The sequence below is a fragment of the Spinacia oleracea genome, chromosome 5 (assembly GCF_020520425.1).
Source record: "Spinacia oleracea cultivar Varoflay chromosome 5, BTI_SOV_V1, whole genome shotgun sequence".
NCBI classification, from domain to species: Eukaryota; Viridiplantae; Streptophyta; class Magnoliopsida; order Caryophyllales; family Amaranthaceae; genus Spinacia; species Spinacia oleracea.
Window position 1 is genome coordinate 32,156,799 of NC_079491.1, and position 138,619 is coordinate 32,295,417.

Here is a 138,619-nt window from a genome sequence, read left to right on the forward strand (position 1 = left end):
CAATGAAGCTTGGGGACATCTGAGACCAAATTTAACATGATGATGAGTCTTTCATATGCTGAGTCTTTCATATGCTGAGAAACAATTCAAGTTACATCGATGATGAGTCTTTCATATGCTGAGAAACAATTCAAGTTACCTACACTCACTCGTGCTGCCATTAGTATCAGTGATGATGCTTCTCAGGCGCTAAGTGTGTGTAGGTTGAATTTGTTTCAATGATGCTTGGGGACATCTGAGATGAATTTTGATGTCATGCATGTTTTACTTTTGTTAGTTAGGTGGTCCTTCAAAGGGGATTGACTTATTTTTAAATATCCAATGCGATAGTTCACAATTTGTCAATTCCCTTTGGAAGGACCACCATGACACTTAAACAACATGTTTGATTGTGGTGTTAATGATAATCAATGATGTTAAAGGTTGATATCCTGAGATTTATGTTTCAATACTTGTCCTTTAACTCCTTTTGTCGAATGGAGTGATTGTCATTTCACATGATCAGTAGTGAATATCAATCATTCCGTTCGGCAAAAGGATGTTAAAGTTGAGAAAATATTGATACAATAGATCAATGATGCTATTCAACAACTCTGAGATTGGAACCCTAATGTTTGCTAATGTCCCATGTGTGAGTTTGGTCATTGTTAAAATTTGGAAACATACTACATATATGCTGTAAATCAACCTATCTGAGATTGTTGTGCCTTGTCCATTGCTGCCTTGTTATTTGTTTTGAGTCATCTATGATGAGTCTTCATTTGCTGACACTCAAACCCTATATTCCATTAACACTCATGCGCCATTAGCATGAATAATGCTTCTCAGGAGCTAAGTGTTGGTGGATGGGGTTTGTGTGAGGGATGCTTGGGGACATTCTGAGATGGTTGTGTGTACTTGCTTCTATGTACTTGATGCCTTCTTCTTCATGCTTTGTTCAATGATGAATTGGTTTAAGCATATCGAATTTTACTTTTGTTGACGCATCGGTATCTAGGTGGTAAGATTTTCCATCTGAAAATGATGTGATATGCATTCTTTCCACTTAGATGCCGATGTGTTTAGAGAAGTGATTTTGCATATGACTTTCTAAGTATGTTGTAAGTAAATACCTTGCCTTTGCTGCCTTGCTCATGGCCTTGTTTTTTTGAGTTGTTCAATGATGAAATGATTTAGTAACTCGAATATTACATCTTTTGACGCATCGGTTTCAAAATGGGAATAAATTCCATCTGAAAATGATGTGATATTCATTCTTTCCATTTTGAAGCTGATGTGTTTAGAGTTGTGATTTTGCATGTCCTGAGTTTCCTACACTTTTAGTATCCTCTGTCAAATGGAGTGACTTTCCTTTCCCATTTCTGTTTGTGTTAGTCATTCACTCCATTTGGGAGGAGGATATTAAAGTTTAGGATTCAATGATGATGAACACATACAAACTGAGAACAACATGTCCCCATGCTTTGCCTTGGCTTGAAAATGAATTCATGTGTTGCCTTGAAAACATAAAGTTGTCCCCTTAATGGTTTAAGGAATGGCTGACTCATTAAATTGGTGTTTTGTGTTTCAATTACAACTACAAATAAGAAACATGATTGTGAATATGATGAACAAAAACTAAACTATGATTGTGATAACCTAGTTATTGTTGCCTTGTTGATGCTGTCTTGTTCATATTGCCTTGTGCATTGTTGCCTTATGATTTTGACTTATCCTGAAATCATATGTTAATATGCAATGTACATGTTCCCTTATGATTTTGAATAATCCTGAAATCATATGTTAATATGCAATGTACATGAATAACTACAAATATGTGAGTATGATGAACAAAAACTAAAGATTAACAACAACAAATTGATTCATTCATTCTTCCAGTTGATATGTTGCTTCCAAAATGTTTTAAATACATGTGATGCTTTCATTCAAGCTTACAAAAGTGACATTTTGTTTGCTCTTGTAACTTTTAAAACATGTTCCCAAAACACAAAAAGTAATCTCTCGTTCTTGCTCTATACTTCACTGATTTGCTCTCCATTCATCAACAAGTTGTTTGCATTCATTCACAGCCCACCTTGGGGCCTTAACTTGTTCTGGCAGATTCCCCTCATCTTCTAAAATCTTTTTCTTGTTGTGTGGGAGTTGGTAGTCATTGTCCCCCTTGTGTTTCAAAATTTCATTTCCAACATATTGAAGTGACATCCACACATTAGATAGAGTCTTTGCATGCAGTTCATTATATGCCTCAGTCACAGCACCACTTAAATCTTCAACTGTTTTAGGCATCTTTTTGTGCATTAGTGATTGAATTGACCTAAAGAACCCCAAGTCTAATATGTTACAATCTGGACTGTTTGCTGGCTGCTGAGTCAATATCAATGTGAAGCCATCTTGCTTGTAATGTTGCTGCCATTCTTGATCATTTTGCAAAATGTGTGCCTTTGCATTGTCTTGAATGATGTATATCACCCTTTCCCCCTCATGTGGTGGCCATTTCTCTTTAATTGCTGGGATTAGGTAGTTGATTAGCATGGCCCTAGTTGCAATCTGATTAACTGACTTGATTGGTTTAGTCTCAATTGTCCCCTTGACTCTATTTTTGGATGTTCTCTTTGCTGCCACTGCATCTGTGAATGGAAATATACCAAGTTTCCCATCCCACTCACACTGCCCATCTTGTCCCCACCTTGGCCTTGCTACTGCTGCCATAAACATGAACTTTGGAATCTTAGTTCTTGATTTTCCCTTCCTGTGTGGAAATGGTTCATTGTTTGCTAAATAAACTCTTTGACTTTTTTGTGTAAGATAGAACCATTTCTCATCGATGTGAATGAAATCATACATGCTGTAATATGTGGGATCATTTGGTATTGAGTAGTCCATTAAGAGACCAAGTACCCACTTCATCCTTGCCATCTTGCATTCTTCTGAAATGCCTGGATTCAATGGACTTGAATGTGGTTTTATCTGTTTTCTTTTCACCATTCTCCAAACTGTTGTGGGACTCAAATTGAGCATCCTTGCTAGATCAATAATGGTTGTTCTATCCCCCATGGCTATGGAGGCTATAGACTCATATGTTACTTGAATTCTCTTCCTCCCACAGTTGTGATATTTGCTATCATAGAAATACGAATCCATGGCTGCCTTATGTGCCAATGCTCTCTGCCATATTAGTCTAATTGTCTTCCTTGTGTAACCAAACTTTATAACAGCCTGCCTATTTGTCCCATGAATGAGTTCATCTGAATGCTTTTCTTTTCTTAAGAGAAGGAACAACAAGATTTCCAACCTTAATTCGTTGTTAATCCTTGGGGTTCTAGGCTTATGATGATTTTGCTCTGTTTCTGTTTGATGAATTGGAGATGGTGGGAACTCTTGTTGTGTTGGCATGTTCAAATCAAACAAAAATGGAACTGAGTGGTTATCTGATATACCTGATGTATGCTGTGGTCCCACTTCACATTCTTGTGCATATTCTTGTCCCACTTCATTCAGATCTGGCAATTGTTGATTTTGCTCAAAGTCCCCTATTTGATGAGCATTTACTTCACTTACAGCATTTTGGGTTGCTTCATCATCATCATAATCTGAATCAGAGTTCGTGCCGTCTCCTTCATCATCGGAAAAACCGAGGAACTCGTCCTCCTCTTGATCTGAAGCCATTAATGTCCCCTTGCTGATTAATTGTAGTGCATTTATTGCCTTTGGTTTTTTGTTGTTGTAACTGATATTAAAACAGTTGGAATTTATGAGGGTTTTTGGGTAGAAATTGTCCCCTATTTATAAAGGGTGGTAAATGTATAAAGTTTGGAGGGAAAAAGTTTGGAGGGAAAACTTTTTGGTAAATTTCTGTTTTTGGAGGGAAGTGTAAAAAGGGAAGTGGACTTTCCCAATTTGGGAAGTCTTCCCTCCGTTTTTTTCTGTTGCTGTAATCTCATTGGATGAAATAAATCCACCTCATGTACTTTGGTCCCCACTTCAATCAGATTTTTTCTGATTTTTGATTAATTAAATGAAAATATCCCCTTTCCCATAATTCTTTAATATTTTCTCTCTCCTTACTTTAATCTTTAAAAAAGAATCTTTTACACATTCTTACACACAATCATTTCTCTTACACCCAATCATTACACTTATACCCATACAAACCAAGATTCTATTTTTCTTAAAAACCCCCCAAGATTCCAAATGGATACAACATTTAGAAATGGAGGGAGTAAATGTTAATTTTCATGCCAGTATATTAATGTTCATCTTAAACAACATAAAACGACGTCGTTTTGGATTGGGGTACATCCAACTCTTACTGTACAGGCAAAAATTTGCGCTCCTGTAAACCAGTTGCATACCTTTTGCCTTATTGGGTATTGGGCCAGAAAGGGAGAGCCCAACATAAAACTCTTACTAGTATGAGTCAGCTTTTGTTCACTCGTTCCTGTGTTGTTCATCTTTATTTTTGAAGCATTCTCTCCCTCACCAGGCGCCGCCGCCGCCGACGTCGAGATGGCTCCATCTAAGAAGACGGTAGCCCTAACTTTCTCTCTCGAATATTCTCATCATCGTTTCCCTTTTCATTTACTTGATTGATGATAAAATCAAAAATTAATGGAGGTTGGTTGAATTTGCAGAAGAAGACTCATGAGAGCATCAACAACAGGTTGGCTCTTGTCATGAAGAGTGGCAAGTTCACTCTTGGTTACAAAACGGTCCTCAAAACCCTTAGATCTTCAAAGGGTAAACCCTGTCCTTTTAACATTTCCCAGTTTGTACATTTTTGCAATTTTTTTTTGTAAAAGGTCCCTGTTTCCTTGTTCTATTTTTTAAGAAATGACGTATAAAACTGTATTATTGTATGATATTAACCTGATTGGGGTTATTTAGATCTGCGTGTATTTAAAATTTCGGGGTAATTGTTCATTTTCTGGATTTTAAGTAAGGGTTCAGTTTAGGGTTTTGGAGTTTGTAGCTTTGTTAATATGTTAATATTCAATTCTTGGCATCGTAGATTTGTAAAATCGCAACATTTTATTTGAAACTTGATTTGTGAAATTACTGATCTTCAGTGGTTTTCAGCTGATAGGTTTAGCATACTCGACAATTGGTTATAGTACACATTGTTTAGAAAAGAATCAATGATGTGTCTAGTGTACTACGGAGTAGTGCTGTAGCGTTCTAGTGTTCTAGTGCTGTAGCGTTCTAGTGTTCTAGTGCTGTAGCGTTCTAGTATTACAGGGCTGTATCAGATTAAGCCAGCAAAGTGATAACATCAAACTATGTCGAGAGCTTTACAGATAGTCCACCCTAGCATGCCTAGTTAGAACAAAATAGAACCTTGCTTGCCCCTCACTTTCTTGGTTTCTTTGTTTAGGATCACTCTAACGTGTATAGAACAAGACAACATTTTGCATTCATTGGATATAACTGCTGGGAAAATCTGGTTACTGGATGCATGTTTGGTCTTCTATTATAGTGGTTCGTAGGTTGATATTTATATAATTGTTATTTTTTACGAGGTTTCTGATTAGAATTATGGAGTTATACTGGTGTGAATGTTCGCAGTAATGTAGTGTTTTGGTCAATACTATGTTATAACATTGATACTTTACTTTAATTTGTTAGAATATTTATGGGGAATAGGGGAGAAATTGCAATTTTTTTGTATCTTTTGGCTATGATTTGTATTGCTAAACTGTGCAAGATAGGGTATAGAAACATTTTGTTGAGATGGTTCGGAAATGTTTTGTTGATGCTGTACTCTGGGTTGTGACGGCCTGATTGTTTGCAGTCATGTATAATTGGTGTTGTTGGATATGTGGTTTATTCTACTTTTTATTGCCCATTTCGTCAATGTTGCCATCGAATTAGTCTTAGTTTGGTCTCACATTTATTGGGTTTCCTGTTTCATGGCTTTTTGAATTTGGTGTAAGATCTTTTTTTAAAAAATTGAACTTGCTGTTTTATTCTTGACTTGTGTGAAATGTAATGGTAAGATATGCACTTGTTATTTCTTTCAGCAAAGTTGATCATCATCTCAAACAATTGCCCACCCCTAAGGAAGTCTGAGATTGAGTACTATGCTATGTTGGCTAAGGTCGGAGTTCACCATTACAACGGAAGTAAGTGTTTCTTGGTATTGAATGGTATTTTGTTATTAATAAACCTTCCTTTGATATTTAGACATGTTTTTATCTGATTCCTTGTCTTGAATTCTCTCCCCGAACCCAATGTCAGTAGGATGTTAAACTTATGATGATGTTGGTTTACAGACAATGTTGATCTTGGAACTGCTTGCGGGAAGTATTACAGGGTGTGCTGCCTCAGCATTATTGATGCAGGTGACTCAGATATCATCAAGAGCATGCCCGACCACTAAATTTGCTGCCTTGTAGAAAGAAGTTTTGAGGTTTATTCATAGGAGCTTTGTTTCTGTTTCAGTCTCTTGGACCCGTTTGTTTGTAGACATTCGACTTCTATAGATTCATGTATCTCGTTTAAACTTGGATGCCACTTTTCTCTTGTGCTCTTTTGATATGAGTCTCTTGCTGATCAAGTAATATGGGTTTACAATGGTCTGTCACTGTTGTCATGAACTCATTGGTTGGGACACTGATGGACTCCTCTAAGCTATATCCCATGTTTTTATTAACGTCTGAAACTTTCTCATATGCACAAGTCCAACATTCCGTCAATTTGGAGTAGTCGAGTAGACCTACTACATGTATGTAGATCATTTGACCTTTTTATTAACGTCTGAAACTAACTTGAGGTTTGGTGTTTGATCCTTGCTTCTACCTCTTTGGGTGTAATATTTTAACGTGGAAGTTACTAAAAAGATAATGTAATTCCTAAAAATACAGCCATAAATGGTATACGTAACTCCCGAGAAAATACTGTGGGAGCACTAAACATGTTTAGTGGTTGTCAATGACATGCTATGTGATGTTGATTAGTGGTGACATGGCATAATATTACTTTTTTTATAACAGCTTTTAATACAATCCATCTGTTCTATATTAATATTTCAATTTGGAATTTTGACACTATTTACAATTGAAGATAATTAAAGAGAATTTTCTAAATTGTTTTTAATACATAAGAAAAACATATTCATACAGGGCGTTGTTTGATTCATCTCAATTAGTACTTTAATAATATCAAATTTATAATTTTGGCTAACATATAAATAGAGATTAAATGATACAAAATTCCACTGACAAATGTAATCATTATGATAAACCTATTATTATCATAATGATTACACCCTGCATGTAAATATTACCCTGCATGTAATTGTGATCGGAATATACTTTACGGGTCCTTAATGGTGAAAAAAAAGATTTGGTCCTTAACAGTGAAAAATTGCAAAGGTGGGACCCCATTCTTTATCTTAACTCAGAATCAGAATATATGTAGCTGCAGGGGAGGAGGAAAATTGGTATTTTACTTTTAGTTTGTTAGATGGGAGAAAATCAAGCCTCTTAAAATATACTTGTATTTAAATTTTATGATTTCCCGCGGTTAGAGAAAATTTCAGGTTGATGACCTTATCTTGTATGACCTGAGTTATTCATTATTAATATATTTCCTATCTTAGAAAAAATGGAGCATTTCTTTTTCTCTAACTAGTTGCTCCGAAATCTTTATTTATAAGCAACAGAAATGGTCCAGCATGGATCTTGTCTCTCGGATGATTGAGATAATATACTATGCTCTTATAATGGAGTTAAGCTAAAGGTTGGGGTCTAACCTTTTGGTTTTTTCACCCTTTAGGACCTCAACTTTTTTTTTTTCACCTTTTGGGGGCTCATGTTCATTTTCCGGCCAATTAACCATAGTTTAACTCACCGTTAACCATACTATCACTCAAACAATAAATAAAGACAAAGGTTAGGGTCCAACTTTTTGATTTTTTCACCGTTTAGGACCCGAATATTTTTTTCCACCTTTTGGGACCTCATATCCATATTTTGTATACCAACGTTATTTACTATAAAAAAAATCAGGAAATGCAAAAAAAAAGTTATCGCTCAAATTAATAATTATAATAAAAGTTATTAATATTTTTATTTTTATTAATTATTGTGTAATAATTGTTATTAATATATTTAACAATAATAATAATAATAATAATAATAATTCATCTTTCCCAAACCCCATCATACAATTAAAACTACATAGTACTCTTCTCCAAACATCATAGATAATATTTACTCATTCATAAGACCTTTAATAGTTCAAACTTAATTTACGTAATCCAATAACAACTGATTTGAATATGTTTATAGAAAATTTGAGGTCAGCAATTTTAATTCGGAAATTGCTGATTAATTTTGATCGAGTTAAGCATACATCATTTAAGTACCTCATCAAATATGAGCATCAATAATCCAATTGTCTTTACTGTCATAAAACAATCAAGAAATAGTATGATATATTAACTTGTGATCAAAATCAGAATTCGTTTAAAATTAACCTATTTTTATTATTTTTACGTTTTTGTGTGGACATTATTAATATTCTTCAAACAAACCACAAATAATTGTGAGGACATACCATCAATTGCGGATCTTCCTAACAACTTGGGTCCCGGGGAGGAAAATTCTTTAGTGTATTTTTAGTTCCACCATCCCCGTAAACCTTTGAGTATAATTGTATGAATATCGTACTCTACTATATAAATTGCTTAATTCTTCTATTGTCATTGGACACCATAACCGAATATATAAAATATGATCAGCTTGTAAATAATTATTTGCTTCTTTATTCATTAGATTATTTGATACCCAAATCAATTTATATATGGGCTAAATTTATGAATTAAGTTACATATCATTTCAATTTGAACTTATTATATGTTAATGATTAGAAACATTAATAATTGAATTGGAATTACATGAAAACTTGAATGAGGTCTCAAAAGGTGAAAAAAGAAAGTTCAGGTCCTGAAAGGTGAAAAAACGAAAAGGTTAGTCCTCAAACTTTTGATTTACTTTAACCTTTTAACCCAATGACCTAACCTTTTAATGTACTCTAGTTAAATTTGGCAGGAAAAGGGGAATGAGGTCCCAGACGGTGAAAAAAAAAGGTATAGGTCCTAAACGGCGAAAAGTTCAAAAGGTTAGACCCCATTTATTAGCTTAACTCTCTTATAATGAGAGTGTCAAAATCAACTTTTGGAGTGACAAAATTATTTCTCTTATAAAATTGCTTGAAAATTGAAAGACATAAGTGAAATAATAGTAAAAATGTATTTGACATGAATCAATATTGCTAAGGCATCATAAATATATAAGAAAATGTGATGATACATTATTTTTGGGAAGTTACATGACTTTTTTGTCTAATTATTTTTTTATACTCCCTCCATTTCTTTTTGTTGTATCCGTTTTCATTTTAAGCGTTTCTTTTTGTTGTATCCGTTTCTATTTTTGGACATACATTTTATCCTAAAATACCCTTACATTTCTATCTAATTACCAAAATACCTAAAGATTCTACCCATATTCCCACCTAAATTTCCCCACCCCTATTATTTAATTCTTTTCCCTTCCCCATATACCCATTCTTTCACCTCCTTTATCACCCATCATTATCACTCCTCTGGAAGATGATACACATACATTGGGTGTATGTTGAGTCAACATACCCTGCTATTTGGTTGGGCCAAATCAGCAATCATTTTTTCAGTTTTGGGGGGAGATGGGTTACAACATGGGGGAAAATTTTTGGGAAGTATTGCGCCATTAGAGAACCTGAGCGGGACTTATTGCGCCATTAACACCTCCCAAAAATTTTCCCGCTCACACCTTCCTAAAAAAAAAAAAAATCCAAAAAAATCAGATTTGAGCTTCAACCATTTTTGGCTGGGTGTCTGGTTTTTGAAGACGAAGTTGAACCAGTTCCTAACTCCCATTTTCATTGAAGACGAAGCTCAAATTGTTGCAGGTAATTTTTTCAACAAAGTTTAGGGTTTTATCTTGTTACTGTAAATCTTGAAATTATTTTGATGAAGTTATGATTTTGTGATTACTACTGAATGCATGTTATCTGATCAGATCTAAGTTCGTGAATTTTGGGTGGATATTACGAAGTTGTGTTATTATTTTAGGGTTTATAGTTACGTAGTATTAAACTTGCAGTACGTAGTATATTGAAAAACCAATTACGTAGGTTTTAATTATAATTATTGCGTTTCGTTTTATAAAAAATGCCGTTATTATATTAATGTAGAACGTGCTATCGTAATAATAAATACGTTTCGTTATATTAATTTAAATATTAAATGTATCACGTTTTTAATAATGTGTCGTAAAATATTACAGTGTTATACGCTAGAGCCATTGAAGGAATAGACCTTAATGAAACTGTAACAATTGAAGATTGTAATGAGGATACCGGTGCAACTGATAAGAACTCCAATCCCCCTACCGTAGGTATGTGCTTTACAACGGGTCAAGAATTTTTCGATTTTTGTAATATGTATGCGTTTAAGGAAGGTTTTGAGATGTTTATGAAAAGTAATAATTTGAAACAAGAGTATAAGGCTATTGGAGTGAATAGGAAAGGTACTGGAGATCTTGAGCCAAAGCATCACATGATGGAATTAATAAGATTAAAATGTAAGAAGGGAGGCACGAACGTTGGGTCCAATGTAACTGGTTGTAAAATGTTCGTTTATGGTAAATTTAAAGACGATAAGTTTACCATATTGAAGTGTGAGTTGGAACACAATCATGCTCTAAATCCAGATTGTAGTAGAATGATGGTTAACTATAGGAATATTGATAGTACGACGTTTAAAAGAGCGATGATTAATGACATGGGTGGTGTTAGCATTAGCAAAAACTATGGTACTCAATTGATTGAAAAGGGTGGGTTTGACAATATCGCATTCAACCAGAGGGACCTTAGGAATGCGATAAGTGTAGAACGGCGTAAGTCTAGGTTTCAGGATTCTGATGCAGCAGGATTAGATCAATATTTTAAAGCGCAACGGGAATTGAATTCTGAATTTTATTGCTCCATCCAAAAAGACGATGAAGGTGTATTTACAAACGCATTTTGGTCCGATGCGCGAAGTAGAGGGACATGCAAGTATTTTTGAGATGTAATCACATTCGATACAACCTTTTCATGCAACAGGTATTTATATAATTATAATTTTTTGCAATCGTTATTTTTATTTTTTTACATATATTTTTTTAATTGACTACTTAACAATTTTGTACTAGGTTCCGTATGCCCTTTGCACCATTTATTGGTGTAAACCACCATGGAAAGTCAATTATATTTGCGGCAGCACTTATATCCCACGAAGATGCGCCAACATTTGTTTGGGTGTTCGAAGAATTCCTGAAGTGTATGGGTAAGGCTCCTAAGGGCATCCTAACGGACCAAGACAAGGCAATAGGTAAAGCAATTAAGCAAGTGTTCCCTGGCGTGCCGCACAGACTATGTCTATGGCACATGCTCCAAAATGCTAAGAAAGCGCTTGGTAGTCGTAAGGACTGGCCGAAGATTGATACCCTAATACGTACTGCCATACACGATTTTCTTGATCCTGACGAGTTTGATGAAGCATGGACTCATGTGATGGAAGAATACCGTCTAAGCGGTGCTGGGTGGATGAAGGATGCGTACGAACTGAGGCGTCAGTGGGCTCCGGCGTACAACAGAGGAAAGTTTTGGGCTGGTATGTCTTCTACACAAAGAAGTGAAGGTATGAAACGATTCTTCAAAACTCATGTTAACTTAGAATGCGGTTTGGTTTTGTTCATTAAAAATTATGAGTGGTGCATGAGGATAAAAGCTGAGGAAGAGAAGCAGGATAATTATGATAGCATTGATAAGATTCCCCGTCTTGAGCCGGATAAGAGTGTGTTAGTTGAATATGTGCTGGTTAAGTCGTACACTAATGAGAAGTTTGCGGAGGTGGTGGCAGAGCGTAAGGGGTTGATGCACACTAATGTCACTAAAATCGATGCTCTCGGTACCGTGTCATTCTATAGAGCAGATGAGAAATTGACATCCCCATTCTGGCGGAAAAGGTTCAAACAGTACAACGTCAAAGTGGATAAGGTTAAGGGTGAATTACATTGCTCGTGCAACTTGTTTGAATTCACGGGCATACTATGTAGGCACATATTGAAGGCAATGTATGTTGAAGATTTTCAAGTTCTTCCTGAAAAATACATTTTACCACGTTGGATGAAACAAGTGAGGTCGTATGAAAGTCTTCAGGTTTCTTACTTTGACCCATTAGAGTCATCTCGGTTAGCGAAAGCCAAAGAGTTGTCACAAAGGCAAAATTACCTGTATGAGATGATCATGCATAGTGAAGAAGCTTTGAAATTGTACAAAGAGGCTATGGATGTTGTTCGTCTTAAAATGGAGGATGCAATCGGAATACGAAAGAGGGGTGACACGGGTGACGATTCAATATTTTGGTGGGATCCCGATGCCCGTAATGTGTTTGGTCGTCGTAGGCTACGACCAAGAGAATTCGACGAAAGGGCTCTTTTGAGGAACGCTGAGGAGGTTGTTGGCGAAGACGTCTTAAAGACCCCGGTTGATAAAAGGCATACTGGAAGGGCAACGACTAAAAGAAATACGCCATTTGATAAAAGTGCTGCTGGGCCGTCGAAGAAGAACCAAACAACACAAGAGGAATTAGCCGCGAAAGAGGTAATTACTTTCTATGAAACATTGAACTTTAATTGTTTTTTTTCACCATATTATTAAATTATATGTCTGGCTAATTTTCGTATATAATTATTTCAGGCGCTAATTTCCTCCGCATTTGGTAACATTCCTAGTTATCGTGCTAGGCGTGACCACGCAAATAACGTGGCAGGACCGTATCTGGATACGGGCTTGAACAACGGAGTTTTGTTCGAAGATATTCCTCAAGGGTCCCAAATCAACTTTTCTCAAGATAATTCACAAGCATTCAGTAATCTTGAGAGTTACCCGTGGTGCACAAGACTATGATGCATGTTTTTTTTTAATGTAGTTAAAGACGTTAATTGAATTATTTTCTATATGCAATCAAGGTTTTAATGCAAAGATGTAACTTGAATTTATTTATAAATCTAATTATGGATTGCAATTTCATATTTATTCGTTGTTAACGATACGGAGTAAAACATTTGTAACAGGAATTAGAGTAGTGAATATTGTGTGTAATCGTAAAACAATTGTTGTGACCAAGTTTTGAATTTTAAAAACTGCATTGAATTTTAAAAAATGAAAAGGGAGGGGGGGGGGGGGGGCAGTTATGTTCAAGCGTGGATTCGAACCCGTGACCATAGAGTAAAGCGCGCCCTATTATGAGGCAAGTAATGTGACCAAGTTGACGGTGAGGCAAAGCCATTAGCAGTTTCGAATTAATATAGTACTTAAGCCTCCGTCCTTTTTGGAAATTGAATTAAATCGTAAAACAATTGTTGTGTGTTTATATAAAACAAAATAGTAAAAAAAAAATGTTAATAGTAGAAACGACTGCAGAAAATTTTAAAAAATGAAAAGGGATAGGGGGGGGAGGGGAGCAGTTATGTTCAAGCGTGGATTCGAACCCGTGACCATAGAGTAAAGCGCGCCCTATTATGAGGCAAGTAATGTGACCAAGTTGACGGTGAGGCAAAGCCATTGGCAGTTTCGAATTAATATAGTACTTAAGCCTCCATCCTTTTTGGAAATTGAATTAAATCGTAAAACAATTGTTGTGTGTTTATATAAAACAAAATAGTAAAAAAAATGTGAATAGTAGAAAAGACTGCAGAAAATTTTAAAAAATGAAAAGGGATGGGGGGGGAGGGGAGAGTTTATGTTCAAGCGTGGATTCGAACCCGTGACCATAGAGTAAAGTGCGCCCTATTATGAGGCAAGTAATGTGACCAAGTTGACGGTGAGGCAAAGCCATTGGTAGTTTCGAATTGATATAGTACTTAAGCCTCCGTCGTTGTAGCCATTTGAATTAGGCCGTTTCTTACAATTGTGTTTCTTAAAGGTTGATACTAGAAGCCACACAATTCATGATAGTAAACTAGATTCGTGGAAATGTAGCGTCATTTTCTATCGTCGACCCTTGAACTTGTATCACAATACTTATTGGAATCGATAAAACCTTGTTTTATTTGTTGTGACGATATATTGAAAGAGTAGAATACATATTTGCATAGTTTAAAATGTTTTACCAATTTTACACACAAATTTTCTCCATCGACATAACGTACTCGGAACTGTTTACGTGCATTATTTTTCCCTTTTTCCTCTTCTATTAAAATAAGATATAATTACTCACTCGCCAATGTTATATTGTCAATTTGTAAACTTTATAAGATGTTGTAGTTTCAATATATAACGAAAAGAGAATTTTATAAGATAACATCAAAATGTTATAAATTAAACGCTTTGTCTGACCCAAAATTAGACGATAGAAATCACATTAAAATGTCAAAGTACTGACCCAAAATGAGTAAAATTCAAAATATCCAGAGTGCAACAAAAACATAGAAATTGTTTTGAAAATTTTAAATCTGATCCCTATCCAGCAACATTTGAGACAATCCTTAAAACTTCTTTTGGACTCTTCTCGTTGTTCGAGTGTCCAAGTAGACGTCCAAGGATGTAGGCGCGAACTTGCTTGACATTTTGTAATACCCCGAATTTTTAAAACTCGATTAATTATGCTTAAGTATTTTTTTATCATTTTAAATCCTAAATTCAAACTTTATTTTAATTAACGAAGTTTTATTTCGCTTGAATTTTTAATTTAAATTTCATATTCACAAGCTTAATCTTAATATTTTCGGATTCTAAATAATTTCGAAACGTTCTTATCTTTATTCGAAAACTAAACCTATTTTACAAAAGTTTTATTTCACGATTTATTTATTTTTCAGATTATATTAATCTCGTATTTTCGAGAATAATTACGTTTTAAATATTTCGTACGTTTTCGTTAACGACTTATTCGGAAAATAAATTCAATTACTTGCACCATATAAAATTATTTTCGGAAATTAATTTAGCCAAATCATTATTTTAATAGTAATTAAATTCTGAAAATTAGCTCAAAATTACGAAATTACCCTTATTAACACCTAAATGAAACAAATCAGTTTCTCTTCTTTCTCTTCTTCTTCCTCACGCCACTTTGGCCATGGAAGTCAAAACCTTCACTTTCTACTTGTCACCACCACAAGGCAACTCAATATACTTGTCACCACCATAATGCAACTCAAGACTTACTCATCAAACCTATGTGAATATCTGGAAATCTAAACTAGAATAGCTCATCTTAATCATCACTTTCATTGATTCAATTTCTTCCACTTGTCAATACAATCAAGCTGAGTTGTTGCATTCATGGAGCCCCATGACAACTATAAATAGCTGCTCAATCATCCCAAATGAACCACAAATCAGATTAACCACCAATTTATAATTCACCATTGAAATTCATTTAAAATAAATTCAAGATTTTAGAACACCATAACCACCACCACCGTGATTGCCGCCAGCCGCCACCACCACTGCCTTATTTCTCCGGCAACCCCAACAACCCGCACCACCACCCTTCGCCGTCCCTTTTCCCCCGCGCCCAACCTCCCCTTCGTCGTCCCTCTCCTCTGCGCCCAACTCCCTCCGCCTCTCTCTTCCACGAAGCCACTCCAGTCGACACCGCACCTCCCTGCCACCACCATCACCAACGCATTGCGCCGCCCAGAACCACCCAGCCGCCGCCCTCCATCTTTTTTTCCCTCCGCTGCTTCACCCTCCTGTTTCTCTCCTTCGTGCCTGCTCTGTCTTGTGCGTGAAACCAAGTTCCAACTTTGGAACTTTGGTTTGCTTAATAACTCAAAGTAAGCCCAAATCCTACTTAGGCCCAATTCTTCTTATTAAAATTTCTGATTTTTGCTATTTCATTCCAATGAGTATTATTTGATGCAATTAAATTTAAGAACTATCTAGCATTATTATTATTTTTAAATTTAAACTACTAACACATGTATTCCCTTAAAACTTGAATTTGATAATAAACTTTATTTAATTAATTTATGAATTTATCAATCAAAACTTATTTAGAAATATTGATTTTACAATATTTATCTTTTTAATATTAATTAAATAATTTAATCTTTTGAAAGAATTCGGACTCGGAGCTCAGGACGAACGAACCAAGGAAAAAGGCCTGTCAAATCGTGGAATTGAGGTAACGGCTATTGCTAGTACCCGCAATTCCCTTATAAATGCGTTTATGAAAATACAATGTTATGATTTATTTATGAATTGAATGCTTTGACATGTTTTATGAACTGCGGGAAATGAAATGTGATTTGATTGAATTATTTATTATAATATGATTGATTGAAATTCTTATAAAACGATCTTTATAAGAAACCATGAATGAAATGATGTCTCTATAATGCCAGGAAAGAAATGATATTTTATGGATCCCAGGATCTAAATGATGTTTTATCATGATCTCATGATCTAAAGGAATTATGTTACTTCTACTGAAGTAAAAAGGCTAAAATGTAAAATTAAACGAAACATGATAAATGAAAGTGAAATTCCTAGTCCGTTTGGCAGTATATGTTCACAGGTTACGATTCTCGGTCATGCATGTACCCATGGGGCATCCGCCCATTGAGCCAAGGCTCTCATGTTTTCGGGCCAAGGCCCCATGTTTTATGGACAGCGGTCCATCGTGGAAGACGTTCCACCATGTCATACTTGCCACGACTAGCATGTGCACCCTAAAGTTGAAAATGAATTAAATAAAGGATTTTATAAAATGTTTTACGTTATTCTATTCTCCCTGTGTTATTAAATAAAATGAAATGAAATGAATTTACGTTGCTAGAATAGTTCGTTACTGAGTCTTCGGCTCACCGTTATTTTGTTTTCTGTTTTAGGTACCGCTGGGAACGATGGGAACGAGTAGTGGCGAGGATTTCACTTTAATAATTCCCACCTAGTTTATGCCTTGAGTTTTAATAGTTTAATTAAAGACTTTTAGTAATTTATGCACCTTTATTTTGGTAATATTAAAGATTATTATATTAATTTTTGGGATTTAATATCTTATGATTGATGGTTGCCTTGTAATTCCCAAGAGGGAGTTACGGCAGGTAATGCCCCGACCAATTAGGTTAATTCCGCTGCTAATTATGCTTTAATAATGTAATTAGAGGTCGGGGTGTTACAGTTTGGTATCAAGAGCAAAGGTTCTGGACCATAAGTGCTAAACCTTATGGGTTTTCGCACGAATTGAATTTATTAGGCTTTAAGTAAAGAGTTTTAAGGAATGAATTAAAAAGAATGCTCTTAAATCTTGCTAAGTTAAAATGAATATGAGTGTGAGTGTAGGAACGGGATCAAAGGGATTATTTTATTATTTTGCTTCAATCTGATAAGATATGTTACACAGAATGTCGACTATCGATGCTGTCAATGATGTCACCAACGGGGCTCACAATGAGCACCATGTTCATGATGATAACAATGTTATCCACGAGGAGAATGTCCAGGTTGATGGACATGAGGAGAGAATGGAACGGTTGGAAAATGTGAGTGCAATGTTGGCCGAGTTAGTCCATGATTCTCGGAAAAAGAAAGATGTAAGTGGGAACGAGAATGCAACGATGTTCAAGAACTTTTCATCGCTCAACCCACCATCCTACGATGGCAAGCCCGATCCAGTTGAGTTCGAGGATTGGATAAGTCGCATTGATCAGTTGTTTGAAACCCTGCAATGCCCGGAGAAATGGAAGGTTGACTTTGCGGTGTTTTATTTAACGGGCCAAGCAGGATTATGGTGGAAAGTCAACAAGGAACGAAAGAATGTGTCAGGATTTGGTTGGACCAACTCCAGAAATTAATGAGAGACAAGTTTTATCCACCATCCTTAAGGAAACAAAAGGAAGATGAATTTCTCCACCTGCAACAAGGAACAATGAGCGTGCTGGAATACGCAAATAAGTTCATGGAGTTGTCAAGGTTTGCACCAGACTTGGTGTCGACAGAACAGTCCAGGATGAACCGTTTCGAGCGAGGTCTGCACCTTAAGTACCAGGATAGGTTGTCCACTCAAAGGTTTACTTCATATCAGGATTTGGTCGATATCACAGTTAATGTAGAGCGAGTGGTATTACTTCGAGAAGCGAAGAATGTTGGGTATAAAAGGAGAAATGATAACCAAAGCCAAGGAGGAGCAAAGAAGCCTAACCAAAGTTATCAGGGAAATCAAAGGAGGAACGATGGTAATCAAGGAAATAATAGGGGACAAGGATTTCAGGGAAGGAACAATCGATCGCAAGGATGTGCCAAATGTGGAAAAAGGAGTCATGTTGAGAGTGAATGTCGTGTGGGCACAAATGCTTGTTACCGATGTGGAAGTCATGATCATTACGTCAGAGATTGCCCAAATCAAGTGACGTCAACCATGAGAGGACCAGTTCCAACTAACAACGATCGTGGTCGTAACAACAACCATGCCTCAGGTTCAAACCGCAACCCACCTCGACCCCCGCCAACTGGAAGAGTTTTTGTGATGAGACAAGATGAAGCAGATGAGGATGATAATGTTATCACCGGTACCTTTTCTATCCATTCTTTACCTGCCCAAGTTCTTTTTGATTCTGGAGCTTCACATTCCTTTATTTCACCATTGTTTGCTAAATGTTTAAGTTTGAAACCATGTTGTGACTTTCATGCTATGAGTGTTTCCCTTCCTAGTGGAGAAATAGTGAAATGTAGAACCATGTATAGAGATTGTCCCATTGTAATAGAAAAAGTAGAGTTTCTAGCAGACTTAGTAGCCTTTGACCTATCTGAATTTGATGTAATCTTGGGAATGAATTGGTTGACTAAGTATGAAGCTAACCTTAATTGTTCGAGGCAAAGTGTGACCCTTAGAACACCAAATGGAGAGAGAGTTTCATTCCATAAGTTAGTAAGAAAACCAACGATTCAAATTGTCCATGCTTTGAGAGCACGTAAAATGATTGAGAGTGGTTTATCTGGTTACCTATGTAGTGTGGTTGACCTAAATACCCATGTACCTTCCATTACTGACATCCCTGTTGTATGTGAATACCCGCATGTTTTTCCAGAAGAAATACCTAGTATTCCCCCACCAAGAGAGTTAGATTTCAGCATTGAATTAATTCCCGGATCTACCCCTGTTTCTAAGGCACCATATAGAATGGCACCAGCTGAGTTACAAGAATTAAAGAAACAATTAGATGAGTTACTTGAAAAAGGATATGTTCGACCTAGTGTTTCACCTTGGGGAGCCCCTGTCTTGTTTGTAAAGAAAAAGGACAGAACTATGAGGTTATGCATAGATTATCGAGAGTTAAACAAGATTACCATTAAGAATAAGTATCCTTTACCCCGTATTGATGATTTGTTTGACCAACTTCGAGGTGCAAAGGTGTTTTCTAAGATTGATTTGAGGTCAGGTTACCATCAACTTCGAATTAAACCTGAGGATATTCCAAAGACAGCCTTTAGAACTAGATATGGTCACTATGAGTTTGTTGTGATGCCTTTTGGGTTAACCAATGCGCCCGCTGTATTTATGGATTTGATGAACCGTATTTTTAAACCATGCCTTGATAAGTTTGTAGTCGTTTTCATTGATGATATTTTGGTATATTCTAAGAGTAATGAGGAACACGAGGAGCACCTGAGAAAAGTGTTAGATATGTTGATTGAAAACCAGTTATATGCTAAGTTGTCGAAATGTGAATTCTGGCTTAAGGAAATATCATTTTTAGGACATATTATCTCTGAGAAAGGTGTATCTGTTGATCCTGAGAAAATAAAAGCAATTGTGGAATGGCCTAGACCAACTAATGTACCTGAAGTACGGAGTTTTATGGGTTTAGCTGGATACTATCGAAGATTTGTTCAAGATTTCTCTAAGGTTGCCTTACCCATAACCCGATTAGTTAGAAAGAATACTAAATTTGTGTGGAATAATGATTGTGAATGTGCATTTCAAGAACTTAAGAAACGTCTTACCACTGCCCCTATTCTTACCCTTCCATCTGGAGCTGACGGATTTGTAATCTATAGTGATGCTTCCAAGAATGGGTTAGGATGTGTCTTGATGCAAAACGGAAAAGTTATAGCTTATGCTTCACGCCAACTCAAAGTTCATGAACAAAATTACCCTACCCATGACCTCGAACTTGCAGCTGTTGTTTTCGCCCTTAAGATTTGGAGACATTATTTGTATGGAGTTTCGTGTCAAATTTTCACTGACCATAAAAGCCTTAAGTACATTTTCACCCAAAAAGAACTCAACATGAGACAATGTAGGTGGTTAGAACTTCTTAAAGATTACGATCTTGATATTCAATATCATCCCGGAAAGGCTAACGTTGTTGCAGATGCATTAAGTCGAAAGTCTCACTTAAATTCTATCCTAACTTTCTCCCGAGTCAACCAAGATGATATGCAAAAGATGGAAATTGAGTTTATCAAGGAAGGAAGTGCTTGTTTGAATGTGATGGTAATAAAGCCAACTTTGATTAATGAGATTAAGGAAGCGCAATGTAAAGACTCACAATTAGAGAGAATAAGGAGTGGGGTGGGAAATGGAAAGTCACTCGGTTTTGTCATTCAAGAAGATGGTACGTTAAGGTTTCAGGGAAGATTATGTGTGCCTAATGATGAGAAGTTGAAAAAGAGAATTTTAGAAGAAGCTCATAGTTCACCATATTCGATTCACCCAGGAGGAAATAAGATGTATAAAGATTTGAAGCAAGTGTATTGGTGGAGCAATATGAAGCAAGAAGTAGCAGATTATGTGGCTAAATGTTTGACATGTCAGAGAATCAAGATCGAACATCAGAGACCAGCAGGTTTGTTACAACCTCTGGATGTGCCAGAATGGAAATGGGATTCCGTGTCGATGGATTTTATCTTGGGCTTACCGAGGTCAACCAAGGGAATGAATTCTATTTGGGTTATTGTTGATCGATTGACAAAATCAGCACATTTCTTAGCAGTAAAGAACAATTCGAGTTTAGATCAACTGGCTGAACTATATGTGAATACTATTGTGAGATTGCATGGGGTGCCTAGTTCGATTATTTCTGATCGTGATACGAGATATCAATCCACCTATTGGAAAGAATTGCAGAAAGCTCTTGGAACAAAGCTCAACTTCAGTACTGCATTTCACCCAACGACTGATGGTCAAACAGAACGCACTAACCAAATTGTTGAGGATATGTTGAGAGCATGTGTTTTAGATTTTCAAGGAACTTGGGAAAAGTTCCTACCTATGGTTGAATTTTCATACAACAACAGTTATCAGGCCACCATTGGTATGGCACCGTATGAAGCTCTTTATGGAAGGAGATGTCGAACACCGTTGTGCTGGAGTGATATTGATGAAGCACGTGTTATAGGACCTGAATTGATTCAAGAAACTACTGACAAGATTCGTTTGATCCAATCAAGAATGAAGGCAGCACAAAGTAGGCAAAAGAGTTATGCAGACCAACGAAGAAGACCATTAGAATTTGAAGTTGGAAATCACGTGTTCTTGAAAATTTCGCCAACGAAAGGAATAATGAGATTTGGTCAAACAGGAAAATTGAGCCCAAGATACATCGGTCCATATGAGATATTAGAAAGAGTAGGAGCAGTAGCATATCGGCTAGCTTTACCAACCGACTTGGAAAAGGTGCATAATGTGTTCCACGTGTCGATGTTAAGAAAATATGTTCCTGATCCTAGTCATGTGATTACGCACGAACCCTTGTTATTGCGTAACGATCTTACATATGAGGAAAAACCAATTGAAATTCTTGAACGAAGAGAAAAGCGACTTAGAAACAAAGTAATTCCAATGGTTAAAGTCTTGTGGGCCAATCACTTGACATCTGAAGCCACATGGGAAGTCGAAGCACAAATGAGATCGAAATATCCCCAGTTATTCGTTTAGAAACGATAAGACGTATGAATCTTTATTATGTTATATGAATGATTATGTTATAATGTTATTCGATCATATTTGCATAACGAATAAAACGATTGAGTATGACATGTATGATTTCTAAGAATGGAAAGTTCGACTGAGCTCCAGTTTTGAGGACGAAACTTTTTCTAAGGGGGTAAGAGTGTAATACCCCGAATTTTTAAAACTCGATTAATTATGCTTAAGTATTTTTTTATCATTTTAAATCCTAAATTCAAACTTTATTTTAATTAACGAAGTTTTATTTCGCTTGAATTTTTAATTTAAATTTCATATTCACAAGCTTAATCTTAATATTTTCGGATTCTAAATAATTTCGAAACGTTCTTATCTTTATTCGAAAACTAAACCTATTTTACAAAAGTTTTATTTCACGATTTATTTATTTTTCAGATTATATTAATCTCGTATTTTCGAGAATAATTACGTTTTAAATATTTCGTACGTTTTCGTTAACGACTTATTCGGAAAATAAATTCAATTACTTGCACCATATAAAATTATTTTCGGAAATTAATTTAGCCAAATCATTATTTTAATACTAATTAAATTCTGAAAATTAGCTCAAAATTACGAAATTACCCTTATTAACACCTAAATGAAACAAATCAGTTTCTCTTCTTTCTCTTCTTCTTCCTCACGCCACTTTGGCCATGGAAGTCAAAACCTTCACTTTCTACTTGTCACCACCACAAGGCAACTCAATCTACTTGTCACCACCATAATGCAACTCAAGACTTACTCATCAAACCTATGTGAATATCTGGAAATCTAAACTAGAATAGCTCATCTTAATCATCACTTTCATTGATTCAATTTCTTCCACTTGTCAATACAATCAAGCTGAGTTGTTGCATTCATGGAGCCCCATGACAACTATAAATAGCTGCTCAATCATCCCAAATGAACCACAAATCAGATTAACCACCAATTTATAATTCACCATTGAAATTCATTTAAAATAAATTCAAGATTTTAGAACACCATAACCACCACCACCGTGACTGCCGCCAGCCGCCACCACCACTGCCTTATTTCTCCGGCAACCCCAATAACCCGCACCACCACCCTTCGCCGTCCCTTTTCCCCCGCGCCCAACCTCCCCTTCGTCGTCCCTCTCCTCTGCGCCCAACTCCCTCCGCCTCTCTCTTCCACGAAGCCACTCCAGTCGACACCGCACCTCCCTGCCACCACCATCACCAGCGCATTGCGCCGCCCAGAACCACCCAGCCGCCGCCCTCCATCTTTTTTTCCCTCCGCTGCTTCACCCTCCTGTTTCTCTCCTTCGTGCCTGCTCTGTCTTGTGCGTGAAACCAAGTTCCAACTTTGGAACTTTGGTTTGCTTAATAACTCAAAGTAAGCCCAAATCCTACTTAGGCCCAATTCTTCTTATTAAAATTTCTGATTTTTGCTATTTCATTCCAATGAGTATTATTTGATGCAATTAAATTTAAGAACTATCTAGCATTATTATTATTTTTAAATTTAAACTACTAACACATGTATTCCCTTAAAACTTGAATTTGATAATAAACTTTATTTAATTAATTTATGAATTTATCAATTAAAACTTATTTAGAAATATTGATTTTACAATATTTATCTTTTTAATATTAATTAAATAATTTAATCTTTTGAAAGAATTCGGACTCGGAGCTCAGGACGAACGAACCAAGGAAAAAGGCCTGTCAAATCGTGGAATTGAGGTAACGGCTATTGCTAGTACCCGCAATTCCCTTATAAATGCGTTTATGAAAATACAATGTTATGATTTATTTATGAATTGAATGCTTTGACATGTTTTATGAATTGCGGTAAATGAAATGTGATTTGATTGAATTATTTATTATAATATGATTGATTGAAATTCTTATAAAACGATCTTTATAAGAAACCATGAATGAAATGATGTCTCTATAATGCCAGGAAAGAAATGATATTTTATGGATCCCAGGATCTAAATGATGTTTTATCATGATCTCATGATCTAAAGGAATTATGTTACTTCTACTGAAGTAAAAAGGCTAAAATGTAAAATTAAACGAAACATGATAAATGAAAGTGAAATTCCTAGTCCGTTTGGCAGTATATGTTCACAGGTTACGATTCTCGGTCATGCATGTACCCATGGGGCATCCGCCCATTGAGCCAAGGCTCTCATGTTTTCGGGCCAAGGCCCCATGTTTTATGGACAGCGGTCCATCGTGGAAGACGTTCCACCATGTCATACTTGCCACGACTAGCATGTGCACCCTAAAGTTGAAAATGAATTAAATAAAGGATTTTATAAAATGTTTTACGTTATTCTATTCTCCCTGTGTTATTAAATAAAATGAAATGAAATGAATTTACGTTGCTAGAATAGTTCGTTACTGAGTCTTCGGCTCACCGTTATTTTGTTTTCTGTTTTAGGTACCGCTGGGAACGATGGGAACGAGTAGTGGCGAGGATTTCACTTTAATAATTCCCACCTAGTTTATGCCTTGAGTTTTAATAGTTTAATTAAAGACTTTTAGTAATTTATGCACCTTTATTTTGGTAATATTAAAGATTATTATATTAATTTTTGGGATTTAATATCTTATGATTGATGGTTGCCTTGTAATTCCCAAGAGGGAGTTACGACAGGTAATGCCCCGACCAATTAGGTTAATTCCGCTGCTAATTATGCTTTAATAATGTAATTAGAGGTCGGGGTGTTACACATTTGTTCTATAAACCTGAAACGGCAGTACACAACGTTCCCACAACGATGGATTACTTAGTCATTGTTATATCAAATAGACCTATTTAAATACGTAACTGACTATAAGTACCTTGAACCACTCTGCGACATTCTCTGAGGCCGAAAGCAAGAACACCAGACACAACAGGCCCCCGTCTTGCTTGATTTTTTGCCTAGATGATCCATCATACAGCATAATTGGTCCATTTACTGTATAAAACAATCGGTTTCCTGATCCGAATGTGTTACCCATTGCACTTAGGGTAGGGTCCTAAACAGTATACAGGAGAAAAAAGATTATTAGAACATTAAAATCATAGTACAAGATTAATCATACATTACCAGGTTTCGATTTTTACCAGATTCACCACCATATTGGCTAAAGATTCATCATTTTGCACGTGTACGAGATTCTTAGCGCCTGGGTCATAAATAAGCAACTCCAAAGTGGGTACATCTTTTATCTTAGTGATCATAAGGACAATCCAATGATCCTTTCGATAAATTGGTATGAATAGCTGCAATAATAATAGGGAAATCATGACGCTGATAGTAGATGTTATTTACATATACAAATACAATAAATAGTTACCTGTTTCATTTTGCTAAAATCAACACCCTTCTCTACTTCAGTCTTGAAATAGGTGGCTAGCTTTTCCTTGTTTTCCCTCTCTATTTTTATAGAAACAAAATCCTTTGCAATTTCGGACTAATATGGAAAAATATAATAATTAGTGAGCAAATGTCAGTGGAAATTTCAGCCAAGAACTGGATAATCAAAAAATGATTGCTCACCAAGAGTTCCGACGGGAGAACGTGAACATTCAACGTCTGTTCAAGGAGGTCGGTGTTCAAACAACCACACCAAGCAGTCATCACCTAGTAGGAAGGACGGAAGCAAGTTAGACATGTATTTATTTAAACTTCACCCATAAAAAACAATTGATAATGAATTTTGTTACCTCCATTGAAACCTCTCCTTTTATCTTGAATGAGTCGTAAAGCATATCCCGTTCAAGATACAGCTCTTCTGTTTGGAAAAGAATCTGGTCACCAAATTTCCTCCTCTGGAGAATAATCTCAGAAATCTTCTTTTGTGTAGGATCAACCCTCGTCCTATTTCCCACGGCTGCACGAAGAGGCCAGTCCTCATCCGACTCAGTTTCGTCACCATCCTCTCCACTAACATCCAGGGATGAAGCATTTTTTCCCTTTGGTGGCAGGCTAGAATCTGATTGCTCCCCTGTGTCGAATGTCTCACCCGCATCCAGTGGTGACGAAGAGGCTGGAGCATTTGTTGCTTGTTGTGGCAGCTTTGTTTTTTATTGCTCCCCCACAGTGGACGTCTGACCCTTGGACGTTTTGAGATGGTCCCTTCTTCTTATAATCTTCCTCCTCCTATGACGGAGGTCTTCTTTCGGACCATCATCAAACGGGTCAGCTACTATCCGAACCGGAGGAAGTTCTTTTGCCTTCGGCAATTTCCATGGAGCTGATTCTTTCCTGGGTGCACCTCCAGGGTATGGTTTTCCGTATTCGACATCACGCACAACCTACATTTGAACATGTTAGTAATAGAGTAATACTAGTTATAAAGATAATACAGTATAAGTAGAGCTTGGTTACCTCTGCGTACCCAAACTGTCCGTCTGGACCCATGTCCAGCTCTATGACCTTCTCAATATCATCTGGTTGCCACGCACAAATACGTGGTTCATCTGTTTTCCACCTGCTTCGTGCCTCAGGATATTTAATCCTGTCTATATAAGCAAACTGCGAGAAAATGGATCAACTGTAAAAACATAAATAATATTTAGAATGTAAAATTTTTAATGGGGCAAATGCTTACCAACACAACAAACGGGCTAGGCCTTCCCTTCTTGCCATCGTGACCAACCATCCATTCGTGTAAGAAACGACACCAATTCCATCTATCTGGGTCCCTCATATAAGTACTCACTAGGAAAGGCAACAGCTTTGGGGTGATTGAATTGAAAGTATTTGCGCAAAATAGGCAACCTAACGTCAATAATATGAAGTGTCGGATGAAGGAAGTAGGGTCCTCTTCAACAAAACATTTCTTGTAGACGCTGTTGTAAGCAATTCCTTTACTTGTCACGTATTCAGTGTACAGCTTCTGCGTTTCCTTGTCATCTGTTCTACGCTTGTGGAAATAGTAATCACCATTAGGAAGTCCGGTGATCCATAATATCATCCTCTCGTCCATGACCAAGTCATAGTCATCACGAATGCGTAACACATTCCTTTTCCAATCCTACTTGCTCTCTACCCAAGACAAAAACGACCTATCTACTTTGTCGATAAATAAATTCAAGATAGATCCAAAACCAGCCTTTTCCACCAACTCACGACGTACATTACTTAGGCCACTCACCATTTCAACCACTAAACCAGGGTACGCCCTTAAAGAATTGTGCTGCAAAACAACATACATTTGTCACGATACATCACCAATTTTAAGTCTAATTCAAATTTTTTGATTATCATACCTTCTCCCGTGGATTTGCACCACCCCTCACTCTGTTGGGTGGTCTCCCCGGTCCGCCTTGAACCCAAGCCTTTCTAGGATTTTGCTTGGCCTTACTCTGACCCTCAGCAACAGGTGGCCTACCTCTTCTACGAGGTTCACTGATCGGGTGCTGGGTTGATTGTTGTTTAGTGATATTTTTAGTATCATTTGCATTCGTATGATCAACAAGAGGATCATCCGATCTCACATTTTCAGTGGAATGAACCGAGGTATCATTGACGCTTTCATTATCTTTTGAAGGAATGTTGGGATTTTTTTCACTATCATTAGCTATATCCAACGAAGGATCATTCACGCTAACGGCAGCCTCACTTTCCATTGGAATTTCAGTACTCTGTATTTGAACACCCGGTGAGTTTGGCCCAATATCAGTACTAATTCGTGGTTCCTCATGTACGGTTTCTACACTATTCCATATGACATCCTACAAGAACGGAGTGTTTCTAAATGTAAAATTATAAAAACCAATTTTATTTTATAAAAATCTGAATTAATTTTATATTGATTTCCATAAATTAATACCTGATTTATTTCATCAACAAAAATACGGCAGGTGGGACTTTCATGAGTTCCTTGAATTTCTTCAAGCTATCATTTGTTGTTTAAACATGTAAGAAACAACACCATAATAAGGAAGTATCTAGTAATTACGATAAGAAGCTACAATACCCCTTTTTTGATTTTCAAACAGAAACATAGTATTTTTCACTAAACATATTATTTCTCATGATTAATTCTAATTACCTCAGCATCTTTCGCTGCCTCTGTTGCAGACTTCCCTTCCTCGTTGATCTGTTTTGGATCTTCTAATTCAGTCTCCATATCTCCAGATTCATCATTCCCAAACTCATTTACAATCTCCATCACATCCGCAAACGGATTGTTTGGCGGATCAATTTCCCTTTGTACAACAACACAAATTTCAATTTAATTTCCCTTTTTACAACAGGAAACCAAAAAAATTGAATTTCAATTTCCATTAATTTAACAAAATAACATGCAAGTAAGTTTCCAATTAATAATATCACACACCCAGCTATTAAACCGTCAACATTTAAAATTAATGCCAGAAATTACATGTAAAAATTAAAGAACAATATGTGAAAACACGATTCACACTTACATTTGATTTTGATTTAGTTTTACTGTAGCTTGTAGAGGTGGTAAGTTCAGCTTTTGAAGGTCGGTCAGTGGTGGCAATTAGTAGAAGGACGGAGGTTGAAGTCGTTTATGGTGTGAATGGAACCGGAGAGATGAATACAGTAGAGGGAAAGATGAAAAAAGGAAGATGAATATACATTGAAAATTTGTAATCATAAAGTCCAACTGAGAAAAAAGACAACTTAATGTAGCTAACTGACATTTTACATAACCAATGCACTTTTCCTTTTGTTGTTATTGAAATTTTCCGTCTTTTAAGACACGCGTGGGTACGACTTTCGGACCAAAACACGCCAGTAATTAATGTTATTGAACATCACTTGACTTTGTTTTCTATTTTTCAATATTGCGATTATGTTTTATAATATTTGATCGTCATGGTATATTATATAAATTCAAGCACATAAACAATTTAGCTAAAATATATTTCACATTATAAAATTTGTTATGTCATTTATAACGGGGTTCGGTTATAGAGAATCTAATATAAAGTCGAGAATATTGAGAATCCAAAAACAATTCCGAGTGTCGGAAAAACAAGTCCGAGTTCCGTCTACTTATAACGTGGTTAGATTCTAGAGAACCAAATACACCATCGAGAATTCGAGAATTCGAGTCCGAGTGTCGTCTAGTTATAGAGTGGTTCGATTATGGAGAACATAATACACTAACAAGAATATCGAGAATATAAAAACAAATTCGAGTATCGTCTAGTTATAAACTGGTTAGATTCTAGAGAACCTAACACACCATCGACAATATCGAGAATATCGAGAATACAAGTCCGAGTGTCGTCTAATTATTAAGTTGGTTAGATTCTACAAAATCTAATATACCATCGAGAATACAAGTCCGAGTTTCGTCTGGTTGTAAAATGGTTAGAGTCTAGATAATCTAATATGTCATTGAGATATCGAGAATCTCGAGAATACAAGTCCGAGTGCCATCTAGTGATAAAGTGGTTAGATTCTAGAGAACCTAATACACCATAGAAATATCGAGAATCTCGAGAATACAAGTCCGAGTGTCGTACAGTAATAAACTGGTTAGAGTCTAGAGAATCTAATATGTCATTGAGAATATTGAGAATCTCGAGAATACAAGTCCGAGTGCCATATAGTGATAAAGTGGTTAGATTCTAGAGAACCTAGTACACCATTGAAATATCGAGAATCTCGAGAATACAAGTCCGAGTGTCGTACAGTAATAAACTGGTTAGAGTCTAGGGAATATAATATGTCATTGAGAATATTGAGAATCTCAAGAATACAAGTCCGAGTGCCGTCTAGTGATAAAGTGGTTAGATTCTAGAGAACCTAATACACCATTGAAATATCGAGAATCTCGAGAATACAAGTCCGAGTGTTGTACAGTAATAAACTGGTTAGACTCTCGAGAATCTAATATGTCATTGAGAATATTGAGAATCTCGAGAATACAAGTCCGAGTGCCGTATAATGATAACGTGGTTAGATTCTAAAGAACCTAATACACCATTGAAATATCGAGAATCTCGATAATACAAGTCCGAGTGTCGTACAGTAATAAACTGGTTAGAGTCTAGAGAATCTAATATGTCATTGAGATATCGAGAATCTCGAGAATACAAGTCCGAGTGTCGTCTAGTGATAAAGTGGTTAGATTCTAGAGAACCTAATACACCATTGAAATATCGAGAATCTCGAGAATACAAGTCCGAGTGTCGTACAGTAATAAACTGGTTAGACTCTCGAGAATCTAATATGTCATTGAGACATCGAGAATCTCGAGAATACAAGTCCGAGTGCCGTCTAGTGATAAAGTGGTTAGATTCTAGAGAACCTAATACACCATTGAAATATCGAGAATCTCGAGAATACAAGTCCGAGTGTCGTACAGTAATAAACTGGTTAGACTCTCGAGAATCTAATATGTCATTGAGAATATTGAGAATCTCGAGAATACAAGTCCGAGTGCCGTATAATGATAAAGTGGTTAGATTCTAAAGAACCTAGTACACCACCGACGATATCGAGAATCTCGAGAATACAAGTCCGAGTGTCGTCTAGTTATTAAGGTGGTTAGATTCTAGAAAATATAATATGTCATTCAGAATATCGAGAATCGGAACACAAGTCCGAGTGCCGCCTAGTGATAAAGTGGTTAGAATCTAGGTAATCAAATATACCATCGAAATACCTTGGACCGAGAATACAAGTCCGAGTGTCGTCTAGTTATAAACTGGTTAGATTCTAGAGAATCTAATATGTCATTGAGAATATTGAGAATCGGAACACAAGTCCGAGTGATCGTATCAATCAAACGGGTTAGATTGTAAATACCCTAAATAAATATAGAGTAACGGAATACAAGTCCGAGGGACGTCCATTTAAAACGGGTTAGATTTACTACGAATTTAATAAAACATCTAATATGAAATTTGTAACAAATAAAGAAATTGTCCACCAGTATATACTATCTACTATCAAATTTATAAACTACAACTGATTGACAATTAAATGTCGACAACCAATCGCACCACGACCAATACAGTGGTCTGACATTTGCACGCCCAATAACGGTACTGTCAGTGCGTGGGATATTGTGCAGCACAGTAAACGGGCGGGAAACAGTACCACCAGTTTTATTAGCCTAAATAGTTTCTGTAATTAAGTTAGACTGCTTGTTAGTAATAATCTGAAACCACCATAATGAAAAAAAATTGCTACAACCTTTACTATTATTAATAACAATTACAATCATTATTTACTATGATATTCACATTTCCCGCCTCTTGCACCCCCCCAACATTACTATATAAACATAAGTTTTTCCCGAAACCTTCAAAGTCATTCACTAACTACTTCTTTCTATTAATCAAAGAGTCTTTCTAATTATCAAAGAGCATTTGTTTCTTACTATGGCAATCACTAGAGCTTCAAAAAGAGCAGCCAAAGGGAAGAGCGTAGCCTCTTCAACTCAAGGATCTACCATTACAGTCAATGGTAAAGGTAACTACACTTACATAGTTTTTTTGTAATGTTGTTGAATTCGTTTTTAGTTTGTGTAGAGAGACTAATCACTTGATCTTTCCCATGTAGATGTGACTCCAACTAGAAGGTGGTCCAAATATATGGCCGTGGAAATACAACAAGAGAGGTTCAAGGTGGATTGGAGGAGGTTCATGATATTGGTTGTGAAACGTCTTGGCCCCTCCGAAACATCCAAACTACTAAGTGAACTCTACTACGCACCAAATGTCAGCGAGGTGTTCATGGAGGAACGAGATGCATACATTTTGGAAAATTGGTCTTACAACGACATACAACCGAACAACAATGGTGAACGAATAGTGGCAGTCGCTAATGCGGATGATAGACTAATCAAACGAGAGCCAATGGAAGCAGACGAAATTCTACTCAAAGAAGGCAAACAAAAGAAGATCACATACATTGATTTAACTAACGAAGAATAAAATGTTTACTCATTGAGTTGTATTAAAAGTTAGTTGTGTTTAATATTTCCCTTTCCCGTTTTAGTAGTTTAATCAACTTGCTACCTTTTCCATGTATTCAAAAGCATATTCTACTTTTGGAATTATGAGCAGACCAATTTCCGTACTATATGCGGAATAAAATGTTTTTTTAATTCATTTTTTGAATACTTTATTTTCTATGTTCTTCACTTTGTTTACATCACCATTCACCATCAACACAAAGAAGTAGGTTTAACCAAGAACAACATACCCACTTTTAACTCAAACCAATTAAACACCAAAAAAAACACCAATACTTCTCAGATCTACAATCTGCCGGAGGAAAGCAGTTGGAGAATGGCAACTGTTACGACAACCATGTAAGTCCTTCATATATGGATTTGGTAAATCGAGTTGTTGATTTTAATTTTAATTTGTTTTTGCAAATTTTTTTTTGGTGATAGGACTCGATCGGAAAGACCACTAGTTGTTCTCAATTTTTGGCATACTGGTAGATTTGTTTTCTATCCTAAAAAGGGATATGAACAAGGAAAGAATAACATGTTCTTTATGAGGAAAAATTTGTTGTGTTTCAACAAATTGACAGAAACAATTAAAAATCTGGGTTACGAAAATTACAAGATCTGGTTTGTGACGGACATCACTCGATTTGGGGAGGATGGTTGTTTAGTGGAAACTGATGATGATTTTAAGAAACTGTTTGATTTGGCGATGAAGAGGACCTACCTAAACATTATAGTCCAGCACTTAGGTTCTGAAAAAGATGAGGTGGAGGAGAATTTGATTTCGAATCAAATTTGTTCCACCTGCAACCGAGGCCAAGAACACAAAGGAACAGTGTGTTCATTACTTTTATTGAATCTGAAATTTTTAAGGTTTCGTTGTTATTGTTCGAACCTAACATCTTATATACCACAATGAATTTCAGAAAGTTGCAATCCACAAAAGAAAACACACGCAATCTCACAGAGGGGAGAAATTATCAAAGGTATGTACAACAACACCTCATTCTATTAAATTATAATTTGTACAAATACATTTTAATTAAAAAAGAAAAACATAGTGTTTCAGCATATGTAGATTAATCGAGTTACAGCATATGTAGATTAATCGAGTTACATATTTTTCAATTCGCAAGTCTAAAAATACTAAGTACACCATTTTGTACATTACTACAGATTCTCGGAATGGGTTGTGGTGTAAGCCAATTTGCAAATTTTGTAATGAAATTATCAACTGAGCAGCAACAATGGGTGTCTGAAATGGGATTCGAAGACCTTTTGTTTACAAAGATCAATAATATTGATCCAGCGTTCGGTTATTGGATAACATCTAGATTTGATCCTATCAAACTAGAGCTTAAAATTAGAGATAATTATTATGTAAAAATAGATGAGGAGATGGTGGGTCGAGTTTTAGGAATACGTTCTGGTGATCATTTATTAGTCCCGAATAAATCAGAAAAGAGTGTTGCCTTAGAAACATTACGATTGTACAAGCAAAACACATTATACGGTCCTGTAGCTCAGCATGTTGTGTTTGAAAAAGTAATCGGAAAACAACCTGAGAAGGAATGGTTCGCAGCAGAATATAATTGGGCGAGGTATGTTCTAGATTGGCTCGTGAAATATGGAAAAAAATCCAGTACATCAAGAGAGGGCTATGGTGGATGCACACTACTTCTGCTCGTAAGTAATTAAATTTTTTGCAATTCCTTATAGCAAAGTGCAATTCACAAAACTACGTCTAATTTCGTATTGTCCATTGCACAGATAATCTACATAGACCGACTTGCATATTCTGCAAAATTCAGCACTGAATCTCAACATTATGCCAAATGCTTGCCGACTTCGCGTTTGGGACCAACAAAGCGTGGAAAGGGCACTGAAAAGTGATCGAGGACTACATGGAGCGTATGGATACGCAGACGTTGTGACCGATTATGTGTACAGGGACATGTAAGCAGCACAACTCGTGCCTGCATTGTAACATTAGTTGTATATTTGCGAGTTTTAATCGGACATTCACGTGCCAGTAATTCTACATGGCACTTATAGGTAGCTTGTTTTTTATTTGTTTACCACGTTAAAGTGATGTTTTTATGTGGTTGTCAGTTTTGTATTTTTTCATAGTACGTTATTTTTTATAAAACCTAATAATGTAAAATACTTTTTCTGATTACGTTTTATATTATCCATGTTATACAAATCCCGTTTTTTTTAAAATGTCGTTTCATTGTATAATGTTAAGCTACAATTATGTTATTGGCCAGAATTTCATAACGGTAATAATTCAAACCCTATAAATGAAATGACACCACACCTCCTTTATCTCCAACACACTTTCAATAGCTATTCAAAACTCTACTTGCGATAAAATGGTGATGGAAAAAGCTAGTCCAACTTCTTCTTCTTCAACAAGGAGAACACAAGGTAGTGGAACAAGAAACACCCCTTTAAGTGCAACAAAAGTGTGCTGCCATCATGGTTATCAAGCTAAATTACAAACATGCAAGCATACTGCAAATGCTGGTCAGAGATTTTACTCGTGCCCCGTTTGGAATGTAAAATAATAGATTTTTTTAGTCAAACTTTAATTTCTTTTGTCCAATAGTTTTTGGCTGATAAATCGGACTTAATGTATACAGGATGATACATGTGGGTTCTTCTTTTGGGAAGATGAGGTGAACGCTAACGTATTGAACAATTTACAACAAGAGAACTACCACCTCCGGTAACAACTAGTGCGGATGAATTGTTTGAACGAGACACTGAAGTTGGAGAATGTGGTCATGAATGAAAGGATTCAGATTGTGGAAGGTAGAAACAATAACATGACAAAAGACATGTTTGAAGCTAGGAACAATGAGAAATTCATTTATAGGAATTGCTTGTGTGTGGCAATATTTTTCATTATTCTTACCGTTTACAAATGGTAAGAATAATTCTTTGGATCTATTGCCCAAGAGTGGGATGCTGTACGGTTCTTCAAAAAGTCTGTTGTTTAAAAATTCCTTCCGATTAAATGAATGATAATTTGTTTGATAAATCTTGGAAACTCTACTGATAATTTTAATATAAGTTAAATAATATAATGTATTAATTTCATGTTGCGTTTAATACAAAGTTCGTTTTTTAGTGCAAATACACAATTGAATTTTTTAAAAAAACAAACCATCAAAACAGCGAATAAATTCAATTCTGGTTCACAAATGCCAATGGATTTGCCTCACTGTCAACTTGGTTTCACTGCTTGCCTGAAAATAGAGCGCTGCTACTCTCACTAGGTCACGGGTTCGATGACTGGCTTTGGCATATTTAGCTTCCCCTTTCCCCCCACTCACTCCCCTCCCCCCCTCTTTTTTTAATTTGTTTTTTTAAATACGACCACTAATAAAATCATACTACAAATATTTTGTCAATAATCGAAAAAAATAAATTTCGTAATAGATAGTAATTTTTTTTGTTACCGGGTGCTTTGGTTTATTAACGTAACCCCTTTTCAATAAACTACTCGGTTACACAAGTAAACCGATAATTCGAGTAAATCCAATTCCGACTTGATCAAAGTTGCTAAGACTTATATTGGGTACTTTTAAAATGTAAAGACACACATGTGTTTCAAACATAATTTGGAATGACGTATTATTAACGTAACTCTACTTATAATTTAACTCTACTTTGGAAGTTTAATTTTTTCGTTAGGCTTGTAATATTGTTTTGTATTTTTTGTAGCGCGCTTTGGTTTATAAACGTAACCCCTTTTCCATAAACTAGTCGGTATTATTACTTACAATTTATTTGCAGTTAAATTGTTACTTGGCATTTTTACAATTATTTGGACCTTGGGGCGGAGTAAAACGGTCACCGATTCATTCCAACCATCGCATTTAAAAATGGGATGACGTATTATTAACGTACCAATAATAAAATCCTACTACAAATAAATTCCTACTACGAGTAAACCGACAATTTATTTGCAGTTAAATTGTTACTTGACATTTTTTTCAATTATTTGGACCTTGGGCCGTAGTAAAAAGGTTGCCGATTCATTCCAACGTTCACATTTTAAAATGGGATGACGTATTATTAACGTACCAATAACAAAAACCTACTACAAATAAATTCCTACTACGAGTAAACCGATAATTCGAGTCCGTCCAAATTCGACTTGATCAAAGCAAATAAGACTCGGATCAACTAACTAAATTGGGAAGTTTAATTTTTAGGTTAGGCTTGTAATATTAATTGTTTTATTACGAGTAATCTTAAAATAATAAAAAAAAACATAACAATTTTTCTAAATTTTTTTCCAATTGCACACACCTAGCCTTAAGTGGTAGACTATAGATCTACCCTACTAGTCTACTAGTAGACTTACACGCCTAAGGTAAAGCACTCAAGTGCTACACCTACTTTCACACTTTCCCACAAGAGCATGCAAGCCTTTTCATCTCTCCTTACGGTACAAGTAATAGTTTTTACTAATAACATTTGAAATATACTATCTCCCTTGTTTTTTATAAAAATCATTCTGTTTTTAATAACACCTTGTCGTAATTTAACACAAACAAAAACAACAGCAACACAGATATATTGGACGGATAAATAAAAGGTGAAAGGTAGTCCAAGAGTCAAAAAGCTAAACACTTCTTAACTTCACTTTTATAAATACTTTTTACCTTCTCCATATTCAAACCACTTTCTCCATCCTTTCTCTTCAAAAAACACTAAATTCCCTTATACATTTTTTCTTCCATACACAACTTTGAGTAAGAAATCTAGCAATGGAGCCACTTTACTTTGTAGCAAACATGATTTATCTAGTTTACCTCTTATGGAAAATTGCCAATTTTGTAAGTGTGTTTAGTTTTTTTTTTCCTCAAAAATTCATCAATTGCATGTTTAATTTTGTTCGAAATTTATTTTAATTTAATGTTTGCATGTCTAGTTTATTACATGTTTAATGTTGTTCAAAAATCATTTTGTTGGTTGCTAATTTTTTTGATCATTTAACCGAATTTAATCTCATATGGAAAATTGACAATTTTGTAAGTGTGTTTAGTTTATTTTTTTCCACAAAAATTCATCAATTGCATGTTTAATTTTGTTCGAAATTTATTTTAATTTAATGTTTGCATGTCTAGTTTATTACATGTTTAATGTTGTTCAAAAATCATTTTGTTGTTTGCTAATTTTTTTTGTTCAATTAACCGTATTTAATCTCATATGGAAAATTGCCAATTTTCTAAGTGTGTTTAGTTTATTTTTTTTTTTCCACAAAAATTCATCAATTGCATGTTTAATTTTGTTCGAAATTTATTTTAATTTAATGTTTGCATGTCTAGTTTATTACATGTTTATTGTTGTTCAACAATCATTTTGTTGTTGCTAATTTTTTTGTTGAATTAACCGAATTTAGTAAATTAAATTTTGTTTTTACTAAATTTTATTATTCGAACAAATATTTGATGAGTTGTTATAGTACAAAATAATTTTTTAGTTTTAATAAGTTCATGTTTCTCATAATTTTTAATTAATGTCAACAAGATTATTAAAACTTAAAATTTTTAATAATTACATTTTTTTGTGGTCAAAATTTGCTAATTTGCTAATTGTTGTTATTTGATAGACGATCAAGGTTGCAAGGGTGCTCAAGATTATGGTGGACCATATTTCCGGGCATCCACCGCCTCCACAACACGACGATCTTTTTAACGAGCTTTTCGGAAATTTCAACTTTTAGTAGCGTACTTAGACTATTAGGTTAACTTAGTTGTAATTTTCAAAATCTACAACTATTACTAATTAATCGGCTATTAAAGCTACCTCTTATGACTAATTTTTTGTAACAATATGAATGTCAATATTTTAATATTAATATTATTTAATTTCGTCTAAATCCCAAAATATAAATTGTGCATTTGTTACATTAATATTACTCGTACTTATAGAGAACATCATGTTAAGTACAATTTATTTTTATAACTGCCAATGGATTTGCCTCACTGTCAACTTGGTTACCTAAAGTGCCTCGAAATAGAGACTCCTATTGTCTGCAATGACACGGGTTCGATTCCAAAGTAGTGCATAAATAGCGTTCTATTTTTCGATTTGTTCTTTTTTTTCGTTTTTTAATTTTTCCTTTCAGTTTTATATTTTTTGTGTTTTAAAACACATGATTTTTTTTCATGCACAGCTTCTGAAGCACTCAAGTGAGAAGCACTCAAGTACATTGACATTTCCTTGACATGCAAAATCTGTCAACAAAAGTTCTGAAAAAAAAATCTGTAAACCTGTCAAACACACGTCTTCCATCCCTGCTCCCACACGTCTTCTTCTTTGAAAAAAAAAGTGTGTGTTCACACTATTTTTTTTTTTATATTCAAAACACAATATTTTATAAACTAAAAACTACTAAATATAAACCTTTATTATCTAACATAAAAATATACCTTGCAATATAAATAATAACTAGAAAAAAATACCTCAAACGTATTTTTTAAAACATTTTTTTTTAATATGAAACATAATGAATACAACATTGTTAACTCCGCCCAGAATTTAATCAACTTCATCGTCTACCTTCATCCAAATTGGATCCACAACTAGAAAAATTATCAAAAATACGTTAAATCAGAAGATCAACCACAATTAATCAAATAAAAACAACGTATTCAAGAAATTAACAAAACTAAATCAAATTAAACATCCGAAAATCAATGGTGAAGGCTCGAAAGAAATACCGCAAATTGGATTTTCTTCTTCTTATAAATCAAGGGTGAATGAAAATTTACAACAACAAACAAATCTAAGATTTCAGAATTGAGATCAAATTTTTGGCACTACTTTGTAAACATCGACCGAAAAAAAAGGAAAAAGAAATTGTTAGGGTTTGAATTTGAAATTCAAACCAGAAACCAAATTTTGGGGAAATTTTGGGATGACTCATACGATGACATGGCTACGATGATGTGGCTTGGACCAGTAGATGAGCATTGTATGCTTGGCCCACATACACACAATGTATATGTAGCCTTTGCGCACTCCTCTCTCTTACCTTATTTCTTTATTATTTTCTCTCTTCTTTTTTTATTATAATCTCTTACATACAATCATTTTTCTTACACCCAATCATTACAATTATACCAATACAAACCAAGATTCTAATTTTCTTAAAAACTCCCCACTTTCTGAAATGGATACATCAAAACGAAATGGAGGGAGTAGTTTGTAATTACTTTTCTGGAATTAGTATTACTTTTTTGCAGTTAAACAACAACAACGTGTATTTGCATGTCCAAATTGCCCATCAGGAACACAAATAGAAAGACCAGTAAGGTGGCCTGATCTTTGACATGGAATTTTGCAATCATTCTTTGTTTTGCATGAAATGTTTACAAAATCACAGTCTGAATCCAACCCCTCATTCGAAATTCCTGCATCGCATTTTAAGGAGGGATTAAAACAAAATACTTATACTACAAAGTACCATGTGCGTCTATATGTGTACTAGGAGTAACAAAGGGTATAATACTACATTGTTGATTTAAAGACATAGTCTTATAATATACAAGGTCAAATTTTAGACATGTCTTTAATTAGTGATGGATCATCTCAATCCCAAACCATGTAACCAATGTTAGAATATGCAAATATTTTGATATTGAAGAGTAATACACTTATGGCTAAATGCAATGTATATGATAAAGAAATTAGAAGAACACATGTACTTAGTAAGTTCTCAAAAGAGAGAAAGAAGTATGATGCATACCCGTTGCATGAATGAAGAAGATGAGAGACACACCAAACAAAAGAGTGAAGGCAATCTTTGAGGTGCATAAATACGTTGATGCCATTTTTAATTTGTCTTTTTTCTTACGTTACACTGTTATTGATGTAAATGGATTACAATTAAAAGTTCCATTATTTATATGTCTAAATACCAAGGATTTAGGAATAAAGATCATTATAAACTAGTAATCTCCCTTCCAAAGCAAGGGGAAGTCACAATTATTCTTTTCCGAACTTAGACAATTTTATGGAAGATTTTTAATGCACGGATACATAAAATTTGTAGCCGTTATAATAATAGGTGTAAATATTAGCCATTCAAATTTTTGAAAATCTTGTAATCATTATGATAATAATAGGTTTATCATAATGATTACATTTGTCAGTGGACATTTTTTATCATTTAATCTCTAATTATATGTTAGCCAAAATTATATATTTGATATTATTAAAGTACTAATTGAGATGAATCAAACAACACCCTGCATGTAAATATTAGCCATTCAAAATTTTGAAAATCCTAAGAGCTCATTTTACACAGAATAATACTAAGCAGAGCCGTCTCCAGCAATTTGGAGGCCCTGTGCTAAATACATATATGGGCCCTTATAAAAAAAAATACATAATTATTATATTAATATTGTTTTATTTATAGAAAATATAGAGTCAAATTAATAATATGGTTTAACGTTTTATGTGCGATGGTTTGATAAAATTGATGAAAAGGTTTGATGGACATGAAAAAAAGGGGGCAGGCAAAGAATCGAACCCTGGTCTCAACTATTACACTTATTAGTTCGTAGCAACTGGAACAAAGATTACATAATGGATAACAAAGCAGCTGTTAAATATATAATATTTGTTCTTGGTGTTTTAACCAACATAATTTTTTTTGGGGCCCTAAAATTTGGTGGCGCGGTGTTGTAGGTCCGGCTGGACCTCCCTCTAGCCGGCCCTGATACTAACGGACGGGGGTAAAAACACTATAAATAATGCATATATCAAACTCCCCCAAGCTAGATCTTTGCTTGTCCCTAAGCAAAGAAATCATCGATGAAAACATAAATCAAATTTACCTCAAACACATCTCAAAACAATGGATACGATTCAAGGTAAAATCCAACAAATATGCATCAATGTCAACTAATCAAATCCATTCGACCACTAATCTTCCCTAACAATCGTCACGCAGAGTAAACCACAAGTGCATATAGAATTCAAGACTAGTGCTTAAACACTCTTCACTCATTTATGTGGCGGGCAAAAGATGTACCCAATCACTCTAACTCCAACAATTTATGTGAACAATGCCCTCCCAAACTCACAACACTCGTGTGTTTAAAAGGACATGCACTCAACCAAACAGTCGACTCGGAATATGTCATGTCATAACTTGCATTGATAAACAACTACTTTCACCACTACTACAAAAAGAGGCTAAGAAACCACACCAAATAGGCCTAAGAAACAAAAAAATGTATGGTTTATATCTCAATGGTCTCTTTGCATAAGAAACCGTGATTTTGGTGTGGTTACTTATCTTTGATAAAAATAACCATACTTGTAACATATGTGGTCTCTTTGATATAGTTTTTATTCAAAATTTCAGAAGGAAAGTAACCATTTTTTCACAAAAAAAGTTTCTTTGATGAATGAAAAGTCACCATTATTATACGAAATCTGGTTTCTTTGAGCCATTATTTTTTCAAAAAATAATATTAATTCATGAAACACAGCAGAAGGATGTGAAAACCACCAACAACAACAGTCATGAAACAGGGACGGACAGAAAAAAAAAACCTCAATTAAAATAAAGTTCAAATTTTTAACAAAAATTATTATACTAGATTGATCCATCAATCTGTGCAATTACATAGTTATTTTTTAAAAAAATAAAATCCAATTACATAGTTGGACAGTGCAAATCAAATGCCAAAGCTATATCATTGTTCCTAAAAATAGATCAATTGGTTCCAAATCATTTAACTTCTACAATTTCAGCACTGGCCATCTTCTGGATCTTATTCATCACCGTTGGATTCTTCATATAATCCTGTGCAACCTTCGGGTTCTCCTGGACGAGGCCGACGGCGATGATGACGAAGGGCCAGTACCTAACACACTAACAGACCTGGATCGTTTAGGGGCCAACAACTGGCCCAAAGCTTGTATGGGCTTAAAAATATTACCAAAACTCAGACGAGCTAGATTAGCGAAAGGAGAGCGCATTTCATGTGCGGCGGAAGCTGCGGCGGAGGAATCATCATCGGAGATCACATAATCAACTCTCAAGAATCCTTTTTGGACCCTTCTAGAAACCACACAGCACCAACCAAGTGCCTTAACATCGCCGATCTTGTTGAAAACCAACAATAACAACGAATCTGGTATTCTATTGAAATTATCAATCCCATCTTCTTCTTTGTCGTCATCGCTATCATGAGAGTGATTCAATTTCTCAATCAACGACTCTGGGTGAATCCTCGGTTTCATACCCAAATCTGGTAACCTACCAAAACGATCAAACCCTTGTTCTTCGATGACGGCGTCCTCGTCGTTGACATCGTGAGAGTGATTCTTAGCCCTAGGTAGCAAGTACTTTTTATTCTTCTCACAAGACTTATCAAATAACCTATAAATTGAATCAAGCTTGTCGAAAATAAAAATATGTAGCGAGATGGTGGTTTTGCTATTGTTCTTAATTTTGTGCGTAAAGAAGAAGAGAAGGAGGAGTTTAGGGTTTAAAATAATGAAAATTATAAAGGTTAGGCAGTTTATTAAGAAGACCAATAACCCCATGAACTTGCGGTTACGACAATTAAGGAAAAAGATTTTACTTCAAAAATAGATTATTTCTAAGAATTCATTATTTCGAAAAAATCCTATAAAAGAATATAAAAATATTTATTTAACTTAATTTAGATATAAGATACCATATTTCTTGAATTTGTGGTTTCTTATTAATATTCCAAGAAACCATATTTCATAATTGTATGGTTTCTTTACCTAAGATACCTATTAAGCAACTTATTTGGTTTCTTATTTGTGGTTTCTTAGCCCTTTTTTGTAGTAGTTGCACATTAATGTGACTCTATGCACAAAGGTCGGAAGGTCTTCAAAGCTTGTAATGTAAGGCTTAGGTAAGGGTATGGTAATTTTGGATAAAAGTGTGAGATTAAAGTCTTAGCTATTGGGAGCCAAAATCCTAGTATATCCCATGATCAAAGATGAACAATGGCCACAACTCTCCCACTCAACATACGAGAATGCAACAAATAAACCAAACAATACTTTTTTCACCCTTTTTTCATCTATGAAACCGATCACTCATAAGAATATATAGAATTGCAACACTTGAGTGAAATTATACTTTAATTTTTTTTTGAAAGTAACAAATGCTTTTCTTTTTGCTCAATCGCTTTCTCTCTCATTTTTTTTCCTTAATGGAAACCTTCACATTTTCAATTCTTATCATATTTTTGCTCATTATTTTTTCAAATCACAACATAAGACAAGAAGAACTCCCTTATTTTTTTTTCAACCCCCAAATTATGCTCAAAATTAAGCATAGTGCAACTCCCTCGTCTCACTCACGAATAGCTCCTCCAAGCCAAGCTTGAGACTAGTAACCAATGGGGCTTAAATGGGCTTGTAATATGGCTAGTCACCGAATAAAAGGGCACAAGCACAACATGTGTAGTAAGAAGGGAACAAATGTATCTAAGATCGTTTGAAGGCTACCTAAATAGAAAAGATGCCTTCGTCCTCTTCAATGTGCATGTATATGAGTCATAAAACATTACCGACAGTTGTAAACTAATGTAACACCCCGACCTCTAATTCAATTATTTAATCATAATTAGCAGCGGAATTAACCTAATTCGGTCGGGACATTACCTGCCGTAACTCCCTCTTGGGAATTACAAGGCAAACATCAATCATAAGCTATTAAACTCCAAAATTAACCTAATAATCCTTTTTAATTCCTTAGTACAAGTACGTAACTTAATCCAGAATCTTTACTTAAACTTATAACAACTTAACATTAACTTAGGTGAACATTGTAATAGTGAAATCCTCGCCACTACTCGTTTTCGTGGTCCCCAGCAGTACCTAAAACAGAAAACAAAACGGTGAGCCGAAGACTCAGTAACGATTACCCTAGCATCGTAACATCATTTCAATTCATTTTATTTAATAACACAGGGAGAATAGAATATAGTAAAATATTTAATAAATCATCATTTCAGAAGCATCATCATTTCAGAAACATAATTTTAGAAACGTTATTTCAGAAACATCATTTCAGGAATATCATTTCAGAAACATTATTTCAGGAACATCATTTCATTAATCTTTTTCCTTTTAACAGTATTATTCTGGTCGTCAGGACTTAACAGGAAACATGGTAGGACGTCTCCTACGAACAGGGGAAGCCAGTGCTTCATAACAGGGGGAGTCAATGCTCCATAACAGGGGAAGCCAGTGCTTCATTTCAGGGGGAACGTTTGGTTCCATATCAGGGGAAGCCAATGCTTCTTATCAAGGGGAACCTTGGTTCCATATCAGGGGAAGTCAGTGCTTCTTATCAGGGGGAACCTTGGTTCCATATCAGGGGAAGCCAGTGCTTCTTATCAGGGGGAGCCTGGGCTCCATATCAGGGGAACTTGACCAGTTCTTACACTTTCATTTATCATGTTTACATTTCTTTTAATAGAACATTAATCAGGAAATCTCATTCATTCAGGGTGGTTCAAAAAAACCATTAAATCTCGTTATTTCATAAAATTATTTCTTTCAGTAATAATAATTCATTAAATCAATACTTTGCATAAAGCTGCATTATCATAAAACAATTCAATCAAATCATATTTGTATCCCGCAAATCATAAAACATCATTATAAAACATCAATCATTCATAACATCATTCGGACATAAATACATTTCGAAGGGATTGCGGGTACTAGCAATAACCGTTACCTCAATTCCACGATTTGACAGGCCTTTTTCCTTGGTTCGTTCGTCCTGAGCTCCGAGTCCGATTTCTTTCAAAGTATCAAATTATTGAATTAATTACTAAAACGATAAATTTCTTTAAAACTAATACGATTTTAAAATAATGAATATGTATTTTATAATTTCGAAATTAATGAAATATTATTTATTTCCAAAAATCTGTCAAACTATATTTTAAATCATTATTAATAATTTATTTTATTGAAATGTTTAAGTAACTATTTATTTTCATAAAACATTTAGATTGATAAATTTATAAATAATAATTTTATAGATAGTGAATTTTGAAATGATGAATTTAATAAAAATATGAATGTTTATAATTTCTTGAAAATATTATTAAACGAAATTTCAATCAAAACATATATATACATTTCTTAAATCGATTTACATGAAATGTTATTTAATTTCATGAATCAACGAAATATTATTTAAATCCAACTTTCAGCCCAAAATATAAACATTTAATTATCATTTAAAATCCTTATAATTAATATAAGAGAAAATAGAAACAATTAATTAGAGCTTAAATAAATAGTAAAACTCACTTTGAAAAGAATTTGGGCCAATTTGTTTTGGGCTTGGGCGTGGGAAATAAAGGAAACAAGGTTCCAATTTGGAACTTGTTTCATTCGAAAGGGAAGCACGAAAAAAGGGGAAGGGGGCACGAAGGAAACAGGGGAGGGAGGTTCAAAACAGAGGAAGGAGAGGAGATAGAGAAGGTGGGGCTGGGCTCGGGTTCTGGACGGCGCGGCAGCACCGGAACCGCGCCTGGGAGGCGGCGAAGGTGGTGGTTCGTGGTGGCAGAACACGGGGAAGGGAAAAAAAAGGTGGTCGTATAAGAGGAGGGGAAAGCAGGGGAGTTGAGCGTGGGTTGGGAATTTCTGGGCGGTGGCAGCGGCGGTTCGCCGGAGAATATAGGCGGAGGTTGGTTGATAACTGATGAGGGTGGTCGGAGTGTGGTAGTTGTGGTGTTGGTGGTGCGGCAGGAGAAAGGGAAGAGAGAGCAGGGGAGTGCGCGAGGAGGAGGAGGAGGACAATAAGGGGTGGATGATCGAGGTGGTGCTAGGCAGCAGGGTAAGTGGTGATTGACGGTGGTTTTGGTGGCGGCAGCCACCGATGGTGATGGTGGTTGCAACTGAAATTGAAATTGAAATTGGTTTGGTTATTGAAATTCAACTTGAAATTGGAGTTGATTGTATGAATAATTGGGGCAGATTTCTGCTCTAATTTATAGTTTTAAGTAGAGTGAAAGGGAAGCTAGAGCCCTTGGGGAGCAAGGCATGAATAAGGACTGAAATGAGGGAAGGGAGGAATGGAGAAATTTCTTCATTCTTGTACGTGAAGAGAAGGAAGAGAAGAGAAATGAAAATTGTGTCCCTTAGGGGTATTTCGGTCATTTCACGAAATTAGGCAAAATTTCTGAAATTCCATTGTTATATTTAGGAATTGACAAAAATAGAAATCCTTAATTTAAAACAAGTTTTGAAATAATTCTTTGTAAAATTATCGATAACATAAAATAAATTTAGTTTTCGAATAAATTAAGAATGTTCCGAAATTATTAAAAAATTCGAAATAAATAAGATTTTAAGCTCGTGAAATTAAATTATTAAAATCTAAAAAAAATAAAAATAAAGCGTGTAACGATATTAAAATTCAATCGCCATAAAACTTCGTTAATTAAAATAAAGTTTGAAATTAGGATTTAAAACGGTATTAATCTAAATAAAAATAATTTAGCATAATTAATCGAGCTTTAAAAATTCAGGGTATTACATTCTTACCCCCTTAGAAAAAGTTTCGTCCTCGAAACTTGAAAATTAGACGTATAAAATGATTGTTAAAAATCAAAAACATTCGATTAAAAGTATGATATTTATTTTAAAATCAAGATTTCACAATTTCATTCCAATTCCGACAATGTCTAGCTTTCATTCCGCCATCTTCTTTGATGACTCCGCTTCAACTCGAGACCTAGAATCGAAGAGTAAAGAATGCAAAAGGGGCAAAATTATATTGATCCTTAATCGTCATTAAGGTCAATTACATTCCGCCATCGTCTTTCGTATCTCCACTTTACTTCATAAAATAGGATCGAGGAGCAAAGAACATAAAAGGGGCAAACTTGTTAGCTTAGACTAGGCTCCCATTTTACTTTGTGATATCTTGTTTGAAAATATTTTCTACCGAAAATAGTAACTTTTAATGAAAAATTATAATTCTGAAAATATATGTGTATGTAATGAGAATAAATATTTATCTAACAACTAGAATACTCAAATAATTTGTAAAAGTCATTTGTTATATCAATCTCGTACTCTGAGCTCAGGAGAACTTCCATCGGAGACGGCTTCCGTGTATAACAATTAGATTACCCATATAATCAAGTCAGCATAAACATAATCCATATCATATAGACATAGTTCATAAATTGAAGATTTCATATTCAACATAACTACATAAGCATAACATTCCTAATCTTTTGATCTAACACATGAGCATGGTTGATTCATAACACGTTTACATAAACATCATGATTCATACATCATATCATTCTTAGGCGACTATTTGGAGATATCGCGTTTTCGTTTGCTCTTGCCTTCTTTGCTACCGGAATTCTTGTCGTCGACTTTCGTTATTCGATTTGTTTTGATTTCGATCTTCGATCTTTTCTCATGCGTCAAAAAACTTTGTTGACTACGCTCGTTGCGGGGGGTTCGAGTCCAATCACGTGACAGGAACTACATCATTAGACGTACGACTTCGTTACTTATCCTTAGTGTTTTAAGTCGACAAACCTTGGGTTTCGGCGGATAATTCTAATCCATCACACACGCCTTTATCAGAAACAATCTAGGTTCCAGAAACTTAGTTCAGACTACCTGGATTTACAGACTTGTCATTTCGTCGATTTCTTTTCTTAACTCCATTGCATTCCTCGATCATTCATAATTCTTTTCGAACTTCATAACATTCATTGATATTATCAACCTCATAGACAGACTAATTCTCGATAACTTATTTTGGTACGTTCCTCAAAGCTTTATATGCAACCTCAATTCCATATTTTCACCATAAATCATATTCTTGCATAACTTTTAAAAGTTTTAGCTTAGCTTCCTTAACATATTTGAAACGACACTCGGGTGCTTACAGAACAATCATTATAAAGGGTGCGGAATAGTAACTCAAACATCAATAATACTCACACGCTTTAAGCCTTGATTAACCTTGATTTACTCGGTGATTCATTACTTAAAATACAAACTCATCCTCTTTCGGTACTCTATCATTCAACCTTTATCGACAGACTAATTCTTGATAACTTATTTTGGGTAAAATTCCCAAGATATTATTCGTGTGTCAACTCAAATGGGTCTTTTATCATCACTCATGGGGTTCGTAACATTCATGTATAACTTCTTAGCTTCCTTAATAGAGGCATATCAATCCTTTTCAGATACTAGACTTGTGTACTTATAAACACCAAAACATTCATCGGAAAGATACCCCAAGAATCACTTTTATTCATAACTTTAACACTTTAAACTTCGAATAATCTTAACTTTATTAGTGATCAACCACAACCTTATGCTCGTTTGGTACTCCTAACGTTTATATTATCCTTGAAGATTTCACAACCATCAAAATTCCTCAAAACCATTCATATCCACAAAATCTTTGAGTTCGCACCGTGCTTAACTTAACTTCTTCTAAAATATAATGCTTAAACTTTGCTTAGTCTATCTAGGGTAGAAAACTCATAACATGACATGTGACAATAAACGTAAAATCAAGGGAAGTTCGATTCTAAAGCGAGAGAGAGCTAAATCAAAATAATATCAGCGTTGGCGTCATCTTTGTCCTTTATCATGTAAGCTCTTTCATATGTCGTGATTGTTAGGTTATGATACATATGACAATTCATAAATCATGCGAAAAAACCATAAAGCCAGGAAAGCATATTATATTCACATAATCATTTAGCATAGAATTGATGCATACATGTTGTAGCGTGCCTTCCCTAGCTGCGCCCGAACCGAACAAGAACAAGTCTTTAGGACTCCAAATGTCGTCCCTCCGTAGATAGTCCACAGTACGTCCGGATCCGCCTCAAGTTAGACCAACTAGAATCGCCCTTAAGGTTACTAGGAATTTCGGCTAGTGTTTGCAAGTGTATGGTTAATTTTATTTCAAAAACTTACCCTTTGAATACTTCAATCGTACCTGCAAATAATGACCCTAGGCCCTTATTTATAGAGGTATGGAAAAGGAACTGGAATCCTATTAGGATACTAATTAGTTAAACTAGAATCCTAGTAGGACTCTAACTAATTAATTTTACCCTTTTAGGATTAGGAATTTAATCATCAAACAAATCCTACACAATTTAGGTTTCGTATGTGAACACAAACTCTACACGAGCATGACCCACGAGCGTGCAGGCCATGCCCGCGCACAGCCCACACGGCCGCTCAGCCCACGCGAGCCGTAAGCCCACGCGAGCAGCAGCACAGCTCGCAGCCCATTGCTGCGCGCGCTGCGCGCGCTGCCATGGCCTGCTGGGCCTGACCTTGCGCTGGGCCTGGCGTGGCCTTGGCTGTTCGTGTGGCGCGCTTGGCTTGCTGGGCGATGGCCTGGCTTCGTGCTGGGCCCTCGTCCGGCAGGCCTCGTCCGATGCTTATTCGTACGATACGCTTCCGATTAAATTCCCGGTTCCGGAATTCATTTCCGATACGAACAATATTTATTATTTTCGATTCCGGAATTAATTTCCGTTTCGAACAAATATTTAATATTTCCGTTTCCGGAATTATTTTCCGATTCCGATAATATTTCCGATTCTGACAATATTTCCGTTTCCGACAATATTTCCGATTCCGGCAATATTTCCATTTCCGATAATATTTTCCGATACGTACCATGTTTCCGTTTCCGGCAACATCTACGATTTGGATAATATTTATATTTCCGATACGATCCATATTTCCGTTTCCGGCAATATCACCGTTTCCGGAGTATTCATTTCTTGCTTGTGACGATCTCAGCTCCCACTGAAACCAAGATCCGTCGATTCCGAATATCCATAGATAGAGTATTTAATGCCATTAAATACTTGATCCGTTTACGTACTATTTGTGTGACCCTACGGGTTCAGTCAAGAGTAAGTTGTGGATTAATATCATTAATTCCACTTGAACTGAAGCGGCCTCTAGCTAGGCATTCAGCTCACTTGATCTCACTGAATTATTAACTTGTTAATTAATATTGAACCGCACTTATTAGACTTAACATAGAATGTATACTTGGACCAAGGGCATTATTTCCTTCAGTGATCGTGTTGGATTATGATTAACCCTAGAATTGTTTGTTGTTTCGTTCATGATTGGTCGAGGTTGACGAAATGCTCTTTCCCTCCACGTATTCGTTCCTACACGACATTAGTTTCTTATTCGTCGGGGCATTGCAAAGTCTCCAATAGTTAATCCATCTTGTTGGTCCAATCTTCAAATTCCATCGAATTGGCTTGCCGTCATAGATTGGTGGATTCCAGGGCGAAATTTTCTCAAATAATGATGCATTTTCGTTCGATTTCGTTTTTCGAGAATATTTGACCGATTAAGTTGACATCGTACTTGCAGTTCCTAATCGTTTCATCATCTCCTCGTGGTCTTCTATAAATTGGTCGTCACAAGAATCATCATGGAAAACATCATTGTGGACGACGTCATCGTGAATATTGCGCTTGTTGTGAGCTTCGTTCGCGGCATCGTTAGTAACCTCGATAATCGATATTTCGCATAACATATTCAATCAGGAAAACATAAATAACATGAGAATAAACCCCTTTAATCCCGTGCGTTCATACGCTCTCACTCATTTCATTTTAACTTGACTTGATTTTAACATATTCTTTTTAACTCGTTCCTTAAAACTCTTTGCTTAATGCCTAATGAATTCTATTTCGTGCGAAACCCATAAGGTTTAGCACTTATGGTCCAGAACCTTGGCTCTGAATACCAAACTGTAACACCCCGACCTCTAATTCAATTATTTAATCATAATTAGCAGCGGAATTAACCTAATTCGGTCGGGACATTACCTGCCGTAACTCCCTCTTGGGAATTACAAGGCAACCATCAATCATAAGCTATTAACTCCAAAATTAACCTAATAATCCTTTTTAATTCCTTAGTACAAGTACGTAACTTAATCCAGAATCTTTACTTAAACTTGTTACAACTTAACATTAACGTAGGTGAACATTGTAATAGTGAAATCCTCGCCACTACTCTTTTCCGTGGTCCCCAGCAGTACCTAAAACAGAAAACAAAACGGTGAGCCGAAGACTCAGTAACGATTACCCTAGCATCGTAACATCATTTCAATTCATTTTATTTAATAACACAGGGAGAATAGAATATAGTAAAACATTTAATAAATCATCATTTCAAAAGCATCATCATTTCAGAAACATAATTTTAGAAACGTCATTTCAGAAACATCATTTCAGGAATATCATTTCAGAAACATTATTTCAGGAACATCATTTCATTAATCTTTTTCCTTTTAACAGTAGTATTCTGGTCGTCAGGACTTTACAGGAAACATGGTAGGACGTCTCCTACGAACAGGGGAAGCCAGTGCTTCATAACAGGGGGAGTTAATGCTCCATAACAGGGGAAGCCAGTACTTCATTTCAGGGGGAACCTTGGTTCCATATCAGGGGAAGCCAGTGCTTCTTATCAGGGGGAACCTTGGTTCCATATCAGGGGAAGCCAGTGCTTCTTATCATGGGGAACCTTGGTTCCATATCAGGGGAAGCCAGTGCTTCTTTTCAGGGGGAGCCTGGGCTCCATATCAGGGGAACTTGACCAGTTCTTACACTTTCATTTATCATGTTTACATTTATTTTAATAGAACATTAATCAGGAAATCTCATTCATTCAGGGTGGTTCAACAAAACCATTAAATCTCGTTATTTCATAAAATTATTTCTTTCAGTAATAATAATTCATTAAATCAATACTTTGCATAAAGCTGCATTATCATAAAACAATTCAATCAAATCATATTTGTATCCCGCAAATCATAAAACATCATTATAAAACATCAATCATTCATAACATCATTCAGACATAAATACATTTCGAAGGGATTGCGGGTACTAGCAATAACCGTTACCTCAATTCCACGATTTGACATGCCTTTTTCCTTGGTTCGTTCGTCCTGAGCTCCGAGTCCGATTTCTTTCAAAGTATCAAATTATTGAATTAATTACTAAAACGATAAATTTCTTTAAAACTAATACGATTTTAAAATAATGAATATGTATTTTATAATTTCGAAATTAATGAAATATTATTTATTTCCAAAAATCTGTCAAATTATATTTTAAATCATTATTAATAATTTATTTTATTGAAATGTTTAAGTAACTATTTATTTTCATAAAACATTTAGATTGATAAATTTATAAATAATAATTTTATAGATAGTGAATTTTGAAATGATGAATTTAATAAAAATATGAATGTTTATAATTTCTTGAAAATATTATTAAACGAAATTTCAATCAAAACATATATATACATTTCTTAAATCGATTTACATGAAATGTTATTTAATTTCATGAATCAACGAAATATTATTTAAATCCAACTTTTAGCCCAAAATATAAACATTTAATTATCATTTAAAATCCTTATAATTAATATAAGAGAAAATAGCAACAATTAATTAGAGCTTAAATAAATAGTAAAACTCACTTTGAAAAGAATTTGGGCCAATTTGTTTTGGGCTTGGGCGTGGGAAATAAAGGAAACAAGGTTCCAATTTGGAACCTGTTTCATTCGAAAGGGAAGCACGAAAAAAAAGGGGAAGGGGGCACGAAGGAAACAGGGGAGGGAGGTTCGAAACAGAGGAAGGAGAGGAGAGAGAGAAGGTGGGGCTGGGCTCGGGTTCTGGACGGCGCGGCAGCACCGGAACCGCGCCTGGGAGGCGGCGAAGGTGGTGGTTCGTGGTGGCAGAACACGGGGAAGGGAAAAAAAAGGTGGTCGTATAAGAGGAGGGGAAAGCAGGGGAGTTGAGCGTGGGTTGGGAATTTCTGGGCGGTGGCAGCGGCGGTTCGCCGGAGAATATAGGCGGAGGTTGGTTGATAACTGATGAGGGTGGTCGGAGTGTGGTAGTTGTGGTGTTGGTGGTGCGGCAGGAGAAAGGGAAGAGAGAGCAGGGGAGTGCGCGAGGAGGAGGAGGAGGACAATAAGGGGTGGATGATCGAGGTGGTGCTAGGCAGCAGGGTAAGTGGTGATTGACGGTGGTTTTGGTGGCGGCAGCCACCGATGGTGATGGTGGTTGCAACTGAAATTGAAATTGAAATTGGTTTGGTTATTGAAATTCAACTTGAAATTGGAGTTGATTGTATGAATAATTGGGGCAGATTTCTGCTCTAATTTATAGTTTTAAGTAGAGTGAAAGGGAAGCTAGAGCCCTTGGGGAGCAAGGCATGAATAAGGACTGAAATGAGGGAAGGAAGGAATGGAGAAATTTCTTCATTCTTGTACGTGAAGAGAAGGAAGAGAAGAGAAATAAAAATTGTGTCCCTTAGGGGTATTTCGGTCATTTCACAAAATTAGGCAAAATTTCTGAAATTCCATTGTTATATTTAGGAATTGACAAAAAATAGAAATCCTTAATTTAAAACAAGTTTTGAAATAATTCTTTGTAAAATTATCGATAACATAAAATAAATTTAGTTTTCGAATAAATTAAGAATGTTCCGAAATTATTAAAAAATTCGAAATAAATAAGATTTTAAGCACGTGAAATTAAATTATTAAAATCTAAAAAAAATAAAAATAAAGCGTGTAACGATATTAAAATTCAATCACCATAAAACTTCGTTAATTAAAATAAAGTTTGAAATTAGGATTTAAAACGGTTTTAAGCTAAATAAAAATAATTTAGCATAATTAATCGAGCTTTAAAAATTCGGGGTATTACAACTAATACTCAAAATCAATGACATACCAGGAAGCTATGACATATTCCTAACCAAATCAACTAGTGAAGCACCAAGTTCACAAATAGTTGGTCAAAGTTGACTCATGCTAAGGCACCAAAACAGTCGAATCTCAAATCATAGGCAACATATCCACATTATTCGTCATCAAATATCAAGAATCAAAACGTTTTTCAATCCAGGGGCACGGGGAAGCATGATTTAGTATTCATCGGAACATATTTTTGTGATTTTTTTTTCAAAGAAATAAATCTATCCTTAAAAGCAATTAAACACACCAAAGCAGTAAATAGAGTATAGACAGGGATGAAGAGAAAACATACCTAATATATAAATGGAAACAATGAACACCCCCCATGCTAAATCAGACAATGTCCTCATTGGCTTAGAGGGGTATGAAACCATCTCCAACTCATCCTTGGTGGCTCGGGCCACCATCATCCATATCATCTCCATGGCCACCGTGACTAGGGGTGTTCATCGGTCCAAACTCGGACCAGATCGAAGACCTAATTTTGATAATTCAAGACCCGAAGACCGGACCGATTATGCTTGGACCGAACCCGGACCGGACCGAAAAAATCGGTCCAAAACCCGGACCGGACCGGTTGTAGACCTATTTCTATATATTTTTTATTTTTTCTAAAAATTATGGTAAAAAAGAAAAAAAATATATATAAAGCCAATTGTTTAAGGCCTTTTATGGAAGCTAAAATAAAATATATCACAATATAGTAATATTTACAATATATTAAAGGAGAGAATTACATTTTTAAATAGAATATATATTTTTTTATTAAGGAAAAATCGGTCCGGTCCAAAATCGGGTTTTTGACCGGACCGGACCGGACCAGACCGAAGACTGAAAATTAATATTTCTCGACCCGAAGACCGGACCGATTGCCTTCGGTCCGGTCTGGGTCGGTCTGGTCCGGTCTATTTTTCGATCCGGACCAATTTTTGCACACCCTAACCGTGACCGCTAGGATCCTCTCCGTACCCCGGGAAATCAGAATGCCCGTAGTAGCTAGTGGGTGTGAAGGTACCCCTAGCTCCTGGAACTCCATATCCCTCCGGGGGATAGCCAAATCATGAAGGGTGTGGATGCTCCTGAGGCACCACTCCCTGCCTAGCAAAGTGGTCATAAATCGGGAACATGGCCCTCTGGTGATCACTCTCAAAGTGATCAAAATAGAAATCTAGCTGTCCATGCGCTGCTCTAAAGCTCCAAGTCCCTCCCGTGGAGCCGGGCTAGCACTAGATCTAGACTCTTTCTCCCTCTCCCGACGTCCTCCCATGCGGAAGTAAGTGCGAGGCTCGAGCTCAGGCTGTTGTGGCTGTTGTGGATGGGATAGGGGGTTGATGTTGTCACCCACGAAGATGTAGTGATGTTGGCCGGATGGAAACTTGGTGCGGCCCTCAAAATCAGGAAAGAGGAAAAGCATGTTCCTCTGAAACATCCAGTACATAGAACTAGGGCGAAGTAACTATTGCTCGGCGTATAGCCGGTGCAGTGATGCAAAATATGTCAAATCAAGCAAGTTACATCCCAGAGCCGACACATGGTTTGCCTCAACGAATCCCACGGTAGTTACGGCAATGTGGGTGATCAACCCACCAAGTATAATACTCGTGGTGTATCGGTGAATAGCCACCGACTTGAGGGGACTAGCTAGGTGATGGGCCAAATTCATTTTGTAGCTCCCCCATAAACATAACTACCTATTATTTCCAAGTCAGCACCCCTCACATTCTGAGGTTCCTCCCTCCCAAAGATAGTAAACCCCATGTACCGAAAGAAGGCAATGAGGACCGGGTGTTGCACATTAGAAGCATGCAAATGCTGTATACTAGCAGGTTAAAAATTTCCAGTCAACTTTCCCCACATATCAGTATTATTGTGGGCTTCTGCAAGGAATATACTATGCTTAACAGACATTCCAAAAATCCTACCAAAATCCCTAATATATATTTGAACATCTTGATTCATCAATCTAAAGAACACGCGTACTATGTCCTTATGTCCATTTTTATGCACCTCAAAGGAACTCAAAAACTCAACTTTTAACCTTTTGAAAGTTAATCTCATCATGCTATACATATGTTTTAAGCCAACACCATAAAACAATCTCTTAACATCATTTTCAATACCCATCACAACCAATGAGTTTTGACAAATAAAATGGGTTGGAATTACCTCCCTCCGTTTGAGGTAAGCGACCCGTTAGTTATGTTCCTCACTCGTGAGGATGATTTCCAGGAAGTCCAGGTCGGCCTCGATCTTTGGTGGTGGCGGTGCTTCGCTTGTGGAAGCTTCCTCCGACCTCCTTCGTGATGCTACACAAGATCTCTTAGCCCTTGAAGCCATTTGAAGTGGATGAATTTGTGAGTGTTGGAGTTAAGGTAGGATGTGTCCCTTCCTTAATCGCAAATGCCACTCCAACATAACGAGGGAAAACACACCCCTTGCCTCTTCAAAAAGGGTAGGGTACAAACTTTTCTACTCCCTCACAAATGTAGATCAAATCATTTCACATGATATAGACTCTTATTCTTCTTTCAAACTTACCCTATCTAATTGTTGAAATCAGGAAAGTCGGGAAACCGGGAAAGGAGGAAAGTGAAGAGGAAGAGTGAGAGTCAAAAGATAAATGCAACAATAATAAGGGTGAGATCGTCAGCACACAATTCTTAAGAGAATTCTGAATTTTTTGAAGAGGGATTAGAGGGTTATTGTGGGCATTTATCGAAAATATTAAGGGGCAACTTTTGATTTTTTTAAAGGGTAAAGATTATTAATCTCTTTCGATTCCCAAATCCAAATAATAGACCTGATCAACTATAGCCCAACTTGCTGGCTTGACACAATCCGACTCGATCGAAAAAGTGCGAGTTTGGGCACCCTCACACACAAATTTTAGACTAAAGCCTGAGTCCGACCCGAAAAGCCCGCACCAAATTAACGGATTTGGGCATGAACTTTGTATTAAGACCGGACCCGAATTTGAATCGCCTATACCAAATAATAATGTTATCTCTCTTTTAACATTTCTAAGAAGAGACTGAAATATAGAATCATTTTATAATTTTCGTTTATTTTTTCTCATATCTAAAACAGGCCCGGTCCTGAGAATTTAAGGGCCCTAGGCGAAGTTGGGAAAAAGGGCCCCCTTAATTAAAAAAAAGACCAAATTTTTTTCTTTCGCAATCAACATAATAAAAAAAAAAATCTAAATTTTCATTTGTGTGATCCAAATTCTCATTTGTATCTACCCTTTTCACCACAAATTTATCCATGGCCCCATACTGTGATTTCCTTATCTCTTCCTCTCTTTTTTCGTTTTGCATTTCCGGACAACATCTTAAATAAAATAAATAAAACAACAAGTAATAAATCAATTAATCAAAGATTCAAAGAACAATATATAGCACCTATAAATTGCAAATTTGGATAGAACATCCAAAAAAATAAATCTCCAAAATCCAATTGAGCATCGATTCCAATCTATAACAAAACGAATTGAAAACAAATTAACAATTAGAATTTTCATAATAAATTAAATTCCGAAATCCGAATTGAACACAAATTAACAATCATAATAATTAGAAACGGTTAGAATAATAATAACTAAAAGTCACTGTGAACAATTAGAAACGATTCCAATATGTTGTAATCTAATAATTAGAAACGGTTACGGTTTACAGATTAACAATTATATATTATTTTGAAAACAAATTAACAATTAGAATAATAATAACTAAAAATCATTGTCAATTCAACATCAAAATTTACAAATTGAAATTAAAAAAATTAGAATTGAAATTAAAAAATTAGAACTATTACAATTAATGCGAATAATTAAAATTTGAGGTTGCAAGCTAGAAATTAAAAAAATTAGAACTGAAATTAAAAGAATTGGAATTACATTACAATTTGAGAGGCTGACTGAATCTCTGAATCTGCCGCACCAGTGCACCGCCTCTGCCGCGCCACCTCTTCCACTTCGCGTTGCGCCGCCGGCCTTCTCCACCTTGGCCGCTTGGCGTTCCACCGGCCGCCGCCGCGAGACTAGAGAAAAAAAAAAGGAAATTTGATAGAAACAACCATTAACAGAATCAACAGAAATAAGAGAGGGATGAAGTATTGAGGATGGATGACTAATTAGAAAAGCTTAAAAATATTTCCGTTGCCATGGTTATAATTAGAAAAGCTTAAAAATTGAAAGTTTGAAACTAGGGAATTGGAGAAGAAAATGTGAATCAATTATTCAATTAATTGATTCGATTTAAGAACTATTGGAAATATTGAACGAATTCAACGAATTTGATGAATAAAAGAAGGAAGAAGTTCAGAAAATAGAAAAGAGGGAGGTATTTGAGCAGGCAGAAGAAATTTTTGGAAAAATGTTATGTGATTTTAGCATTGGAAAGTGTAATTGATATTTTGGTGGTATTCTGTGGGTCTTCTGTGATTTTTTTCCTTTTACATTGCACTAAATATAGCAACCTAATAACTAATTTTTTTTTCCAGGGCCCCTTTTGGCTTGGGCCCTAGGCGGTCGCACTCCCAGCCTACCCCTAGGTCCGGGCCTGATCTAAAACACGGGCAAAAAATATGAAGCTTCACAGATTATAAAAAAAAAGATAAAAACTTAAAGGATTTTTTGTCATTTACCACCTCAAAAAAACCCAAATTTTTGTTTTACCACCTAGAAATCTCAAAGTTTTAAATAACCATCTAAATAATTACATAATTTTTTTTCCACCACCTAATAACAGACCACTTCCAACTTGTTAAGTGGGGCCCACTTCCAACTTGTTCTTCCCTAATTACTCCCATAAGCACCAATTGCTCTAACACTAATAGATACCAGTTCGTTGTTTGATTCACAAAGAGAAACAATGAACTACAATTGATATAATATTCACCCAGAACATGCAATTCAATTCTATAGACAATAAAATCAAATTATTATTCAAAAGACCAATTGAGGTTGGCATGAGTGGTTAAGGACCTCTTGCTCCTTAACCAAGGTCTCGGGTTCAAGCCTTGGGAATGGTTCTCAATTGGGAGGGATGCTGCACATCGAGGTACCCATGCAAATTCTCACGGGAGATTACCTCGCCAAAGGCGGTGGGAACTCCTCGTAGTAGAACCAACAAAAAAAATTATTATTCAAAATAAGTCAACTTTTACATTACCTGACAACCAATTCAACAATAATAAATCAGCAATATAAATCCTTATTAATGGCGAGCGAATTGAAGAATAATCAGCAATAGACTTCTTTGAGAGCTTAAATGGCAGAACATGGAGGATGATTAAGAGGAACGGTGAAGTGGTTCAACGGTTGGAAAGGGTTCAGCTTTATTACCCCCGAATTCGATCAACAACCCTGCGATGATCTCTTTGTCCATCAAACTTCCATCAAATTCGATGGATTTCAGACTCTTTACGACAGTCAAAGGGTGGGTTTCAGGTGGAGGTCGCCGAAGATGGAAGAAACAGAGCTACCGATGTGGTCCCTTTAGGAAGAAACCGCCGCACTACTTCCACTGGGGCCGTGGAGGGTTATAACTGTGGCCAAATTGGTCATTTTGCTAAGGATTGTTATGTTGCTCCTGCTGATGGAGGAAGGGGTAAGGGATTCAGTGGCTCCCACGACGCCGGAGGGAGATTTGGATGGGGGCATCGTGGTGGTGGTGGTGGTGGGAGGAGAGGGGGATACTATGGTGGTGGACGTCGTGGTGGTGGTGGGGGTGGTAGTGGTAGAGGAAGAGTGGACTGCTTCAATTGTGGAGAGGAAGGTCACTTTGCCACGGATTGTCCCAACTGATCCTTATTGTATAATCTCCTTTCTTGTTCGGTTTTTGCAAGCTTCTTACTCTGCTTCCTTCTTCACCCCAACAAAATCACACAAAAAAACCTAGAAAAAAAAATGGAGACAGAGACCTGGAATTTCCAGTCATCTACCTCTTGACAGTACTCCCTCTTTCTCTCTCCTCCTTCCATCTCGGTGGTCACTCCATCTCTACTCCTTTAACAGTTCAACCCCGACCCTCTTTCTTCCCATCCAAACACCTCCTTATCTCATTTCTTCATCATTGCTCTTCTCCCCATTAAAGTTTGTGGTAAAAATATCCTCTTCTTCTCTTGAACATATGATGAAGACGGTTAAAGAACTCGGTTGAAGAAGAGTTGAAGTGAAACCAATGCATTATCCGTGAAAGTGGGGCTTACTTCACTGAATTGTTAACGGATCTGTTAACAGGTGGTGAAAAAAAATTATGTAGTTTTTTAGGTGATAATTTAAAACTTTAAGATTTTTAGGTGGTAAAATAAGAATTTGGGTTTTTTTTTAGGTGATAAATGACAAAAAATTCAAACTTAAATTCACATTAGAAAAAAAAAAACATAACCGTACGTAGTACGAGTTTAAACCTAGTATGCTTTATCACGGGCATTAACTTGAAGTAAAATAATGGAGGGAGTAATATAAAAAAAATGCCAAAAATATTTGAATTATTCCAGTTTCCGACCTGTTTTCGCCTGTCATTCGCTGATTACCTCTTTTTCTCTCCTGCTCGGCGAGCCTGACGGTGGTGTAAGCAACCTCCCAACACCGCACTGCCACATACTTTTCTCACTCCTTAAAAGCCTCCTGATTCTCTTACTGCAACAACAATGAGTGTGATCGACATTCTTACAAGAGTAGATGCGATCTGCCAGAAATACGACAAATACGACGTCGAAAAGCAGCGAGATTCCAATGTCTCCGGCGACGATGCCTTCGCTCGCCTCTACTCCTCGGTCGAATCCGACATAGAAACCGCCCATCAGGTCTCCCTCTCTCTCTCATACTTTTCTTGATTTAGGGTTACTCTAGATTGTATTAATTGTTGTTTAATCGGGGAAATATTTGTGCAGAAAGCTGAAACGGCAGCAAATGAAACGAATAGGGCATCGGTTGTGGCGTTGAATGCTGAGATTCGTCGAATTAAAGGTCGATTACTTGAAGAAGTGCCCAAATTGCAGCGATTGGCTCAAAAAAGGGTGTGTTAATATTCTCAATTTTGTTTTGTGATACCACTGAACTTGATTTTACTTCAGCATTTAATTGATTTGTGCCCAATTTCCCCTAATTTTACCGGATCTGTATCAATATGAAGCGCTGAAATGTCGGTAGTTGCTATTGGCGGATACGGTAGAATAAGTCTGACATAATGATATTCATGATTGCAATTTATATCTTAAATAGAAAGAAGAAGATATGTGCTATTTTATTTGTAGGTTGAACTGTTATTTTGACATAAGTCTTGCTGCTTTTTAGTTGTGACCTGCTTTCGAGCCCTGTTAATATACTGGCGAAGATTTCGGATAATGTGTGTGATGATTAGTCATTTCGGATTGAATGGTGAAAGCCATCAAATTTTGATTTTTAGTCAAAGACATTGTGTCTCTGGCTGTTTGTCTTGCATTTTTTTGTTTTTAGAGTATTTATTTTTGATAACTGCAGGTGAAAGGTCTTTCAATTGAGGAACTTGCGGTTCGTAATGATTTGGTCCTTGCTTTGCCTGATAGAATTCAGTCAATACCAGATGGAACCCCTGCACCTAAAAAGAACGGGGGTTGGACATCTGGGTGGAATTCTTCAGCCACTCGCCAGGAGATAAAATTTGATTCAGGTGTGTGTTAGAGTGACATTTTGGAGAATAAGTCTATTTTCGTCAATTTTAAGGTTGACGCGTGAAAGACTGAAAGTGTTGGCATTATTATAACTTTTTGTGTTTTGTTCCCTGTTAATGCTAGATGGACGATTTGATGATGAGTATCTACAGGAGACAGAACAGTCGAGCCAATTTAAGCAAGAGTATGAAATGAGAAAAATTAAGCAGGTGAATTTGTGGGAAGCCTTTATTTCTAAACATTCAGCGGGAATTTGTGTTATTTGACTTCCTTTTTGCATGTTCCTCGTGATTCCATCCTTGCTTTATGGTGATTTTCTTATTTTGTTAGGATCAAGGTCTAGATGTGATAGCAGAAGGTTTGGACACTTTGAAAAACATGGCCCATGATATGAATGAGGTTTTTCTTCTTTTTGCATATCCCTTTTGATGAATTTTAGATATGTCTTCTGTTTTGATGATGCTGTTGTCTTGACTTATTGCCAAATGCAGGAGATGGATAGGCAAGTTCCTTTAATGGATGAGATTGACACCAAGGTGAGTAACTTCTGTTGTTTTGATGAATTTAACAACTGCAGCCAATTGTTTTATTACCCCAGAGCTTACTCTCTCTGATTTTTACAGGTGGACAAGGCAACTTCTGATCTCAAGAATACGAATGTCAGACTCAAGGACACAGTGACACAGGTTACTAGATTACAACATTATATTTAACCTGTTAGATTTATATCCTTCTTGGCTTATAATTTTCTTTTTCTGTTAGTAACCTGATTATTGTTGTTCATTTTCAGCTGAGATCGAGTCGAAACTTCTGCATCGATATCGTTCTCTTGTGTATAATTCTTGGGATTGCTGCATATTTGTACAAGTAAGATCCTCAATTACTCTTGTTCAGTATTTGAAAGTACGTTGGATGATAGTTTAAGCTCCTCTCTTGCTCAAAATTTAGGTAAAAGGAGGAATTGTTGAATGGTGCCTTTTAATGTTGAATCATGATTGCATACAAACTAGAGGAATCGTTGAGCTTTGCTTTTGTTATTGACATATGATACCTCGGTTCAAAGTAATAGACCACATTTTTTGTTTGTGCTCAAGGCTTGTTAAGCTCAACCGAGCTGCAATGTGAAAATACATTGCAAGATTTGGCGTATAAACTACTCTTGCAAAACTATCGTTTTATAGTTTTTATAAAATTTAGCAATGGAAGATAATGATAAAAATGTTTGACTATAAAATTTAATGTAGCCTATCTTATAAGGGAAATTTTTCCATTTTTAGGTACTGTAAATCTGTAATGGATACCCAAAGAGAGGTTCCATGGGAAAAGACTGTCGGGTGTTTGGGGGAAAAAAGAGAGGTTTGACTAGTCCAAACCTTTAATGGGATTGTTTGGTTGGGAGAGGATTGGAAGAGGGGTTTGAGTCTAAAAAGCTAATTTAAAAAAGCTAGTAAAAGGATCTTTTTGGTGAGAGAGGTTTGTTACGCTTAAGGGGAAATGACTTATGAATATTTTTTCATATTTACTAGCCTTTTACCAAAGGTTATCAAAATATTTTCCCAATGATAAAAGTATGTTAATGTCTTTATTAGTCATTGTACTTAATAAATCAACTTAGCTAACAAATATATACCAAACACAAACAACTAGTCCAATCAGCTAATATCTAACAACCAATGCAAACCCATTCAGTCAAAAGGAAGAAGATGAGAATTAGAATATATGTAGCTGTAGGGGAGGAGGAAAATTGTTATTTTACTTTTAGTTTGTTAGATGGAGAAAATCAAGCCTCTTGAAATATATTTAAATTCTATGATTTCCCGCGGTTAGAGAAAATTTCAGGTTGATGACCTTATCTTGTATGACCTGAGTTACTCATTATTAATATATTTCTTATCTTAGAGAAAATGGAGCATTTCTTTTTCTCTAACTAGTTGCTCCGAAATCTTTATTTATAAGTAACAGAAATGGTCCAGCATGGATCTTGTGTGTGACAGTGTCTGAAAAGGAAAAGTTGTTATTATCATTAGTATTACCCTTAAGAAGTCAAGGCTATTTGATTGCCTTTACCATATTCTCTATAACTTTTCTGTTAAGATCTGGATACTTGAAGCAGAAATTAAGAGAACGAAGCGGAAGACAGTTGATTGATTAGCCATTTTTCTGATTATCTCAATCATCCGAGAGACTTGAAACCTCCAAAACTAAATGAGGCAAACTAAAATGTAAAGATTCAAATTTCTGGATAATTTTCATCCTAGTTATACAAGCCATAGGTACCTCGATTCCCTCCCTCCTCTTAACTAATCTTAAGCCCTCTTCCTCAAGTAACTTACAACAAATATAGCAATCCCTGCAAGACCATTTTCCTTTTGGCATGTTGCTTAGCCTTTTCTATCTGATACTCTCTATAAGCCAGATTCCAACACTCTGCTTTGGTTTTTCTTTCCCTTCATCTTGTTTATTTAGAATATGACTGTGTAAATCAGGAAGAATGATGCAAGTCAAGAATTTAAGGAAGAAGGTCATGTTTAGAAAAGTCAATGGATCATTTTGTATCTAGAAACTCAATATAATGTTATCGTCCTCTGTTTAATCCATGAAGCACATTCCTTTCTTTATGTTGTAAAGTACAAGAAAAATTTCTCTTTTTGGAATTCCTATAAAGTACCAAAGTTACCCCATGTGGTGACAAAAACCCACTACACTCTTCTTTCTTAATCACACGGCTTGTTGACCCTTTTACACTCTCTCATTTACCCTAAAACTTTTTGCGATATGAGATGCTGCACATATTAAAAGTTATAGGAAGTGTTGATTATTATTTTAGTTTGTCCCAAAGTGCTGTCCTTCAAGTTAATAGATGCTTGTTTATTTAATTAATTTTCTGATTTTCTCTATTCTCATCATGCTATAGTATCGTACTAGCAGTTAGTTTTTAACTCTCCATAAAAATAAAAATAAAAAGCAGTTAGCTTCTAACTTGCGGTCTACTAATTAAATAATACTTCGTATATAGACAAAAGCTTTTGGATGGAGGAAGCATGAGGCTGTATAGAAGTATTTGCTATGAATTAACATTGCTAAACATCATTAATGGGAGAAAATCAAGGAAGAAGTAGATGATTTGATTAATAAACTGAAATTACAGAAAATGCAAATGATATTCAGGCTTTCGAGAGGATTGTGTCTCTCCCAATGAACACTTCTAAAAGCTAAACCAAATACTCATCAATATTCAACATATTTTCCCCTCTCTCTAATATTCTATATATATATAGAGCTTTTCCTCTACAAACTACCTATCTTCCTCTTCAGCCTACTAGCTAGTTTATTATAATTCTATTACCTAATATGCCCCTCCTTTTAAATACTGATGCTTAGCAGTATTATGTAAACTATTAGTTGTATACTGTATTTATGATTATTAAGAAACTTGTATGAGTTTTCCTACATAGTTCCCTTTGTGTTTACGTTTTAATTGTTGTATATCTCTGCCTTTAGAAAATTTTGAAAAGTTACTCTCAAAGAAAGTTAGACATTCTTAGTGCAACAAGTTCCTTGAATGTGCAATTTAGGACATTTAAAACTTAGTTGTCAAGGTAATGTTATACGAAGAAGTTTATATTTTGAAAATTTTCCCTGCAAATGTGCTTCGCCTTTTTCTTCCTCTGTTTTTGCTCTTCCTGTTTCGTTATCAAGGATTTTTAAGCTTGATGATTAAGGTCACTGTTTGGATTTTTAAGCTTAATGTAAAGGGTTTCTAAGCTTGATTACCTTAATATTAAAGCTTGTTGCTTTGTTCTTAAAATACATCTTAATGGAACTTTTTACATCATATTAGCGGCAAGGACATTGCTTATAACTTTCCTTAAGTTACTTAAATGGAACAGCGTCGAATTTTAACAAGGTGAGGATACAACTTAGAAAATGAAAACGCGCATAATACTACTCCTTGCGTCCACAAATAATCTCCGTGGTTGGGTTTGGACATGCATATTAAAAGATTTAATAGGGTGGGGTAGTTTTTTTGGTTGATAGTGGGGAAATAAGAATAAACAAATTGAAAGATGCGCTCTTCGTCCCTAAAAGATCATTTGCCCCAAATGCTTTTCTGTACTTTTTGAAGAGTTAGGCAAAATAACAAGTGGGTTGGTAGATTTGTTTTCTCATGCCAAGAATGGTATTAGGCGAACTCAAAGAAGCAGACCGAAAAGGAAAATAGGGGGCAATCTTTAAGGGACGGGACGGAGGGAGTAGTGGGTAAGAGAAATATGTGGCATAAAATATGGAGTGAATGTGAGAGAAAGAGTTAGTGGAGGGGTTACATCACATGGGCTGAGTGGGTGAAATTTCCATTTTAAGTAACATGAAGAATTTTATAGACATCCCGAAAAAGAATACAGGCTGATTAGTGGGAACGGAGGGAGTAAATAGAAAAATCGTAGTTTATTTATTTTTGTTCATGTGTATGCATGTATTGGGGTTGTGAATGAAGTTAAGTGAACATTTCCATTCTCTCATTCTAACTATAGAAGACCTTGAAATATGGGCTAATTATTCTCACATGCCCCCTTTTAGTTTCATTACCCTATTTTCAATAGGGAATTCCCTCTCCCATAATTTATCTTCAGTTTACAAATAAAAATCTTATATAGTCAAGCTGTTATAGCCTTTTTAGGAAATGATGATGATATGCTACGGTTAGTAATTGATGTAGAACTGAGTTATCCCCTCTTTTCTTCATACCCCTTTCTACAATTATCTTTGTTCACCTGCGGGCATTCCTCTTTCCCTTCTGTTGTCTGTGTAGGGGTACATCCAAACTTCATTGCTTATATTTCAAAATAAATACTGATGGATTATACTATTGTGGTTATGATTTGTATTTTCTGTTCAACAGTTGCTTTTATCTATTTCTGCGGATGCTTTACTAATAGAAGCTTATTGTTTTGCAGTGTGTTGAAGAAGTAAATGAACGATAAGAGGAGCTTACTGCCATTTGACTGGTTTGGTATTGTCTTGTCTGTTAGTGTTTAAAGGTGTGAGTTGTCGGTGTGTTTCTCTTCATGTCTTTTATATACCTTAGTTCGTTCTTGAAACATGAATGTGCCATTCATACCAACACTTCATGCACATTTGTCCTTGTATCATATAGCCATTTGTTAATGTTTTAATTTATTTTCATTTTATTGAAGGTTATTATAGTTTCTCTTTTCATGCCACGAAATTTGTTTGGTAGAATGAATCTGTAGCAAACCCATCAGGATGAAATAGAGGGAGGACTCCTTGGCCAACCAAGTGACTTTTAGTGAGTAGTCAGTTCCTCATTACACTTGTTTTTCAGGACAGGGAGATTTATTGGAATGCCATTGCTAATCTCAAAGCAGTTAAATGTCTTGAATCTGTTTATCACAAATTTTGATCACTTACTGGTTACTAGTCGGACAAATTTGTTCATTCACCTTAAAGTAAAGTAAGCTTAAGGAAGCATAAATAGGGCTAAGAAGGTCAGTTATAAGTTCAAATAAAGGCTATGAAGTTGAATTTATCTCTATAAAAAAAGTTAAGACAAATACACAGTGGTCTAGATAAGGCCCAACAGGTTCTAAGTTCAGTGAAGGGGAAGAAAGGTGAAGAGAACAAACCCATATAAGGTTAGCTGCCTTGTATTTGCTGCTGGAACATATTTTGCTGCCCCTACAGAATGTTAAACATAGACTGATGTCCAAGCAAAATCGGCCATTCTTGCAATTTAAAGTTCATTTTTATAGTTTATATGGTCTCTGTGGGTCAGGGATGGAACATATCCACCAGGAACGAGGCAACATCTCTTGGTGCTTGAATAACCTTTATTGTAGAAGGATCTCCTAACGGCTCGTTTGGTATGAGAAGGGGATAGGGATAGGGATAGGGACAAAGATAGGGATAAGGATAAGGAATTTGACATAGGGAATTCATTAAGTTTATCCTTATCTCTTGTTTGGCATGGTATGGGAATGTGTTGGGAATTGTTGGATAGAATAGAAAACAAAATAATAAACTTACAATAATACCCTTCTAATTGTACATTTGTTTTTTTTATGGAGGATATAATTGTCTTTTCACAATTAAATGAGAAATCCCCATTCTTGACAGGTCGGGTTCGGGTTGGTTTTCGGGTCGGGTTCGGGTCGGTTTTCGGGTCGGGTCGATTTTTGACAGGTCTACCCTGCCCCCCCCCCCCCCTAGGTACAAGATTAGTGGGATAAGGAGGCATTTAATCTTTATCCCTATCCCTCGTAAATTGCCAATTCCTTATAAACAAACAATGGATAGTAGTAAGTAGGGATAAGAAATCATTATCCCTCCTCTTTATCCCTCTAAACAAACGAGCCGTAAGAGTTTAGTCTTTGGACATGTAAAAGGTTGCTCATCTTTCTTGATTTTCACTTGTGCTGGGGTCTATCAATAACGTTTATTTGCAGCTTTCCTTGTTTACCCTTCTGGGTAGAGGGGGGGTGTGTTCTTTAATTCTTTTAGGGTCGGATTTATGAGATTTTGTCTCAAGTTATTGAAGCACAAATATCTATTACTATATACTAAAAGAGACACTAGGAATGATACGTGTCAATTCCTGGTGCGATTTTTTTCCGCCAAAAATCACTTTTCCAAAAAAGTGTATTTGTTTTGATTTTATTTTTATTCTCTACCTTTTTTTATATAAACTATTTATGTATAGAAACAAAATTTAGTTTATAAATTATGGCAATAATATATACGACGTAATAATAATTATTCTAAATGGGGAATATTTTAGTCAAATCGCTATATTAATAATGGAAAATATATCACTCAATATTTTGGTCAAATTACATATTAGCATTTTAAATATGCATATTAGATGAATAAATTTATACGAGTATGTTAAAAATGTTATAACTAAGCAATAGTTTGGGAGATATTCAGTTAAATATTTTGTGAAAAAAGAATGATCAAAATCCGTGCGTGCACGGGATCTAATCTAGTATATTATTAAAGCAGAGTAGTGAGGAATGTAAGGGTTCTAAAATTCAAATCCTCACCTTTCATGCTTCGTTATTTAAGGAAATTTAGGAAATAAAAAAATTAACAAATCAGCAAAATCACCCCACACACAATTAATGGGGAGACTAAATTGGAAATAACAATAATAAAGGGTAATTAATGGACATGAAAGAATAAGGAAATAATTTACATCAATTATTCACTTTCAAGTTTCATGACAAATCTATGGTACAAAATGAAAACGTTACATATTTTAGTTTCTATAAAAATAAAATAACATATTTTAGCCATGGAAGATCAAATTCTACATAGTTACACAATATGAAATAAAAATCAAACTACTATAACTTTGGCATAATTATACATTAAAAATCAAATTACACAAAATTACTTCTAAGCCTACATGCACAATTGTACATATTTCAACAACTTTACATTTTCCACTTGCTCCTATATTTTACTTTCTCTACTATTGTAATATGCATGTCTATATTATACCAAATTTCATGCCATTCTAATTAAATTAAACCAGCAAACTCCAACAAAAAGGGGGGAAAAAATTAACACATAAGAATATGAAGAAAAAATATATTAACTGAGGATTAGATCAATTAAAAATAAATTTACAACTATAGAAAAACAAAATAAGAGGAACTAGATATGAGAAGTAGTTAATCTAGAGAAATGACGTTTTCGCAAGTCACCTTTTCAACCATCAAAGCGTAATTGAAACATACCCTTAGAGTTTTGTTTTTTTTTTTTTAAATTTTTTTTAAGGGAATACCTTAGTTTACCAAATATAAAAATATATGCAATTACACAAGTCAACAAACCTATTAATTTTGTTGGCGAAAGGACGGGTAATTGTGTATAGATTGTTGAAGATTGAAAGAGAAATCTTAGAAAGAGGAGAAATAATGAAGTTTATGTTTAATAATTTGAGTTAGATGTCTTTTGACTAACCTTCTTATACCACTATACCACATAGATTTTTTAACACATGAAAAGATGCTTATATTAACAAAACATTAAGGTAGGTTCGATACAAAACCAGCTTCCCTTATGGTCAAGCAAATAACGATAAGATCATACCTCCCTTCTACAAAATATCCCAATAACCTAGATAAATCTTGAGGCCAAAAAAAATCTTGGTTATCTATATAAGCCAAAAGATGAAACACTACTAAGGCACTTGGGAGAATTGATTGTTGGTGATTTCTACGTCTTCCATTTCAACAACGGTAATCAAATTATCCATTGTTGAAACCGCTAACAATAAAAGGAGTAAAATTCGTTGCCTTCGAAGAAGAGCCTTCTGCCACATTCGAGTCTTTTGAAACCTGAATGACCTCCTAACTATCGTACCAAAAACTATCTGAGATGCATTTGAAGTAGTTGCCACTTTGTTGATCATGCAACTCTTGCCTCTGCTTCCTTTTTAATTTTGTTAAATGGTACATTATTCTCGAAGAAATATTTAAGCCTAATTAAAACATGATCATTAATATCATACTCAACTAAATATTAGTAAATCTGCCTTAGTTTGGGATGAAGGGATTATAATAATGTGTGATTGATATGATTAGAAAAATAACATACTCCATTCATATATAATAAATGGTGCACTTGACCGGCATAAAGTTTAAAGAAAGCGAGTTAATTTTATTAAAATAAAAATACAAGTGGGTAAGTGAGGGTATTAAGGTATTCAAATAATGTAAAAGGTAATGAGAAATAAAATGAAGGTATTCAAGTCCCTTTTGTCAAATCGCCATTTCAGAGATAAAGCTCGAAAATTCAATTTTTTTTATTGGCATTCATGTTTATGGGCGGTAGAAATAATTGACAACATTGTTAATGACAGTAGATGCCTCTATGTCTTCCGCATAAGGGGTAGTAATCATCATAAAATCGGGTCTTTAATCCCATAGTCAAAGAACTTGCTAAAATTAGCGTAATTGTACGTACATTTATGACATTAATAATGAGGTACCAAATCGCATGCATGTGATAGATTGTTCTGAATCTTCTATGATAAGCCCCATAACCCTAAATAGAAGGACTACAAAAATGCTTGAAAGAGTAAATCATATGTTAATTGCGATGTTTCGGAATGCTCGAACCATGTTGTGTGACCAATGTGAATAACGAGATTTGCGGATTAGGATAATTCGGACTAGAGAAGGTAGGCAATTTTTATTTTTTTGATAAGGTAAGAAGAATAGTACATTAGGAGCCCCTCCGCACGAGGGATACTCCTAAGTAATATCTAAAATGGAAAGTAAATGGGGACTATTACACGAGTCAATACACATAGTATTGCTAATTAAGTGACCAACATTTGCTATCCAATCTGCTGCTCGATGGGCTTCTCGGCAAATATGCATTATATCCCAATTGTCGAAGAACTTGAGAATGTCTTGTATATATTGAATGACGAAATGGAGCTTCCACGGGATTCTCTAAGTTCCTTCTACTGCGTTGATGACCATCAAGTTGTCTCCTTCAATGTTTAGATTCTTAATGTTAAGCTTTTTTGCTTCTTGAAGTCCTTTGTGAAGTGCACAAGCTTCTGCCATGAAAGCTTGTGTAATGCCTAGATTGTAAGTCTGAATGCTGATTGGGGCACCGTTGTTGTCGCGAATAATGAAACCAACAATTGCTGAAGAAGATTTGCAGGATCCGTCAAAGTTGAGTTTGAAAGTACCCTGAGGAGGGGGGTACCAACGAACTAGAATAGGAGTATTGTGAGTAACAGTTGTGCGAGTGTGTGAAGTGAGACGGGTACCCTTAAGTTGATGCAGGTCGACATTAGTTCGAAACTTCCATTCTTTGAAGGCTATACTTGCTTTAAAGAAGACTCGAAAAGCATTAAAAATACTATTATTAAAAATACGTAATTTCTCTCTTTAAAGAAGGTAGGCAACATGTTCACACTTTTTTAGACTCTCATGAATCTATAACTTAATTTTGGATACTTTTTTAGTTTCTTACTTTTGATTTTATGTTTTGCATAAGAGACATACAATATATAGAAACGTTTTGATGTTGCCAAATAATAAACATTGTAATTAACATAGTCGTTTAAATTTTTTTTTATACTCTGTACTAGTGCAATAGCACGGGCACATACTAGTGATGATTATTTAAAGGCAAATTTGCTAAAAATGACATTTTATAACTCAAATTTTGCGAGAAGGGACCTTATATAATTTATTTTGTGAAATCACACCTTAATGTTTTTTTTTTTGCGAGAAAGGACCTTATATAATTTTTGTTTGGGTGAAATCACTCCTTAATGTAACTTTTTTGCGAAAGACAACCAAAAGTAAGTTTCCAGCATTGACTGGGCTTTTCTGGCCATTGACTGAGCTTTTCCGGCCATTGACTTGCACGTGAGAAGCACGTGTGGTTTTATTTTGCTAATCACACCCAATTTTCCTCCAAAATTATAAGCTTTAAAATCTAAAGTTGAAATTTTTTTTGAAATAAAATCAAGTTTGATAATTCAAGACTCGGGAAAATCAGTGTCTTTAGCCAAATTAAGCCACACGTGTTGCTCACGAGCAAGTCAATGGCCGAAAAAGCTTAGTCAATGACCGGAAAAGCTCAGTCTTCCCTTAGATCCTTTTTCGCAAAACAAATTACATTAAAGTGTAATTTCACAAAATAAATTCTACCAGATTCCTTCTCCCAAAATTTGAGTTATAAAATGTCATTTTTTACAAATTTGCCTTATTTAGGAACAGAAGGAGCGTGTTACGTTCATCAAGGAGCATATATGAAGCTGACCCTACTGCATGTGAGTAATCATCTGGTACATATTATTTGATGTAAAAAGTCATGTCTAAGACATTGACCATATAATTTAGACTTTTAGAGACAAGGAACAACGTACTTGATAGTTGAGTTAAGAGGAATAGACTACAACAAAACAAGCACAAACTTCCAAACGTACTTGTATAATTTTACATTATTATAAAACAAGTGTTACAAACATAATTGGTACTTGAAAATGTGACATGCCAACGCATTTTGTGGAACTATACATTATCAACATTGGAGTATTGGACTATTTTCATATTTTTTAAATAATTGGTTGAAAGTCTTGAAACCTATTCCAAGATTTCCATCCCCTACTTCAAAGGAAATTTTTTCGTGGGGTAGATTTTGCAATGCATTTTTTTGAGAAATGTATACCTTGTTACTCGAAAGGCGATTTTTAACTTGTTTTGAACATGGAGTGTAATTTTTTACCGTTTGTATTAGACTATTAGTCGTGTGTTATTTTAAGGGGTTGTTTGGTTGGGGGTATTCAAGAAAGGGAAAGGAAATCAGAAGGATTAATTCTCTTTGTTATTATTTGTAATACTATTTCAATCATTCTCTTTACCCCCTTGATAACCTCAAATTCCTGTATATTGATTCCCCACCCCCTCTAGGTATTGGCATTCTCATTCCCTTTCCCTTAGCCACCATACACTATCAACACTCCACCACCACATTTACCATGACCAACCCATAATAGCACCCCCACCACCTGAGCCACCCTAACCGTCGACTCACCCTTGAGGTCGACGGTTGCTGGCGAGTTTCTGGTGAGTTTCCGTATTAGGTAGGGTTTTAGATCTTTCCGGGAACCTTTTCACAAAGAGAAGGAGTCGGGGTTCAGGGTAGAGAGTGAGTCGCGGGTCATGGAGAGAGAGAGAGAGTCGCGGATCGAGTCGGCTCCGACACCCAGAGGTCAGATTGTAGTAGTGGGGGTGGTGGACTGGTGGTGGAATTTTTAAGTTTCCCTTGGATATGTTAAAACAAAAAATTATTAACATCTATGGGATTTTCTTTTCATTCCCTTCCTAACCCTTTCTTAATTCCATTCCTTTTACCCCGTGTGAACCAAACTATCCTAAGTTAAACTTTTTTTTCTTTTTAATGTAGGAAAATTTGACAAAGGAAGTCCTAACTATAGACGTACATCTTTAAAAGGGACAAATTACAGATTATTATTGACAAGTCTCAACTACGAGGGGTGTTGACTTCGCGACGATGGTGGATGGGAGTTGCAGGTGGTGAGGGGAGGAAGATGGAAGAACGTAAAAAATATCAATCGACTTAATTATTATTTTTGAAAAAAAGTATATATAGGCCCTGTTCTTTTTGGTTTAATTTCAGTTTCAAGACTTATTTGGCAGTTCAGTTCAGTTCAGGAGCATTCAGTTCAGTTCAGTTCAGGAGCATTCAGTTCAGTTCAGTTCAGTTCAATTTAGTTCAGTTCAGTTCAGGAGCATTAAGTTCAGTTCAGTTTAATTCAATTCAATTTAATTTAATAATAATATTATTATTATTATTATTATTATTATTATTATTTCTTATATTATTATTTATATTATTGTATTACTTATTATTTATATATATATTATTATATTATTATATTATATTACTCCCTCTGTTCCTAAATAAGTGTCACATTTTCATTTTAGGCGTTCCCTTATAAGTGTCACATTTCTATTTTTAAACATGTACGTTTTCCCCTTTTTCATACACTTTTCCCACATTTCTATAAATCATAATTACTTTTACTTATACATTCTACACTTTTCCATTATTCAATTCCCACATACACTTTTATTTGTACTTTATTCAATTAAACAATTATCTACTTTATCCTTTCCCCAAAAAAAACATTCCCAATCATTAACTCTTACACACTTTACAATTTTATTAATTACCGTGCCCGAGCCCAAATGTGACACTTATTTAGGAACGGAGGGAGTACTTATTATTATTATTATTATTATTATTATTATTATTATTATTATTATTTATAACTAATTATTTATTAATAATTAATATAATTTATTATTTTTAATAATTAGTTACGGATTATTAGTTATTAATTATTTAGTTATTAGTTATTAAATACTCCCTCTGTTCCATGATGTTCCTCATGTTTACTATTTATAAGGTCAAAATTTAAAAACTTTGACCATAATTAATAGTTTATTTAAGAGTATAAATGTTAACTTGTGGGATATCATTGGATTCGTTTCAATATAAATTTTTTAAATATCAATTTTTTATAATTTTTATTAATACGAAATTAAAATTATTAACGGTCAAAGTAGTGCATTGGAGACCACGCATAATGGAAAAGTGAGAAACATTATGGAACGGAGGGAGTATGAATTATTATTATTAATATTTATCATTTATTGTAATTATTTAGTAATGAATTACAGATTTTATTATTATTATTATTATTTATATATTTATTTAGTTATTAATTAATAATTATTCTTTAGTTATTAGTTAACATTTTTTTATTAATTATTATTTATTAATTAATAATTATTATTTATTATTCATTATTTATTATTTATTATTTATTACTCCCTCCTTTCCTAAATAAGTGTCACATTTGGGCTCGGGCACGGTAATTAATAAAATTGTAAAGTGTGTAAGAGTTAATGATTGATAATTGGGAATGTTTTTTTTGGGGAAAGGATAAAGTAGATACTCCCTCCGTCCCGGAATACTTGACCTGTTTTCCTTATCGGGCCGTCCCTTAATACTTGACCTGTTTCTAAAAATGGAAATATTCTAACAATATTATATTATTTCTCACTCCACCCCTATTAACCCACCTACCCCCTACTCCATACAAAAAATAATTAAAAATTCAACCCCTACTCTCCCCCAACCCCACCTCTTAACCCACCTCCCACTAACTACATTAAAATAATACTCCACTATCAACTACTACCTATTAAATTAAATAAGTCAATTCAAGTCCCTTAAACCCTGTGCCGGTCAAACCGGGTCGAGTATTCCGGGACGGAGGGAGTAATTGTTTAATTGAATAAAGTACAAATAAAAGTGTATGTGGGGATTGAAAAATGGAAAAGTGTAGAATGTATAAGTAAAAGTAATTATGATTTATAGAAATGTGGGAAAAGTGTATGAAAAAGGGGGAAACGTACATGTTCAAAAATAGAAATGTGACACTTATAAGGGAACGCCAAAAATGGAAATGTGACACTTATTTAGGAACAGAGGGAGTATTTATTATTTATTATTTATTATTTATTATTTATTATTTATTATTTATTATTTATTATTTATTATTTATTATTTATTATTTATTATTTATTATTTATTATTTATTATTTATTATTTATTATTTATTATTTATTATTTATTATTTATTATTTATTATTTATTATTTATTATTTATTATTTATTATTTATTATTTATTATTTATTATTTATTATTTATTATTTATTATTTATTATTTATTATTTATTATTTATTATTTATTATTTATTATTTATTATTTATTATTTATTATTATTATTTATTATTATTATTTATTATTTATTATTTATTATTTATTATTTATTATTTATTATTATTATTATTTATTATTTATTATTTATTATTTATTATTTATTATTTATTATTTATTATTTATTATTTATTATTTATTATTTATTATTTATTATTTATTATTTATTATTTATTATTTATTATTTATTATTTATTATTTATTATTTATTATTTATTATTTATTATTTATTATTTATTATTTATTATTTATTATTTATTATTTATTATTATTATTTATTATTTATTATTTATTATTATTTATTATTTATTATTTATTATTTATTATTTATTATTCATTATTTATTATTCATTATTTATTATTCATTATTTATTTATTATTCATTATTTATTATTCATTATTTATTTATTATTCATTATTTATTATTCATTATTTATTATTTAATATTTATTATTTAATATTTAATATTTAATATTTAATATTTACTATTTATTATTTACTATTTATTATTTACTATTTATTATTTATTATTTACTATTTATTATTTACTATTTATTGTTTATTATTTATTGTTTATCGTTTATTGTTTATCATTTATCATTTATCATTTATCATTTATCATTTATCATTTATCATTTATCATTTATCATTTATTATTTATTATTTATTATCTCTTATTTATTATCTCTTATTTATTATTTATTTCGGTAATATATTATGTTAAGTTAAGTTCAGTTCAGTTCAGTTCAGGAGCATTTAGTTCAGTTCAGGTCAGGAGCATTCAGTTCGTTCAGTTCAATTCAGTTCACTTCAGTTCAGTTCAGTTCAGTTCAGTTCAGCTCTAAAGAACAGGGCAACATGCTTGATTCACATGGTTGCTACATGTGCGTTGTGTTTCACTTGTGGCAACGGTTTAGTCAATGGATCCGCGACGTTGTCGTCAGTTCCAACCTTGCAAATCTCAATTTCCTTTCTTTCAACGATCTCTCGAAGTATATGAAATTGCCGCAGTACGTGTTTGGACTTAAAACAAATAAAAATAACTTTTTTTTTAACTTATTTAGCCAGTTACCGGTTAAAAGACCCACGCGAAGTTAACACCCCATATAGTTGGTACCTGTCATGAATAATTCGTTGATGGACCCTTTTAAAATCGAACGTCTGTAGTTAGGACTGTCTTTGTCAATTTTTCCTTTAATGTATGGAATACATCAAATTAAACTTGATATACGGAGTACTTCAAATAAATTTCTTATTTGAGTTATCATAGTTTCAACACAAAATATCAGCATGCAGGACATGTGATATGTCTGTGTATAATAGATTTATTATGAGCAATTTTATAGGTAAGAGGGATAATAAGCCGAATAGGGTTTAAACGAATACGCAAGGGTGTAAATGAGTCAAGGCGAATACTACCACATTCATGTACATGTAGATTTAATTTAGGCAAGTTCCTACTCGAGCCCAAGCTTTTAACCGATCTCAAAAGTTAAATCTTAATTGGTTTGAGTTTTTGTTCGTGAACGATTCGTTTATTAATGGAGAAAGAGTTATAAGTGAGCAACGATCGACTTTTTAATAATTAATTAGTATTTCAATTCAAAACTTCATTTTTGGGAGGTCAAAAGTTAAATATTTGATTATCTTTTATCTATAATAGAAAAAAAAAATTTACTCCGTAATGCCAAATCAACGATAATATAATGAATAATTTTTTCTTCAAATTAGTTTGTGAACATATATAGACGAGCTTGTTAATAAATATAATCTATCTATACCTAAAATTTTAAAAAGGGAAACCACATTTGATTAGATGACATATGTCAACATATTTGATTTGATGACACGTGTCATCCATTCTTTCCTCTATCAATTTGGTTTTTTGTTTTATTTTTTCTTTGTTGTTTTATTTATTATACAACTCCAATCGCCTCTTTCACTCCATCTTCCTCATATAACATCAACCCAATATATTCATTTAACATTTTTCACTCCATCTTCCCGATTAACAATCAATATTAGTACACTATTTAATTTATGTATTCTTTCAACTTTCATAATTTACCTTTATTTAAATCATATATTCTCTCTAAAATCACAAGCTCAATAAAATTAGAACTTAAAAAGATAGACTAAATAACCACTATTCAACCCCTGATCTTTGAACGGGCTAAAAATCTAGTTAAATAAAAGAGTTGTCCATGAAATCGAACATACACAAGCTATTCGAGTTCATTTGTTAAATATATACGAAAAAAAACAAGCTTTATTCGAGTTTGAGCTCGACTTATTTATTAATTAAGAGTCTTACACCATTACAAATACGTGGAGATTTATTATATGTAGAGGGGATCCATAGAAGATTATATAAAAGTACAAAGAGTCATCCAAAAAAATTTAGTACTAATAATAAATGTTTAGTTGGGATGTCGTATATGGTCGGGGCATTGAATTAATATAGAAATGTGATTTTGTAACACCGGGAATTAGGGTTTTGATTAATTGGAAAAGAAGACTTGTTCTATAGTGTGCGTCTCCATACGTGTGCATGAGAATTCCCATGTTCTTCATCAATTTTTATATTATTACTAATTTACTTCAATTAGTTAAGAGTATCATAATCTTGGTATAAAGGTCCATATGCATGAAGCCAAAAAGCGTTGAATAAATTATCTTTTGTGACGCAGATCTTCGTCAATTATTGTTAATTTAATGCAGACAAATTTTAATTTAATCTGATTTAACCTTGTTGTGGGCGATGGGGAGGCTAAATATACATAAAATTCAATTCAATTCAATTCAATTATTGTTAATTGTGTATTAAATTACCATTTTTTTTTACTACAAGGAATTTCCACCACCTTCGGCAAGTGGACTATCTCTCGCGTGAGTTTGCATGGATACTTCGATGGGCAACATCTCTTTCAATTGAGATTTTTTTCATACCCAATCCTCGAAACCGATACATTAATTAAAGAGTAAGAGGCCCTTAACCGCTTATGCCAACCTCAATTGATATAAAACAACTTCATTTAAACGAATGATCTGATTTAGCCTGGTTTAAAGCCAGGGTGGTCCTCATCACAAGCATTTTCGCTTTTGTCTATAAGTTTATGTATGCATCTACCTTAAAACTTTCCTTCCTTTCCATTTGAAAGTTCAATTTATCACATTATTAATTGATCAAGAGGATTTTATCTTAGTGTGTCTGCTCAGTAAAGATGCTTTGACGCTGAAAATTAATTTTATGTTAACATGTTACGTATATAGATTTCATATTTCATGGCTACAATTTTTTTTTGATTGACTTCAGAGCCGCTATTGAGTATGTTTGTATTAGATGCTTGATTACGTGGATTAGAAATCTCTATTATATAAGTGAAAATATGAAATTATTTTAGTAAATTCACTTTTGGTGTCCCTTTGAATTACTAAAATACCCTCCACACTTATAGAATATAGAATATAATGACAAATTATCTAATAGGAAAAGCCCAAAGAAGCATTTTAATCAATCTAGCCTTAAATGAATTCTTACCATTTTAATCAATTTGTTTGTTAGGCGTTCGACTCTATCTAACTTATATGTTTCTTATATTCGCACGTATCGTATTTGTATTATATTTTTTACATATTATTTCAGATTTAAATGTAATAACACAAATATGTTTCTTATATTCGCATGCATCGCGAGTATATAAGACTAGTAGTAAATAACTACACTGAACAACCTAATTAGTACCTGTTCACAGAACTTAAAGAACTTTGATAGTTATACTTCATAGTTCATACAGAGGAATCCCCGTAGTTAACATTACTCGTTTACTCCTATCATCGTCCACAACAATGAACAATACAAAGAAGTTTAAAACGAGAATATCGATTACGACCAGGCCCATATCAAAGAATATGGTATACGCCCACTGCGACATGATGGTAACTAACCCTGTGACATATCATTAGACTTGTTAAACGGGTCGGTCGAGTTAGGTTATAAAAAAATACTCCGTAATTTTAGATTCGGGTTAATTTGATTCTATCACTTTTGAGTTCCGGATTATTGTGCTTTAAAAGTACTAAGTTCATCTCGAACAAAGGGAGTACAATGTGTTTATTGTGCTTTAAAATTTCTTAATTATAATCTCATATATTACCATAAATACAACAACTTTTAATCGCTCGGATAAAAAACGAGTGTGGTCGGATTTTGACCAATTAATTTTCAGATTGTTTCATTTCGGATAAAATCAAGTTACGGGACATAAAATCTTGTTCAATACTCGATCAGTATCTTCTGATGGAGTCGGTTTTTGACCAGTCTATATGGCACCCATCTTTGCTGATCGATGATGAAAGTGGATCGCATAGAAAGAGCATCTATGAAACCACATGAACTATATCCTGCTAGAGTGCTAGCATAGATGTGCATAATACATTAATACGAAGTAGTGTCAACTACGGAGTCTCTGTCTGTCTGTATTATCGACTGATCTATCGTCCCAACATACGGAAACTTACTTTAGATGAGGTGGCCATGCAACCCAGAATTCTAGTACAATTCCAGTGGGTCCCACTTGGTCCAAAAGGCGTCACAAAGTTCTAGACACCTACAGGCTAATCACGGACGGCATCGTAAAGTACTCCACTCCTAATAAACAAATTCAAAATGTTTTTTTTTGGCTATTTTAAAAATTATATCGTGGTGACAAAATCAGATCGATGCTTCACTTTATTTGACGAAACTGAGGTCCTACTGTAATTATGATTTAATCATATTCATGTTTCATGAAAAAAGACTATACAAAAAGGTTATTCACTTTTCCAAGCTCAAAACTCCGAACCTATCAGACCATTTTCACATCACCTATATTACTATATACTCTATCCATCCCCAATTCCACCTTTTGCCTTTTTTTCTCTGCCTTTTCTTTTTAAACGAACCTTTCATCTCTATATGATCCCAAAAACAAAAAGATCAACTTATATTAAAATTTAATTTAATTTAAATTAACACCATGCTATATTGGTATGTGACTATGAGCGTGACGTTTCTTCAACGTTAACTTTTATCATGAGAGTCTTACTCTTTGAAATGTACATCATTCGTTTCTAATAAGTCTCTTATTTGGAAGAATGTGTGGGGTTTAAGAAAAAAGAAAATTCTTATGTGAACTTGGTCCACAATAAATTTATGTGGATCTGAAGTCCACACGTGCAGCTGTAGCAGGGGCGGATCCAGGAATTTATAAATGAGGGTCCAATTTTTTTTATTTTTTTTTGATTCGTTTTCTAATTTCTCATATTTGCTCTTTTTAGGGGGGTTAAAGTTGAGAGATAAGTAGACGAAATATTAAAAACGTTATAATAAAATACGTCGAGGATTTATGATCTTTAATTTTGGTTTTTCATAACAACAAAACTCAACACTTAGTTCAAATTACAACAATAATTTGGTGCAATTTCAATTTAAAATGAAAAAAACGAGTTTATCATAATTTGAAAGAGATTTACTTTATTACAACAATTGTCACTGAACAAATAGCACACAAAAGCACTAATAAGAAAAAGGAACATAATTCTTAACGCTTATGGGGCATTATGCTATTATATACGAAGGAATTAATTAAGCCTCTAAGTCTAAGAAACATGCAACTATAAGTCTATAAAAGTGGAGTATAAAAATACATTATTAGAAGTATATGTTATGGAAATTGCAAAACCTTTTTGAAGAAAAAATAACATTTTTTTTTTTGTAAAAGAAAAATCATGAACCATTTTAGGAAAAAATTAAATTAAAAAGGTATGACGGAAAAACGACTTGTAAAAGGAAAAGGAGAAGGAGAAAAAATAATTATATTTAGCCTCCCATTAAGAGGATTCAAACCCAGGTTCCATGTATAACTTGGTATCAAGTAACCATTATGCTACAAGTATATTTCATTGTCATTAATGTAAGTTAATCACATATAACATGGGTGGAGTTTTCAATTTATCAAAAATTGGAATAAAGTACATGTGAAAGAGAATATAGTACATAGGAAAGTGGAATATAGTACATGGGTGGGGTTTTCAATTTATTTTTAATTAATATAGTACATGAGAAAGTGGAGACCTTAGTAGCCAAAATTAGAAATAGGACTATAATTTTGAGACGCCCGATTTAGAAAATAGGACAATAATTTTGGGACGGAGGAAGTATAAGGTAAAGAGAACACAGTCGAAGAGTAACGTGCATAGTCATTAGTCACATTTTTTTTCCAATGTTAACACACTAGTGTTTATGTATGTGATGCACGCATAATATTTTATACTCCGTATGAATATTACAAAGGTATAATAAGAGATTTTTTTCATACATTTAAACAAATTTACCAAGTAAGACGTTAATTAGTAAGAAAAGAACCTAAAAGAATTTTTATAAGAGGACACCAAGTTTTCAGGAGTTACCTTATATACCAAGAGTTACCTTATACGGAGTATACCAAGAATCCAAGATGGGTGATCAAAATACGGAGTACTCCACTTAACAAGAAAAAAAGTTATACTCCGTAGAAGTAAAAGACAGTAAGAAAAACACATTGTTGAGTGAGTAATACTCTAGAATCCTACACCTTTCCGGGAACAACAATTCACAAGCACCTAGTCATACAGGCTACAGCAGCCTCTCTCTCACCACCTAATCCTCTAATTTTAATTTTAATTTTAATTTTAATTTTAAATTATCAAGACCAAACATGGTGGGCCCGCCATTGGTGACCGACCCGACTTAGATAAATGGGAATAAGAAGAAGACGACGTTTAGTAGAAAGAGTGAAGAAGCCAACAAACCCGCCCATTTCAAATATTCCTCCATAGTTGTTTGTTTTCCCATAGTCGTTGTGTTTTTTTGGTGTTTTCCTGTAATACCCCGAGTTTTCGCCTTGTTTTAGTTTATCATAGAAGCATATATATTATAGTAGTAAAAATATATATATATATATGTTTTTTACGGGTTTAAGTCTTCTAGCTTGTTCTTTTGGTATAATCCGAATGAATTGAAGTCTTGATCGAATCGAGTCAATTCGAAACATTCCAATACACCACTACTACTACTACTACTGTTTCTTCTTACGACGACGACGACGACGACGACGACTCCATCTTTGTTGTTTTCCTTCTTACCAGACTTCTTAAATTTTAGTCTTTTAATTTTCTTGGAAGTTAGTTGTTTTTTGTTTTGGATATAAACTTCCAAAACCCAAGAAAATAAAAATGAATTTGCAAGGTATTGAAGATGGTTTTTGTAATTTGTCTTCAACATTTAGAGGATTCACTCATCAAAATTCTGTTCACCAGCAGCAGCAGCAGCAACAACAACAACAACAACAACATCAACTCAACCCTAACCCTAAACAGTGTTCGAACGATAATAATAACAACAATACTAATAGTCATGCTCCTCCAGTCTCGAAGAAGAAGAGAAATTTGCCAGGGACTCCAGGCAAGTAACTTACTTATCTCGTTGTTTGATCATCATTGATTGTTTCTATTATATCAACTCATTCAGTTAATCAGTTTTATTTATTTATTTAACTAGTTGTTAAAATTAAGGCGAACTTTTGCATAACGGCAACTTTTGTGTAAGACCGCCTTACCGGAAAGACCACTTTGATTGTTAACTAATTGGTTCTATAGGTTAACTAATTAGTTCTAGTTCTTAACTAATTATTTTCATTGTTTAACTAATTTGTTTCAGTGCTTAACTAATTTGTTTCATTGCTTAACTTATATGACATCAATGTGGTCTTTTGTGTAAGACCGCCTTATATAAAAGTTTGTATTTGCCTAATTGTATTCGGCAAACATGAAATTTTAATTGTTAGTACTAGTAGTAGAAGCAACCAGTGTTTATATTCCAAAAGTAGCCTCTATTTAGTCGGAAAAATCCCCAAATAATTCAGATATAAAAAAGAATGAAGTAAAAGCAGCTAGTGTTATACTCCCTAAATTTGATGATTGATATAAAATGGTTAAGAAGGAGAGACTGTGTACTCAACAAAATTGATAATTGAATGTTTATGGTTTAATGACTACTCCGTAATATATATGGTAAATGACATGATCCAACAACAACAGATCCAGATGCGGAAGTGATGGCGTTATCACCGACGACACTAATGGCTACGAACCGATTCATATGTGAAATATGCAATAAAGGGTTCCAAAGAGATCAAAACCTTCAGCTGCACAGGAGAGGACACAACCTACCGTGGAAGCTTCGACAACGAACGAACAAAGAAGTAAAGAAGAAGGTTTATATATGCCCTGAGAAAACATGCGTACACCATGACCCTGCTCGAGCTCTCGGTGATCTCACCGGAATCAAAAAACATTTCAGCAGAAAACATGGTGAGAAAAAATGGAAGTGTGAAAAATGTTCTAAAAAATATGCTGTGCAATCAGATTGGAAAGCTCATACCAAGACTTGTGGTACTAGGGAGTACAAATGTGACTGTGGTACACTTTTCTCCAGGTACCAATTTTATTTACTTCTTCTCTTAATTTCTTATTGTACGTTCTTCCTGTTTCGATTGTACGTGTATTTTATATTTAATCTTTAATTTCATATTAATATTAATAAAAGACGTTTTGATTTTGATTTTGATTTTGATTTTGAACTTTCATTTATTAATTATTATTGTAGGAAAGATAGTTTTATTACACATAGAGCTTTTTGTGATGCCTTAGCTGAAGAACGGATTGCTACTTCAGTTGCTCCTCCAACTCTAAGTTTCAACACTTATCCCAATAACAATAGTAATCCTCATTCTGGTTTTCATCATGGAATAGCTAGTGAAGGTTTACAAGACCATCCCGCCGGTATTTCTCCCTTCAGCTCGCTTTTCCGATCCGATTTTAACTCCATGGCCCGCGGGAATACTCTTACACCAGGTAAGCGTTGCTTTTGAATGTATGTTGTCAATGTTGCGTGTGTTCATACCATATATATATATAAATAAATAAATGTGCATACGCGCGTAATAATTTAATATATTCTATCATCACAAATTCTTATTTAAAAATTAAAATGGTACTCCTTACTAGAGTAAAAATTAAGTTAAAATATTTAAAATTTACTCCATTATAAGGTCAAAGTAACTAAACTCTTTATATGATCGAAAATATGGGTACGGAGCGTACATTTGCAAACGTACCACGTTCTATAGCGGGATTTGAGTAAATGTTAGTAACAAATATAGATTTGATTGTCCTGATTTTTTTTTGTTAGATCATTAGGATTGATAATAAGATTTATAACATGTTTAAGGCCGGGTTTGATTAAATGAGTCATGTAATTATGTAAATGACGATTGGCATGCATGGTTTAATTTGTGTAGGTTTTTCTGATATGGTGCAAATGGCAACGACTAACCTGTTTGGGTCATCCTTTATGATGAACAATCAAAATTCATCCTTAGACAACAGGAATAATAATTCTACAACTCCATCACCATCCACCACGGCAAGTCTTTCTCTATCATCCTTCCCGCTCTCAACCAAGGATGAAAGCTTAGGAAGAAATAACAACAACAATAACAATATCAAGAGCAATATGGACGTTGAAACCCAATCTGCAGGCTGTTTATACTCACATGATCAAAACAATCCATCTTCTTCCTCGTCGACCCCAATGTCAGCAACCGCCCTCCTACAAAAAGCAGCTCAAATGGGTTCAACAAGGAGCAACCCTTCTTTTCTTGGGACATCCCTAGGGGTCATCACAACCACACCTTCACAACAAGTTCATCATCATCCTCCAGTTGATCCCAAGCATCGAGCCCCGAATACTAGTGGCACCATTAATGTAACTTCAGTAAGCAACATTACTCAATTGATGATGCACCCGGGTGTACAATCCTTACATAATAACATAAACCAACTCAACCTCCCTTCTATCGTCTCCAGTGGTTTAACTAGAGATTTTCTTGGCATGGGAGCTGGGGATGGAAGTGCTCATGCCTTTTCGCCTCAAGACCTTGTTAATTTTGCGTCTATAAGCTCCGCTATGGGACTTGACCATTTTGGTAACAACTAGCTTCAGCCTTCAGCCTTCAGCCTTAATATTATATTACCAACTTGTCACTATGTAACGTACTTCCATCCTTTTTTAACACCCTAATAATTCTCTCATTTTTTAAAATCTTTCACAAGTAATACTCCCTCCGTATTATTTTTATTATTAAGACGATTTTGCAATGAAAATTTATAAGAGACGATTTTTACTCCATTGGACTAATAGTTGCGAAACAAATATATAATGTACTGTTTATTTAATAGCATGTTGCTAATCATGCAAATTACGTAAGAAGGATTCCTTAATGACTTATGAATGATGTTCTTAAACATACAATATTTCAAGTTTTGCATATGAATATCGATCGCAATGTTAATGATATACTATCAAAGGTCTCAATGAGTGTTTTTTAAATGACAATTCAATATGAAATTTGAGTATGTAAAAGTTATAAAATACACATATTGATTTATTCACAGGAGAATTCTTATACAAACATGAATCATCTCAAAGTATATGATAAAAGTACGTAATGTCCTAATAATGTATTTTATTGTATGGTTTAGAAAAAACATAGATAACATTACTAATTATATATACATCTCAAAGTTAGACAATGATATCGTTATTTTTCATGAATATCCATGAAATAATGACTTGAGAAAGTTTGACCAATATTGATCGATTTCTACTATTAAATGTGATCTCCAGAAGAAGGCATGTGTTGGAATTAAAGCTGGAAAAAGGGTCTGCCCGACCGGGCGCGAGTGCAAATGGAAATTATGGATTTTGTGTTGCACTCTCGCCCGACCGGGCGAATTTGAGAACCTTTTGGGATGTGCACTCGCGCCCAACTGGGCGGGCTTGCCCGATCCGACCGGGCGAAGGCCAAAGGCTTGTGTTTGTCCGGTTTTCGAGTTCCACTTTGGATTCCTTACCTTAAACAACATTGTTAATGTGATTTAAGGATGGTTATAATTCTAATGATTATGATTGAATGTAGTCTATTATCACTACAAGAATCAGAAGCAAGGAGGGCGATTTCTTCGTAAAAAGGAAGGCGTTAACAAAGTTGTCTTAGTAGAACAAATCAAACAGAGCGAAATTGTGTTGTCTTCGTTGATATGAACAAACAGGGGGAAATTATTTACTCGCCATCTCTGATATTCCGTAGTTACAAAGAGGGCGAAATTATGTGGTTGCCCTTTAAGGGTATTAACAAAGAGGGTGAAATTATGTGGTTGCCCTTTTAAGGTATTAACAAACAGGGCGAACTTAATGAATCGCAGTATTTGCACTCCCATATGATAGTGTTTAAGAATGCTTCGTCTTCTCCTCCCAGCTTTTTCTAATCTCTCACCTTCCCCTTTTAAGCGATTTGATCTTGATCAACTTGATTTCCTTAGTTTTTCTCTGCTTATTTTTTGGAACCCTAGAAATTGGATGTGCACAAAATTCTCTTTGACGGTACGAATCTCATCTTCTTCCCTAAAATTAATTATGTTGAAGGCAAATATTCTACAGTTGGTTGATGTTTAACTTTTTTCTCGCTCGAATTTCATGATTCTTAGTCTGATTCGTAAAATATGTCGTGATTTTGTTATTCGATTAAACATTAATTAGTAATATATTTTACTTTTCCTTCTGAATATGTTTCAATATGCAGTATTAGGTTAGTTGTTCTCAGAATTCGATTTAGTTTGAGTTGCTTGTTGATTTGACCGAATAACTTGAAATTAGTTCAAATTTCTTGAAGATTAGTTCGAATTGCTTGCATATTTGATAGTGCTTTGACGATTAGTTCAAATCGCTTGCAGATTTGATCGATTTCCGCAATATGATTTCAAACGATTTGATAAACTCTTAATCCCTCCAATCTTGAAGAATTGCTAGAATCAGTAATCTCTCTCTCTCTCTCTCTCTCTCTCTCTCTCTCTCTCTCTCTCTCTCTCTCTCTGTCCCTCTCTCTCCCTCTCTCTCTTCCTGGTTTTGCAATTACTTTTGTTTGAATCAATTAGATAGAATTTTTTTTTGTCCGAGTTTCATGTTTGAGAAATTTTGTTGTAATTGATTGCTTTTACAAGAGGGAGATGGTTTGATTCTGGTTTAATTTTTATTGAATAGAGAATATTAAAATGTGAAAGTGAATGCTATGATTAGTTTGATATTTAATTATTATTTGTTTGTAATGGTTTGATATGATTGCAATTGGAAAATACCAAAGTTGAAACAAAAAATTTGCGTTTTGCGGTATGAGGATGTGTTGATCCACTGCGCTAGTTGCAGATGAGGTGATTATTGGTGGGTTGCCAAAAACTATCACTGCTTATGTTCTATTCCTAAACATTCAGGATGCAACTCAAATTTTGTGTGGTCTTGATATAGTGACGGATAGGATTTAGCCAAGAGTTGGTTGGGCTCATTCTTTTTATTTGGAAAAAAATGCAGGTCTCTAAAGGTCTGGGATGAGGAAGAGGATCTGATTAATATGTTAAATCATACTTTAGCATAAGTTTACCTTATGGACTTGAACCATGAACAGTCCCATTTGTAGGACTATGGCAAATGCAATTTATGTCTAGATTCCATTGCGTGGGCTATGATCCTTACGACTCTAGAGCAGCAATGAATGCAAGAAAGTACGTATCCCGAAATTATTTGCCCTATTTTATTGCGTTTTTTGTTGTTGAAATTTGGACAACTTGGCTCCTATTTATTGTTTTGGATGATTTAAGTTTGACATTTTGATTTGATTTTATTGAGATTGTCTATTATTTTGTGGATTGTCTAGATGATTGTCTGATTTTTTTTTTTTTAATGATTTTTTAGCAATGTCCGATTTTACTACTGTTGGTAGCAAAGATGCAATATGTGGAAGTAGTAGAGTGAATTTCTAACACCTCTAGCTGGCAGCATGGACTGGTAAAACAAAATTAATGTAGTATTTCTACCAATGACTGGATATTCTTCTTCAGGAGTGTGTCTGAGAAAGTTAAAGACTCTTTTGTAGCTTCTTTGATTTGTTGTTTCTAGTATGCATGAGTGACTATCTTTTAGAGTTTGAAGTTGCAACTAGTCCTGTGCTCATTGTTGCTACCAGTAAGATCTTCTGAGGTTAATGGTTGTGGTCCAGTATTGTCGTTGCTGCAGCCAGTCAGAATGGATACAGAGGTCAGTATTGTCGTTGGAGTTTTGTCCAGCCCAACAGGTTATGCTTAATTCTTTTTTCGGCGTGTATAGACGTGAATATTTTGTGCAGCCAAGTAAGTTGATGAAAGGCTTCTTCTGGTAGTTTGTTTATTTCACCTTTTTGGCGCATTGTGATTCTTAATTTCTTATCTAATATATCGGAACCTGGACAGGAAACAGCCATATCTGTCTTTTATCCAAGGGAATATATGGTGGACCAAGGATATACAACGTACCTTTGGTTATATGATGATGCAAATGATTGTGACTCATGGGGGCCGCTGTGCTGAACGTATTGTATATGGTGATGACGTAACTGATGGAGGAAAAGACGATCTAGAAAGGATCACAAAGGTCAGTTTTTGTTGCTCGTAATCTTGGTGTAGTCGTATGGTATACAGAGTAGTATGTCACTAAAAGATAACGTTACTGGTTCATGTTTTTAACAATGCTATTCTATTTCCCTCTCTCATTCTTCCTGTTTTCATTTCCCCCCTTATGTTGTGACCGTCTCATTTTATCTCGAGATAATTGTTGCCTTCCTTGAGTTCAATAAAAAAGGCGAAATGTAGTTACCCTCTTTGGTTTTGATCAAAGAGGGCGAAATTAAAGAGTTGCCTTAAAAAGCTAATAGGACGAGTCTAACAGGGCGAGTTAAGGGCGATTTTTATATCGCCCTTAAAGGCTAAGAGGGCGATATTTTGATCAAACAGAGCGACGTTTTTTGCCCTCTTTGATCTTGTTTGTTGTAGCGTATTTCTATTGATTTTGGATGATTAAGATCACTGGCTTCCTCTGAGTCCTTTGATTTATTTGGCTGTTTTATCTCCTCCATTGATCCTATAAATACTCCTCACTTCTGATTTGTGGGCACACAACATTTATATCTTCATCTCCTTCTCTTTTTCTCTTGTTTTGGATGGAAGACTTTCAGTTCATGATTATTTATATCTCTTCAAGCTTTTCCTTTCTTATTCTTTTTTGGGCATAGTTTATGTGGCTCCATCTCATCATCACCCAAAAGTGTCTTTGTGTGTTGAGAGTTGTGTAAACCTTAGATAACGAATCAGTGAATACGATTGTACACCCCAGTTGCACTGAATCTCGCTTTCAAGGCAGTGGTTTGGTTATCACGGCACAACAAGTTCCGTAAGATTCTCTTATTCCCTTGTACTACATTTAGCTTTGAAAACACTTAAAATACAACAATTTGAAAACAAGATCTATTTCAAAGGCTAAATACTTCTTATGATTTGTGAGTAAATTTATATTAGTGAGTTTGAGTGAAAGATAAAGGAAATTTAGAGGGTTTCCAAAGATGTTTTTTCGTTCACGTTTTTTCTGAGGGCAGTCTCAAAGTTAGACAATGATATCGTTATTTTTCATGAATATACATAAAATAATGACTTGAGAAAGTTTGATCAATGTTGATCGATTTCTACTATTAAATGTGATCTCCAGAAGAAGCATGTGTTGGAATTAAAGTTGAAAAAAGGGTCCGCCCAACCGGGCGCGAGTGCAAATGGAAATTGTGGATTTTGTGTTGCACTCTCGCCCGAGACCGGGAGAATTTGAGAACCTTTTGGGATGTGCACTCGCGCCCGACCGGGCGGGCTTGCCCGATCCGATCAGGCGAAGGCCAAAGGCTTGTGTTAGTCTGGTTTTTGAGTTCCTCTTTGGATTCCTTCTCTTAAACAACCTTGTTAATGTGATTTAAGGATGGTTATAATTCTAATTGTTATGATTGAATGTAGTCCATTATTTCTATTGATTTTGGAGGTTATTATCCCTCCATTATCATGGGTTTAATTGGATGAATAAGATCATTGGATTCATTTGAGTCATTTGATTTCTTTGGTTGTTTTATATTCTCCACTAATATCCTTTAAATACTCCTCACTTTTCTGATGCGTGGGTACTCTCTCCATCTCCTTTTCACTTGTTTTGGATGGAAGACTTTTAGTTCATGATTAAGTCATGATTATTCATATCTCTTCAAGCTTTTCCCTTCTTATTCTTTTTGGGCATAAGTTTATGTGGCTCCATCTCATCACCCAAAAGTGCCTTTGTGTGTTGAGAGTTGTGTAACATTAGGGAACGAATCGATCTATACAATTGTGCACCGCGGTTGCACCGATTCTCGTTTTCAAGGCAGTGGTTTGGTTACCACGACACAACAAGTTCCGTAAGATTCTCTTATTCTCTTGTTCTACATTTAGCCTTGAAAACACTTAAAATACAACATTATGTATATCTAATATCCATGGCTAAAGTTTGTAATATCATGTACAAGAAATTCATTTACCTCATATGAAGCTTTGATGACCTATTAGATTTTTACTATAATTTGTATTGGACAGCTCGAGAACTGAGATATCAAATAAAATATAACAAAACACATCTTAAGTGCATTATTTTTAAAAGAATGGTGATATGAATACTCGACTCATCTGTTCAAGTGAAGATATGAAGATCCAAGCAACTTTTGGAGAATCTATTATCAAGGAGCTCCCTGTTACTACATTTGAGAAGCTTCCTAACAACATTGGATCAATTGCACTAGAACATCTCAAATAATGGATTCGGGTTAGGGGGAGGAATATGTGTTACACTCTTTTTCCCTTAACCATGATTTTATCCCATTGAGTTTTCCTGACAAAGTTTTTGATGAGGCAACATGTATTATACTCTTTTATTATAAATAAACTATAATGTAATTGAGTATTTAAAACCTTAATGAATAAAATCCAACTTAAAAGAAACCCTAGCTAGGTTATTCTCTCCTACAAATCCCGTATATGAAAATGCCACATTAATCATCAAGTTCCTGCAAATCTACTCATCATAAGATGAATAGAGCCAAGACAAAACAAAAATGAATACGGGTTAGCAAAAACGCTAAGTACGTATGTGTGCAAGATTTGTAAAAACATTTAATCATACTTGAACATACTTTCGAAATTCATTTATTTCATAAATTTTTTCCTTACATTAAAACATAGAAGATTAGTTTTCTAAAAGTATAAAATTTCCACAAATAGTAACTTGCCAAATATATAAAACATTTCCAAAAGTAGATATTTTCTAAACAAGGAAACTTTCCCAAAATAGGACCTTCCAAAATAAAGCTTTCCCAAAATAGAACTTTTCAAAAATAGGAATTACCAAAAATATTTCCAAAAATAAAGCTATCCACATATAAATTCCAATATAAATATGGAATCAAAAACCTCTTCTCACCCCCTTCCTTCCTAAATGTGCACACCCCCAAACTAGTACGTATATCATTTCACAAATCTATGCATTGAGGTACTAACCAAAATAAAAGTTAACAAGTGACCTCGACTTACATAGTAGTGCGTACGAACATAATTTCCACAGATCTAGAAAGATCCATTATACCAATAATAAGTCATGGAATACTTTGAAACTTTCGAAAATATAAATTTGCCATAAAAGACTTTCTATAAAATAAATACGCTATAGAAAGACTTTCCATAAAATAATTTTCCATCTCAACCATACTTGTCCACCAAGTATTTTAAAAACACTCATTTTGCTATTGAAACATATTTTTAAAGATCAAAAACCATTATTTGAATAAAAAGTTGTACATGCAAACCATTTCAATCACCAACAACATACATGAAAATCATCATCATCATATTTGAACATTATCAACAACATTATTCAAAAATCATAATTATCATAATTGAAAATGCCAATTAAGTCATAAATAGATTCCAATCATAATTAAAGATCTAGCCACATACACGTACCTTGATCAATCAACCACTTCTCACGAGATCAAATAGGCTTAGGAGATTCATTCATAAACTCCTAATCAAATAATTCACAAAAACCTAATTAATAACAACACTAATCATAACTTAATCAAATATGATTAAATCTAAAGATGATAAATTTAAATCATGATTCATATGATAAAAAAATTATTTTATAAACATGATTTTAAATTACAAAACATTTATTGTAAATAATTGAATTACTAACCAAAAAATAAGGGATTTAAATCAACGATTTGAACAACGACGAACAGAGAACGAAGATCGACGAAGCAACACCACGAGGTGGCATCAACCAAGGTGGACGGCTGGTGGTGGCTGCCTCCTTAGAGAGAGAGAGAGAGAGAGAGAGAGAGAGAGAGAGAGAGAGAGTTTAGGAGAGAGTGTGTTTAGGAGAATTATAGAATCTAGGATTTTTCAAGAAGCTCTAAAAGTTTTTGTGTGGAAAATAATAAAGATATGATGGGGTATGTATAGTTGAACTAGCTCTTGAACCAGTTCAAAGAACATGAAATTAGTGGTTACTTATTCGTCTTTTAAAGTTCTAATTTTTTATGAGGGTTTGTGATTTTAGTGGATATATATAATTTAAATAGAGATGAAATTTGAAGGTTGAAAGAATATTATAAATTAAATTAAATGGTGCATTAACATTGAGTGTTAAAGAGGGAGATGATGAAGGAAATAATGCCCTTGGTCCAAGTATGCATATAATATTAAGTCTAATAAATGCGGTTCAGTATTAATTAACAAGTTAATAATTCAGTGAGATCAAGTGAGCTGAATGCCTAGCTAGAGGCCGCTTCAGTTCAAGTGGAATTAATGATATTAATCCACAGCTTACTCTTGACTGAACCCGTAGGGTCACACAAAATAGTACGTAAACGGATCAAGTATTTAATGGCATTAAATACTCCATCTATGGATATTCGGAATCGACGGATCTTGGTTTCAGTGGGAGCTGAGATCGTCACAAGCAAGAAATGAATACTCCGGAAATGATGATATTGCCGGAAACGGAAATATGGATCGTATCGGAAATATAAATATTATCCAAGCCGTAGATGTTACCGGAAACGGAAACATGGTACGTATCGGAAAATATTATCGGAAATGGAAATATTGCCGAAATCGGAAATATTGCCGGAAACGGAAATATTGTCAGAATCGGAAATATTATCGGAATCGGAAAATAATTCCGGAAACGGAAATATTAAATATTTGTTCGAAACGGAAATTAATTCCGGAATCGGAAATATTAAATATTGTTCGTATCGGAAATAAATTCCGGAACCGGGAATTTAATCGGAAGCGCATCGTACGAATAAGCATCGGACGAGGCCTGCCGGACGAAGGCCCAGCACGAAGCCGGGCCATCGCCAAGCAAGCCAGCGCGCCACAAACACCCCCAGCCAAGGCAGCGCCCAGGCCCACCGCAAGGCAGGCCCAGTGCGCGCCAAGGCCACAGCAGCGTGTGGGCCTCGTGGCATGGGCTGCGAGCTCGCAGGCCGCGCGCGCATAGGCGCCCCTCGTGGGCTGCCGTGCGTGTGTGTGTTTGTGTTCATACACGAATCCTAAAACTATTAGGATTTGATATATGATTAAATTCCTAATCCTAAAAGGATAAATTAATTAATTAGAGTTCTAATAGGATTCTAGTTTAATTAATTCGTATCCTAGTAGGATTCCAGTTCCCTTTCCATACCTCTATAAATAAGTGCCTAGGGTCATTATTTAGAGATACAATTGAAGTATTCTAAAGGTAAGATTTTGAAGAAAAATCAGCCACACTCTTGCCCCTAACCAGCCGAAAATCTATACTACCTTAAGGGCGATTCTAGTTGGTCAACCTTAAGGCGGATTCGGACGTGCTGTGGACTATCTACGGAGGGACGACACTTGGAGTCCTAAAGACTTGTTCTTGTTTGGTTCGGGCGCAGCTAGGGAGGGCACGCAACAAAGTGTATGCATCTAAACTATGCTAAATGATTATGTGTAAATAATATGCTTTCCTGGCTTTATGGTTTTTCCGCATGATTTATGTTTTGTCATATGAATCATAACCTAACAGATGAAGTGGAAGAGGTTGAATGATTGTATGAATTAAATTGTGAATTATGTTGAATGAGAAAGATGAAGTGGAAGAGACGTTAGAGTTGTAAAATAAAGCAAACAACTGAAGGAACAATTGAAAAAAAAAATGGTGGATGAAAGGATGAGATGACACGTGTCATCTAATCGGCTATGGTTTTTCTTTTTAAACACTAGGTATATATGTGGTATGGGTTATGATAATTAGGCTTTAGAGAATTCAGGTAATAAAATATTCTAGAATATTCATTGGAGGATTTAAGGAATGACAGAATAATTGAATTATGGAAAATACCAAAACAATAAAATTTAGAATTATTTTCAAATCATTAGAATTCTAATTTTTTTTTTTTCTAAATATTTCGTCAAAAATTCTGAATTATTGTAGTTTCCAAATTTTCAAAATTGATTTTTAATTTTTAGGAAAATCCTTCAAAATTTTTGGATTTTAGAAATTGTTTTCGAAAATCTTTTCTTATTTTTTAAAATCTGATTTATTTTCGAAAATTCATATTTTTGGTATTTTTCTTAATTTAATTAAATAAATTCCTTTTGAAATAATTATTTAAAAATTACATAAATATCTTTAATGAATTTTAAAATAACACTTCCCTCCAAATTAATTGAAAAGGGTTTTTTTCCTCCAAAATCATTTGGAATATAATTACTTAATTAATCATAATTAAATTTTTAAAATGCATGAGCTAATTAAATTAATTTTACCAAAAGTACGGGGTATTTTCGGGCATCCATTGTTACTGGGAAGCCAATTAAGCACGAATTTATTGGTGGAAAAAAGAAACTCTTGTCCTATTATGTCTTTATTTTTATCATCCCCTCTCCCTCATCATCCAAAAGGATGAGTTAGGTATGCACTCTCAAAAGGGTTTACATGGTTTTTTTCCTCATCATAAACAAAAGAGAGAAAAGGAAAAATCAACGAGATATTTAGGAGGAGAGAGATGTGTGAAGGGGGAGGGGGAGAGATGGGAGGGTGGTTTTGGGTATTTGAGAGATGCATTTTTTATTAGTCATGAACTGAAAAATGACGAAGATATTTATACGCTCCCCAAAAAGAGTTTGAGTTATAATAAAAATCACAAAAGATAGTCACACACTTTAACACCCTAAATTCATAAAGTAAGAGGTATTTCAAATGAAGACCCATGATTCTATTATCAAAAACTAAATTAGGACCTATCAAACGCATATATGCTGCAAAATTCTTTTACTATTATTTCAACTATAATTATATTTATAAAAATAATAATATTTTTCTAATGTAAGATATTTTAATACATAAAAATGTAAGATTGAAAAACATGAAAATTAGTATAAAATCCAAATTTCTTAAATAAAATTTGACAATTTTTTGTTAATTGAAACAACCACGAAATAGAAGCATAGTAACCATCTCTAGAATTCCAAAGCTTCTCTTACCAAAAGTGATCAGTTTCCACTTACGGTTTACTGTTCCTACTGCAGATTTCAAGAACACACCGCTCACCGCCAAGATCACCAATCAACGATCATTCCTTGGATCCTCACTGGGAAATTAGGGGCTGGCGGCAACGAATTAGGCAACACATGTGGTTTCCATTCGAGAAATTTGGGACAGTAAGCAATTTCCACCCAATAAATCTCTACTTCAATTCCTTAGAATAGAAGGATATACTCTATTTAATTTGCATTTACTCTGTTCTCCTCTTTTTTTCTTCAAATCATCCAACTACCTCTCGTGCAGTTCAATAATAATAATAATCAACATAAAGGATGACGCGACTATAGGATGGGGGTTCTTGTGGATCCACCACCAACTTATCGACTTGGACCAACTATTAATTGGAATGCATATGTAATTTGTCTTTTTGCAGGGCCTTATCTGCCATCGCTATAAGTAGTACATAACCTAGTTGATACTCGCTGGATCAAAAGGGGCTCAATTTGTGTAAGAAAAATTGGCTTTTACTATGCTTTCATTTGTTCTAATTTTGGAGATGTTAATGCAATAGTACAACAACATACTGCTATAATGTATGGTCGTATCATAACTTTCTGGCGGGGTAGTCTGGACTTAGTGCTGGATAATCTTAATTTTGATATGGCAAAGCTATGGGTTAGGGTTTTTGGGTTACCACTCATCCACCTTGACCCAGAATGGGGAGTGCAAGCTCTTCGACATGTGGGATGCATAGGGTGTCTGGATAATGCTCATGAGGAGGAGGCACTGGAACCTGATATTCGTGTTCAGATGATGATATACTTGTCAAGACCTCTAATCCATGGTTGTTTCTTACCCACATCAAATGGGGAAGCTGTTTGGGTTTACTTTTGATACGAGGGGGTCTTCAAATTCTGTAAGAAGTGTGGATGTACAGCCACTATACATATAATTGCCCACTTTCTGACTATGATGCTAGCAGGAAAGTTGGACTTGGAACCGAACGATGTTAGGAAAACGGGCTTCGGGTGCTGTATGGGCCAACGAATCTCCCTTAATACTCTAATGTGATTGAAAGATTACCTAATCGCTTTTGTTTCAGAAATATAAGGGTCAATTTGCCTGATTTCTTGGTAATGTTGGGCAACAGGGAACTGATGATGATGACAACGACGATGGGGATAATCAAGGAGATGATGATGGGGATCATGGTGGAAGAGGAGGGGGGAATGATGAAAATGATGAGAATAACAACAATAATGGCTCTGATGGAGATGATGGATCATATGAGTACCATCTTGCATCCGACTTTCTTGATGAAGTTGAGGATAAAAATATGGATGATACCCACAATCATAGCTCAACATAACATCGAACTGACTCTAATGATTCCACAGTTCGAGAGAATGGGTTTTATTCATCGACACAAGAGCTGAGGCTGACTCCACAGCGCCAGGCGACGACAACTTTAGCACCGGAAACAAGATGCATTGGGTTTAACTTGTTAGCCAGTGCATCTCAATAGTTTCATATAAGATGCTCATTAATGGTTAAACGTCGGAACAATTCCCGCCAAGATGCAGCATACGGCAAGGGGTCCCCCTTTCCCCTTAGGTCTTTCTTTTTCGTATGAATGTTTTATCAAGAATGTTTCAGTTAAGCTCTGACGTTGGGATAATTTCAGGGAATACATCTTACAAGAGGAAGGCCGACAATCTTATATCTTTTTATTTGCAGATGATGCAGTTATATTCTTTAAAGCTACTTCAACAAGATGCCAAAATATTACCAATGTTATAGCCCGGTTTTGTGGCATCTCGGGACAACAATTAAAAATCTTGGAAAATCGTATTTCAAGGTAAGCCCCAACACCACCAATGCAGACTAAGTTTTATTCAAAGACATATTGCGTATGCCGCAAGTTCCTTCCTTAGGCTCCCAACTTAGGGCCTCTATTGATGTAGGGAAAAAAAAAGCATACTTCCAGTTCATGGTTGATAAGATTTCGAAGGAGATTAATACATGGAACTCCATACTTTTATTGCAACCACAATGGTTAATTCTTATTAACTCAGTGCTAGTTGCTACGGCTTCTCATGTAAGGAGCTGTATGGAGATCCCACTCTCGATCACGTCAAAGACTGACGCACTCTTGACTCGTTTCTTCTAGGCTAACAAACAACGGAGAGGTGTTCATTGGTCTTCTAGGGAGATCATTCAGCTTCCGAGAGGGTTAGGTGGACTCAGAATCAGGGCTATAGCTAAGTTGAATAAGGCTCTCTTAATAAAAAATGTTTGGCGAATGGTTAATAACCCACAATCAATGTTGGCTCAAATTTGTAAAAAAAAAAACAGCTTCATATAGCTTTACACACGGGAGCTGAAACCATAATTAATAGAAGGAATCTCTCGTGGGGAATGCGCAGTTTGGCTAGGGCTCTGAAACTTTTCGGATGTAACTGGAGGGTAGGTGATGTGCTCGTAATTAACACATCTTTAGGGGGAATTTAAGTTCTATTTTGGGCACATATTATCTTAAATTAGTTTCTTATAGGTGCATTTAGAGAAATTCCCACTCTATCGCCTTTGTTTGCTTGTTTTCTACGGAGAGCTCCTCTCCCTAATTTTCAGGCCAAGCCAAAGCGACGTACGAAGTATGGATGTCCCTCTATCCAAAAAGGAGATTGACCACACCAATGGGGCACGATAGTAAGATTCACAACACCCTTGTCATACCATCTCAACACTATCATTAAAGGCTCATACGAAGAGAAGGAGAAGTATGGGTGGAAAGCTTTGAAGGAAATAATGCCCTTGGTCCAAGTTTGCATTTAATGCATTTAATGCTAAGTCTAATAAATGTGGTTCACTATTAATTAAGAAAGTTAATTATTCAGTGAGATCAAGTGATCTGAATGCCTAGCTAGAGACCGCTTCAGTTCAAATGAAATTAATATAATTAATGCCACAACTTACTCTTGACTGAACCTGTAGGGTCACACAAATAGTACGTGAACGGATCAAGTATTTGGTTGAATATTATATTCAATGAATACTCTATTAATGTATATTCGGAAATGACGGATGTTGTTTTCAGTGGGAGCTAAACAAACCGTCAAAAGGCAAAGAAAGAATATTTGCCGGAAATGAAGATATTGCCGGAAACGGAAATATGGTTCATAACATAAATATAAATATTATTAAAGTTGAAGATATTGTCGGAAATGGAAATATGGTTCGTATTGGAAATATTATAAGAAATAGAAATATTGTCGGAATCAGAAATATTACAGGAATCGGAAATATTATCGGAATCGGAAATATTGTTGAAATCGGAAATATTATCGGAAACGTAAATATTGTTCGAGTCACAAATAAAATCCGAAATCGAAAAAACAAATCGGAAGCACGAAACGAGCGACAGACCATTGCAGAAGCAACAACCCATCACTCATGGGCCAAGGCACTCGCGCGCGGCAAGCCACAAGAGCCAGCGTTGCTGGCCAGTGCACATGGGCCAGCGCAGCTGTGCCTTACACACGGGCCAGCGCTGCTGTGCCTGTTGCTTGGCCAGCGTGCATGGGCTTCGTGCAAAGCAAGAATGGCTGGTCGGCTTGCTTTCTATGCAAGCAAAGAAGCCAGCCAACCCTAGGGGTTTTAGAGGTTTTGGTTTTTGGTATAATCCTAAAACTTTCCTAAAACGTTCTAGGGTTTGGCTCCTAGGGTTTTTCCTATTTCCTATAAATACATAGCCTATGGTCATGAATAAACACATCAATTAAATCACAATTCAATAAACTTTGCCTATCACCTAAAAGTGAGATCCCGAAATCATAAACCTTATATTATATCCTAGTTGGTATGATTTAAGGCGGATCCGAATGTACCGTGGACTTTCTACGGAGGGACGACGTTTGGCGTTCTAACTTGTTCTTGTTCGGTTCGGGAGCAGCTAGGGAAGGCACACATCACAAAGTGTGTTCACTAAATTATACTAAATGATTATGTGCATTTAATTTGGATTCTGGCATTTATGGTTTTTCCGCATGACATTGGATTGTTCATAACCTAACAGTGGTATCACGAGCCTTTAATTAATTGCATAATCATTTAAATTAATATGGATTAATCTTATAAATTTGCAAAGAATTAAAGGGGTGAATTAATTTGGTATAATTAATTGCAAATTCATGCGATTATTAATTAATATGTGTGCAGGATTTTCGACAGTTTTGTCAATAATGATCAGAATCTTATGATTTGGTCAGAATCTTATGATTTTATAGTGAATTCCGCATGTGAACGGCGTTTTAAAATTTAGACAATTTTTTTTCCCGGCCAAACCCAGAATTCTCAAATTCGAAGCCTAACTATGACTTTTCGGACGTTTTAATCAACAATCCAAAATGGGAAGTCCGTATATCCCACATCTATCGTGAAGGCAACCGTGCCGCCGAGTGGCTCGCCAACCATGGAGTGGCTCAACCTCACAGGATCACGATCTTGAAGGATATTCCCTTAGCTCTAAATCGTATCTTAGATGAGGATGTTCGAGGTGTGGCATTGCTACGCTTCGTTCCCCCTAGTTTTCTTTTGCTTGTTGCTGTAACTTAGTTTAGTTTTTGTTATTTTCCTTTGTTTTTGGGCCTTCCCATTCCTACGGATAAAAAAAAAGAAAACTTTTCGGACGTTTTAGTTTTTCGAATGCATAATTATAATTTTATTGATATTAAAAATTAATGTTTGCGAATCTTGTTTAATAATCTTGAGTTAATAAAAGACCTACTGCATAAGATTAACAATTTTAAGTTTTAAATTGGTTAATTATTCTACCTAATTTGTAATTATAATTAATTTGTTAATAATTCAGAATTTGTTTTGATTTTCATAATTAATTAGTAATTTAATTGGGATCTTATGTTTAAAATACCACCTAAAGTTTGTATCTTTAAAATTTTATGAACCTTGTTTTAATCCCTAAAGTTTTTGTAATCGAAAAATTGTTTTAATTAATAAATTTTCGATTAATCGCCTAAATATTTATGAAACTAATATGATTTATTAATTTGTCACAAAATTTTGAAAAAGTTATAAAATTATTGATTTTATAAATTCGTTCACAAAACTTGCACACACGAAGCAATGGAAGCCTAGTGTTACCCTTAAGGGGTGTTGCAATGATGCGGGCATGCGACGCCGAGCAAGAGAGCTCGTCGCCCATGCGGTACCATAACAATGAGCAAGGCACAAGCACACACATGGGCTACGACCTATGCGTGTGTGTTGTGTGCGAGTGATCGAGAGAGGGCGAGAGACGGAGGCATGGAAGGCATCGGTGGGCGGCACACTCGTGTGCGCTTTGCCTTGCGTGCATCTGCCCAGCGCGCGAGCAAGCGAGCAAGCAAGCACTGCTTCGCTGCTGCTTGTTTCGTGGCTGTGTGCAATGAATGCAACGTGGCCGTGTGGTTTCCGATTAGACTTGGAAAGACATTTTTATGTTTAAAATAAGTAAAGCAAATAATTCTTGGTTTGAGTGGGAGCTTTTATTCATGAATGGTTAAACTCTTGATTAGGTCCTTGTTACCTTAGGATTAATAAACTCGATTACAACTAATAAGGTCAAATAATTGGTAGATTCTTGAGCCTTAATTAGTTTTTGCAATTATTATGTGATGCATTTTTCTACTAACTTGCTAAGTGGATCATGCATTGATAAATGAATGGGTGAATGGTATATTGTAAATATATTGTTTTGCAGGTTGCGGAAAGTGACTAGTATGGCTCAAATAGGATAGAAAATATGGTTTGTGTACCATTAAATTTAAATGTAAAATATGGTCAAAAGTACCATAATTTTTATTTAAATATGGTCTGCGTACCATCAATTTGTTGTAATTATTTTAATTATTGCAAATCCTATTTGGTAAAAATGGCGCCTCCTATGGTGAAATTCAAGAACGGAGTTTCCAATCCATTTTCAAGACGGAGTTTGAAGATTGAAGCTTCAAGATGAAGTCGGGCCATACTAGATCACAAACTTTATCTTATGCATGTTTTAAGATATTTATTGTTTTAAATATGTCTTGATATTATATATGCATGAGATTATGGCTTGATTATGTTGCATGATTAAGGATTTTAGTTCACTTAAAATCAAACCAACATAGTAAAAGCCTTAAGTTCCAAAGTTTAAAATTGAGTTAAAAGGTGTCATTCCAAAATAACACTTACTTTCTTACCTTTATGTCAAGTTAGTGATAGTTTTCCGCCAAAGAGAGGCGTCACTTCTTGATTTTATTGGGGTAAGGTACACATTAGTTATGAGTACAAGTTGATTTTGGTTGAACTCAACGATATATGTAAGGAGTCCTTTATGTCGTGGCAAATGGGATATGTTTTCCTAATAAGAACTTAGACGTACCTATCAACCAAGAGTAGTTTCTAGACTATTAGCAACAGATTTTCATACCTTAAATGTTTTAGAATTAAGACAAGCCAAAGCATGATTAGTTATTTAATGGTTTTGAGGATCTTGGATTCATTTTATTCACACCTAATGGAACACATAAACTCGAATAAAATGGTTAATAACTTTGAATTATGCATGATTGCTTGAATTTAATTTTATTAAGAGCATGTATGAATGGCTATTTACTTGTTTATTCTTTTCAATTGTAGTTTTTTTACTATGGCAAACAATCAAAACATCATCATCGGTTCAGAACTTATGATCAAGTTGAACCTCACAAATTTTCTTGAATGGAAAGGGAGGCTAGTTAAAGTGCTAAAACTCAATGGCATTGAGTATGCACTATTCTATCCCATGCCAAGCTATTATGCAAGAGACATGACTCCTGAAAGACATGCCGCCTGGGAAGCGAATCTCAAAAAGGTCATGAGTTTCATGTTGAGCAATATCCCTGACGATTGGCATAGAAGGTTTGTGGCTTATGAACCATATATGCTTCTCGGGCATCTAAGGGATATCTGTCGTGGAAGCACGGAAGAAAGAGACCTAAATGTCCATGAATTGATTCAATCAATGAAAGGGGTAAATATTTGATCTTCATAACGAATGTTCCAGGAAAAAAGTCCAAGAAACACATGCTCAAGTTCTTCGCTCAAAACAAAGAGTTGGTAAACCACTTAGGGATCATGTGAACTACATGTTGTCATTATTTGATCACTTGAGTCTGCTAGGTTCACCAATAAGTGAAAGGATGACAGTCTCACTCAACTCACTTCATGATGGATTTAGGCGCTTCAAGAAATTCTATATGAGTGAACCAAGAGAATAAATAATCCGTTAGTTTATTCGGCTAGTCAAGAATGCCGAAATAGTACTCGACTATGAAGCCAAAGATTTACTCAAAGCTAAAGAGAGACCATTCAAGAAAGGTGGAAAGTCCAAGGGCAATGCTAAGTCAGTTCCCAAAAGGAAGACAACGCAGAACAAGTCCACATCAAAATGTCTCTCTTGTGATGGAATTGGCCATTAAAAAAGGGATTGCCTCAGACTAAAGGAAGATCAGAAGAATGGAACAGTCGTTCCACCTTCAAGTACTTTCGTTATAGACTGTAACCTTGCTAATTCAACTTCTTGGGTATTAGATACAGGTTGTGGCTCACACTTACGTTCTAATCCACAAGAACTAAAAAGAAATAGAAGGCTTAGCAAGGGAGAAGTCGACCTACGAGTGGGAAATGGAGCAAGGATTGCTACATTAGCTGTAGGCACTTATCATTTGTCATTTCCCTCTGGGCTAGTCTTGGAACTGGAAGAGTGTTTCCATGTTCCACATATTACTAAAAACATTATTTATGTTTCTTGCTTAGATGCTAAGGGCTTTAATTTTGAAATAAAATACAATAGTTGCTCGTTTTATTTTAAAGAAATGTTTTATGGATCTACAAAGTTAGTGAATGGACTTTATGTGCTAGATCACGACAAAGAAGTTTATAACATAAATACTAAAAAGGCCAAAACAAATGATTCAGATCTCACCTATATGTGGCATTGTCGATTAGGCCATATTAACATGAAACGCATGGAAAAGCTTCAGAAAGAAGGAATTCTAGAACCATTTAACTTAGAGGATTATGGTGAATGCGAGTCATGCTTAATTACTTGGCAAAATGACAAAGCAACCTTTCTCTAAAGTTGGAGAAAGAGAAAGTGAACTATTGGGGTTAATCCATACAGATGTATGTGGACCAATGAGTTCAAATGCTAGAGGTGGTTTCAGCTACTTTATCACTTTTACTGACGACTTTTGTAGATATGGCTATATCTACCTAATGAAGCACAAGTCTGAATCCTTTTTCAAATTCAAGGAATTTCAGAGTGAAGTAGAGAATCAACTAGGAATGAAGATTAAAGCACTGCGGTCTGACAGAGACGGTGAATATCTGAGCTACGAATTTGATGACCATCTGAAAGATTGTGGAATCTTGTCAAAATTGACTCCTCCTGGAACACCTCAATGGAATAGTGTATCGGAACGGAGGAATAAGACCTTGCTAAACATGGTTCGTTCAATGATGGGTCAAGCCAAACTTCCAATTATTTTTGGGGACATGCAATAAATACAGCTACACTCACACTAAATAGTGCTACATCAAAAGCTGTCGAAAAGACTCCACATGAACTATGGACGGGAAAGCCTCCAAAAGTATCTTTTCTTAACATTTGGGGTTGTGAAGCATAAGTTTAACGTTAATTTCAGATAAACTACAACCAAAATCTGACAAATGTATCCTTGTGGGCTATCCAAAGGAAACAAAGGGGTATTACTTCTACAATACATCTGAGAACAAGGTGTTTGTTGCTCGAGATGGTATCTTTTGAAATCACATTTCCAAAATGACAAGTTGGAGAAAAGTAGACCTCGAAGAACTTCAAGTCGAACAACAAACTCTAGAGAATAATCAAGATGATATTCAGGTTGAAACTCGCTCGGAGAACTTTAGAAGTATCGCGTGAGGTTCAAGAACCAACTGGTTTTGTTGCCCCGCGTAGATCGCAAAGGTATAGGTCTCATCCAGAATGATACGTAGGTATCTTAACGTCTGAGAGCCATGAAATTCTATTGCTTGAAAGCGATGAATCTACGACCTACAAATTAACAAGCTATGACGAGCCCTAGCTCCAAGCAATGGCAAGAAGCCATGCAATCTGAATTAGACTCCATGTCTGAAAACCAAGTTTGGGATTTGGTCGATTTTCCAGATGGCTACCAAGCCATAGGAAGCAAATGGGTTTTTAAGTTGAAAAAGGACAAGGACGGGAAACTAGAAGTTTTCAAAGCTAGATTGGTTGCAAAACGATACAGGCAAGTCCACGGTGTGGATTGAAATGAAACCTTTTCACCAGTTGCAATGCTAAAGTCTATTCGGTTAATGTTAGCAATCGATGCATATTATGATTATGAAATATGGCAGATGGATGTCAACACCACTTTCTTAAACGACGTTTTAACAGAAAATGTGTTTATGACACAGCCTTAGGGTTTTGAGGATCCAAAGAATGCTAAAAAGGTATGAAAGCTTAAGAAATCCATTTATGGATTAAAGCAAGCATCAAGGAGCTGGAATATACGTTTTGATGAAGCAGTCAGTGACTTTGGCTTCATCAAGAACACAGACGAATCTTGTGTATACAAGAAGGTTAATGGGAGAAAGATTGCTTTCCTAGTATTATATGTCGATGACATATTACTTATCGGAAATAACATTCCTATGTTGAACTCTGTAAATACTTAGCTTGGGAATTTTTTTTCGATGACGGATCTAGGAGAAGGACAGTACATACTGGACATCAAGATCTATAAAGATAGATCCAAGGCGATGATTGGACTAAGTCGAAGTACTTATATCAATAACGTACTTGATAGGTTCAATATGGCTGACTCCTAAAGAGGCTACCTACCCATGTCTCATGGAATGACTCTAAGCAAGACTCAGTGTCCAAAAACACCATATGAGCGAAGACGAATGAGTGAGATACCATATGCATCATTGATTGGTTCAATAATGTATGCTATGATATGTACACGTCCAGATGTGTCGAACGCACTCAGTGCTATGAGCAGATACCAGTCAAACTCAGGAGAGGCACATTGGACTGCTGCCAAGAACATTCTAAAATACCTAAAAAGGCACAAAGATGATTTCCTTGTCTATGGTGGAGATGTGAATGGATTGTTAAAGGCTCTACGGACGCAAGCTTCCAAATCGACAAAGATGATTTCAGATCACAGTCTGGGTTTGTCTTCTGCCTCAACGGAGGAGTAGTAAGCTGGAAAAGTGCCAAGAAAAGCACTATTGCGGATTCTACAACTGAAGCGGAGTACATTGTTGCACATGAAGCAGCCAAGATAGCAATTTGTCTAAGGAAGTTCATTGGTGAGCTTGGTGTAGTCCCCTCCATTAAAGGACCAGTAGCTCTATATTGTGACAATAATTGAGCTATTGCACAGGCAAAGGAGCCTAGACACCACCAAAGAGTCAAACATGTACTTCGTAGATTTCACCTTCTACGAGAGTTCGTTGAAAGAAAAGAAGTCAAGATAATCAAGATTGAGACTGATGGAAACATCTGAGATCCATTGACAAAACCTCTGCCACAAGCGAAACACAGCTCGTACAAAGTAGCTATGGGAATCAAGCATATTGGAGAATGGCTTTGATGTCCTTTTAATGTTTTAAAGTTTTAAGTTTTGAAATACTTTGTAAAATATTATGGTTAACCATTTATGGAAATGAATTAATCTTCATTCTTCCATTTAATTTTTATGGTTTTATTAAATGATGAGTCCTTTCAATTTGACAAAAAATCAAGATAGACTGTCAGGACCAGTCTTGTGACTAAGAAATGTCTATCAAGTGAACTTGAAAGTCAAAAGTTTAAACTGGTCCTTGGTCGGATGTTTTCTATAAAGGTGGACGCATAGAAAACGTTAGACGACTAGAATGCAAGATGACTAGTAGTTCTGTTTCTTGAACTATGTGGACATGGCAATGTCATAATCATTTTCATAGATACTTACTTGACAAGACTAGTATCGGACAAGACCTATGAAACTTTACTGTAAGAGATGAAAATTTATCATAAGTAAATTTCATTATCTTATTAGACACTAATCCTCCGAGGGATTTGAGCTTACTTGTTTCAGAACTGGTTGCTTTGACGTTGTCAACCGTCGCACCGTAAAAGGAGACCATAACGACAACGCTCAGGTAATCACCTATCAAACGAAGTCTAAACTTAAGATCACAAGATTGGGATTGTCCTCCCATAAATCGGGAAGAGATTCCAAAATTTGTATAAGGCCACTCAGAGAGCTAGAAACTGTAAAATGCATGGCCCTGCTCAGATGAATCATAGGCTATGATTATCTGTTTATTTGACCAGTTGAACTCTGACATCGAGGGATACCTCTGAACGTAATAAGGATGACCAGTCTTACCTTATGTTCATGAGCATGCATCGAGTGACAAAGGAATTAGGAAATGCACATTGTTCCCTAAGGACAAGTGGGAGACTGAAAGAAATAATGCCCTTAGTCCAAGTTTGCATTTAATGCATTTAATGCTAAGTCCAATAAATGCGGTTCAGTATTAATTAAGCAAGTTAATTATTCAGTGAGATCAAATGATCTGAATGCCTAGCTAGAGGCCGCTTCAGTTCAAGTGGAATTAATATAATTAATGCCACAACTTACTCTTGACTGAACCTGTAGGATCACAAATAGTACGTGAACGGATCAAGTATTTGGTTGAATATTATATTCGATGAATACTCTAATTATGGATATTCGGAAATGACGGATGTTGGTTTCAGTGGGAGCTAAACAAACCGTCAAAAGGCAAAGAAAAAATATTTCCCGGAAATGAAGATATTACGAAAATGGAAATATGGTTCATAACGGAAATATAAATATTATCGAAGTCGAAGATATTGTCGGAAACGGAAATATGGTTCGTATCGAAAATATTATCGAAAATAGAAATATTGTCGTAATCGGAGATATTACCGGAAATCGAAATATTGTCGGAATCAGAAATATTGTCGGAATCGGAGATATTATCGGAAACGTAAATATTGTTTGAGTCGGAAATAAATTCCGGAATCGGAAAAACAAATCGGAAGCACAAAACAAGTGACAGACCGTGGCACGAAGCAACGACCCATCGCTCATGGGCCAAGGCACTCGCGCGCGGCAAGCCACAAGGGCCAGTGCTGCTGGCCAGTGCACATGGGCCAGCGCTGCTGTTCCTGTTTCTTGGCCAGCGCTCATGGGCTTCGTGCAAAGCAAGCATGGTTGGTCGGCTTGCTTGCTATGCAATCAAAGCAGCCGGCCAGCCTTAGGGGTTTTAGGGGTTTTGGTTTTTGGTTTTTGGTATATATATTCCTAAAACGTTCTAGGGTTTTGGCTCCTAGGGATTTTCCTATTTCCTATAAATACATGGCCTATGGTGATGAATAAACACATCAATTGAATCACAATTCAATACACTTTGCCTATCACCTAAAAGTGAGATCCCGAAATCATAAACCTTATATTATATCCTAGTTGGTACGATCTAAGGCGGATCCGAACGTACTGTGGACTTTCTACGGAGGGACGACGTTTGGCGTTCTAACTTGTTCTTGTTTGGTTCGGAGCAGCTAGGGAAGGCACGCATCACAATGTGTGTTCACTAAATTATGCTAAATGATTATGTGCATTTGATTTGGATTCATGCATTTATGGTTTTACCACATGACATTGGATTGTTCATAACCTAACAAGCTTCCACCAAGTCGAGCCCTATGCACTTGAAATAGCACGATGTTTATGCAACGAGAAAACTTGAAGAGAAGAAGGGATGCTTGAGCCAACTATAAGGACTCCAAGAAAAGCAAGTGCCCATAAAAAAGCATTCACTCACATACCTTGGCATCATCCACACATAGGTGATGTATCCCTCATATTGTATCAGGAAGGAATGAACGACATGGGAAGCAACCAAGTACAAGTCATGCATGAGTCGGCTAAGGTTGTGCATATCCTGGTGCACGGCCCTGGCATAGGCTGTTCACAACCCGCACGGGTCGTGCTGACATTGACTCCCACCACAGATCTTGCTTGTGCAGAGCTGAAGAGCCCCGTGAATCAGATGACGGCAACCCTACCTTTTGGGCATATGTTATCTTTAGTATAAATAGAAGGCTACCCCTCAAGTGTAAGGTGTGGAGTGTGCTTTAGGTTTATTTTTAGTAGTTTAGTTCTCTCTATTAGTCGCACACTCTTACCAACCTCTATTGCTTTGTAGTTTAGATTTACATGCTTTCTTGTCTTTAATTTCTGAATTCTTGGAGTAAGATCTCCATTTTTGTTCCTAGTAATTGTTTTAACTTTCATTCTTGTTTTCTTTACAGCTTTTATTACCTTGGGTTGCTTTTAATTTCTGAATTTTTAGTTCATGATTGTTGGTTGGAGTTCTTTACCCAAAGTGGTATATTCTTGGTGTTCATCCCCAATTTCATATTCTAGGTTGAAGTTCTTTACCCAAAATAGTAAAATCATGTTTTCATGTGTAGTTTACTTAAATCTACTTGGTTTAAGTGTAGCTATGAGTGAGTAGTTAGCTTGGGCCTAGGGGTTTGGTGACTCCTGGTAGAATTATGGCATGAATGGTGTTTCTCTGCACTTGTGTGTGTTAGTTTGGTGTTAAGTTTGGCTTTGCTAATTGTTGTGGTATTATATATGTCCTTGCTTGAGATGTGTGTGTGAGCATGTTAGGTGCCTTAGGTGAATTCTTGCTTGCTAGATACCTTAGAATGATCGTAGCTTGCATTGTAGATGGCCTAGGATTATGTCTTGCTTGTTTTTTGCCTTGTTCCAAACCCAAGGAATAGTTAGATTCATGTGCTATAGCTCTTCTCCTAGATAGGCATTGAGTGCGGAGCCGTTGACACTGGAAACGCTCCCTATTGACACGGGAAAGTGTCCGCTCTTCGTGTTGACCCTAGGAGCGTGGTTATAGTGTGTGTTGAGACTCTTTTATTTATATCTAGATGTCACCATGACCCCAGGACCTAGGTAGGAAATCGGAAACACAACACTAGATTCTTGAACCAATCACAGTGACAATCGGGTGGGAATGGATTATAGTAGTGTACAATGCTCCCTAGACGTACTTGTAATCCGCTAAATGACTATGCTTGAGTAGAGTAGAGAGACCTTGAATTGCCATAGATATACTAGGAAAAATCCCTCTTCCCTAGTCATATCCCTTTATATTAATTACACCCCTGGTTTGTACGATTAGTGACAAGTTGTGCAAACAACTCAACATTGATTGTTGTGAACAAGTAAAGTCTCTAGTGAATGCATGTCCCTTGCTAGTGTAGAAAACTCTTGATCCCCGAGAGTTCGACCCCTTACTTACCCTCGTAGTACTATACTTAGTGTAGTGCCATAAGATTGAGTCTAGTGGAGAAAAATATTATCACTCTGGTGATCTCCCATGATTAACGACTAGCGGGAGCGCATCAAGTTTTTGCGTCGTTGCCGGGGATCAACGGATTTTTGAATTAGCTTACGTCAATTAATTAGTTGTAGATTTACTTTAGTAGCTTTTTGTAGTTGTGTGCCTTACTAATCTTACCTTAATCTCCTTGTTGTGTGTGAACTAGTGTGAGGGGGTCGGAAAAAGACGGGTTTAGGGCGTCTTTCATTCTCTCCCCTCGCGGATGTGTGGAAAGCAATATTAAGTAAAACGAGACTATCTGTGGGAGTTAGCCTATTTTTACTATTCTTAGGAGTCTCCATTCAGTTTTCAACGACAATCAGGAAAACTGACAAAACCCAGTTATTGTGATACAAAAGTAAAAGCTTGAGGTCACAGGCTCACGTATTTGACCACAACGGCCATAGGTTCCCTTGTGATACCTGGTGTGGAGATCGCTCAACATACATCCAACGGAGTAGAGATTGAGAGTTCGGGGGACATTTACTAATACAGGGAGTGCCCATTTGAAGCGGTCCTTACTAGTTCAATGTACGAAGACGGGACATGCGTTATACTACATTACTAATCTGAATTGATTTTAATGCATACATATTAACTAACAATCGTCAAGTGGATGATTTAAATTGATTTAAGGTACATAACAATAATCCTGGTTGTCCAAGGAATATGTCATTATGAGTTATAAATAATCAGATTATGTTTGACAGATTTATAATTGTGATTAAAGCTATAAAACAGATTATAATCCTTTACAATATAGTTTTTGTTATATTGCGGTTCTAAGAAAACTAACCACTTAACTTTACTCGCTTTCCTTTTATGCAACGTACTTTCCTCGACTTGGATAGACGTACTCTTGGGCAGGATCCAAGCTTAGTTTTAATGGTTTATACGGGCAGAGTTTCGCTTAACAAGAGTTAATACGGCGGAACTATGAAATATACGGAGTGTACGAGACGGTAAGAAGAACGTATAGTGAACTTAGGCTTAGGCTTAATTTGTGGATAGTATGAGATTATAATTTGGTGCCCTTTATTCGGATGATTAAGGCCTTATTTATAGTAAATACTTGTCGTGAAAGATAGGAATGTTCAGCGTTTGATAACAATTTAAAAGCTCATGTGCGCAACAAAATTCTTGCGCATAGCATGGTTCCGCGAATCATTTCTCGCGCACTGTTTCATGCGCTAGACGTGTTTCAGAGTTTGTTTTTGAGTTGGATTGTAGCAAGTACGTGAGATAATATTTGCACCTGGATGTTGGTGTGAGTGATTAGCTGCGGTGGGCCCCGTGCGCAAGAATTTTCTCGCGCACAATTTATTTCCACGTGTTTTTACCTGACTTAATCTAGTTTAATTAATCCGGTTTTCATCCGGATTAGAAATATTTTACGCCTTTAATCCTTATTTCAAGATATTTCCAACTAAAACACTTCATTCCTTTATTTGTCTTTTTTAGGATTTTATGAATTTAATTGGAATGCAACTAAAATTCCTTTAAGCTTTTCAATCTGTTTTAGGGATTTCATCGGAGCGCAACTAAAATTCCCTGATATAAATCTATCTTGGACGGTTGGATGCTCCATATGAATGGGAAGATAAGGAAGCTTATGTTAGACTAAGCGTTGAAGAGTGGTGGACAGGTGGTTGTACGGTTAGGCGAGAAGTGGAAGGGGGTTGGAAATTGCTTAAGAAATTTAAGGAAGAAAGGGGGAAGTTCTGGACTTTTGGTTTTTGGTTTGTAGAATAAGGGAGGAAAATTTAGGGAGTAATTATGTGAGAGTGGTTTTTGGCGATTGGCGTTCTAACTTGTTCTTGTTTGGTTCGGAGCAGCTAGGGAAGGCACGCATCACAATGTGTGTTCACTAAATTATGCTAAATGATTATGTGCATTTGATTTGGATTCATGCATTTATGCTTTTTCCGCATGACATTGGATTGTTCAGAACCTAACAAGCTTCCACCAAGTCGAGCCCTATGCACTTGAAATAGCACGATGTTTATGCAACGAGAAAACTTGAAGAGAAGAAGGGATGCTTGAGCCAACTATAAGGACTCCAAGAAAAGCAAGTGCCCATAAAAAAGCATTCACTCACATACCTTGGCATCATCCACACATAGGTGATGTATCCCTCATATTGTATCAGGAAGGAAAGAACGACATGGGAAGAAACCAAGTACAAGTCATGCATGAGTCGGCTAAGGTTGTGCATATCCTGGTACACGGCCCTGGCATAGGCCGTTCACAACCCGCACGGGTCGTGCAGACATTGACTCCCACCACAGATCTTGCTTGTGCAGAGCTGAAGAGCCCCGTGAATCAGATGACGGCAACCCTACCTTTTGGGCATATGTTATCTTTAGTATAAATAGAAGGCTACCCCTCAAGTGTAAGGTGTGGAGTGTGCTTTAGGTTTATTTTTAGTAGTTTAGTTCTCTCTATTAGTCGCACACTCTTACCAACCTCTATTGCTTTGTAGTTTAGATTTACATGCTTTCTTGTCTTTAATTTCTGAATTCTTGGAGTAAGATCTCCATTTTTGTTCCTAGTAATTGTTTTACCTTTCATTCTTGTTTTCTTTACAGCTTTTATTACCTTGGGTTGCTTTTAATTTCTGAATTTTTAGTTCATGATTGTTGGTTGGAGTTCTTTACCCAAAGTGGTATATTCTTGGTGTTCATCCCCAATTTCATATTCTAGGTTGAAGTTCTTTACCCAAAATAGTAAAATCATGTTTTCATGTGTAGTTTACTTAAATCTACTTGGTTTAAGTGTAGCTATGAGTGAGTAGTTAGCTTGGGCCTAGGGGTTTGGTGACTCCTGGTAGAATTATGGCATGAATGGTGTTTCTCTGCACTTGTGTGTGTTAGTTTGGTGTTAAGTTTGGCTTTGCTAATTGTTGTGGTATTATATATGTCCTTGCTTGAGATGTGTGTGTGAGCATGTTAGGTGCCTTAGGTGAATTCTTGCTTGCTAGATACCTTAGAATGATCGTAGCTTGCATTGTAGATGGCCTAGGATTATGTCTTGCTTGTTTTTTGCCTTGTTCCAAACCCAAGGAATAGTTAGATTCATGTACTATAGCTCTTCTCCTAGATAGGCATTGAGTGCGGAGCCGTTGACACTGGAAACGCTCCCTATTGACACGGGAAAGTGTCCGCTCTTCGTGTTGACCCTAGTGTTAGGTTATGATATATATGACAATTCATAAATCATGCGGAAAAACCATAAAGCCAGGAAAGCATATTATTTACACATAATCATTTAGCATAGTTTAGATGCATACACTTTGTTGCGTGCCTTCCCTAGCTGCGCCCGAACCGAACAAGAACAAGTCTTTAGGACTCCAAGTGTCGTCCCTCCGTAGATAGTCCACAGCACGTCCGGATCCGCCTTAAGCTTGACCAACTAGGATCGCCCTTAAGGTACTTAGAATTTTCGGCTAGTATAGGCAATTGTATGACTGAATTTTTGCTCTCAAAAATCACTTTGAATACTTGAATACTCTATACAAAATAATGACCCTAGGCCTTTATTTATAGAGGTATAGAAAGGGAATCGTTATCCTATTAGGATACAAATTAATTAAACTAGAATCCTAATAGAATTCTTTATTTAATTAATTCATCCTTTTAGGTTTAGGAATTTAATCATATGTCGAAACCTGATAGCTTTAGGATTCGTATAGCACACAAACACACACACGCACGCACAGCAGCTCACGAGGGGCGCCATGCGCGCGCGCGCAGCCCGCGAGCTCGCAGCCCATTGCCACGAGGCCCACACGCTGCCGCAGCGTTGGAGCGCGCTGGGCCTGCCTTGCGGTGGGCCTGGCGCAGCCTTGGCTGGTGCGTTGTGGCGCGCTGGCTTGCTGGGCGATGGCCCGGCTTCGTGCTGGGCCTTCGTCTGGCAGGCCTCGTCCGATGCTAATTCGTACGATACGCTTCCGATTAATTTCCCGATTCCGGAATTCATTTCCGATACGAACAATATTTAATATTTCCGATTCCGGAATTAATTTCCGTTTCGAACAAATATTTAATATTTCCGTTTCCGGAATTATTTTCCGATTCCGATAATATTTCCGATTCTGACAATACTTCCGTTTCCGGCAATATTTCCGATTCCGGCAATATTTCCATTTCCGGTAATATTTTCCGATACGTACCATGTTTCCGTTTCCGGCAACATCTACGACTTGGATAATATTTATATTTCCGATACGATCCATATTTCCGTTTCCGGCAATATCATCGTTTCCGGAGCATTCATTTCTTGCCTGTGACGATCTCAGCTCCCACTGAAACCAAGATCCGTCGATTCCGAATATCCATAGATGGAGTATTTAATGCTATTAAATACTTGATCCGTTTACGTACTATTTGTGTGACCCTACGGGTTCAGTCAAGAGTAAGCTGTGGATTAATATCATTAATTCCACTTGAACTGAAGCGGCCTCTAGCTAGGCATTCAGCTCACTTGATCTCACTGAATTATTAACTTGTTAATTAATACTGAACCGCACTTATTAGACTTAACATAGAATGCATACTTGGACCAAGGGCATTATTTCCTTCAGTCTCCCACTTGTCCTTAGGGACAAGTGTGCATTTCCTAATTCCTTTGTCGCTCGATGCTTGCTCTTGAACATAAGGTAAGAGTTGTCATCCTTATTATGTCCAGAGGTGTTCCTCAGTTTCAGAGTTCAACTGATCAAATAAACAGATAATCATAGCCTATGATTCATCCGAGCACGGCCATGCATTTCACAGTTTCTAGCTCTCCGAGTGGCCTTGTACAACTTTTAAGCATCTCATCCCGATTTATGGCAGGACAATCCCAATCTTGCGATCTTGAGATTAGACTTCGTTTGATAGGTGATTACCTGAGCGTTGCCTTTATAGCCTCCTTTTACGGTGCGACGGTTGGTCAACGTCAAAGCAACCAGTTCTCAAACAAGTAATCTCAAATCACTCAGGTATTGAGGATTTAGTGTCTAATAATTTTAATGAAATTTACTTATGACAGATTTTCATCTCTTACAGTAAAGTTTCATAGGTCTTGTCCGATACTAGTCTTCCCAAAGTAAGTATCTATGCAAATGATTATGACATTGCCATGTCCACATAATTCAAGAAACAGAACTACTAGTCATCTTGCATTCTAATCGTCTAACGTTTTCTATGCGTCCAATTTTATAGAAAACTCCGACTAGGGACCATTTTCAACCTTTGACATTCAAGTTCACTTGATAGACATTTCTTAGTCACAGGACTGGTCCTGACAGTCTATCTTGAATATATCGTCAAATTGAAGGGACTCATCATTTAATAAACCACAAATTAAATGGAAAAATGAATTCTTTTCATTTGTTGTGAATGATTAACCAATAACGTTTTACAAAGATTTAAACTCTAAAACTTTAAAACATTAAATAAGGACATGAAAGCCATTCTCCAATATGCTTGATTCCCATAGCTGTAGTGTGCGAATTGTGCTTCGCCTGCGGCAGAGGTTTAGTCAATGGATCTGATATGTTGTCATCAGTTCCAATCTTGCTTATCTCGACTTATTTTCTTTCAACGAACTCTCGTAGAAGGTGAAATCTACGAAGTACATGCTTGACTCTTTGGTGGTGTCTAGGCTCCTTTGCCTGTGCAATAGCTCCTTTATTATCACAATACAGGGCTATTGGTCCTTTAATGGAGGGGACTACACCAAGTTCACCTATGAACTTCCTTAGCCATATAGCTTCCTTTGTTGCTTCATGTGCAGCAATGTACTCCGCTTCAGTTGTAGAATCCGCAATGGTGCTTTGCTTAGCACTTTTCCAGCTTACTGCACCTCCGTTGAGGCAGAAGACAAACCCAGACTGTGATATGAAATTATCTTTGTCGGTTTGGAAACTTGCGTCCGTATAGCCTTTAACAATTAATTCATCATCTCCACCATAGACTAGGAAGTCATCTTTGTGCCTTTTCAGGTACTTCAGAATATTCTTGGCAGCAGTCCAATGTGCCTCTCCTGGGTCTGACTGGTATCTGCTCGTAGCACTGAGTGCGTACGCAACATCCGGGCGTGTACATATCATAGCATACATTATTGAACCAATCAATGATGCATACGGAATCCCATTCATTCGTCCATGCTCATCAAGTGTTTTTGGGCACTGAGTCTTGCTTAGAGTTATTCCATGAGACATGGGTAGGTAGCCTCGCTTGGAGTCTGCCATCTTGAACCTATCAAGCACCTTATTGATATAAGTGCTTTGACTAAGTCCAATCATCTTTTTAGATCTATCTCTGTGAATCTTGATGCCCAATATGTACTGTGCTTCTCCTAGATCCTTCATCGAAAAACATTTCTCAAGCCAAATCTTGACAGAGTTCAACATAGGAATGTCATTTCCGATAAGTAATATGTCATCGACATATAATACTAGGAAAGCAATTTTGCTCCCACTGACCTTCTTGTATACACAAGATTCGTCTGCGTTCTTGATGAAACCAAAGTCACTGACTGCTTCATCAAAACGTATATTCCAGCTCCTGGATGCCTGCTTCAATCCGTAGATTGATTTCTTTAGCTTGCATACCTTTTTAGCATTCTTTGGATCCTCAAAACCTTCAGGCTGTGTCATAAACACAGTTTTCGTTAAAACGCCGTTTAAGAAAGCGGTTTTGACATCCATCTGCCATATTTCGTAATCGTAATATGCAGCGATTGCTAACATTATCCGAATAGACTTTAGCATTGCAACTGGTGAAAAGGTTTCATTGTAATCCACACCGTGGACTTGCCTGTAACCTTTTGCAACCAATCTAGCTTTGAAAACTTCAAGTTTCCCATCCTTGTCCTTTTTCAGTTTGAAAACCCATTTGCTTCCAATGGCTTGGTAGCCATCTGGCAAATCGACCAAATCCCATACTTGGTTTTCTGACATGGAGTCTAATTCAGATTGCATGGCTTCTTGCCATTACTTGGAGCTAGGGCTCGTCATAGCTTGTTTGTAAGTCGCAGGTTCATCACTTTCAAGTAATAGAACATCATAGCTCTCGTTCGTCAAAATACCTAAGTACCTTTCCGGTTGAGATCTATATCTCTGCGATCTACGCGGGGTTACATCTCTAGATTGACCATGATCCTCACCAGATTCTTCTAAAGATCTCTGAGTTTCATCTTGAATGTCATCTTGAGCATTCTCTAGAGTTTGTTGTTCGACTCGAATTTCTTCGAGGTCTACTTTTCTCCCACTTGTCATTTTGGAAATGTGATCCCTCTCCAAAAAGACACCATCTCGAGCAACAAACACCTTGTTCTCAGATGTATTGTAGAAGTAATACCCCTTTGTTTCCTTTGGATAGCCCATAAGGATACATTTGTCAGATTTTGGATGAAGTTTGTCTGAAATTAATCGTTTGACGTATACTTCACATCCCCAAATCTTAAGAAAAGACACTTTTGGAGGCTTTCCAAACCATAACTCATATGGAGTCTTTTCGACAGCTTTAGACGGAGCTCTATTTATAGTGAGTGCAGCTGTATTTAGTGCATGTCCCCAAAATTCTATTGGAAGTTCGGCCTGACCCATCATTGACCTAACCATGTCTAGCAAGGTTCTGTTCCTCCGTTCCGACACACCGTTCCATTGTGGTGTTCCAGGAGGGGTCAATTCTGATAGAATTCCACATTCTTTCAGATGGTCATCAAATTCATAGCTCAGATATTCACCGCCTCTATCAGACCGATGTGCCTTAATCTTCTTGCCTAATTGATTCTCTACTTCACTCTGAAATTCCTTGAATTTATCAAAGGATTCAGACTTATGCTTCATTAGGTAGACATAACCATATCTATTGAAGTCATCAGTGAAAGTGATAAAGTAGCTGAAACCACCTCTAGCATTTGTACTCATTGGTCCACATACATCTGTATGGATTAAACCCAATAGTTCAGTTGCTCTTTCTCCAACTTTAGAGAAAGGTTGCTTTGTCATTTTGCCAAGTAAACATGATTCGCACTTACCATAATCCTCTAAGTCAAATGGTTCTAGAATTCCTTCCTTTTGAAGTCTTTCCATGCGTTTCAAGTTAATATGGCCTAATCGACAATGCCACAGATAGGTGAGATCTGAATCATCCTTTTTGGCCTTTTGGTATTTATGTTATATACTTGTTTGTCGTGATCTAATAAATAAAGTCCATTGACTAATCTAGCAGAACCATAAAACATCTCTTTAAAATAAAACGAACAACTATTGTCTTTTATTAAAAAGGAAAATCCCTTAGCATCTAAGCAAGAAACTGAAATGATGTTTTTAGTAAGACTTGGAACATGGAAACACTCTTCCAGTTCCAAAACTAGCCCAGAGGGCAACGACAAATAATAAGTTCCTACAGCTAATGCAGCAATCCGTGCTCCATTTCCCACTTGTAGGTCGACTTCACCCTTGCTTAACTTTCTACTTCTTCTTAGTCCCTATGGATTGGAACATAAGTGTGAGCCACAACCTGTATCTAATACCCAAGAAGTTGAATTAGCAAGTATACAGTCTATAACGAAAATACCTGAAGATGGAACGACTGTTCCGTTCTTCTGATCTTCCTTTAGCTTTGGACATTCTCTTTTGTAATGGCCTATTCCATCACAATAAAGACAGCTTGATGTGGACTTGTCCTACTTTGATTTAGCATCGCCCTTGGACTTTCCACTTTTCTTGAACGGTCTCCTTCTAGCCTTGAGTAAATCTTTGGCTTCACAGTCCAATATTATTTCAGCCTTTCTGACAAGGTGAACAAATTCTGCAACTGTTTCTTCTCTTGGTTCACTTGGGTATAGTTGCTTGAAGCGACCAAACCCACTGTGTAGTGAATTGAGCAAGATAGAGACTGCCATCCTTTCGCTTATTGGTGTTCCTAGTAGACTTAGGCGATCAAAGTATGAACGCATAAGATCCACATGGAACCTCAGTGGGACGCCTACCCTCTGTTTAGTGCGAAGGAGCTGAACATGTGTTTCTTGGACTTCCATCCTATAACACCTGTTGGGAGAACTAACCTTTAGACCAGACATTGATTCAATCAACTCATGGACGTTCAGGTCCCTGTCCTCCGTGCTTCCACGACAGATATCCCTCAGATTCTTGATGAGCGTAAAAGGTTCATAGGCTACAAACCTTCTAGCCCAATCATCAGGGATATTGTTCAGCATGAGACTCATAACCTTTTTGAGATCCGCATCCCAGACGTAAAATCTCTCAGGGGTCATGTCTCTGGCATAGTAGCTTGGCATGGGATGTGACAGTACATACTCAAGTCCATTGAGTCTGACTATTTCAACTAGCTTAGCTTCCCATTCAAGAAAATTTGTTAGGTTCAGCTTGACCATAAGCTCAGAACCCATGATGATGTTTTGATTGTTGTTTGCCATAGTTAAAACTACAATTGAAAAGAATAAACAAATAAATAGCCATTCACAGTTTCTCTTAATAAACTTAAATTCTAGCATACATGCATAATTCAATGTTCATTAAGCATTTTATTCAAGTTATGTGTTCCGGCAGGTGTGAATAAAATGATTCCAAGATCCTAAAATCCATTGAAGAATTAAGCACATTATGTATTTAGACTTAATTCTAAAATATTTTAGGTAAGCAAAAGCCTTTTGCTAATAGTCTAGAAACTATTCTTGGTTGATAGGCACGTCTAAGAACTTATTAAGTAAACCTGTCGATTTTGCCACGACATAAAAGGACTCCTTACTTATATCGTTGAGTTTCACCAAAACTAACATGTACTCACAATTATTTGTGTACCTTACCCCTTTAGTATCGATAAGTAACACCTCGCTATGGCAGAAAACTATTACTAAGATCGATGAAGAAAGGATATCCAAGTAAGTGTTATTTTGGCATGGCACCTTTTAACTCAATTTTTAAGTTTGGAACTTAAAGCTCTTACTATGTTGGTTAGATTTTAAGTGAACTAAAATCCTTAATCATGCAACATAATCAAGCTTTGATCTCATGCATATTTAAGACATATTTAAAAGCAATAAATAACTTAAAACATGCATAAGATAAATGTGATCTAGTATGGCCCGACTTCATCTTGAAGCTTCAACTTCAAAGTCCGTCTTGAAAATCTCCGTGGGAGGCGCCATTTTCTTCAAATAGGATAAGCTATAATTAAACTAATTACAACTATTTGATGGTACGCAGACCATATTTGAATTGAAAAACAATTTTGGTACTTTAGACCAATTACATTCAAATTAATGGTACGCAAACCATATTTTCTATCCTATTTGGGCCATACTAGTCACTTCATAACCTGCAAAACAGTACATATACAATATATACCATTCACCCATTCATTATCATGAATGGCCCACATAGCTGGTTAGTAAAACACGTTATGCATCACATAAATATTTGGAGCAATTAATCAGGGCACCAATAATCTACCAATTATTCAGTCCTTATTAATTCTAATCAAGTTGTTTAACCTTAAGGGATTTGTAGACCTAATCAAGAGTTTATGACTAAAAATGCTCCCACTTAAACCAATAAATTCATATGCTTTACTAATTTTAAACATAAAAATGTATTTCTAGTCTAACCGGAAACATACAAATTTAATTAAAATTTAAAGCTCATATAAATTTATAATCGAATCCATTAATTTAATTTATTTCAGTTGAATTAAACGAATTTAAATTAATTCAAGATTTAACTTTAGTAAAATAATTAGTATAAATAAAATTTATAATAATTATAATATTCAAAATTAAATCCAAGAAAACAATTTAAATTTCGAATTTTAAAATTAATTAAAATCGTTTCCGAACTGAAAATTAAAATTAAAATCAAAACGTACCAATCGTCGCAAGACGAGGCACTTTGGGCTTGCGCCCAAGCCCCATCAAGCTACGAGGCAGCGCGCCCCGCTCGATTGATCGTAGCACAAAGCATACACAACCACACGCCACAGCTGGCCACGCTGAGCGCAGCCTTGTGCTGTGTCGCGTGTTGCTGCGCAGGCCAGCGCGCGCCGAGCGAGGGATCGCTCCCTGCTCGCGCGTTCTGCTTGCTGGCTGGGCGAGCCAGGCGCGCTGTGGCGCGGCAGCATCGCTGCCCACACGCGTCTTGCTCGTCGCTCGTGCCTTGCATCGTCGCCCTCGCCCATCGTATAGCACATACAGCACACACGCACAGGCTCCCTTGCCTCGTGCGCGCGCCATGCGCTATGTTGCTCGCTGCATTCGTACCGCACGGGCGACGAGCTCCCTTGCTCGTCGTCGCGTGCCCGCACTATACAACACCCCTTAAGGGTAACACGTAGCTTCCATTGCTTTGTGCGTGCAACATTAATGAGCGTTTTCATAAAAATTTAAATTTTTTAATTCAAAATTAATGACAAATTAATAAAACATATTAATTTCATAATTTTAGGGCGAAAAATCGAAAATTTATTAATCAATTAATTTCCGATTAACATGGATTCAAATCTAGGTCATAAAAATTAAAAATTTAACATAAATTAACAATTTTTATGGTGGATTTTAATCATAGATACCTAATTAAACTATTAATTAATTATGAAAATCAAATTAATTCTAAATTATTCGAATTTTAACAAATTAATCATAATTACAAATTAGGTTGTATAATTTAAAAGGCTAGGCATTCAAACTTGTTAAACATATATTGTAGGTCAATCAAAAATTCAAGATTTATCAACAAGAATCGCAAATACTTAATTTAACATCTTAAATTTACAAACTTTTGCGTTCGAAAAACTAAATCCTCCGAAAAGTCATAGTTAGGCTTCGAATTTGGGAATTCTGGGTTCGGCCGAAAATTATTATTTTTGTCAAAAATTTAGAATGCCTTTTACATGCGGAATTGACACAAAAATCACTCGATTTGGATGAGTAACGAAGAAACTGCCGAAAAACTGCGTACATATAATTAAATAAACGCAATTTGCAATTAATTAACAATTATGAAAATTAATCACCCCTTTTGTGAAATTTGTGAAATTTAACCATGTTTATGCAATTTAGATTATGAAAATAATAAGAGGCTCGTGATACCACTTTTAGGTTATGATTCATATGACAAAACATAAATCATGCGGAAAAACCATAAAGCCAGGAAAGCATATTATTTACACATAATCATTTAGCATAGTTTAGATGCATACACTTTGTTGCGTGCCCTCCCTAGTTGCGCCCGAACCGAACAAGAACAAGTCTTTAGGACTCCAAGTGTCGTCCCTCCGTAGATAGTCCACAGTACGTCCGGATCCGCCTCAAGATTGACCAACTAGAATCGCCCTTAAGGTACTAGGATTTTCGGCTAGGTTAGTGCAAGTGTATGGCTGAATTTTTCTTTCAAAAACTTACCTTTTGAATACTTCAATTCTCGCTCTAAATAATGACCCTAGGCACTTATTTATAGAGGTATGGAAAGGGAACCGGAATCCTACTAGGATACGAATTAATTAAACTAGAATCCTATTAGAACTCTAATTAATTAATTTATCCTTTTAGGTTTAGGAATTTAATCATATATCAAATCCTAATAGTTTTAGGAATCGTGTATGAACACAAACACACACACGCACGGCAGCCCACGAGGGGCGCCTATGCGCGCGCGGCCTGTGAGCTCGCAGCCCGCGCCACGAGGCCCACACGCTGTCGTGGCCTTGGCGCGTGCTGGGCCTGCCTTGCGGTGGGCTTGTGCGCTGCCTTGGCTTGGGGTGTTTGTGGCGCGCTGGCTTGCTGGGCGATGGCCCGGCTTCGTGCTGGGCCTTCGTCCGGCAGGCCTCGTCCGATGCTTATTCGTACGATGCGCTTCCGATTAAATTCCCGGTTCCGGAATTCATTTCCGATACGAACAATATTTAATATTTCCGATTCCGGAATTAATTTCCGTTTCGAACAAATATTTAATATTTCCGTTTCCGGAATTATTTTCCGACTCCGATAATATTTCCGATTCTGACAATATTTCCGTTTCCGGCAATATTTCCGATTCCGGCAATATTTTCATTTCCATTAATATTTTCCGATATGTCCCATGTTTCCGTTTCCGGCAACATCTACGACTTGGATAATATTTATATTTCCGATACGATCCATATTTCCGTTTCCGGCAATATCTTCGTTTCCGGAGTATTCATTTCTTGCTTGTGACGATTTCAGCTCCCACTGAAACCAAGATCCGTCGATTCCGAATATCCATAGATTGAGTATTTAATGCCATTAAATACTTGATCCGTTTACGTACTATTTGTGTGACCCTACGGGTTCAGTCAAGAGTAAGCTGTGGATTAATATCATTAATTCCACTTGAACTGAAGCGGCCTCTAGCTAGGCATTCAGCTCACTTGATCTCACTGAATTATTAACTTGTTAATTAATACTGAACCGCATTTATTAGACTTAACATTGAATGCATACTTGGACCAAGGGAACTATTTCCTTCAAATGAGAGATGATTAATGAAACCGAAAAGGAGCCCTTAATATTTATAGAAAAACATGGGAACTAGGTCAAAAGTGGTTCTACCATCACAAAGTTGCGCTCCACACAAGGAGCTGGCGCAAAACGACAACTATTTGTGAAAAGCGGTTGATTGATTATGTCATAAATTATTCACTCAGACTCCTTTTTGGGTCTATGATGATAGCTTGTTGAAAGTTTACTGATTTTTTCTTTCCATTTAGAATACCTAGATTTTCTTTTGGAAAACTGCAGATATGTCCCAGGTGGTGAAGGGTGTCTGAGTTTAGAAAAATATATGCATAACTCTTTCGTTACAAATCGTAATTGGGCTTATGATATATTGATGGAAATCTTCTTGAAAGACTATCCAACCAAGAACGATTCATGGGCTAATTAAGAGTTTTATGCATGGATTAAATGAAGTCAATTTTGGTTATGCCATGGTTATGTGATCAACCTTTAAATGGATCATCATTTAAATGTCATGAAGATGTTGGATGAGTATTGTTCATCAAGAGATTCCATGTTCACATGCTTCGGATCTGAACCAATTAACAAACAGCTAAAGTTCAATAATTGGACTTTGGTTGGGAGTGCACTTTTTAGGTGTCTACAATGTCACCCCTCAATGCGCCGCAATGACTTTGTTGATGTAAACTTTTAACCATCGCTCAAATGATAAAATTTATGACTCCAAAACAACTAAAAATGAAAAAAAAAATCCATTCTTATGAATGTATAAAACTTTAACACTCATTTTATTTTACTATAAAAAAGACTTCAATACTCAAACTTATAAGAATAACAATTTTATGGTAACAAATTTGGCTTAATCTTTCTTTATTTACTAGTACTAACCAATTAATACACTTCACGGTTTTTTTTTTTTTTTGAGACTTACTCATATCATACATAAAACCATAAATAATCCGTAAATAACAAAGAAGAACAAGAAAAGAAAATGTTACACTTTCTTTTAGCTAATCAAATGTATATTTTACCTCTAAAATGTATACCGAGCTTGTAATTCTATGTACAAATTTTAAGTATAGAAATTTCTTATAAGCACAAAAAATAAAAATTTGTATGACTCAAGTAAACTACTCAAAAATCTATAAATTTATACTAATGCTCTGTTTGGTTTGGTAGAATCGGTGAAAAATGATTTTCCATGCAAAATACTCTCCAACGAAAAAAATTCCATGGAAAAACATAATTCAAGATTAGTCTTCATTTGTTTGGTTCCTTACAAGAAAATTCATAGAGAAAAGAAAAATGAGAGCAGATGGGCGAGTATTGATGGCAAAAGAGAAGAGGGAGGTAAGAAGAAAAAATGGAAAGGAGTTTCTCTTCCTTTCAAATGAAATTTTTTTTCCACCTTTCAGAGAGTTATTGGAAAAAAATTCACCCCTTGCCATACCAAACAAGGTAAAATGGTTGAAATGGGAAAAATCGATTTTCGTTTTTTTATAAACTATTTAACTGATTTATTTCCCCCTTAAAGCTAATGCATATTTAATAAATTTTACACCTAATATGCAACTTTTGTGCTCTTGCATATTACATACTCGATTAGGCCCCTTGCATGCACGAATATTCTAAAAAAATTGACTAATTTTTAGTAATATATTTGACTGACAATAAATAATTAGTAAATCTTCAACGTACTCATTTAATAATCTAATACGGAGTATGAAATTTCTATCCTACTCCATATTACATATTTTAGATGCTTGATACACTAATTATCCCAAAAATATTAGATATACTAATATGACCATTTGACCAAAATACTGAGTAAAAAATTTCCATTCTTAATATGACAATTTGATTAAAATGTCACTAAAAATCATTTTTAGAAAAGTATTATGTAGCATATATTATTACCATAGTCTATTAACACATATATTTTTTTCATACATAAACAACTAATAAAAAATTTCGGAGAATATTTATTTAGCGGGAAAATTTTGCACCATGAAGTGACAGATGTCATTCCTGGTGTCTGTTTTAGTATAAATTTAATTGATTTTATATGCTTAATATTCTAATTTCACCAAATTTTTTGATACGCTTAATATGGTAATTTCATCAATATATATAATAAATATATTTTCCATTATTGATATACCGATTTGACAAACATATTACTTAAATTACTTTTAGCAAATTATTATTATGTGGTATCTATTGTTGTCATATTTTAAATCCAATATTTTTTCTATACATAATAGTTTTAAAAGAAAGATAAAGAATAAGGTTCTTTTAAATAAAGTAGATTTACGTATCGGGAAAAGCTTTTTGGCGGGATAATTTGCATCAAGAAGTGACATGTATCATTTCTGGTATTTGTTTTAAAGAGTGTTATTATGATATAAAAATTAGGGTTTTTTTTATTCCAGGCCTAAATAAGCTCAATTATGTTGTTTTTATAGCTTAATCAAGTGTAATTGAGCCGCGAATCAACTTTATATTTTCTCCTTTTACATTTAACTTAACCAAGGTTATGAAAAAATCGAGATAACATCATTTCTAGTCTTGTATTTCCAAAATGGATGCGGTTGTCAATTAACAAATAAATATATTTGAAAGGCTACATTTTGCAATTTTATTTTTAAAATGATGCAATTTGCAAAGTGAGTAATTTGGCAAAATTTGCCAAAAACAATCTTTTATAACCCGTTTTTTGTGAGAAACAACCTTTTGTATACACCTACTTTTGTCCCCATTCCCGAAAGGGAAGGTTCGATGATGAAAGCATAAATCTCCACTTGACAACGCATCTCCTATAAAATAAACGAATCTCAACTCCCCTTTTCATTTCACCCGAAACTGCTATTTATGGAAACCTGCTAAAAATAGTAACTGGCGTAAAAGGTAGCTTCTAAAAGTGGCAAGTCATAAAAGATAGAAACCTGTCAGAATTAGGTGTTGCACTCCAACATAAATCCTAAATGAGATAGAAAACTGCGAGAATCCTATTCCTAATATGATTCGGAAATAAGAGTTACGTATTAATTAAAATCCTAACGAGCCTAGAGTTCGTAACGGGCCCAGACGCATTCCGTCATGAAATTGATACGCACTAAAAGACTCGATTAAGTCTCAAACACTACGGATTTCAGGAATCCGTATCTGACTAAGAAAACAGCCCAGACCCTATTTTCAACGCCTGGCTCTGGGCGCCGAAATCTTCGGCGCCCAGGCCTGGGCGCTGAAAATACCTGGGTACGTGTTTTTTCCTAATTCTTTGTGGATTAGAACTCTGGAATTCTATCTTTCCACGAACTCTTCCCTATAAATACAGCCCCAAATTCGACGTGAAAAGAACACACAACACACAATTATATTCTGAGTATTGACTCCAACCCTTAGCCTAAGCCTCACGCTGCGAAACTGTTCACGCGTTCTGTCGCAATCGATCCATAAATCGAATAGAACGTATCCTGTCCCATAATTGAGATTCGTTAAATAAAAAGGAGAAATAGCAAAGTCAAAGTGGTTAGTTTTCTGAGAACCGTGACGCACCTCTCAAGGGTGCGTCGTAATGTGTCCCTTTTCGATGATTTAACTGCTTTCCTCGCCCTTTTTATGAACTGTTAAACTAACTAAATCTGATTGTTCTATCACGCCTTAATAAATATAATATTTTTGGGAAATTGGATTATCATGCTAGGTCCCTTAATGCAATCTAAATCAGATAATCGCGATCGATCTAGTATTATATGTTGCATATTGCTAAAATCAACTCAGATTAGTTTAATAGTCAACGCATGTCCCTTCAATTATTTATGTTGAGCTAGTAAGGATATCCTGCCTCTGGAGTTATCGACGAGCGTAGTACTCCTCTCGGTAGTTACAGTCCCCCGAACCCTCAATCTCTACCTTGCGGGTGTATGTTGAGAGATCCCCACACCAGGGATCACAAGGGAACCTACGGCCGTCGTGGTCAAACATAATTGCACTCCCTTTATGTCACGATAACCGGGTTTTGTCAGTTTTTCTCATTGTCGTTAAAAACTGAATGGCGACTCCTATATTACTAGTCAATTGGGTGTAAACTCACAGGAAATCCAATTACACTTGATTGAATAAAAAGAATCGTCACAACCACGAGGGACAAGGTCACGCATTAGCCTCGTGCTTTTTCGACCCCCTCACAGTGGCGACTCCACTGGGGATAGTGAAGGAAATACTCGTGCTTGTAGGTAATCAAAATAGCCGAAGGGTGAAACGATCCTACCCCGCGTTTATTTCCCCATCAAGTTGGGACGACCTGAAAATCAGCATATTAATGTGAACGGGCAGAACCGCATAACGAATCTCGTCTCCCTCGGGAGTTGGGACTAAGGATACCTTTTTCCGCCAATAGGGGGGTGCATACGCCGCGCATGTTGCCCACTCGGTACTTGTGCAGGTAGTACACCTATCCCGAACCCAATCGCTCGCTCATTAGGTCCCTCTCGCCTGCATGCCCCCTTGGCTTGCACTTGCGGGTTGGCCTCTTGGGCGAAATTCGTCTGTTGAAGACACTACCTCGACCGGGGCATGTGTTGGATCTACAATAGAAGCGGTACCAAGCCAGGCGCAAATAAACTACCCATAGAAGCCTATCATAAACTACGTGGCATATTTAATTTTCAAATCCATGTTTGTAATGTAGTTATGTGTAGCGAAATATGTGATTGTGTGTGACAAACTATCCTAGAAAACCAACGACCTTAAAAATTGCCCAAACATTCATAGACTAATTTGCCAAAGAGTTATACCGAAACACGTGTTCCGCAAACCCGAATGATCGCCACAAAAATAAGCGACGCTCGAGATGGCCTGTAACGAATCCCACAAACGCTGCTACGCGTAAAGGACGTTATTAGGCAAGCACGCAGATCGAAGTCGCATAAACAGAAGACATAAAACGAGAACCAGCTAGGGACGTATTTTCAACGCCCCTGGTTGGGCGCCAGAATTTCTCATGCCCCTCGCTGGGCGCTGAAGTTGCTGCTTGGCCTTCTGGTCAGGCGCAGCAGCCTCGGTGCCCGCGCGAAAGGAAAATACGTAGCGCAAAAAAAATGTTCATAAAAAGAATTGCTACGAGGGCGTAAGAAAAGCACTCGATTTCAAAAGCGACTCGTGAAAAAATTAATAACTCTTTGTATCGTTGTTAGGACTCCTACGACGACAATGCCCGGCACCAAAACCGAACATGCTAATAACTATGAATGTCACACGGGCAAGTGTTTCGAAAATCCAAAGAATGACCAAAAGAAAAAAAAACCAAAAGTGTACCAACAAATGAAAAGAGTGAAAAACCAATAGAGAGAGTCGAAGTCTAGACTAAGTAATGCTTGAAACTTTGGGAACCTAAACTTTAGCTTATCTTATGCCTAGGACTGGTCCTGCCACTTGGTGCCGATCAGGGAATCAATGGTTAGTGCATCTCGAAGATACATCACCAACATCAGGTTTAGTGACTCCAAGCTCCGTCCGTCGTCCCTCATTTCAAGGATCTCCGCTTCCCCAACCTCGATTCGCATCTTCAAACATGTCCATCGAAGATTTGCGAGACCAGATGGTCCAAATGACCCAACTTATGGGCCAACTGAAAATGGAAAATGAAGCTTTAGCGGCTGCGCAAGCCAAAAATGACCTCGATAAAGAGAAGAGGATTGAAAAAATGGTCCTACAGCAAACCATGGGGAGCAAATACTTCTCCCTCGATCCTGAACCTTTTCCTGGCAAACTACCAGAAAAGTCCAGTTCATCTGACTTACCAAAGTTCTAGGCCACGGACAACCCCCGTGATCATCTACTGAGCTTTGTGAATGCCATGAACTTGAAAGGCGTGGACAAGTCCATGTATTTACCTGCCTTTCCTTTGTCCTTGGAACCTGTGCCGCTCAAATGGTACTATCACCAGGACCCTAAGCTCTTCCCCACTTGGGAAGACTTTGTCAATATATGTCTTCATCAAGCAATACTCGTCGAACATGGATTTCCAAGTCACCATGCGCGAGCTGGAAGTTCTCTTCCAAAAGAAAAATGAGGGTTTCACGACCTACTTTGCTAGATGGAGGGACCAGGCGGCCCAGCTAATCAATAGGCCTCCCGAAACTAAATTGGTCCAAAAATTCATTGACAACCTGGACCCGGCTTACAGACAACACCTTAGGTACCTAGGACTTGACACTTTCAAAAGAGTTTATGATGTGGGAATAAAGATCGAGGATGACCTCGCCAAAACCATACAAAGCAAACCCACATATAAGAACAACACCTATAATCGGGGTAACACATCCCAAGCCCAAGAAGTCCATGCTGTAGAAGAGACTCCCGCCCGAAGAAGCTCTGGAAGATGGGTCCGAGACCGAAAGTTTGCCCCACTCGGGTCGACTTTGGTACAAGCCTTTGAAAGACTAACCAATCAAGGAAAGTTGAGACCTATAGGCCCCACCCGTGACCCTCCTGTCAAAAGCAAATATTGGGTCGAAGGTACTTGCAAATTCCATCAAGGAAATGGGCATGACACTGAAAACTGCTGGAATCTAAAACATACGATCCAGGACATGATAGAGGATGAAGTGATACCTCTCCCTAACGTTGGCAAACCCAACAACAACAAGAGCCCACTCGGCTCTTGTCACATCTCTCTCGACCAACCAGAGAATTTCGACCCCACGGTGTATATTACACCTCAAGGTGCACCACTCGATGTGGTCCCTATGGATCAAATCGAGAGAGAAGTGTGCGGTGTGTGGAATGATGATGCTGAAGATATTTACCTATCTCAAGTGTCGGGCCAGGACCTCTTCACTGAAACTTGGCCCGGGTATGCTCTCATTGACACCACCCCTGAGGAGCCCGAGGTCGACAACCTCACCCGATCCGGAAGAATATACCAACCGGATATTCACCCACCTCCTATGGACGACATCCCGGTTAGGCAAACTCCTGAGAATGGACGGCACGCCACCGTCGCAGAAGTCATTGAAAATCCTCTCCTGAAACAACTAAAAAGAACCAAGGCCGAGACTACCATCTGGGATCTCACGTGTACCTCAAAGGAACATCGCGAAAAGCTTATTCGCTCACTTGACCTCATCTCAGTACCTACAGATATCACACCCGACTCATTGGTTATCCATGTCACGAGAGATGCCGGAGAAAAAGCCATAGTTTTCACTGACAAAGACTTGCCCAAAGAGGGGGGTGCTCACAATAAAGCCCTTTACCTAGTGGTTGGATGCAAAGGACAAAACATCCCCCTAGCGCTCGTAGATAATGGTTCGGCGGTTAATGTCTGCCCATTGCGAACCGCCCATTGCTTGGGGCTAGGAAACGATGACTTCCAAACCTCCACGCAAGGGGTACGAGCTTATGATAACTCCCGAAGGCCTGTATTGGGAAAAATCAACCTTACCATACAAACCGGGCCTGTGGCACGCACCACGGAGTTTCAAATAATCGACATCAAGCCCACTTTCAACCTCCTCTTGGGGCGACCTTGGCTCCATGACTTAGGAGGTGTGGCTTCTACCTTGCACCAAATGGTTAAACTTAACCATAACGGGGTAATACTAGAAATTCGCGCCCCTCCTCTCGACGTCAGTTGCACTATGGTAGGAACGGCCGAAACTGCAGACGACCTTTACGGGTTTCAAATGGAAGAAACAATTCAGTTCATCGAAGATTATGATCCAGCATTCCTAGACCCGCATGCATCCCGAGTCATCAATAGAATGCTGTTAGCTCAAGGTTATTTCCCAGGAACCCCATTGGGCATAAGGAAGAAGGAATACACATTCCATCCTTTTCCCAACAAATCTACTCCCTTTGGCTTAGGCTATGAACCAACGGAGGAAGATATTGCTGACCGCCTGTCTAGGCTACGCCTTAACAAAGCCAAACAAACCACCCTCCTTCCCCCGTATCAAAGGACCCTTAACGGGATGTTCGTTCGGGAAGGAGAAAAACACCCATGCTGTGATTTCCCTGAACCCTTCGTTCAGGATGGCTTGCTAAAACCCGGATTTGAAATTTTCCATGACTGCCACACCTTGGATGAGGCACCCCACCTCACCAAGACTAAAACAGCTGAAATATTGGACAACCAGGCTCTATGGACATTGTTTAACGAATCGAGGCCTATGGAGAACGAGACTGTGATGACTACCCTAGCTTTACAAGATGAAGGTTTCGATCCAACTCGGTTAATCTCTCCTGCATCAACACTAGAAGAGGTCGAGAACGGATGGGTGAAGACATATCAGTGGGTCAATGCAAAAGGAATGGAATTCAAGATGAGTACCGGTGAAGGACCGAAGTTTTATGAGACTAAACCCCAGGCTTGAGCCATATAGAGCACCATTAGCAAAAAGCGCCTAGTAGTTCTTTAGATTGATAGAAAAAAATAATAGAGACTTTAGATGGTCCTAAGACCCCTTAGAATATAGGTTAATTTTATTTCAGTGTGTTTTCCTTACTTTCCGAATTAATAAAGGCGTAATATTCCTCCTAAAAACTTTATTTCTAACACTAAAAAAAAAGCACCAAACGTACTTGCAAAGAGGCGGCCCGCTCTAGGCCTAATAAACAAGGCCCACTCGGTCTTGAATCGTGACATCGAAATTCATCAAACCCCAAAAGAACCACATTATCATATTGCCACAACATGAGGGTCTAACCCATGCAACCCAAAGAAATCAAAAGGAAGTCAAAATTCAAACAATACAAATATTGCTCGAAAAAAAAAACTCATAAAAATAAACGCCGCCCCGGCATCAACACGCACCTCAGCCCACTCAAAAGCCTACACAAAGATCTTCATATCTTCCACACACTAACCCAATTCCCAAAATCGTTTCGAGTCACGAATAGAAAAAATTAATCCGGACAAAAATGCGTCTCACGTTAACAGTCAAAAAGCCTCCGAAATAGCCTCAAAATTGGCTTTAAATACGAACAAAATAATCAAGGCACAAAAAAAAAAGAGAGAAATAAATGCAAGAACATGTGAAGCAATGCGTCAAAAATTGACTGCCCAAGTCATTTTCAGCACCCAGGGCTGGGCGCCGAAATTTCTGACGCCCTAGCCTGGGCGTTGAAACTCTCTGCCTGCCCAAAACTTTCTTTTCGAAAGTGCTCGTCATTTTATCCGCACACAACGGAAAAATAACGAACACTTGGGGGGTACAGTACGTATCCAAATAGGTTTACCAAGAATATAGCTATACAAATTAGTCGAATTTTACGCGACCTATGGCTAAAAAAAAAAGACGGCAGACGAAAATAATGATAATACTTCACTCATTTGACCGGTTAAGTAATATGCTACCACCGCAGGGCATATCTATTAAAATCTGGCATCCTAGAACTTATTCAAAAGCTAGAACTACGCGCGACCTGATTCTGACAAGATACGTAGGCAATCCTTACCAAGGATTCGGTCCAATAAAAAAAACAAATATTCTTTGTGCAAAAAGTGTTAGACATATAAAATACATAAAAAAGAGGAGAAACAAAAATAAATGAAAATGAAAAATAAAAATACGCCTTTATTGAGAAATAATAAGAAGGAAAACAAAGTGCTAGGAATAAAAACAAACACAACTGAAATAAATAGAGGGCACCTACACCCTAGCAAGAACTACACTACTCTAGTTCTTCCGGATCATCAAATAAAGTCTTGTAGAGGGCAATGTTCGCAGGATCCACCCCCACAGTCTTCTGCGCTGCCCCAATGTCAATCTCCATAAGAACCGGCTCCTGGACACTAACTTCCAAAGATGCCAACGCTTCAGAAACATTCTCAGTTATAGCCCGCTCAGCCTCAAGGGCACAGACAATGGTGGGAGAAGGATTATTATCATCAACTAGACTAACCACTGTTCCTACAGGCGGCTGAGCCTTCCTAACCCATACATTGTTCCGGCGACGATCTCCGCGAGAGCTTGCATTTCTTTTAACAACAGCAGGCCCCTTCATGTTAGGCATCTTTTTAGGCCTGAAACTAGAACGGGGAGGAACTTCCTTTCGCTTTCGATCAGGACGAGCTTTCACAGTCTTAATACTATAGGTACGAGGTCTGGCAGAATCAGGACCCTCATACTTAACGCGAATACGAGGTATCAAAAGCTCAGCCGGCTCCCCATTACGAGCCTCGACCCTCACATCTTTATCATCGGAGCTCATCCACAACTTGTAGTTTTCAGAAAGACCCACAAAGCCATTTGTAGCTACGGCCCAACGCGGGAGACCATCATAATACTTAGCCCACGCTAGGACCCGTGTTTGTGAAAAGGCCGCTACCTTAGGTGGTACTGTATCAGAAAAGGGGATAGTCTGCCTTAAACCATATTGACGCATGACTCGGTAAGGGAAAATATAAATGGGACGAGACAGCCCCAACAAAGAAACATAAACCGATACATCAGAACCCCCTGTCATAGTAATCAAACCCCACCATGGTACCACCCACTTGATAGAACAAATGCCATAAGTAAAAAAGGAGGTCCATTCGGCCTCGTCCTGGCCTTGGTGCAAGTATTTTCGGTTATCCAAGGCTATAGGGCGATAATGTTTAGGATCGGCAGGAGCTTCCAAAAGTCTAAACCGTTCCACAAGCCAAATCTGCGAAAACAGGTACAATCGAATCAAAAGAATGAAAAAAAACGGTCCCTGGGGCGCAGTTTCAACGCCCAGGACCAGGCGCCGAAAACTCCAGCGCCCAGCCCTGGGCGCTGAAACTCAGCCCCAGGCAAAAGAAATATATGCAAAAGTGGCGTATGCGTGTGCAAAGAAGAAAATTGATTACCTGCAGTAATAGGGGGCTTCCCTTAAAATGTTCAGATTTGGCATCCTTCTTCAGCTCATCCTCACTCAGCAAAGTCTCGGCAACAACCAACGGCATGATAGAATAGCAACTTTCCATCTGGCTAATCAAGGGGATCAACCTTATGTCACCGAACTCACCATTGTTATTCGATAGCAAATAGTGATTCAACAAGCAAAATACAAGGGCTCGAATATTCAATTTCTGTTCGGTCATATTCTTACTAGGCCTAAAGTGATGTTTCACAAGTTTTGCCAAGTTAACCTTATCATCTACAACAATTTCAACAAACATGTTATCATCTAGTCCTAGGAAAGCCCTTATGGTTGTTTTACCCTCTTCAATAGTGCCAGGGGTAACAGGAGTAGCATTAGTAGGATAACCAAGGATCGCAGCAAATTCATCGGGCAAAGGACATATTTCGTTGCCCCGAAAGGCAAAAACATGATGATCGGAGTCCCAAAAGCTTAGGGCAGCATGCAGAAAGTCATAATCAATATTAATTTGTTGTAAGCGTAAAAGTGCCTTTAAGTGGTATTCTTTTAACAAAGTTTTTTCTGTAGGAGTAAGGGCCCGTAGCCAACGCCTAACAGTCCGTTGGAGTGAAAAAGTAGGGATCGACATGGCAAAAGCAATGAGAAATTAAAGCACAGCAAAAAGGAGAGAAAGAATTTGAGAGTGGTGGAAAATAGGGACGTATCTAGCCCCTATATATAGCTGGACGCACCCAGTGACATCCTGATCCCATTCGGAAACGTGTTAGGAAATCCGAAAGTCAAATATCACCAGGAAAAGACTTTCAGCGCCCACGGCTGGGCGCCGAAATGTTTAACGCCTGGCCTTGGGCGCTGAAAATGCAGCCCAAGGCCCGAATTTCACAAAACGCGGAACAGGAAAGGACTTAAGACCGTGTTGCTAAACACGAGGCCCTATTGCAAGTAGGATCAAGCCCAAAGCACCTTTAGCTCCCAAATAAGCAAAAAAAATAAACATTGAAAACTTGGTCGAAACTTAGACTCGTCTCAGAAAATGCTTATGTACACTTTTCAAAAAAAACAAATTAAATATCATGGTCATTCTTCGAAACACCAAAAATCTGTATCGTTAAGTCGTTGGTTTTCCAAATAAAAAATGTTTGTCAGTCAAAGGATTAATCCGGGCCAAGCTAAAACCGGATGTCGCCTGAAAACTAAAGTCGCACTCCACGGCTTCGCTAAAGTAGCACACTACTATAAAAGGTCGCTCGCACATACGAGCATGACCCCAAACATGATTACAAGATGCAAAAAACGACCGACGAGCCCCAGTGCTTGGGGGCTCGCGAAAAAATATACTCCAACAAGGAGCGCACGATCAAAATCACATTCCCGGACTGCGCCATACACCATATCATGTTTGGATATCTCAAAAAAAAAAAACAGGTCCGACCTCATCGAAAGGTCGTCATTGACACTTGTGCACGGTCCTCTGATTGAAGACCAAGTCGAGCCGTAAAGACTAGCTCAAAATCACGAAAGCAGACGGTCACAAGACAAAGGTCCGTCTGAACACGTTGTCAGCCCACATTCAGGTTACAACTAAATTCGAGCATCCCTCAAAAAAATTCGCTCTTGCAAGAATGAGTAAAAAGAAATTCTCAAAAGAAATCACAAAGAACCAAAGCAATAGGAACTTGCCCATCTTCAGTCGGCAAGATCGCGTCACAAACCGCGCGAGTTCCCAAATCGAAAAAACGAATTCAGGGACGTCCACCCTTAGCGGACAAGGCTCGCCCACCTTCAGCGGGCGGGGTCTGCGTCACTAGCCGCGCAGGTCCTCAGTTTTCGAAAAAAGAATCTTCCATAAACAAAATGAAATAGGCTCGCCATCTTCAGCCGGCGGGGTCTACGGCGCAAACCACGTAGGTCCTTATTTTCAAAAAAAGCAAACAAATTTCAAAACAGACTCGTCCACTTCTATCGGACGGGGCGTCCACCCTTAGCGGACAGGTTCGCCATCTTCAGCCGGCGGGGTCTACGTCACAAACCGCGTAGGTCCTTATTTTCAAAATTCAAAAACAGATTCGTCCACTTCTATCGGACGGGGTGTCCACCTTTAGCGGACAGGCTCGCCATCTTTAGCCGGCGGGGTCTGCGTCACTAACCGCGCAGGTCCTTAGTCGCTGCAGCGATAACTTTTTCTGGTTTTCCCTTTTCCAAAAATTAAAAGGATTGGTTTTCCGTTTTTTCCAAAAAAAGAGCGATGTGCTGGATTTTCCTTCGTTTTACGTCCCATAAAAACAAGGGGGTTTTCTCGTTTAGCTAGCCCTGAAAATGAGAATCTTTAAAAACATTTTTACCTCGTGGTTGGGCTTGGCCAGGCCCAATTACACTTTATAGCTTTGATTTCGAAAACATCTGTAGCTACTCCCAATTACAAAGTGAGGGAGTTTCTACGCACCTTTAGATCATTCCAATGACAAAGTGAGGAAGTTTCTATACTATCAGTTGACAAATCCCAATGACACGTGAGGGATGTGTCGACACTTCAAGTGATGACCCTTAAGTCAAATGTTATCACTCGGGGGCTCGTGAGACCCTCGCAAAACAGGTCACATACACCATGGCTTGTGTGACGCACTCCGTCTAATACTTTGACCATCGTCTTATTCCAAGACTCAGTCAAAGTGGGGGCTAACTGTAGACACCTACTTTTGTCCCCATTCCCGAAAGGGAAGGTTCGATGATGAAAGCATAAATCTCCACTTGACAACGCATCTCCTATAAAATAAACGAATCTCAACTCCCCTTTTCATTTCACCCGAAACTGCTATTTATGGAAACCTGCTAAAAATAGTAACTGGCGTAAAAGGTAGCTTCTAAAAGTGGCAAGTCATAAAAGATAGAAACCTGTCAGAATTAGGTGTTGCACTCCAACATAAATCCTAAATGAGATAGAAAACTGCGAGAATCCTATTCCTAATATGATTCGGAAATAAGAGTTACGTATTAATTAAAATCCTAACGAGCCTAGAGTTCGTAACGGGCCCAGACGCATTCCGTCATGAAATTGATACGCACTAAAAGACTCGATTAATTCTCAAACACTACAGATTTCAGGAATCCGAATCTGACTAAGAAAACAGCCCAGACCCTATTTTCAACGCCTGGCTCTGGGCGCCGAAATCTTCGGCGCCCAGGCCTGGGCGCTGAAAATACCTGGGTACGTGTTTTTTCCTAATTCTTTGTGGATTAGAACTCTGCAATTCTATCTTTCCACAAACTCTTCCCTATAAATACAGCCCCAAATTCGACGTGAAAAGAACACACAACACACAATTATATTCTGAGTATTGACTCCAACCCTTAGCCTAAGCCTCAC

At 36.2% G+C, this 138,619-nt stretch overlaps 6 protein-coding genes and 2 long non-coding RNA genes across 8 annotated transcripts; 6 read left to right on the plus strand and 2 right to left on the minus strand.

The window, feature by feature from the left end:
- Positions 1-2,019: 2,019 nt before the first annotated feature.
- On the minus strand, positions 2,020-3,666 carry LOC110797189 (uncharacterized). Its single transcript, XM_022002285.1, has one exon. The coding sequence runs from the start codon at positions 3,664-3,666 to the stop codon at positions 2,020-2,022; it is 1,647 nt and encodes a 548-aa protein (XP_021857977.1).
- A 702-nt stretch (positions 3,667-4,368) lies between these two features.
- Positions 4,369-6,575, plus strand: LOC110797201 (60S ribosomal protein L30). The gene is made up of 4 exons (XM_022002298.2): positions 4,369-4,527; positions 4,632-4,737; positions 6,018-6,119; positions 6,270-6,575. Exons 1-4 carry the CDS (start codon positions 4,507-4,509, stop codon positions 6,374-6,376), a joined length of 336 nt encoding a protein of 111 aa, XP_021857990.1. The 5' UTR covers positions 4,369-4,506; the 3' UTR covers positions 6,377-6,575.
- A 1,658-nt stretch (positions 6,576-8,233) lies between these two features.
- Positions 8,234-13,212, plus strand: LOC110797188 (protein FAR1-RELATED SEQUENCE 5-like). Its single transcript, XM_056828767.1, has 5 exons — positions 8,234-8,968; positions 9,051-9,948; positions 10,326-11,145; positions 11,235-12,687; positions 12,784-13,212. Exons 4-5 carry the CDS (start codon positions 11,242-11,244, stop codon positions 12,991-12,993), a joined length of 1,656 nt encoding a protein of 551 aa, XP_056684745.1. The 5' UTR covers positions 8,234-8,968; positions 9,051-9,948; positions 10,326-11,145; positions 11,235-11,241; the 3' UTR covers positions 12,994-13,212.
- A 25,441-nt stretch (positions 13,213-38,653) lies between these two features.
- On the minus strand, positions 38,654-39,925 carry LOC130461121 (uncharacterized). The gene is made up of 2 exons (XR_008921466.1): positions 39,695-39,925; positions 38,654-39,359 (listed from the first exon to the last, which is right to left on the minus strand). It is a non-coding gene; the product is annotated as an uncharacterized lncRNA (long non-coding RNA).
- Positions 39,926-55,543: 15,618 nt separating this feature from the next.
- On the plus strand, positions 55,544-59,593 carry LOC130461405 (cold shock protein 2-like). Its single transcript, XM_056829499.1, has 2 exons — positions 55,544-55,613; positions 59,205-59,593. Exons 1-2 carry the CDS (start codon positions 55,544-55,546, stop codon positions 59,591-59,593), a joined length of 459 nt encoding a protein of 152 aa, XP_056685477.1.
- Positions 59,594-60,234: 641 nt separating this feature from the next.
- Positions 60,235-66,642, plus strand: LOC110797200 (syntaxin-71). Its single transcript, XM_022002297.2, has 9 exons — positions 60,235-60,597; positions 60,685-60,810; positions 61,274-61,442; positions 61,567-61,652; positions 61,774-61,842; positions 61,935-61,979; positions 62,067-62,129; positions 62,234-62,310; positions 66,399-66,642. The coding sequence occupies exons 1-9, from the start codon at positions 60,442-60,444 to the stop codon at positions 66,412-66,414; spliced, it is 807 nt and encodes a 268-aa protein (XP_021857989.1). The 5' UTR covers positions 60,235-60,441; the 3' UTR covers positions 66,415-66,642.
- A 15,667-nt stretch (positions 66,643-82,309) lies between these two features.
- On the plus strand, positions 82,310-86,080 carry LOC110797191 (zinc finger protein JACKDAW). The gene is made up of 4 exons (XM_022002287.2): positions 82,310-83,295; positions 83,931-84,327; positions 84,499-84,746; positions 85,193-86,080. The coding sequence occupies exons 1-4, from the start codon at positions 83,067-83,069 to the stop codon at positions 85,888-85,890; spliced, it is 1,572 nt and encodes a 523-aa protein (XP_021857979.1). The 5' UTR covers positions 82,310-83,066; the 3' UTR covers positions 85,891-86,080.
- A 1,603-nt stretch (positions 86,081-87,683) lies between these two features.
- Positions 87,684-96,884, plus strand: LOC130461168 (uncharacterized). The gene is made up of 4 exons (XR_008921558.1): positions 87,684-87,767; positions 88,318-89,132; positions 89,232-89,412; positions 96,441-96,884. It is a non-coding gene; the product is annotated as an uncharacterized lncRNA (long non-coding RNA).
- The last annotated feature ends 41,735 nt before the right edge of the window (positions 96,885-138,619 follow it).

Coding starts and splice junctions, on each gene's coding strand:
- LOC110797189 (XM_022002285.1), bottom strand. CDS start 3,666: ATGGCTTCAGATCAAGAGGAGGACGAGTTCCTCGGTTTTTCCGATGAT.
- LOC110797201 (XM_022002298.2), top strand. CDS start 4,507: ATGGCTCCATCTAAGAAGACG. Junction 4,528..4,631: donor TGGCTCCATCTAAGAAGACG/GTAGCCCTAACT, acceptor TTGAATTTGCAG/AAGAAGACTCATGAGAGCAT. Junction 4,738..6,017: donor AACCCTTAGATCTTCAAAGG/GTAAACCCTGTC, acceptor TATTTCTTTCAG/CAAAGTTGATCATCATCTCA.
- LOC110797188 (XM_056828767.1), top strand. CDS start 11,242: ATGCCCTTTGCACCATTTATTGGTGTAAACCACCATGGAAAGTCAATT. Junction 12,688..12,783: donor AGGAATTAGCCGCGAAAGAG/GTAATTACTTTC, acceptor TAATTATTTCAG/GCGCTAATTTCCTCCGCATT.
- LOC130461405 (XM_056829499.1), top strand. CDS start 55,544: ATGTACCGAAAGAAGGCAATGAGGACCGGGTGTTGCACATTAGAAGCA. Junction 55,614..59,204: donor CAAATGCTGTATACTAGCAG/GTTAAAAATTTC, acceptor GATGGATTTCAG/ACTCTTTACGACAGTCAAAG.
- LOC110797200 (XM_022002297.2), top strand. CDS start 60,442: ATGAGTGTGATCGACATTCTTACAAGAGTAGATGCGATCTGCCAGAAA. Junction 61,653..61,773: donor AAATGAGAAAAATTAAGCAG/GTGAATTTGTGG, acceptor TTATTTTGTTAG/GATCAAGGTCTAGATGTGAT. Junction 61,843..61,934: donor TGGCCCATGATATGAATGAG/GTTTTTCTTCTT, acceptor TGCCAAATGCAG/GAGATGGATAGGCAAGTTCC.
- LOC110797191 (XM_022002287.2), top strand. CDS start 83,067: ATGAATTTGCAAGGTATTGAAGATGGTTTTTGTAATTTGTCTTCAACA. Junction 83,296..83,930: donor AAATTTGCCAGGGACTCCAG/GCAAGTAACTTA, acceptor CAACAACAACAG/ATCCAGATGCGGAAGTGATG. Junction 84,328..84,498: donor TGTGGTACACTTTTCTCCAG/GTACCAATTTTA, acceptor TTATTATTGTAG/GAAAGATAGTTTTATTACAC.